The 144179-nt window shown below is 42.1% G+C and overlaps 1 protein-coding gene across 2 annotated transcripts; it reads left to right on the forward strand.

The window, feature by feature from the left end:
* Positions 1-5528: 5528 nt before the first annotated feature.
* On the forward strand, positions 5529-86607 carry alpl (alkaline phosphatase, biomineralization associated). 2 transcript variants are annotated; one of them, XM_034165860.1, is made up of 12 exons: positions 5529-5710; positions 36712-36877; positions 44063-44182; positions 55961-56076; positions 60559-60733; positions 73905-74080; positions 74514-74654; positions 74759-74828; positions 74933-75067; positions 78976-79167; positions 79269-79388; positions 86305-86607. In XM_034165860.1, exons 2-12 carry the CDS (start codon positions 36805-36807, stop codon positions 86574-86576), a joined length of 1590 nt encoding a protein of 529 aa, XP_034021751.1. In that variant the 5' UTR covers positions 5529-5710; positions 36712-36804; the 3' UTR covers positions 86577-86607. The 2 variants fall into 2 exon arrangements, with proteins under 2 accessions (XP_034021751.1, XP_034021752.1); XM_034165861.1 differs by lacking the exon at positions 5529-5710 and adding an exon at positions 30161-30178.
* The last annotated feature ends 57572 nt before the right edge of the window (positions 86608-144179 follow it).

Raw genomic sequence — 144179 nt, forward strand, 5'->3', positions numbered from 1 at the left:
CAACTGTTTGTTGTGATTTGGCGCTATATAAATAAAATTGATTTGATTTGATCAGGCAGATAATGAGGTATAGGTTTTCAATATGATCGGAGCATCTTTTAATTTTGACTCCTGTGTAATTCTTCAATTGACCTCTACCAGAACGCCAACTGAAAATTCAAGTGGCCAATCGGTTTTTTCAAAAGAGGATTGTCTGAGGACTATTTCTGCCTAATTTGATGCTTTTATCACCATTTGCAGGATTCCGCTCTAAATATTCTCTTATCTGCTGCACTATCAAGGATGAATACCACGAAAACGGAAAGTTGATAGGACTAATATTTTTGGAGAAATTAGAGACATTAGCAAACAACAGTGAACAACAGATGTTGATAATTCTGGACTCACACACCATTCCAACAGGGGGCGGTAAATCATCTATATATTAAAAGCAAAGTGGTGTCTGTGTAGGTGTGTGAGATATTATTTTGTGGCCAAGTGGTTAATGCGCTTGGTTTCAGTTCAGAAGGCTCCGGGTTCAAATCCCACCCCTGCCACATTTCTGCCACATTTCTCCATGCAATGTGGAGTTGCGTCAGGAAGGGCATCCGGCGTAAAAGCTGTGCCAATTCAACATGCAGATCCACCTTGGATTTGCTGTGGCGACCCCGAGTGCAAACAAGGGAGCAGCCGAAGGGACTTACTTACTTACTTACTTACATGATATAATTGAAAATACATTAAAAACACATGGATGACACAAGGAAGTGAAAACACCTATTGCCATTGTGGTCCATTTAAAAATCAAATGACAAAATAGAAGTAACAATAAAAAATAATAATAATAATACTGGTGACAACAACAACAACAAAAATAATAAGAATAATGTGTGCATATGATAAGAAGAACCTAAACAATTTATAAATACATTATGACAGTAAATTAACATTTAAAAAATTATGTAATTAAGAGGAAATCAAAGCATTGAGTTCCTCCTCTAAACACTGTTGAGGTCTAAGGTTCACACACCATTCCATCTCATTATAGAAACTTTGAATAATTTATTACCACCCTTGAAAAATGTCAGCTACCTATTTTATAAACACTACCCAATCTGGAGCCTGTGGATCCCCACGGGCAAAGCGCTAGTTTATTATGTAGCTTAGACTTTCTTTCAGCACCTTAAACTCTGGACTTCAACCTCCCCGTGTAAAATGTGAGACTGAAAGCTTCAACAACGAAAAAAAAACTTAAGAAGGAAGCACTGGAGCGAATGATTTTCTAGGTGAAAAAGACTTACACTTGATAAACAACGTTTTGAAAGCTCCGACGTGTACGTAAAATTTTACAGCGGTGGAAAAAAATTACAAGAGAAACACTAAGTTTGTTAAAAAGCCTATGATAATCGGTCGCAGCGCATTTTATACACATATGACGCTGTGCCAGTTCTCAAAACAGATTTACTGAGATGGAAAACGGTCCTTACCCTGCTGTTCAGTCCGCCGCTGGCTGCTTTCCGTCCGCGGACGGTCGAAGAGAGAGAGTCCGCTCGTGCTGCCAAAGACACCCGCCCCGTCAAGATAGTTCAGCACAGCGCCACCACGGTGGCTGCTCGTGTTCCCAAAGACACTCGCGAAGGCAAAATAGGTCGCGGCAGAACCTGAAAGGGAGGCCCCAAGCCCATGTATGAAATATAATAAAATAAAATACTCCTGTCTCGTCTAATGACCGCTGGGATTGGCTCCAGCTACCTGATGATCCTTAATTGGAATAAGCAGGTATAGAAAACACTGAAAGTTCTTTGTTTTGATGTGAAACAATCAATGTTCCTTTACAAATAGCCATAACAGACACCACAGTGAGGCAAAAATAAATCAAATGGTGGTGAGGGCAATCAATCAATAAATCAAGGGTTCCTTGTTTTCCAGGTAGCTTCAGTTCTTGTCCACTGCTGGTTAATAGTGACACCTAAAGGAGATTACTATAAACATTTCTCTCTCTCTCCATGTGTGTATATATATATATATATATATATATATTTATTTATTTTTTTTGCACAGCACTCTGAAACGGATTTATCCTGAAAGTGTTGTATAAATGAAACTATAATAATAATAATAATTATTATTATTAATTCATTCATTCATTCATTCATTTTCTGCTTCCTATCTGGGTCTGAGTCTTGGTGACTATAGACCAAGCAGCTCATCTCACATTTCCCTATCTTCCAAGAGGCCTCTTCCCAGTTTGGCATGCTTGGAAGATTGATTAGAATGCTCCCTGGTCGACTCGACCAGGGAGCATTCTAATCACATACTTGAAACACCTTAGCTGGTTCCTTTAGAAGGAGCAGCTCTACTTCAAGTCCCTCCCGAATAGTGAAGCTTCTCACCTTGCCCCAGAGTGTACACCCAGATACCCAACAGAAGAATTTAATTCTGCTGCTTGTATCGGTGACCTTGTTCTTTCAGTCATTACTGAAACTTCATGACCATAGGTGAGGACAGGCGCATAAATTTACCACCTTCTGGCTCAGCTCTTTCTTTACCACAATGGTACAGCCTCCATAAAACATTACAGTCAGCCCCAATCCGCCTGTCGATCTCAGGTTCTACCCCTGCTCGTGAACAAGACCCCAAGGTACTTAAACTCCTTCACCGGGGAAAATAACTCTCCTCTGACCCAGTGGTGACAGTCCAGCCTTTTTTGACACAAGACTATGTTCTCAGATTTGGAGATGCTAATTCTCATCCCAGTCGCTTCACATTCAGCCTCAAACCTGCCCAATGCACGTCGGAACTGATCAATCAATCAATCAATCAATCAATTTTTTTTAATAGCGCCAATCACAACAAACAGTTGCCCAAGGCGCTTTATATTGTAAGGCAAGGCCATACAATAATTATGTAAAACCCCAACGGTCAAAACGACCCACTGTGAGCAAGCACTTGGCTACAGTGGGAAGGAAAAACTCCCTTTTAACAGGAAGAAACCTCCAGCAGAACCAGGCTCAGGGAGGGGCAGTCTTCTGCTGGGACTGGTTGGGGCTGAGGGAGAGAACCAGAAAAAGACATGCTGTGGAGGGGAGCAGAGATCGATCACTAATGATTAAATGCAGATTGGTGCATACAGAGCAAAAGAGAAGAAACAGTGCATCATGGGAACCCCCCAGCAGTCTACGTCTATAGCAGCATAACTAAGGGATGGTTCAGGGTCACCTGATCCAGCCCTAACTATAAGCTTTAGCAAAGGAAAGTTTTAAGCCTAATCTTAAAAGTAGAGAGGGTGTCTGTCTCCCTGATCTGAATTGGGAGCTGGTTCCACAGGAGAGGAGCCTGAAAGCTGAAGGCTCTGCCTCCCATTCTACTCTTACAAACCCTAGGAACTACAAGTAAGCCTGCAGTCTGAGAGCGAAGCGCTCTATTGGGGTGATATGGTACTACGAGGTCCCTAAGATAAGATGGGACCTGCTTATTCAAAACCTTATAAGTAAGAAGAAGAATTTTAAATTCTATTCTAGAATTAACAGGAAACCAATGAAGAGAGGCCAATATGGGTGAGATATGCTCTCTCCTTCTAGTCCACGTCAGTACTCTAGCTGCAGCATTTTGAATTAACTGAAGGCTTTTTAGGGAACTTTTAGGACAACCTGATAATAATGAATTACAATAGTCCAGCCTAGAGGAAATAAATGCATGAATTAGTTTTCAGCATCACTCTGAGACAAGACCTTTCTGATTTTAGAGATATTGCGTAAATGCAAAAAAGCAGTCCTATATATTTGTTTAATATGCGCTTTGAATGACATATCCTGATCAAAAATGACTCCAAGATTTCTCACAGTATTACTAGAGGTCAGGGTAATGCCATCCAGAGTAAGGATCTGGTTAGACACCATGTTTCTAAGATTTGTGGGGCCAAGTACAATAACTTCAGTTTTATCTGAGTTTAAAAGCAGGAAATTAGAGGTCATCCATGTCTTTATGTCTGTAAGACAATCCTGCAGTTTAGCTAATTGGTGTGTGTCCTCTGGCTTCATGGATAGATAAAGCTGGGTATCATCTGCGTAACAATGAAAATTTAAGCAATACCGTCTAATAATACTGCCTAAGGGAAGCATGTATAAAGTGAATAAAATTGGTCTGTCGAAGCCAACAGAACCACATCATCTGCAAAAAGCAGAGATGCAACTCTGAGGTCAACCCATCCCTGGATCATCACCTTATATTGGTGGAGGGGTTTGTGTTACTCCCAGTAACCTCGGGTGCTGTGTTGTCTGGAGCATTACCTCCTGGTAATGCTTCCCTTGGAAAATTGGTCCCAGGTAAGGAGTGAGACAGAGGGTGATTCAAATAGACACTTTATGATCCACAAATATACAGATGGTGTCACCTCACCTAGGGAAACCAGGGCCTCTTCCTGGAGCCAGGTCTGGGAGGGGAGATCATATACAAGCACCTGGTTGCCGGATCAACAGCTGTAGGGCACAGTCACGCTCAGCCCAAACAAAACAACACAGTTTCACCTCTATGTGGGCTCGCCACCTGCAAGGAGAGTGTAAAGGGTCTGGGTCACTGTTCTACAGGCAGCGGACAGGGCCAAATGCCCACACTTACTGACACTTGGTTATTATTAATATCATCATCATCAATGTGTAAATAAAAATAAAACAAGCAATGTGTCATTTTTGGGTAATTCATGTCTCCGACCACCTGACCTGGTCTCTGCACACATCCTCTCTGGTTAAAAAGCCCAGCCAGCATCTCCACTTTCTCCACAGGTTAACGAGTGCCCATCTGAGCCCGGGTGTCTTCACCTCTTTCTTTGAGGAACAATAGAGAGTGTACTAACCAGTAGTATTTCTCTCTAGCGTGAAAGTAGCAGTCTTGCAGACAGGAAGGCACTGGGGAGGGTCGTGAGGGCAGCAGAAAAGATTATCAGGGCCAGCCTGCCAACCATTGGTGAACTGGCAGAACAGCACTGCTGCAAGGCAAGAAGTATAATCAGGGACACTTCATATCCCTTTAACAGTCTGTTTTCCCTCCTGCCCTCGGGTGGACGGTACCGCAGCCTGAGTTGCAAAACACGCAGATTCAGGGACAGCTTTTACCCAACCGCCATAAGACAGTTAAATACAAATTGATAGCAAGAACTGTGCAATGTAGAATGTAGGATATAAACTATACTGTAGCATCTGGTAGCAATTTTATCATTGTAGCATCTTCATATGTGTAATATCCTGTGTCCATTATTTATTATTGCATGTTGTGTATACACCAATACAGAGACAGTAGATAGGTTTAAAACAAAAAACAATCACACACCTTGGACTGTTATTCTGTGCTTTATTTGTGTTTTTATCTATTCGTGCAGTGCTTCAATATATCATTCTGTGACAGCATCTGTGATTTTTTTAAACTGAATTACATTAAAAACGAGCCTGAGTCTGTTTGAATTTCTAATCGTCCGACAGGTGGTGCTAAAAGCCCATTTATTGTCGGGACAATGGCACGTGCTGGCTGTTGGGAGGTTTTTTCTTCTTTCTCTTTTTTTTTTTTCCCCCAGCCTTACTGCTGCAGACAGACCGTTATTCTCAGAGTCCCGGAGCCAGAAGGAAAGAAGTGTGGCTTTAAAAGAGCTCTGAACGGAAGAACAAGAAAGAACATTTCACCGCGAAACGCTGAATGAACCGCATGCGGATTTTGGAGGCAAATTTCAGCCACAATCGTAGTAAGTACTAATTAACTTTGTTTTACCACAAGATTATAAAAGGTTCAGGGATTGACTTCTTTCTCCTCGTTGATCCGTGTGAGTTGGTTATTGTTGTGAATTGATGAAAGCTTCTTTGAGGATTAAAACAGATTCTCGGCCAACTGTTGCATCGAGAACATCATTTTCTACTAATGAGACTACTTATTTATGTTGCAATAGTATTGTCGTTGAAAGGCCACAGATTTCATTTTGCAAGTTTGTATCCTGCAAATGGTTTCAATGGGTTTGTGTTGAAAGTTTCAATATGTCTTAACTTGCCAATACAAGTGCAAGGCCTCTTTGTTTGCTGTTTGTGCTCATGATTGAGTAAAACTGGTTGTTCATCTGTGCCAGTATCATCTGGTTTGTTAACAGCAGTTATTGGATTGACCAACACACACGACAGTGTAAATTCAAAATTTCAAATTTATTAATTTATATAGCGCCAATTCACGACAAAATCGTCTCAAGGCGCTTCACAACATAAAAAACAATTAAAAATTTAAAACACAATAAAAACAACCATAAAAGAAAGACAGCAGTAAAAGAATACAAGATTAAAAGCACATCATAACACTAATGATAAAACAGGGAAAATAAATGAGTCTTTAAACGTGATTTAAAGGTCTCCACAGTGTCCGAATGTGTGCCGGCAGATCGTTCCACAGAGCTGGGGCACGATAGGAAAAAGCTCTGTGACCGGCAGACTTTTTCACCCTGGGAACACACAGAAGTCCTGCACCCTGAGAATGCAGGGCTCGAGCTGGTACATAGGGGCTTATCAAGTCAGCCAGATAGGGAGGTGCAAGTCCATGAACAATTTTATAAACTAAAATCAGTACTTTAAAATCCGATCTTGCAGAAACAGGAAGCCAGTGCAGGGACGCAAGATTGGCGTAATGTGGTCAAACTTTCTGCTCCTTGTCAAAGGTCTGGCAGCAGCATTCTGAACCAGTTGAAGACCCCTGATCCTGGACTGCGGTAAGCCAGAGAATAGAGCATTACAATAGTCCAATCTAGAAGAGACAAACGCATGAATCAAAGTCTCAGCATCAGCCATAGACAGAATAGGATGAATCCTCGCTATATTTCGCAAATGGAAGAACGCAGTCCTTGTAATGTCTCTAATGTGGAGATCAAAGGACAATGCAGGATCAAAAATTACTCCAAGGTTCCTCACTTTATCCGTATGATGTATAACACACGGACCTAAGCTAAATGCTAGCTGATCAAATGGATGCTGATATCTCGCTGGACCTAAAACCATAACTTCAGTCTTATCAGAATTTAAAAGTAGGAAGTTACTAGACATCCAACTTCTTACTGATGCAAGACAATCTTCCAAGGATTTTATGTGAGTAAGATTACCAGCAGTTACTGGCATATACAATTAAGTGTCATCAGCATAGCAATGAAAGGGAATCCCAAAACGCCGCAGTATATTCCCGAGGGTTGCTACATAAAGAGAAAAAAGCAAGGGGCCCAAAACGGATCCCTGAGGAACCCCAAACTTCAGTGTAGATCTGAGAAAGGAACAGTAGATTTAGACAAGTAGTTATTGGGAGGTATAGCCTCTTTGCCAAGGTTTGCAAGAAGACCCAAATAATTACTCTCATTGGAGAAGAAATTGCTTCAGATAGGTAGAAATAATCCAGTAAATACCCCCAGTGCAGGTCTGCCATGAATTTGAAGCTGCTGGAACACAACTGTCAAGTCTAACCTGAAGTGAGTTTTATGTCATCCATGGACTGAGAGACTGCTGTCCAAAAACAAAATCCCTCCCCCACAATTGACAAGTTTCATGGTCAACTAAAGTTTGCAGCTGGCCACATAGTCACAGAAAAAAACCTTCTCAGGAAAGGTTTTGTGCTCAAATGAGGCAAAGATTGAGTTGGTCAGCCACAACAGTCAGAGGTATGCTTGGAGGAGTAAAGGTGGTGCATTCAACTGCAAGAACACTGTACCTACTGTTAAACATGGTGGTGGTAGAATTGTATTCTAGAGCAGTTCTACTGCCAGTGAAACTGGTGTATTAATAATGAAGGAGGGCTCTCTCAGAATTCTTAAGCAAAACCTCAATAAATAAATAAATAAAGCTGCTCGAGTTTTGAAACTTGCACACAGTTGGTGTTCCAATAGGACAGTGACCCCAAACACACATCAAAGCTGGTTGTGGAATTGATAAAGCAGGCTACCATTAATATTTTTGAATGGCCTTACCAAAGTTCTGACCTTAACCCTATTGAAAATTTATGTACTTTGAATAAAAGTCGGGTCCATGACAGAAACCAACAAATTTAATGAACTCAACCAATCCTACCAAGAAGGCGTGGTCAAATATCATGCCACAATTTTTCCAAATCCTGTCTTGGGTTACCATAAGCGTTTGGTCAGACTTGTGAAGATCAGACTTGCTGACCTATATCCAATACAATGTGATTGTTTCCGTAAGAACAGAGACCATTTCATCCCAACTCCGAGTGTTAACTGCTGAAAACAGTATGACAACTTTTCAACTTGCACACCACTATATGACAGAATAGATCATTGGCGTGAATGTGGACCCCCTTTGGATGATTTGGATTCGCCCCAAAATCTGATTCAGGTCACTTGAGCTTGTAGTGTGAATGTAATATGTTTGGTTTTTGTAATCCAGTCAAAATTAGTTCCATTTAAATCAGTGTGAAAATGTATGTTGGGAAAGTGTAGGTACACGGACCCACAACAGGGGGCGCAAATGAACGGACAATGGAGTAGGTCAAATAACAACACTTTACTGTTGTGAATGTGCACAACAAATACAACAGATTACAACAATAGACAAGAGTCAATTCTCAAAGGTGTCGTGTGGGCAGGCTCGAAGATAGGAGACGCCTGTCCAAAGCAGAACCGGAACCACATGATTTCCTCCACCACCAGACCCCGGGAATACTGGAGCCGCCAAGTCCCGAACTCCCAGGTGGCCACTGCCTCCGCGTGTCGGACCTGGTACTGCTGGCGAGGAACAAAAAGCAATTAAATGAGGGCACGTTTGCACCCAGGAATCCGTACGGCAGGAAAGCTACCTCCACCTCTCGTTGGAAAAGTAGTCCACAATACAACGCACAAAATCACAAAGGATACTGTCAAACAGTCAGCTGAGGTACGTTACCTTCCAGGTAGAACGATATCTCGGCAAAGAGGTGGAGATGACGTCTTGCTGTTATACCGATGCTGATCAGATGAGTGGTGACAGCTGTCATAGGTGATGAGTGTCAGCTGTCACCCCGGCTGCTCCTGTGAGGCGGCAGCGCCCTCTGGTGCCTGGAGCCCGCACTCCAGGCAGGGTGCCCTCTGGTGGTGGTGGGCCAGCAGTACCTCCTCTTCAGCGGCCCACACAATAAAGTATGTATTACTGTTGTTTAAAACTAGTTCAGAAATATTATATATTTGCTTCAGAGCCGGCTTAAGATGTCTTTAAAAAGCTCAAAACCTGTCTTAGTACATGGGCCAAGCAGGTTTTTGGTACCACTTAAGGGGAAAAAATGACACTTAGAATCCAGCCTCAGTGTATCATGGCCTACACAAAAATGTATGATAGCCATCCCAGGGTGGTAGCTGTAGCCAGGTAGGGATCAATGAACAATTACATAGAGGTCACACTTAAAAAATGCTCCAATCATGTTGAAAAACTATATCATCCGAGGTCTATTAGAAAACTAACCGGCAGTTTATAAAAAAAAAAAAAAAAACTATATGGATTTGAATCATGTGCGATACACCAGACATGCTTGAATCCTCGTGCGTATGCGTGAGTTTTTTCATGCGTGTCGGTGACGTCATTCGCCTGTGGGCAGGCTTTGAGTGAGTACTGGTCCAGTTCTCTCGGCTGAATTGTTATGTGGGCCGCTGAAGCAGGAGTATGCTGGCCACCACCACCAGAGGCGCCCTGCTGGAGTGCGGGCTCCAAGCACGAGAGGGCGCCGACCCAGAAGAAGAGTGACAGCTGTCACTCATCGCACCAGCTGTCACTCATCTACCAACACTATATAAGCCGGACTGCAACTTCTCCTCCCCGCCGAGAAATCGACTACCGAAGAGGTAATTTCTCTGCTGACTCAAATCTTTGAGTGATAATATGAACTTCTTTTGCAGCCAATTATCCTGTGGTGTTCGTCCTTATCTGTGGGATTGGCGTTTGGTGTGACAGCGACGGCTTCGCCTCACACCCAAACCAGATAAGTTGATTAACAGGAGCTGCCACAAGTGTGTGATCGGAGGTGGTGGTGCTCCCTCCTAACTGTGTGCAGACTGTGGATTACTGAGTGTGCGGACTCACACTCATTCATCTTGTCTTTGCTTTCTGCCAGCAGTACCAGGGTCGACAGCCGAAGACAGAGGCCACCTGGGGACTCGGGACTTGGCGGCTCCGGTGTTCTTCAGGACCGTTGGTGGTGGAAGCCGTGTGGGACGCGGCTTCTCTCTCGTCGGGGGTCTTCTATCTTCGAGCCTGCCCACACGTCACTTGGTTGTTAATTGACTTTACAAATTTTGTGTATTTAGTTGTGTGTTTGTCACAACATTAAATTGTTACTTTTTGGCTTATTCATTGTCCGTTCTTTAGTGCCCCCTGTTGTGGGTCCGTGCTACGACACCTTCCCAACAGAAATCCTTTGTCTGAGACGCTGCTGGAGACAGCGCGCGTTGCTTTATCAAATTTTTTCAGGACTGTGAGGGATAGTCCGAGTGGACACTATTCGAAAAATTTCAGCTGGTTCTCGGTGAAAATTTTAACGGCTGATGAGAGACTGTGGAGATTCTTTCGCTTTAAGGACAGCTCACAAAGCGGATCGGCGCGGCGCGGGTCGGACGGGTGGCGTCCGTCTGGCTGTTTCAAAGCTGAAAACTTCCACATTTCAGGCTCTGTTCACCCAGGACGTCGTCAGAGAACAGAGGTTTCGGAAGAAGTCGGCATGAGGAGTTTATGCGGACATTCCACTGTTAAAGGAGATTTGTAATGAAAGAACGTGGGGGCAAATTCGCAGAGTCGTTCCGTGACAACGCCTCAAATCCGTCTGCGCCGGGACAGGAAAACACCTCCGTGTTCAATCAATCAATTTTTTATATAGCGCCAAATCACAACAAACAGTTGCCCCAAGGCGCTTTATATTGCAAGGCAAGGCCATATAATAATTATGTAAACCCCACGGTCAAAATGACCCCCTGTGAGGAAGCACTTGGCTACTAGTGGAAGGAAAAACTCCCTTTTAACAGGAAGAAACCTCCAGCAGAAACCAGGCTCAGGGAGGGGCAGTCTTCTGCTGGGACTGGTTGGGGCTGAGGGAGAGAACCAGGAAAAAAGACATGCTGTGGAGGGGAGCAGAGATCGATCACTAATGATTAAATGCAGAGTGGTGCATACAGAGCAAAAAGAGAAAGAAACACTGCATCATGGGAACCACCCCAGCAGTCTACGTCTATAGCAGCATACTAAGGGATGGTTCAGGTCACCTGATCCAGCCCTAACTATAAGCTTTTAGCAAAAAGGAAAGTTTTAAGCCTAATCTTAAAAGTAGAGAGGGTGTCTGTCTCCCTGATCTGAATTGGGAGCTGGTTCCACAGCGAGAGGAGCCTGAAAGCTGAAGGCTCTGCCTCCCAATCTACTCTTACAAACCCTAGGAACTACAAGTAAGCCTACAGTCTGAGAGCGAAGCGCTCTATTGGGGTGATATGGTACTACGAGGTCCCTAAGCTAAGATGGACCTGATTATTCAAAACCTTATAAGTAAGAAGAAGAATTTTAAATTCTATTCTAGAATTAACAGGAAGCCAATGAAGAGAGGCCAATATGGGTGAGATATGCTCTCTCCTTCTAGTCCCCGTCAGTACTCTAGCTGCAGCATTTTGAATTAACTGAAGGCTTTTTAGGGAACTTTTAGGACAACCTGATAATAATGAATTACAATAGTCCAGCCTAGAGGAAACAAATGCATGAATCAGTTTTTCAGCATCACTCTGAGACAAGACCTTTCTGATTTTAGAGATATTGCGTATATGCAAAAAAGCAGTCCTACATATTTGTTTAATATGCGCTTTGAATGACATATCCTGATCAAAAATGACTCCAAGATTTCTCACAGTATTACTAGAGGTCAGGGTAATTCCATCCAGAGTAAGGATCTGGTTAGACACCATGTTTCTAAGATTTGTGGGGCCAAGTACAATAACTTCAGTTTATCTGAGTTTAAAAGCAGGAAATTAGAGGTCATCCATGTCTTTATGTCTGTAAGACAATCCTGCAGTTTAGCTAATTGGTGTGTGTCCTCTGGCTTCATGGATAGATAAAGCTGGGTATCATCTGCGTAACAATGAAAATTTAAGCAATACCGTCTAATAATACTGCCTAAGGGAAGCATGTATAAAGTGAATAAAATTGGTCCAAGCACAGAACCTTGTGGAACTCCATAATTAACTTTAGTCTGTGAAGAAGATTCCCATTTACATGAACAAATTGTAATCTATTAGACAAATATGATTCAAACCACCGCAGCGCAGTGCCTTTAATACCTATGGCATGCTCTAATCTCTGTAATAAAATTTTATGGTCAACAGTATCAAAAGCAGCACTGAGGTCTAACAGAACAAGCACAGAGATGATTTTTTCCCACAAAAAAGAAACCTGCACCCATCGGGGAAGTGGAATTCCGGATCAACCCGGCAGCTAAAGAGTCCCGGATGTAGGTCTCCATTGATTCTCGCTCAGGTCGTGAGAGGTTGTACAGCCTGCTGGACGGGAACTCAACGCCTGGAACCAAATCAATGGCACAATCGTACGGACGGTGGGGGGGAAGGGTGAGCGCCAGATCCTTACTGAACACATCCACAAGGTCATGGTACTCCACCGGCACCGTCCCTAGATTGGGCGGGACTCTGACCTCCTCCTTAGCCTGGGAACCGGGAGGAACCGAGGAACCTAAGCATACCCGATGGCAGGTCTCGCTCCACTGCACCACTACCCCGGACGGCCAGTCGATCCGGGGATTGTGTTTTAACATCCAGGAGAACCCTAAAATCACACGGGAGGTAGCAGGAGTCACAAAAAACTCGATCTCCTCCCGGTGATTTCCTGACACCACCAGAGTTACTGGTGGTGTCTTATGTGTGATTGGAGGGAGTAGGGAGCCGTCTAGTGCCCGCACCTGCACAGGCGAGGTAAGCGCCACCAGAGGGAGCCCTATCTCCCTGGCCCATCTGCTGTCTAACAGATTCCCTTCAGAGCCCGTGTCCACCAGTGCTGGGGCCTTCAGGGTTAAATCCTCATAAAGGATTGTAACTGGGAGTCGTGTGGCAATGTGGGTATGTCCCACGTGAATGTCTCGGCCCACCCCTAGCCCAGTTTCTAGGGGCGGGCGTTGGTGTTTAACCGCTCAGGGCAGTCTCTTACCTGATGCTCTATCGAGCCACAAACAAAGCACGCTCCGCGGGCCAGCCTCCTCAGTCTATCTGGTGCCCTAAATGTGGCCCTGCTCGTGTCCATAGCTTCGTCAGCAGGGGGAGCTGTAACCCACGGAGCGTAGGGGCCGTGGAGCGTGGGGGAGGGTGGAACGCGGTCGGAACCGGAAGGGAGAGGGACGGCGCGTGCCCGGCCACGCCCTTCGTCTCGTTCCCGACAGCGTTCTTCTAACCGATTGTCTAATCGTATAACGAGATCAATAAGCCCATCTAAATCCCGCGGTTTGTCCTTAGCCACCAGGTGCTCCTTTAGGACCAACGACAGTCCGTTTACAAAGGCGGCGCGGAGGGCAGTGCTATTCCAGCTGGACCTCGCAGCCGCGATGCGGAAGTCGACTGCATAGGCAGCTGCGCTCCGACGCCCCTGTCTCATTGACAGCAGCACGGCTGAAGCGGTCTCTCCTCTATTTGGGTGATCGAACACTGTTCTGAATTCCCTCACAAACCCATCATATGTCTGAAGGAGCCGTGAATTCTGCTCCCAGAGCGCTGTAGCCCAAGCGCGTGCCTCACCGCGAAGCAGGTTTATTACATAAGCTATCTTGCTGGCATCAGTTGCGTACATGACAGGACGTTGTGCGAAGACGAGCGAACACTGCATAAGGAAGTCCGCGCACGTCTCCACACAACCTCCGTACGGCTCTGGAGGGCTTATGTATGCTTCCGGGGAAGGTGGGAGGGGTCGTTGAACGACCTGTGGAACGTCACTGTTACGCACAGGGTCGACCGGAGGGAGAGCCGCAGCAGCGCCCTGAGGGCGTTCTTCCACTTGCGCGGCGAGAGCCTCCACCCTGCGGTTAAGGAGGACGTTCTGCTCGGTAATCAAATCCAACCGAGCCGTGAAAGCGGTGAGGATCCGCTGCAACTCACCGATCATTCCTCCTGCGGACGCCTGTGCGCCCTGTTCTTCCATTGCCCGTTCAACAGCCGGTTGACGCCCCTCGGGATCCATGACGGTGGCCGAGATATCCTGTTGGGAAAGTGTAGGTACACGGACCCACAACAGGGGGCGCAAATGAACGGACAATGGAGTAGGTCAAATAACAACACTTTACTGTTGTGAATGTGCACAACAAATACAACAGATTACAACAATAGACAAGAGTCAATTCTCAAAGGTGTCGTGTGGGCAGGCTCGAAGATAGGAGACGCCTGTCCAAAGCAGAACCGGAACCACACGATTTCCTCCACCACCAGACCCCGGGAATACTGGAGCCGCCAAGTCCCGAACTCCCAGGTGGCCACTGCCTCCGCGTGTCGGACCTGGTACTGCTGGCGAGGAACAAAAAGCAATTAAATGAGGGCACGTTTGCACCCAGGAATCCGTACGGCAGGAAAGCTACCTCCACCTCTCGTTGGAAAAGTAGTCCACAATACAATGCACAAAATCACAAAGGATACTGTCAAACAGTCAGCTGAGGTACGTTACCTTCCAGGTAGAACGATATCTCGGCAAAGAGGTGGAGATGACGTCTTGCTGTTATACCGATGCTGATCAGATGAGTGGTGACAGCTGTCATAGGTGATGAGTGTCAGCTGTCACCCCGGCTGCTCCTGTGAGGCGGCAGCGCCCTCTGGTGCCTGGAGCCCGCACTCCAGGTAGGGTGCCCTCTGGTGGTGGTGGGCCAGCAGTACCTCCTCTTCAGCGGCCCACACAACAAAGTATGTATTACTGTTGTTTAAAACTAGTTCAGAAATATTATATATTTGCTTCAGAGCCGGCTTAAGATGTCTTTAAAAAGCTCAAAACCTGTCTTAGTACATGGGCCAAGCAGGTTTTTGGTACCACTTAAGGGGAAAAAATGACACTTAGAATCCAGCCTCAGTGTATCATGGCCTACACAAAAATGTATGATAGCCATCCCAGGGTGGTAGCTGTAGCCAGGTAGGGATCAATGAACAATTACATAGAGGTCACACTTTAAAAATGCTCCAATCATGTTGAAAACTATATCATACGAGGTCTATTAGAAAACTAACCGGCAGTTTTATAAAAAAAAAAAAAAACTATATGGATTTGAATCATGTGCGATTACACCAGACATGCTTGAATCCTCGTGCGTATGCGTGAGTTTTTTCATGCGTGTCGGTGACGTCATTCGCCTGTGGGCAGGCTTTGAGTGAGTACTGGTCCAGTTCTCTCGGCTGAAATTGTTATGTGGGCCGCTGAAGAGGAGGTACTGCTGGCCCACCACCACCAGAGGGCGCCCTGCTTGGAGTGCGGGCTCCAAGCACGAGAGGGCGCCAGACCCAGAAGAAGTGACAGCTGTCACTCATCGCACCAGCTGTCACTCATCTACAACACTATATAAGCCGGACTGCAACTTCTCCTCCCCGCCGAGAAATCGACTACCGAAGAGGTAATTTCTCTGCTGACTCAAATCTTTGAGTGATAATCTGAACTTCTTTTGCAGCCATTATCCTGTGGTGTTCGTCCTTATCTGTGGGATTGGCGTTTGGTGTGACAGCGACGGCTTCGCCTCACACCCCAAACCAGATAAGTGGATTAAACAGGAGCTGCACAAGTGTGTGATCGGAGGTGGTGGTGCTCCCTCCTAACTGTGTGCAGACTGTGGATTACTGAGTGTGCGGACTCACACTCATTCATCTTGTCTTTGCTTTCTGCCAGCAGTACCAGGGTCGACAGCCGAAGACAGAGGCCACCTGGGGACTCGGGACTTGGCGGCTCCGGTGTTCTTCAGACCGTTGGTGGTGGAAGCCGTGTGGGACGCGGCTTCTCTCTCGTCGGGGGTCTTCTATCTTCGAGCCTGCCCACACATCACTTGGTGTTAATTGACTTTACAAATTTTGTGTATTTAGTTGTGTGTTGTCACAACATTAAATTGTTACTTTTTGGCTTATTCATTGTCCGTTCTTTAGTGCCCCCTGTTGTGGGTCCGTGCTACGACACCTTCCCAACAGAAATCCTTTGTCTGAGACGCTGCTGGAGACAGCGCGCGTTGCTTTATCAAAATTTTTTCAGGACCTGTGAGGGATATCCGAGTGGACACTATTCGAAAAATTCAGCTGGTTCTCGGTGAAAAGTTTAACGGCTGATGAGAGACTGTGGAGATTCTTTCGCTTTAAGGACAGCTCACAAAGCGGATCGGCGCGGCGCGGTCGGAGGTGGCGTCCGTCTGGCTGTTTCAAGCTGAAAACTTCCACATTTCAGGCTCTGTTCACCCAGGACGTCGTCAGAGAACAGAGGTTTCAGAAGAAGTCGGCATGAGGAGTTTATGCGGACATTCCACTGTTAAAGGAGATTTTGTAATGAAAGAACGTGGGGGCAAATTCGCAGAGTCGGTTCCGTGACGACGCCTCAAATCCGTCTGCGCCGTGACAGGAAAAACACCTCCGTGTTCAATCAATCAATTTTTTTATATAGCGCCAAATCACAACAAACAGTTGCCCCAAGGCGCTTTATATTGCAAGGCAAGGCCATATAATAATTATGTAAAACCCCAACGGTCAAAATGACCCCCTGTGAGGAAGCACTTGGCTACAGTGGGAAGGAAAAACTCCCTTTTAACAGGAAGAAACCTCCAGCAGAACCAGGCTCAGGGAGGGGCAGTCTTCTGCTGGGACTGGTTGGGGCTGAGGGAGAGAACCAGGAAAAGACATGCTGTGGAGGGGAGCAGAGATCGATCACTAATGATTAAATGCAGAGTGGTGCATACAGAGCAAAAAGAGAAAGAAACAATGCATCATGGGAACCCCCCAGCAGTCTACGTCTATAGCAGCATAACTAAGGGATGGTTCAGGGTCACCTGATCCAGCCCTAACTATAAGCTTTAGCAAAAAGGAAAGTTTTAAGCCTAATCTTAAAAGTAGAGAGGGTGTCTGTCTCCCTGATCTGAATTGGGAGCTGGTTCCACAGGAGAGGAGCCTGAAAGCTGAAGGCTCTGCCTCCCATTCTACTCTTACAAACCCTAGGAACTACAAGTAAGCCTACAGTCTGAGAGCGAAGCGCTCTATTGGGGTGATATGGTACTACGAGGTCCCTAAGATAAGATGGGACCTGATTATTCAAAACCTTATAAGTAAGAAGAAGAATTTTAAATTCTATTCTAGAATTAACAGGAAGCCAATGAAGAGAGGCCAATATGGGTGAGATATGCTCTCTCCTTCTAGTCCCCGTCAGTACTCTAGCTGCAGCATTTTGAATTAACTGAAGGCTTTTTAGGGAACTTTTAGGACAACCTGATAATAATGAATTACAATAGTCCAGCCTAGAGGAAACAAATGCATGAATCAGTTTTTCAGCATCACTCTGAGACAAGACCTTTCTGATTTTAGAGATATTGCGTATATGCAAAAAAGCAGTCCTACATATTTGTTTAATATGCGCTTTGAATGACATATCCTGATCAAAAATGACTCCAAGATTCTCACAGTATTACTAGAGGTCAGGGTAATTCCATCCAGAGTAAGGATCTGGTTAGACACCATGTTTCTAAGATTTGTGGGGCCAAGTACAATAACTTCAGTTTTATCTGAGTTTAAAAGCAGGAAATTAGAGGTCATCCATGTCTTTATGTCTGTAAGACAATCCTGCAGTTTAGCTAATTGGTGTGTGTCCTCTGGCTTCATGGATAGATAAAGCTGGGTATCATCTGCGTAACAATGAAAATTTAAGCAATACCGTCTAATAATACTGCCTAAGGGAAGCATGTATAAAGTGAATAAAATTGGTCCAAGCACAGAACCTTGTGGAACTCCATAATTAACTTTAGTCTGTGAAGAAGATTCCCCATTTACATGAACAAATTGTAATCTATTAGACAAATATGATTCAAACCACCGCAGCGCAGTGCCTTTAATACCTATGGCATGCTCTAATCTCTGTAATAAAATTTTATGGTCAACAGTATCAAAAGCAGCACTGAGGTCTAACAGAACAAGCACAGAGATGAGTCCACTGTCCGAGGCCATAAGAAGATCATTTGTAACCTTCACTAATGCTGTTTCTGTACTATGATGAATTCTAAAACCTGACTGAAACTCTTCAAATAGACCATTCCTCTGCAGATGATCAGTTAGCTGTTTTACAACTACCCTTTCAAGAATTTTTGAGAGAAAAGGAAGGTTGGAGATTGGCCTATAATTAGCTAAGATAGCTGGGTCAAGTGATGGCTTTTTAAGTAATGGTTTAATTACTGCCACCTTAAAAGCCTGTGGTACATAGCCAACTAATAAAGATAGATTGATCATATTTAAGATTGAAGCATTAAATAATGGTAGGGCTTCCTTGAGCAGCCTGGTAGGAATGGGGTCCAATAGACATGTGATGGTTTGGATGAAGTAACTAATGAAATAACTCAGACAGAACAATCGGAGAGAAAGAGTCTAACCAAATACCGGCATCACTGAAAGCAGCCAAAGATAACGATACGTCTTTGGGATGGTTATGAGTAATTTTTTCTCTAATAGTTAAAATTTTGTTAGCAAAGAAAGTCATGAAGTCATTACTAGTTAAAGTTAATGGAATACTCAGCTCAATAGAGCTCTGACTCTTTGTCAGCCTGGCTACAGTGCTGAAAAGAAACCTGGGGTTGTTCTTATTTTCTTCAATTAGTGATGAGTAGAAAGATGTCCTAGCTTTACGGAGGGCTTTTTTTATAGAGCAACAGACTCTTTTTCCAGGCTAAGTGAAGATCTTCTAAATTAGTGAGACGCCATTTCCTCTCCAACTTACGGGTTATCTGCTTTAAGCTACGAGTTTGTGAGTTATACCACGGAGTCAGGCACTTCTGATTTAAAGCTCTCTTTTTCAGAGGAACTACAGCATCCAAAGTTGTCTTCAATGAGGATGTAAAACTATTGACGAGATACTCTATCTCACTTACAGAGTTTAGGTAGCTACTCTGCACTGTGTTGGTATATGGCATTAGAGAACATAAAGAAGGAATCATATCCTTAAACCTAGTTACAGTGCTTTCTGAAAGACTTCTAGTGTAATGAAACTTATTCCCCACTGCTGGGTAGTCCATCAGAGTAAATGTAAATGTTATTAAGAAATGATCAGACAGAAGGGAGTTTTCAGGGAATACTGTTAAGTCTTCTATTTCCATACCATAAGTCAGAACAAGATCTAAGATATGATTAAAGTGGTGGGTGGACTCATTTACTTTTTGAGCAAAGCCAATAGAGTCTAATAATAGATTAAATGCAGTGCTGAGGCTGTCATTCTCAGCATCTGTGAGTTCTTTGAATTAACAGTCTTTTTCAAGACTTTTTTACTTTTTTTTACTTTTTCACCGTGCTCCAACGCCTAAAGAAGACCTCTAACGGTCGAAGCATCGCGACGGAGCTCTTTTATCAGCTAACCTTCATCAGCGTTGGCAAGCTAACTAGCTTGCTAACGCTTTCGTTTTTATTTTTATTTTATTTTTTAGCACTGTTGTCGTGCTGCTCCACAGCCTGCCTAGTGGATTTTTATTTTATTTTAGCACTGTTGTCGTGCGTTACCTGTGCTGCTCCACAGCCTGTCCAGTGGATTTTTATTTATTTTTTAGCACTGTTGTCGTGCGTTACCTGTGCTGCTCCACAGCCTGTCCAGTGGATTTTTATTTTATTTTTTACCACTGTTGTCGTGTGTTACCTGTGCTGCTCCACAGCCTGTCCAGTGGATTTTTATTTTATTTTAGCACTGTTGTCGTGTGTTACCTGTGCTGCTCCACAGCCTGTTCAGTGGATTTTTATTTTATTTTTTACCACTGTTGTCGTGCGTTACCTGTGCTGTTCCACAGCCTGTCCAGTGGATTTTTATTTTATTTTTTACCACTGTTGTCGTGTGTTACCTGTGCTGCTCCACAGCCTGTTCAGTGGATTTTTGTTTGTTTTTTGGCTCTGTTGTCGTGTGTTACCTGTGCTGCTCCACAGCCTGTCCAGTGGATTTTTATTTTATTTTTTACCACTGTTGTCGTGTGTTACCTGTGCTGCTCCGCAGCCTGTCCAGTGGATTTTTATTTTATTATTATTATTATTATTATTTTTTTTTTTTTAAGCACTGTTGTCGTGCGTTACCTGTGCTGCTCCACAGCCTGTCCAGTGGATTTTTATTTTATTTTTACCACTGTTGTCGTGCGTTACCTGTGCTGCTCCACAGCCTGTCCAGTGGATTTTGATTTTGATTTTATTTTTTTGGGCGCTGTTGTCGTGCGTTACCTGTGCTGCTCCACAGCCTGTCCAGTGGATTTTATTTAGCGCTGTTGTCGTGCGTTACCTGTGCTGCTCCACAGCCTGTCCAGTGGATTTTTATTTTTATTTTATTTTATTTTTTAGCACTGTTGTTGTGCGTTACCTGTGCTGCTCCACAGCCTGTCCAGTGGATTTTTATTTTATTTTTTTTTTTTTTTAGCACTGTTGTTGTGCGTTACCTGTGCTGCTCCACAGCCTGTCTAGTGTATTTTATTTTATTTTAGCACTGTTGTCGTGCGTTACCTGTGCTGCTCCACAGCCTGTCTAGTGGATTTTTATTTTGTTTTAGCACTGTTGTCGTGCGTTGCCTGTGCTGCTCCACAGCCTGTCTAGTGGATTTTTATTTTATTTTTTACCACTGTTGTCGTGTGTTACCTGTGCTGCTCCGCAGCCTGTCCAGTGGATTTTTATTTTATTATTTTATTTTATTTATTTATTTATTTATTTTTTTTAGCACTGTGTCGTGCGTTACCTGTGCTGCTCCACAGCCTGTTCAGTGGATTTTTATTTATTTTTTAGCACTGTTGTCGTGCGTTACCTGTGCTGCTCCACAGCCTGTCCAGTGGATTTTTTATTTTATTTTTTACCACTGTTGCCGTGCGTTACCTGTGCTGCTCCACAGCCTGTCCAGTGGATTTTGATTTTTATTTTATTTTTTTGGGCGCTGTTGTCGTGCGTTACCTGTGCTGCTCCACAGCCTGTCCAGTGGATTTTTATTTAGCGCTGTTGTCGTGCGTTACCTGTGCTGCTCCACAGCCTGTCTAGTGGATTTTTATTTTGTTTTAGCACTGTTGTCGTGCGTTGCCTGTGCTGCTCCACAGCCTGTCCAGTGGATTTTTATTTTTATTTATTTTATTTTTTAGCACTGTTGTTGTGCGTTACCTGTGCTGCTCCACAGCCTGTCCAGTGGATTTTTATTTTGTTTTAGCACTGTTGTTGTGCGTTACCTGTGCTGCTCCACAGCCTGTCTAGTGGATTTTTATTTTGTTTTAGCACTGTTGTCGTGCGTTACCTGTGCTGCTCCACAGCCTGTCTAGTGGATTTTTATTTTGTTTTAGCACTGTTGTTGTGCGTTACCTGTGCTGCTCCACAGCCTGTCTAGTGGATTTTTATTTTGTTTTAGCACTGTTGTTGTGCGTTACCTGTGCTGCTCCACAGCCTGTCTAGTGGATTTCTATTTTGTTTTAGCACTGTTGTCGTGCGTTACCTGTGCTGCTCCACAGCCTGTCTAGTGGATTTTTATTTTGTTTTAGCACTGTTGTCGTGCGTTGCCTGTGCTGCTCCACAGCCTGTCCAGTGGATTTTTATTTTATTTTTTAGCACTGTTGTTGTGCGTTACCTGTGCTGCTCCACAGCCTGTCTAGTGGATTTTTATTTTATTTTAGCACTGTTGTCGTGCGTTACCTGTGCTGCTCCACAGCCTGTCTAGTGGATTTTTATTTTGTTTTAGCACTGTTGTCGTGCGTTGCCTGTGCTGCTCCACAGCCTGTCCAGTGGATTTTTATTTTTATTTTATTTTATTTTTTAGCACTGTTGTTGTGCGTTACCTGTGCTGCTCCACAGCCTGTCTAGTGGATTTTTATTTTATTTTAGCACTGTTGTCGTGCGTTACCTGTGCTGCTCCACAGCCTGTCTAGTGTCGGATTCCCTGTTTGGGAATCCGCTAGCTTAGCGTAGCTACTAGCTCTTAGCCGTTTTAGCATGGCGGCTTCTCCTGTCTCTCCCGTACTTTTCTGCTCTGGGTGTGAAATGTTTAGTTATTCCTCGGCCTCTTTTAGCAGTAACGGTACATGTAATAAGTGCAGCTTATTCGTAGCTTTGGAGGCCAGGCTGGGCGAATTGGAGGCTCGGCTCCGCACCGTGGAAAATTCTACAGCTAGCCAGGCCCCTGTAGTCGGTGCGGACCAAGGTAGCTTAGCCGCCGTTAGTTCCCCCCTGGCAGACCCCGTGCAGTCGGGAAGGCAGGCTGACTGGGTGACTGTGAGGAGGAAGCGTAGCCCTAAACAGAAGCCCCGTGTACACCGTCAACCCGTTCACATCTCTAACCGTTTTTCCCCACTCGACGATACACTCGCCGAGGATCAAACTCTGGTTATTGGCGACTCTGTTTTGAGAAATGTGAAGTTAGCGACACCAGCAACCATTGTCAATTGTCTTCCGGGGGCCAGAGCAGGCGACATCGAAGGACATTTGAAATTGCTGGCTAAGGCTAAGCGTAAACTTGGTAAGATTGTAATTCACGTCGGCAGTAATGACACTCGGTTACGCCAATCGGAGGTCACTAAAATTAACATTGAATCGGTGTGTAACTTTGCAAAAACAATGTCGGACTCTGTTGTTTTCTCTGGGCCCCTCCCCAATCAGACCGGGAGTGACATGTTAGCCGCATGTTCTCCTTGAATTGCTGGCTGTCTGAGTGGTGTCCAAAAAATGAGGTGGGCTTCATTGATAATTGGCAAAGCTTCTGGGGAAAACCTGGTCTTGTTAGGAGAGACGGCATCCATCCCACTTTAGAGGGAGCAGCTCTCATTTCTAGAAATCTGGCCAATTTTTTGGGATCCTCCAAACTGTGACTGTCTAGCGTTGGGACCAGGAGGCAGAGCTGTGGTCTTATACACCTCTCTGCAGCTTCTCTCCCCCTGCCATCCCCCTATTACCCCATCCCCGTAGAGACGGTGCCTGCTCCCAGACCACCAATAACTAGCAAAAATCTATTTAAGCATAAAAATTCAAAAAGAAAAAATAATATAGCACCTTCAATTGCACCACAGACTAAAACAGTTAAATGTGGTCTATTAAACATTAGGTCTCTTTCTTCTAAGTCCCTGTTGGTAAAGGAGATAAATAATTGATCAACGTATTGATTTATTCTGCCTAACAGAAACTTGGTTACAGCAGGATGAATATGTTAGTTTAAATGAGTCAACACCCCCGAGTCACACTAACTGTCAGAATGCTCGTAGCACGGGCCGTGGCGGAGGATTAGCAGCAATCTTCCATTCCAGCTTATTAATTAATCAAAAACCTAGACAGAGCTTTAATTCATTTGAAAGCTTGTCTCTTAGTCTTGTCCATCCAAATGGAAGTCCCAAAACCAGTTTTATTTGTTATTATCTATCGTCCACCTGGTCGTTACTGTGAGTTTCTCTGTGATTTCAGACCCTTTTGTCTGACTTATGCCTTAGCTCAGATAAGATAATTATAGTGGGCGATTTTAACATCCACACAGATGCTGAGAATGACAGCCTCAACACTGGGCATTTAATCTATTATTAGACTCTATCGGCTTTGCTCAAAAAGTAAATGAGATCCCACCCCCACTTTAATCATATTTAGATCTTGTTCTGACTTATGGTATGGAAATAGAAGACTTAACAGTATTCCCTGAAAACTCCCTTTTGTCTGATCATTTTTTAATAACATTTACATTTACCCTGATGAAGAAAATAAGATACAAACCCCAGGTTTCTTTTCAGCACTGGTAGCCAGGCTGACAAAGAGTCAGAGCTCTATTGAGCTGAGTATTCCATTAACTTTACTAGTAATGACTTCATGACTTTCTGTCTAACAAAATTTTGACTATTAGAGAAAAAATTACTCATAACCATCCCAAAGATGTATCGTTATCTTTGGCTGCTTTCAGTGATGCCGGTATTTGGTTAGACTCTTTCTCATCCGATTGTTCTGTCTGAGTTATTTTCATTAGTTACTTCATCCAAACCATCAAACATGCTTATTAGATCCCATTCCTGCCAGGCTGCTCAAGGAAGTCCTACCATTATTTAATGCTTCAATCTTAATATGATCAATCTATCTTTGTTAGTTGGTTATGTACCAAGGGCCTTTAAGGTGGCAGTAATTAACCATTACTTAAAAAGCCATCACTTGACCCAGCTATCTTAGCTAATTATAGGCCAATCTCCAACCTTCCTTTTCTCCTCAAAGATTCTTGAGAGGGTAGTTGTAAAACAGCTAACTGATCACCTGCAGAGGAATGGTCTATTTGAAGAGTTTCAGTCAGGTTTTAGAATTCATCTAGTACAGAAACAGCATTAGTGAAGGTTACAATGATCTTCTTATGGCTTCGGACAGTGTACTTATCTCTAGTGCTTGTTCTGTTGGACCTCAGTGTGCTGCTTTTGATACTGTTGACCATAAAATGTTATTACAGAGATTAGAGCATGTCATAGGTTATTAAGGCATTGCGCTGCGGTGATTTGAATCATATTTGTCTAATAGATATACAGTTTGTTAATGTAACTGGGGAATCTTCTTCACAGACTAAAGTTAATTATGGAAGTTCCACCAAGGTTCTGTGCTAGGACCAATTTTATGTCACTTTATACATGCTTCCCTTGGGCAGTATTATTAGACGGTATTGCTTAAATTTTCATTGTTACGCAGATGATACCCAGCGTTAATCTATCCATGAAGCCAAGGATACGCACCAATAGCTAACTGCAGGATTGTCTTACAGACATAAAGACCATGGATGACCTCTAATTTCCTGCTTTTAAACGCAGATAAAACGTGAAGTATATGTAATTGGCCCCACAAATCTTAGAAGCATGGTGTCTAACCAGATCGTTACTCTGGATGGCATTTCCCTGATCTCTAGTATACTGTGAGAAATCTTGGAGTTATTTTTGATCAGGATATGTCATTCAAAGCGCAAATATTAACAAATATGTAGGACTGCCTTTTTGCATTGACGCAATATCTCTAAATCAGAAAGGTCTTGTCTCAGAGTGATGCTGAAAACTAATTCTGCATTTGTTTCCTCTAGGCTGGACTATTTGTAATTCCTTATTATCAGGTGTCCTAAAAGTTCCCTAAAAGCCTTCAGTTGGTTCAGAATGCTGCAGCTAGAGTACTGACGGGGACTAGCAGGAGAGAGCATATCTCACCCGTGTTGGCCTCCCTTCATTGGCTTCCTGTTAATGCTAGAATAGAATTTAAAATTCTTCTTCTTACTTATAAGGTTTTGAATAATCAGGTCCCATCTTATCTTAGGGACCTCATAGTACCATATTACCCCATTAGAGCGCTTCGCTCTCAGACTGCGGGCTTACTTGTAGTTCCTAGGGTTTGTAAGAGTAGAATGGGAGGCAGAGCCTTCAGCTTTCAGGCTCCTCTCCTGTGGAACCAGCTCCCAATTCAGATCAGGGAGACAGATACCCTCTCTACTTTTAAGATTAGGCTTAAAACTTTCCTTTTCGCTAAGGCTTATAGTTAGGGCTGGATCGGGTGACCCTGGACCATCCCTTGGTTATGTTGCTTTAGACGTAGACTGTGTTTCATAATTATTGTATGGCCTTGCCTTGCAATGTGGAGCGCCTTGGGGCAACTGTTTGTTGTGATTTGGCGCTATACAAGAAAAAAGTTGATTGATTGATTGATTGATTGATGTTAAAATCGCCCACTCATTTAAACTAACATATTCATCCTGCTGTAACCAGGTTTCTGTAAGGCAGAATAAATCAATATGTTGATCAATTATTATATCATTTACCAATATCATTTACCAACAGGGACTTAGAAGAGAGAGACCTAATGTTTAATAGACCACATTTAAATGTTTTAGTCTGTGGTGCAGTTGAAGGTGCTATATTATTTTTTCTTTTTGAATTTTTATGCTTAAATAGATTTTTGCTGGTTATTGGTAGTCTGGGAGCAGGCACCGTCTCTACGGGGATGGGGTAATGAGGGGATGGCAGGGGGAGAGAAGCTGCAGAGAGGTGTGTAACTAGTGAGTATCTGAGAAATTGTTTAACAGCTGGGCATGTTCCAACTTGTCCGTTAAGGTTTCCAATGGAGGTGTTTTTCCTGTCGCGACCCCCTGGGGTCGTGTCCGGTCCGACGTGAATCTGCCCGCACGTTCTTTCATTACAAAATCTCCTTTAACAGTGGAATGTCCGCATAAACTCCTCATGCCGACCTCTTCTGAAACTTCTCTGTTCTCTGACGACGACCTGGGTGAACAGAGCCTGAAATGTGGAAGTTTTCAGCTTGAAACAGCGAGACGACGTCGCCTCGGAGTGCAGATCGCCGTCAGGCGCCGTGGGCCGTCCTTAAAGCGACACTTACACACCAAAATCTCTCATCAGCCGTTAAAATTTTTACCGAAAACCAGCTGAATTTATCGAATGGTGTCCACTCAGTTGTGCCTTACAGTTTTTGAAAAAATTTTGATCAAACAAAGCAGCAGTCTCTGAGCCATTCCTAAACAATGAAAAAATCGACGAGAGCGTGGGCCACTCCTCACTCAAAGACTGCCCACAGGCGAATGACGTAACTGACAGGCGTGAAAAACTCTCGCATGCCCACGAGGGTTCAAGCATGTCTGATGTAATCACACGTGATTCAAATCCATATGGTTTTTGAAAAAAATAATGTCGGATACTTTTCTAACAGACCTCGTATTACTTGTCTGATCATAACAATTCCAAAAAGGTATAGTTTGGACTATCTATGACGTAATGTCCTGGAGTTATGGGGTCAAAACAGCAAAAATGGTGACAAAGGTCAATTTCAGTTTGTACAGGGGTAAAATATTAAAGTTGCTCCAATTTCAGTAAAAATTATGCAAATCATTGTTTGGGTAAATAGGGCTCTAAAAAGGAATAGATTGCACCATCTGTCATGCTTAGTTATGATGTTACAGGGTAACATGTGTCACATGTCGTAGAATTCAATGGATGTTGACCTTGTTTGACCTTTACTCTGGAGACAAAGTATTCAACACAGTCAAAACTGTTCCATTTATTGATCCTTTTATTTCAACTAATTATTTGCATCATTTTTTGCTGAAATTAGAGCAACTTTAACCTTTGACCCTTGTAGAAACTGAAATTGAGCTTTGTCACCATTTTTGCTGTTTTTTCCCCCACAACTCCAGAACATTCCATCATAGATAGTCCAAACTATAACTTTTTGGAATTGTTATGATGACACAGATAATGTGATATTTTTTGTCAACATGATTGGAGCATTTCTAAAGTTTGACCTCTGTGTAATTCTTCATTGACCCCAACCTGGCTACAGCGACCACCCTGGGATGGCTATCATACATTTTTGTGTAGGCCATGGTACACTGAGGTTGGATTCTAAGTGTAATTTCCTCCCCTTAAGTGGTACCTATTAGGTCAAAATTCATGACTGGCTCATGGACTATCTGTAGGTGTGACCTTTAGGGCCCCTTCACACACAACATCCGCGCACACAAGCAGTTGAATGTCCTGTGCATGCTCATTCAATCCCCCTCTCGGCAGGTGTCGGACAAATTCCAGGTGTGACACATGAACATCTAACATCACTCGCTGCACACTTAGAAAAGGTGGGGTTACTTGCGCTCTTGGTACGATAGCAGAGAGCAGGCGATCACATTCGACCTGTCTGTGAAAAGTGTCAAATTGCCACATGAAAGTGGTGTAACCGAGCAACACAAACACACACACACACACACACACATACAAATGGTTTGTGGAGTGTGTCGTACCAACACACACATGATGAATCCAACATTGTCAGCTGTAGCTGAAGGTCCCAGAGTCTGCTGCTGGACCCGCTGACCGCTGTGTGCTGCACCTCAGTGAACATGTGTGTGTGGTGCTCATGCTCTCATGAGGACCGGCCAGCGCCTGAGCACGCGGCGTGGTGTGAAGCCGCCTAACCACCTAATTTCGCTGCCACCACGTAAATTGCAGTTTACATGACAGACAGAAAGAGTGGAAATTAAATCAAACAAATAAGGGTGACGAAGGCGTGACCTCATTCTTGTGTGATTGCATTTCTGTGTGCACTAGCGCATGTCAGCTGACCGCCGACTGACTGACAGCTGGACATGACCGTGCACACAAGGTATTACATAACAACACAGACAAAAATACGCCGTGACAAACGAGACAGCGAAAATTAAAGACTTCCTCTTCATCTACATCGTCGAGTGTCTCTTCTTTTTTAAAATATGTTTATCTCCTTGAGTTTAGGCATTTTACGCTCCCATTATACCGACAGCAATGGTAGTGTAGTGGTAAATTTTCTGTTAACCAGAGCTTTTGTAAATTGCAGGTTTGAATCCCACGGGTGCACGAATTTTTTATTTTATTTTCTCCACATCACGCGCGATGTGGTGCAACATGTTGCAGCTGCTCACACTGTGTTCATGCACGCACACGAGCGTGCATGCCTGTTCGGAGCCGTGCGTCCCTCGCAGCGGCCGGTGGAATGTTCATGTGTTTCCTATTTTGTGTTTGGTTTGCGGATTTTCTTCCGGTTTCTGTGCTTTCGTTTTATGTGTGAAGGGGCCCTAATGCTGCTTTTGTCAAATTGAAACCAGTTTTACTGGTGATGGTTGAAGCCACAACAAAGCACGATTCATTTTCTCATTCACAAAATAGTTTACAGTCTGTGACATTTGAAAACAGTTTTAAATGACATTTCACAATCAAAACCAGTTTCTCAGTGGACCCACAACTACAAAATCAGCTGTTATTTGGTTTTACTGGGACCTGGTAATTTCCGTAGGTCTTTCTTTTATCATATTTTAATAAATTGATATTGTTTGGAGAGTGCTGCAATACTCTTGGTCGTGATGCGGACACAGTTTCACTTTATATAATTTTATTGCTAAATTGTTATATTATCTTCATGTTCTTTCTATTAGGTATTTACTTTGATTATTATTAGTGATCATTGTGACCACTGAGATCTGAGTATTTAATTAAGTTATTTCATGTTTTGCATGGATTAGAATAACAATAAAGAATCCTTGATCCTGTAAACTGGAACAACACCAAATTCAGCATTTTCTCATCATGTACCAAATGGCAACTGATTGACTGTCAAAATCCTTTCAGTTATTAGTTACAACAAAATGCTGCTGTTAGATTATTAAAAATCTTGAATTGGGGGTTAAAGGTAACAAACCAATGATCTTCAAAAGGGGTTTTGCCCCCTTTTAAAATCAACCTCTGTCTTAAACAGCTGATGTGATCTGCAAAGAATTCTTTTTTGTAGACTTAAGAAAACCTGATGATAACGTCAGAATTTTTATCATAAATATTCACACACAGCTGCGGCACACAGCTCTTTGCCACTTCAGGTTAAATTCAGTTAAATGTTAATTATTCTGTGCGCATACAAGAGCTTCTTGGATCAGGAAGTGTAGCATGGTGTGAGAAGCAAACCAAGTTGCTTTTTTCAAACTGGCAATTGTGGTTCGAGGCCACGTCAGTCATGCTGCACAAAGACGGAGAAGGTAACCACGAGAATACCACAATCTCACACCCGCCTCAGAAGCAGGCACAGCTCTCGTCTGCATTGATTTTGCACAAAATAAAATGAATTAAAAGTGGCTTTGATATATTGTTTTGAATGTCAGTCGTTGTCATCATCATCATCATCATCAACTCTTCCAAGAATGTCTAATCCGTGCTGGAGTGACGTGTTCAGGCGCCCGTGTGAAGCAAAGCTTACTTCAGCTGACAGTCGAGCTGAGAGTCTGCAGCTCTTTGGTGTTGGATACTTTTAGTTTATGTGACATTAGATGGTTTTAGACACTGGGTGCTTTGTCACAGTATGGCTACAGTACTGTTTAATGTGTTACTGATGACGGTCCTGACTGGTATCTTACTGGTGGCTGTCGTGGTGTTGCTGTGCTACTTCACCTGCAGACTGGCCGGTGGTCTCTCTCTGGGTAGTCCCATGAAGTTCTGAGGCCACAAATTACCCCGAGTGTACTACACCCGAGGAATGGTAAAGTAAATTTTTTTTTTATCAAGTTCAGTTGAATTAATACTGCAAGTTTTTTTTTAAATTTTATTTCTCTACGTGTGTGCTGAGTTGGTGTAGGTTTGGATGCAGTTGTTTCAGATTGATATTTCTGTTGTTATTAATTCTGTTGTTATTAAAGTAGATGGTTATTGCAGCTTGGTTGGAATTTTCCAGTTTTGCTCATATAAGAACAAGTAATATCAAGCTCTACTTTCAGTAGACTACAATTTGGTACAGTACAGTACAGTTTGATAAATATTCATCCACCAATGCTTGCACTTACTCCTCAGTTTAAGGATTATATATATCGGGTGTCCCCCAAAAAATATGCAACATTTTATCAGCAAAGAAAATGGCCAAAGCATATGTCTAGGAAATAATTTATGGCTGGATAGAAAGCTGAAAGGTTGAAGTTTTTCATACCAGTGTCAATATTGGCCCTGCATTTTGTCAGTCTCTTAGACATGTTCAATGTAGGCCCACGTTGGCCAATTACGCCTGCAAACGCTTTGGGGAAAGTGTCCTGAGGAATGTTTTGGATTTCTCGGCAGATGTTTTTCTTCAGTGCATTGATGCTTGGCATCAACATAAACTTCAGGGTTCTCTGCAAGTAAAAAGAAACATAAGTGATTAAGTTTGTAGCATTTTAAGGGTCAAACTGAGTGTTTTAAATGTCTGTTTTTTTGGGACACCCTATATATTCAGTGAAAAAGTGTAAAACGTATTGCGAAAGATTTTTATGATGACAGCATTTTTCTCATTGGTGGAAGTGTGGAGTCAATCATTTGGACATAATTGGCTTTGTTATGGCTCTTAAACCTCTCAGTGCACTGGAGCTCAATCCTATTAAAATGACCTTGAAGCAGAGGGAGGGATTGAGGAAGTTGTGAATAATTAGAGCTAAAAGCCTGACTGGCCCTTACCCAGATGGGCCCCTGTTGTGACTACTTAGATTCATAGTGAGTCCTTCAGCTTAACTTTATAGTCCTTCCCTTTTGTTTCCGCTGGCAATCTTTTAACAGGGCTATTCCACAGAACACATTGTTCCTTCCCATTTAATCCTGAATAGCAAATCAGAGCACATTTTGAAGCATCGTAGTAACATCTTGATTCATCTTTGCCAGTCTTGAACAAACTTGATGTTCTTAGTATTTACAACCATCATCAGCACCGGATTTGAAATTAACATATAATTTTTGAACTGTTCTAAAATTTCATCTCGATTCTCAAAATTGTTGACAGTATGTGGTAACACTCAGGTATCCCTCGTCTTAGACCTCATTCAGACTGAGGTTTGGAATAGGTTATTTCTGAATCTGATTTAAGAGGGATTATTTTGAACCCTGGATTTGAGCTGGTTTCACTGCAGTCTGAACACAAATGCTTGAATCCGGCTAGCTTGAGACCATGACATCAAACTATGTCTGCACATCCTGTGTCTTCTCCAGTGAGGTGCTTAACAAACTTCTTTTTCTGTGGTGCCGCCACACAGAACTGCACATACATGAGCATGCATGCACGTGCACACACACACACGCTCTTGTTCCAGTGTCGGCGTCAGAAAATCATCACAGCAGAACTGATGTTATCTGCAGCGACTGTGGAAATTTACATGTTCTCTTCAGGCAGTCATCTTTATAAATCTCATTGGAACAGCACCAAACAAAAGTTCCAGCATCATCACCTTGCCAAATGCAGATTTGAGATTCATCACTGAATATGACTTTCATCCAGTCATCCACAGTCCATGATTGCTTTTCCTTAGCCAATTGTAACCTTGTTTTTTTTCTGTTTAGGTGTTAATGATGGCTTTCGTTTAGCTTTTCTGTATGTAAATCCCATTTCCTTTAGGCGGTTTCTTACAGTTCGGTCACAGACGTTGACTCCAGTTTCCTCCCATTCGTTCCTCATTTGTTTTGTTGTGCATTTTCAATTTTTGAGACATATTGCTTTAAGTTTTCTGTCTTGACGCTTTGATGTCTTCCTTGGTCTACCAGTATGTTTGCCTTTAACAACCTTCCTATGTTGTTTGTATTTGGTCCAGCATTTAGACACAGCTGACTGTGAACAGCCAACATCTTTTGCAACATTGCGTGATGATTTACCCTCTTTTAAGAGTTTGATAATCCTCTCCTTTGTTTCAAATGACATCTCTCGTGTTGGAGCTATGATTCATGTCAGTCCACTTGGTGCAACAGCTCTCCAAGGTGTGATCACTCCTTTTTAGATGCAGACTAACGAGCAGATCTGATTTGATGCAGGTGTTAATTTTGGGGATGAAAATTTACAGGGTCATTCCATAATTTTTTCCTCAGAATTGAGTGAGTCCATATTTTTTTCCCTCTGCTTGGTCTAAAAAAGTAACCGTTACTGACTGCCACAATTTTTTTTCCTGATTTCTTATAGTGTTTCTTAAAGCCAGAAAGTTGCCATTTGAAATGACTTTAGTTTTGTGTCATGTCTGTGATCTGCTTTTTTTCTACAAAATTAAACAACTGAATGAACATCCTCCGAGGCCGGTGATTCCATAATTTTTGCCACGGGTTGTAAAAGGAGCATCCCCAAAAGGCTCAGCCATTTACAAGCACAGATGAGGCAAGGATCACCACTTTGTGAACAACTGCGTGAAAAAATACACCAACAGTTTAAGAACAATGTTTCTCAACGTTCAATTGTAAGGAATTTAGGGATTCCATCATCTACAGTCAATAATACAATCAGAAGATTCACAAAACCAACATTGAATGCCCGTGACCTTCGATCCCTCAGGCAGCACTGCATTAAAAACTGACATCATTGTGTAAAGGATCTTACTGCATGGCTCAGGAACACTTCAGAAAACCACTGTCAGTTAACACAGTTCGTCGCTACATCTACAAGTGCAAGTTAAAACTCTACCATGCAAAGTGAAAGCCATACATCAACAACATCCAGAAACGCCGCCACCTTCTCTGGGCCCGAGCTCATTTGAAATGGACAGGCACAAAGTGGAAAAGTGTGCTGTGGTCTGATGAGTCCACGTTTCAAATTGTTTTTGGAAATCATGGATATCGTGTCCTCTGGACAAAAGAGGAAAAAGACCATCCAAATTGTTACCAGCGCAAAGTTCAAAAGCCAGCATCTGTGATGGCATCATCAATGCTGAAAGGTACATCCAGGTTTTGGAGCAACACATGCTGCCATCTAAACAATGTCTTTTTCAGGGACATCCCTGCTTATTTCAGCAAGACAATGCCAAGCCACATTCTGCATGTGTTACAACAGCGTGGCTTTGTAGTAAAAGAGTGCGGGTACTAGACTGGCCTGCCTGCACTCCAGACCTGTTGCCCCGTGAAAATGTGTGGCGCATTATGAAGCACAAAATACGACAATGGAGACCCCGGACTGTTGAACAACTGAAGTCGTACATCAAGCAAGAATGGGAAAGAATTCCACCTACAAAGCTTCAACAATTAGTGTCCTCAGTTCACAAATGCTTATTGAGTGTTGTTAGAAGGAAAGGTGATGTAACACAGTGGTAAACATACCACTGTCTCAGCTTTTTTGAAACATGTTGCAGGCATCCATTTCAAAATGAGCAAATATTTGCACAAAAACAATAAAGTTCATCAGTTTGAACATTAAATATCTTGTCTTTGTGGTGTATTCAATTGAATATAGGTTGAAGAGGATTTGCAAATCATTGTATTCTGTTTTTATTTACATTTTACCCAACGTCCCAACTTCATTGGAATTGGGGTTGTATAAAATAGGTAGCTGACATTTTCAAGGGTGGTAATAAATTATGCAAAGTTTCTATAATGAGTTGGAATGGTGTGTGAGTCCAGGATGTTTTTAGAACCTTAGACCTCAACAGTTTTTAGAGGAAAAATTCAACACTTTTAATTCCTGATAATTGCGTAATTATTTAAATGTTAATTTCCTGTCTTAATATATTTCTAAATTGTTTAGGTTCTTGTTAACACATGCATATTATTATTATTATTATTATTATTATTACTTTTATTTTGTCAGTTGATTTTTTAAATGGACCACAATGGAAATAAGTGTTTTCATTATCTTGTGTCATCCATTTTTAACATATTTACAATTATATTTGTATTTTTATTTATATTATGTATTTACATTGAACTTGCTAAATAAAATCACGCACGCACATATACACGTACACATACGCCGCTTCGCTTTTAATAAATAGATGATTTACCGCCCTCTACTGGAATAATGTGTGAGTCCAGAATGTAATTATCAGTGTCCGTTGTTCAGTGTTGTTAGCTAATATCCATAGTTTCTCCAAAATATTAGTCCTACCAATGTTCCGTTCTGGCGATGTTCATCCTGACCCACAACACATAAACGTTCCAAACGGCAAATGTCAGCTCTCCCCAGTTTGTCCGTAATCGAAGTCATACACATGCATGCACACATACACGCATACTCGCATTTGCGCACATAGAGGCCACTTGGCTATTAATATATAGATTCATTCCTGAAATATCACATAAAATTCACATTTACCTGTTTGAAGGAGTTGACTCTCTGCAGTTAAAGAATCCATCAAGCTGTCTGTTATTCCTCATTGGTAGACACAAAACAGTGAGCAGCACCCCATGGATGTGCACCACATGCATGACTTAAATTTGAATGTGTGTGTAGGATGAGATTGGAATATCAGACTATGTCCACGCACCCTGTGTCTTCTCCTGTAAAGCAATTTTTTGTGCGGTGCCTTAACGCCACACAGAAACACGCACACACGCATGTACCTGTGCTCATTCAGATGTCAGAAAGCCATCACAGGATCAGACTAGAAAGTTTGTTTTGCACAGAGAAGTTCTTCCCTTTGCAGTTTTTCCCCACAAAATCCACATTTGCACAAAATAAGAGCGAGACAAAATAAAAAAATCTGCATCTGCATGATTTGACATGACCTCAGAAATCCTCAGTCTGAACCTGTACATTGAAAGTTGCTCTGAAAATCCAGGGGCAGATCCAGGATTTTGTAAAAGGTGGTGGAACGAATGAACTGGTGAAAAGAACTGGTTCTCGATAGCCAACCCTAGTGTTGCTTGAATGAAAGGGGGGAGGCATGCGCCCCTAGAAATCCTCATGTCCATTTCTATTTTTTGTGCAAATGATCACGGATTCTGCCTGAATCACAGGTACACTCAAAAAAATGAACTGCTGTCTCAGCGAGAAAAGTGATGTAACAATTTGCATAGATTTATTTAAATTATTTCATCTTAACTAAAGTTATTTTAACTTAACTAGAGAATGTCTTGTGGCATTAACTCAGTTGAAAGCTGAAATAACTTTAAAAACCTATGCAAATTGTTACATCAATCTTTCTCGCTGAGACAGCAGTTCCTTTTTTTGAGTGGAGTAGGCTCAGTGTGTTGACATTAAACAATCTTGTGATTAGTATTTATAGATATACTCACTCACGTACTCACTCATCTTCAACCGCTTATCCGGGCCCGGGTCACAGGGAAATATTCTTTGGATTTATTCCTCAAAATGGCCACTAGTGACTAGCTGTGGAAAACGAGATGAGATCGGAATTTTGTTACCGTGTCAGTTTATTGTTAGGTGTTCATTTCCAGTTTATTTTCCGTGCAAAATAGCACAGAGCCTAAACTTTCCAGTCTGGTGTAGGATGTGGCTCAAGATGGATTGCAAACCCGAGTTTGAACATGGCCTAGAAGAATAAGCCAGATTTGAAAAACGGGTTTCAATGCTATCTGGCTAGAAAGCAATCTGGATTGAATCTGCCTTAAAGTGGATTGCAAACTTCAGTGTGAACGGGGTTGTAACGGCTTAAGTCATGTTCGAAACAGTATAAGATGTCTTGTTTTCTGTGGTGTTCAGTAGCTCTGCGGGAACACCACCGATTTCACTGCAGTCCCCCCCCCATCATCACCACCCTTCCCGTACAATGACAATAAACACTATTCTATTCGTAATGACTAATTTACTATATATCTTCATAATGGTGAACATAAGTGAGCTTTAAACCACTGATTGAATGAAACAAAACAGAATTTGTGCCATAGTGCTGAAGGGATGTGCTATCCAGCTGCGTGGGATTTTCCAGCACATCTTCAATTTGACCCTGAGGCGGATGGTTGTTCCTGAGCAGTGGAAAACCTCATGTCTGGTCCCTGTGCCCAAGAAGAAGATTGGTTGAGGAAAAAAACTTTTATATGTTTTCAGTCCGTTATGGGTTCAGAGAATTTGAGGTGCACATTTGTTACTATTTGTTTGTTTTTATTTGTTCATAAACTAAATAATTGATTAATCTGCATAAATTTATCAAAAATAATCTTGAATCATACCCCGAGGAGCAAATAAAACCTCTTTTAGTGCCAGGAAAGACCCACAAATGTGTTGTTGACGAGAAATAATTTATTCAATCAAATGGTCATAGATACAGAGTAAATGTGAAGTCAGCCAGAGTCGCTGTGTGATGACGTTTGACAGATATAATGACTAGTGTGTCCTGTTTTCTTTCTTAGCTGTGAGGAAAAGGCACAGCGGTTTCTTAAGCTGTTCAGAGTGCCACCTTGCACCTGTTTAGAGCAACACACCAGTCACTGAGTGACGACAGCATGAAGGCAACAGACCTACTCATCATCTCCTCCTGTCTGATCATAGGCAGTTTGGGGAAGCCACTATTCCCTGGTAAGTGACTTTCCTGCTGGTCAGTTAGCAACTCAAAACCAACAATTTACTGTGTGCAATGTCAGTAGGAGTCCCGCTCATCTGACATTTACAGTACATCCTGACCGTATTCACAGCGATTCACTTTTTCCACATTTTGATAGCCTTATTCCAAATGGATGAAACTCATTTTTTCCCTCAAAATTCTACACACAAATGACTATGTGAAAGAAGTTTTACATTTTTGCAATTTTATTTAAAAAAAAATGAAGAAATCACATGTACAGTAGTGTTCAGAATAATAGTAGTGCTATGTGACTAAAAAGATTAATCCAGGTTTTGAGTATACGAGGGCTGTCAATAAAGTATAGGTCCTTTTTATTTTTTTCAAAAACTATATGGATTTCATTCATATGTTTTTACGTCAGACATGCTTGAACCCTCATGCGCATGCGTGAGTTTTTCCACGCCTGTCGGTGACATCATCCGCCTGTGAGCACTCCTTGTGGGAGGAGTCGTCCAGCCCCTCGTCGGAATTCCTTTGTCTGAGAAGTTTCTGAGAGACTGTCGCTTTGTTTGATCAAAATTTTTTCTAAACCTGTGAGGCACATCGAAGTGGACACGGTTTGAAAAATTAAGCTGGTTTTCAGTGAAAATTTTAACGGCTGATGAGAGATTTTGAGGTGATACTGTCGCTTTAAGGACTTCCCACGCAGCGGGACGTCGCGCAGCGGTCCCAGGCGCCGTCATCAGCCTGTTTCAAGCTGAAAACCTCCACATTTCAGGCTCTATTGATCCAGGACGTCGTGAGAGAACAGAGAAGTTTCAGAAGAAGTCGGTTTCATCCGGATATTCCACTGTTAAAGGAGATTTTTTTAATGAAAGACGTGCGGACAGGTCCGCGCGTCGGGACGCAGCTGGCGCGGTGCGGCAGCACAGGAAAAACACCTCTGTGTTGATAACCATTTGTAAAATCCAGGCGGCTTTTGATGGCTTTCAGTGGAGTGAGTATCTGAGAAATTGTTTAACAGTTGGGCATGTTCCAACTTGTCCTTAAGGCTTCCAACAGAGGTGTTTTTCCTGTGGCGGAGCATCGCGGCGGCTGCGAGCCGACGCTGCAATCCGTCCGCACGTCTTTCATTAAAAAAAATCTCCTTTAACAGTGGAATATCCGGATAAAATGCTGAAACCGACTTCTTCTGAAACTTCTCTGTTCTCCCACGACGTCCTGGATCAACAGAGCCTGAAATGTGGAGGTTTTCAGCTTGAAACAGGCTGATGACGCCGCCTGAGAGTGCTGCGCGATGTCTCGCACTGTGGGAAGTCCTTAAACCGACAGTATCACCTCAAAATCTGTCATCAGCTGTTAAAATTTTCACCGAAAACCAGCTTAATTTTTCGAACCGTGTCCACTTCGATGTGCCTCAAAGGTTTAGAAAAAATTTTGATCAAACAAAGCGCCAGTTTCTCAGCAACTTCTCAGACAAAGGAATTCCGACGAGGGGCTGGACGACTCCTCGCACAAGGAGTGCTCACAGGCGAATGACGTCACCGACAGGCGTGGAAAAACTCACGCATGCGCACGAGGGTTCAAGCATGTCTGACGTAAAAACATATGAATGAAATCCATATAGTTTTTGAAAAAAATAAAAAGGACCTATACTTTATTGACAGACCTCGTATTTCTTATTGTTACATGGGAAACAAGGTACCAGTAGATTCAGTAGATTCTCACAAATCCAACAAGACCAAGCATTCATGATATGCACACTCTTAAGGCTATGAAATTGGGCTATTAGTAAAAAAAGTAGAAAAGGGGCTGTTCACAATAATAGTAGTGTGGCATTCAGTTAGTGAGTTTGTCAATTTTGTGGAACAAACAGGTGTGAATCAGGTGTCCCCTATTTAAGGATGAAGCCAGCACCTGTTGAACAAGCTTTTCTCTTTGAAAGCCTGAGGACAATGGGATGTTGAAGAGGACATGCCCTTGAAATGGGTGTTTCAACAAGACAGTGACCCCAAGCACACTAGTAAACAAACAAAATCTTGGTTCCAAACCAACAAAATTAATGCCTCGCAGATGTGAAGAAATCATGAAAAACTGTGGTTATACAACTAAATACTAGTTTAGTGTTTCACAGGATTGCTAAAAAAAAGCAGTTTGAACATAATAGTTTTGAGTTTGTAGCGTCAACAGCAGATGCTACTATTATTGTGAACACTCCCTTTTCTACTTTTTTTTACTAATAGTCCAATTTCATAGCCTTAAGAGTGTGCATATCATGAATGCTTGGTCTTGTTGGATTTGTGAGAATCTGCTGAATCTACTGGTACCTTGTTTCCCATGTTTCAATAAGAAATGTACTCAAAACCTGGATTAATCTTTTTAGTCACATAGCACTACTATTATTCTGAACACTACTGTATATACATATTAACAGTCTTTACCATGAAGTTCAAACCTGACCTCAGGTACATCCTTTTTCCACTGATCATCTTTGAGATGTTTCTACAGCTTAATTGGAGTCCACCTGGAGTAAATTCAGTTGAATGGACATGATTTGGAAAGACACACCTGTCTACATGTAACGTCCCACAGTTGACAGTCAGAGCACAAACCAAGCATGAAGTCAAAAGAATTGTCTGTAGACCTTTGAGACAGGATTGTCTCGAGATACAAATCTTGGGAAGAGTCCAGAAACATTTTTGCTGCTTTGAAGGTCCCAATGAGCACAGTGGCCTCCATCATCTGTAAATGGAAGAAATTCAGATCCAAGCGCTGTGAATACTTTCCGGATGCACCGTAAGGAATAAGGTATGTTGTTAGCAATTAATGCAGTGAATTATTGTGGAAAGGCAGGCTAGTTTTTTTTTTAGTCAAAGCAAAATTTTGTCAAATTATGTCATGTTTATGGGAGTTCAGCTTTTGAGACTTGGACAGATGTGTTTGGCATTGCAAATATCTGCAATAGAAAAGGCAGGACCAAGTCATCATTGGATGTTAACCAATGTCCTAAGGTGACGACTAGATTTCTTTGGTACCAGATCTGTATGGAGGATCCTTGGGACCCACTGGATCAAGTGAACAATTACTCAGAGACTCAGATGAGGTGTACTCCTTGAAGGTCAGCTATGACATTATGTCTGTATGGTGTATTTTTCTGGGCATGACTGGAGAAGGTCACAGGTTTCCCACATATCACCTGGCTGCAGCAAATAAATGGCTAGTTTGGGGATGTAGGATGGACCATTTGTCTGCTTGGGTGATTACCAGAAAGGGCTCAGGGTGGTTCCATAGTGTAGATGATGCAGGGATGCATGGCACTGGCACATGAACCAAGATCTGACTTGATTGACCTAAAGTAATGTGGGTGATACCTTTGCCAGTTTGGACTTCTTGTTGGGCTTCAAGATGTTCTGCCACTCACACAAGTGACTTCTTCTTCTTAACCTTTATTTAACCAGAAAATATCCCATTGAGATTAAAAACCTCTTTTTCAAGGGAGTCCTGGCCAAAATGGCAGCAGCAAACACAAAATATAGTTACATATTTATACAGTAAAAACAGAAGTTATAAACACATTATGAGAAACAAGTGCATATAGTACAATTGGTCTCAGTAACTCTTAGTTTGGATTTAAAAGTGCTCAAAGAAATTAATTCAGTTAGTTTCCAGTCTTTCTGTAGCATGTTCCACGCATAAGGTGCAGAATAAACAAAGGCTCTTTTGCCCAATTCCGTCCAAGCAAAGGGGACAGAAAGCAACAAATACTCTTTCGAATGAAGAGAATAGGATTCAACATTTCTCAGAGTAATTAACGAGCAAATGTATGAAGGCAGCAATCCCAAAATTGCCTTATAAATGAAAGTGTAGAGATGACTAGCCCTTCGAGTGGCCAGAGCAGACCATCCTACTCAAGTGTATAATTCAGTGGTGAGTAGACATTTTACAGTTCGTAATGAACCTCAAAGCAGCATGATAAACAGTATCAGTTGTTTGTAAACATTGAGCACCAGTATTCATGTACAGAAGATCTCCATAATCCTACACAGATACAAATGTTGCAGCGACAAGACGCTTTTTCACATGAAAAGAAAAACACAACTTATTACGAAAATAAAAAACAATTTTTAGCTTCAGCTTCTTAACAAGATTTTCTATATGTGGCTTGAAAGTGAGTGAATCATCAATCAAGACACCTAAATATTTATACATATGAACCACCTGTATTTCACTGCCCTCAAGAATGGACACAGTGGGTACCATTTGAGGCTTTTGCAGTTAGAGAATAACATAAGCTTTGTTTTTTCAGCATTAAGAACAAGTTTCAAGTGTATTAGAGAGTGCTAAACAGCTACAAAAGCTTTCTGCAAAGATTCTACAGCCTGAACAAGAGTTGGTCCACAACTGTAAATAACTGTGTTGTCAGCATAGAAATGCACATTTGCATCAGACACATTTAGACCCAAGTGATTGATATAAATAATAAATAAGAGGGGGCCCAGTACAGAACCCTGTGGCACCCCCTTATGAACAATAACAAATTCAGAACACAGATCATCATATTTAATGCACTGAGTCCTATTACTGAGATAATTTGAGAACCAAGCAACTGTGTGCTCTGAAAATCCTGAATGATGCAATCTAAGTTTTAAAATGTCATGATCAACAGTGTCAAACACTTTTGACAAATCAATAAAAAGAGATGCACGGTGTTGTTGTTTGTCAAGTGCAGCAGTAATGTCAATTACCACCTTCATTGCTGCTGTAATAGTACTGTGTTTTTTTCTGAAGCCAGATTGATGTTTTGATAGGATGTCATTTGCATACGAAAACTCCTTCACTTGCCCACTAACAAGAGCTTCAAGAATTTTGGCCAAAATTGAAAGATTGGATATTGGTCTATAACACTATGTAACACAATTTTTGTTCCTGGCTTCTAAGTGTTATATTTCAACTGCTTATGTCTAAAGCCTATGGAAAAATTGCTACATTCAGCACAAACTTTGATTTTATTTTTTTAATGTTCTAGAAAGTTCTAAAAGTTTCTTGAAATTTCTAGATAATTCTGGAAACTTCTAGAAAATTCTGGACAGGTCTAGCAGTTCAAGAATATTCTAGAGGACTACTCAGTAGTAGTGAAGGCGAATCGAGAATATTCTTGAAAACAGACAAATTTCAAAATATCATTGTCCTGATCACAGAAGCAAAGTTTCTGTGGAATAACAGCTATTTTCTATTTATTTAAGGCATAACAGGTTAGGAAAACACACTGTGTACCCAGGAACAAAACAGAAATAAAAATTTGTTACATAGTGTAATTTGTCAGAATTGCAGGGTCACCCCCTTTTAATAATGGGAAGACATAAGCCGTTTTCCATTGAGGTGGTATGTCATTTCTTTCCACTGTGAGGTTAAAAAGGATTGCAAGAGGCTCTGCCACAAAGTCGGCAGCCAATTTAAAAAAAATAAGGATCTATCAAATCTGGGCCAGAGGGTTTTCTATGATCTAATGTTTTGAGGGCTTTATGAACTTCCTGCACAGAAAAAGGTACTAAATTAAAAGGGTCTCCAGTGTAAGTTGGAGAATTTGTGCAGGGTTTCACTGGGACAGTGCCAAGAGAATGAAACAAAGAGCCAGATTTTATAAAATGCTTATTAAAACAATTTAAAATTTCAAGTTTATTATACACAGGCGAAGAGCCATCTAAAATATTGGTAGGTAGAAGAGTGGTTTTAGTCACTGAAAGTGACTTTATAACTTTCCAAAATTTATGTGGATTGTTTAAGTTTTCAGTCGTGATAGATAAAAAGTATTCTGATTTGGCTTTTTTAATGAAGGAAGAACATTTGTTCCTTAATTGTCTAAAAATAGACCAGTCTGTGGGAGAATCTGTTTGTCTTGCCTTAGCCCAGGCTTGATTTCGCTCATAAAGAGCATCCACCAGCTCTGGAGAGAACCATGGGTTTTCCCGCCCCTTAACCCTGTATCTCCTTAGTGGGGCATGTTTATTTACAATTTGCATAAAAGAGTCCCTAAAAAATGTCCAAGTTGACTCCACATCTGGTATCAGCCCGTTTTCCAATCAATACAAGTCAAATCATGATGATAAGCTTGCTCATTAAAACGTTAGTGTGTGTTTGTGTGTGGTGTTTCTAATGGTGGCAACAACACAGTGATCACTTAGGTCATTACAGAAGACACCCAGTGACGAGAATTTATGTGGAACATTAGTAACAATCAAGTCAATCAAAGTTGATTTATCAGGGTTTTTAAGATTTGGTTGAGTGGGTAAATTCACCAACTGGGTAAGATTAAAGGTATCACAGAAGGTTTTAAAATGATCCGAGGATACATTAAGCCAGTCCCAGTTTAAATCACCAGCCAGAAGAAGTTCACTATAATTCAGTTTGGACAAAAAATGCTTTAAAGATTGTAATGCTTCACTAGGGGCTGAGGGAGGCCTATAGCACCCTACAACAGTCATACAAAGACTTTTGGATATTTCCACATTTAGTGCCAACAATTCTAGTTGTTTACAAATGGATTCAGACAGAACTACTGAAGAATCAAATTTAGATTTAACATAAATTGCAGTTCCGCCGCCTTTTTTAGGCCTATCAGTACAATAAACATTATAACCAGATATATTAATGTAATCATTTTCAATAGATTTAGTCAACCAAGTTTCAGAAATTACAGCAATATGTGCATCGGTCGATTTAATCCAACTTCTGACCATATCCATTTTAGATAACCATTTTATTCTTCTTCTTCTACTTCTTCAATTATTTCTGACTTTGTTTGGAAAAATTAAAGAAGAGTGGCAAAACCACTTGAAGACCAACAAGAAGTCCAGTTGCTGTAGTATAAACGTCTTGATGTCTCATACCTCCAGTATTGAGAACTTTCATCATCAAGCTGAAGGAGCACCCAGGCTTGATGGAGGAGTACTGCAGATAATGCACAGAAATGCAGAGTTGGTCGTGATTTTGCAAATTGCACAGCTACCGGTATTTATGTAACTTAGCACATTTACCACACAGAGCATTTTTTCCCAGGAACTTTTAATTAATTTGTGCAGTTTCCTCGTAGAAACTATCCCCCCCAAAAAAAATAGTTTTATTCAATCAAGATATGAATAAGATTGGACCTCAATACATATTTCCTAAAGGTAACCAGGTTTGTTCATTGCTATACACAGAGCAAGAGAAGGATCCTAAGTTTTGGAATGTGTGGGCCCAGCGGACCCTGAAGCACGCGATGACACTGCAAACTCTCAATACAAATAAAGCAAAGAATCTCATCCTTTTCCTTGGCGATGGTAAGCTGCATCACATCACGACTACTCCAGTTTTTAAGATGGTAAATTTAACGCTTGATGCTCAGAAGAACGTTCAAGACAAAAAGACCCCTTTCATTGTGACAGCAGAGGTGACTAATGTTCTGTTGGCATTCTTTATAGGGCCCCCAATCAGAACTTTGTCTTTTATACTTCTAAACCCTCCACACGCTGTGATTGGCCACAGCACATGGTCTCATTACCATAAACAGCCAGTACTCAAGGTGCTGCTTTTCTATATTTTTCCCGAGCCAAACACGTTGCATCATAGATAAGACCAGGCCCTTAACGTAATGTGCAGTGAAAACTGAAATGGTGTGATATGCTTTGTGATGCATTTATGTCCTCTTGTTAAAAACATGAAAAAAAAGTTTCAGATTTAAGTTGATTTCAGTGTTGTACCTAAGTGAAATAATAGCAGTGTGACTCATGGAAGAGAGTAAAACGTGTTTGACTTAGACCACCTACTGTCACCATCTGAAAAACCTGGGAAATCTACTGTACCAACATCACATTCTAGCTTATGCCAAACTCCAGATCATAGTGTGTGTCATCCTCAAGTACCAGCTTTGGTGGGTGGGCCACATTGTTAGGATGGATGAAGGCCAACTTCCCAAGCAGATCTACTTTCAGTCTAGAAGAGGGCAGAAACAACACTACAAGAGCCTCCTCACAACTTCAAGAGTTACTCCATCAGCTGGAAGTACAGGGAAGAGCATGGGAGAGACTGGCCAGCTGGTGAGCACTGATCCACATGTGAGTGGAAATCTTTGAAAAAATACAGAGGAACAACAAAAAGGAGAAAGAGGAAGGAGAAAGAGCAACATCCTGACTAGCAGAAGTTTTCTGCAACAACCACTTGGCTCATCTGTAAGAAAGCCTGTCAAGAGACTGTCTTCCTCACTCCTGAGGTAGTGCCACAATGATGATGGAAAGTATTTGACAATATCTGCTCAGTCCTGTTGAGGACAGCTGTGATTTCTAGTACACTCTGCTGATCCAGACCCTTCCATAAACTATGTGCATCATGATATGGGGGCTGTGGTGGGAAATTATTACTTATAGTACTGTAATATTTATTTTCTGTGTGACAAGTGAATTTTAAAGTTCAGAAATCATCATCAGAAAGCTCTTTAGTGTTATGTATATATATATATATAGTGTGCGTTTATATTTTTGTTGAGTATATATATATATATATATACTCAACAAAAATATAAACGCAACACTTTTGGTTTTGCTCCCATTTTGTATGAGATGAACTCAAAGATCTAAAACTTTTTCCACATACACAATATCACCATTTCCCTCAAATATTGTTCACAAACCAGTCGAAATCTGTGATAGTGAGCACTTCTCCTTTGCTGAGATAATCCATCCCACCTCACAGGTGTGCCATATCAAGATGCTGATTAGACACCATGATTAGTGCACAGGTGTGCCTTAGACTGCCCACAATAAAAGGCCACTCTGAAAGGTGCAGTTTTGTTTTATTGGGGGGGGGATACCAGTCAGTATCTGGTGTGACCACCATTTGCCTCATGCAGTGCAACACATCTCCTTCGCATCATCCGTGAAGAGAACACCTCTCCAACGTGCCAAACGCCAGCGAATGTGAGCATTTGCCCACTCAAGTCGGTTACGACGACAAACTGGAGTCAGGTCGAGACCCCGATGAGGACGACGAGCATGCAGATGAGCTTCTTTGAGACGGTTTCTGACAGTTTGTGCAGAAATTCTTTGGTTATGCAAACCGATTGTTTCAGCAGCTGTCCGAGTGGCTGGTCTCAGACGATCTTGGAGGTGAACATGCTGGATGTGGAGGTCCTGGGCTGGTGTGGTTACACGTGGTATGCGGTTGTGAGGCTGGTTGGATGTACTGCCAAATTCTCTGAAACGACTTTGAAGACGGCTTATGGTAGAGACATAACATTCAATACACGAGCAACAGCTCTGGTTGACATTCCTGCTGTCAGCATGCCAACTGCACGCTCCCTCAAATCTTGCGACATCTGTGGCATTGTGCTGTGTGATAAAACTGCACCTTTCAGAGTGGCCTTTTATTGTGGGCAGTCTAAGGCACACCTGTGCACTAATCATGGTGTCTAATCAGCATCTTGGTATGGCACACCTGTGAGGTGGGATGGATTATCTCAGCAAAGGAGAAGTGCTCACTATCACAGATTTAGACTGGTTTGTGAACAATATTTGAGGGAAATGGTGATATTGTGTATGTGGAAAAAGTTTTAGATCTTTGAGTTCATCTCATACAAAATGGGAGCAAAACCAAAAGTGTTGCGTTTATATTTTTGTTGAGTGTATATATATATATATACAATTAAATTGCTGAAGGCTTCTCTTAATATATGGACAATAAAAATAATAGAAAAATTAAAAAATAAGAAACATAAACTCAGCCACATGGGGTGTGCAGCTAAGACTGTGTTGGAGGTTATGCGAGTGTCTGACAGGGTGATGAGTGTGAAGTTGGAAATTGAAGGGGTGATGATGAATATCATCAGTGCATATGCCCCACAGGTAGGTTGTGAGATGAAGGAGAAAGAAGATTTCTGGAGTGAGTTAGATGAGGTGGTGGAGAGTGTGCCCAAGCATGAAAGAGTCGTGATAGGAGCGGACTAGGGCTGAAACGATTAATCGAGTAATTCAATTACAAAAAAATGTTTGAGGCAAATTCTTTGCCTTGAGGCTTCGTTTAAAGCTGTATGCCAGGCATGTACGTGGCACTGTAACACTCCCCCCAAAAAACAGAAGAAGACCGTAGAGCATGCACATAACTAATGTAAGCGCTAATCAATGTAGCAGGTGACGCTACAAGTTTACAAAGTCACACGCTGAGTAAAATAAAGCCTTTTAAGAGAAAGGGTCCGTGCTGATCATCTGAAACGGAATTATTATGCTATTAAAGTGAAGCAGTGTGTTTGTATATTTTTTTTAAAACACGGTTTGCTCCACTGACTGCTCTCCACCTCCGTAGATAAAGCGAAAGGACGCGCACTTTAAATGAATGATGTTTAAAATTTAAAAACAAAAATGCCTATTTTCAGATTTGATAAGAGTTTTTATCAACAGACTGTACAGTTAATTTATCAGTGCAGCTGTTGTGGAAATGTTGCACCCCACAGCTGTTTTTCAAACGCTGTGTTATTTTCCAAGTATCTACAATAAACAAGGAATTTGACTTTGGTTTGTGCTGCACTCTGTACAGCATAAATATACACTAAACACTGAATAAATCACAGTAACAAAAAGTGCAAATGAAATGTGCAGTAAGAAAAAAAAAGAATGTCCTGTCCGCAGACTGAAGATTTCACAGACCACCTGGCCTTGTGGTTCAGCGAAGCTCTAAAACTCTTAACAATGTGAAAAAAATAATTACCTGAGAAAACAGAGCGAGAGGAAATATCCTAAACTTAAAATCTGCATGATGGCACCGTGACATTGTGCTTAGGGACAGCACTGCCACTACTGTTATTGTTTAAAAACACAAAAGTACTTTTTATCAGATTACTCGATTAATAGATAAAATAATCGATAGAATGCTCAATTCCAAAAATATTCAATAGCTGCAGCCCAAGAGTGGACTTCAGTGGGCATGTTGGTGAAGGGAACAGAGGTGATGAAGTAATGGGAAGATAATGGTATCAAGGACAGATGGTAGTTGATTTTGCAAAAAGGATGGAAATGGCTGTGGTGAGCACCTACTTTAGGAAAAGGGAGGAGCACAGAGTGACATAAGAGTGGATGAAGGTTCACACAGGTGGACACCATTCTTTGTAGGAGATCCAAGCTAAAAGAAATTGGAGACTGTAATGTGATGGCAGGATAGACAGGAGAGACAGGCACTGGATGGAGGGGAAGAAATTTTGTACAACTGGAAAAGTACTCCCGATGTGGTGAGGGAGACAGCTGGGAAGGTACTGGGTGTGACATCTGGACAGCGGAAGGAAGACAAGGAGACTTTGTGGTGGAACGAAGATGTCCAGGAAAGCATAAGGAGAAAGAGGTTGACAAAATATTTTGGGATAGTCGGAGAGATGAAGAAAGTAGACAGTAGTCCAAGGAGATGCGGCGTAAAGCCCCTTTCACACCGGGCCTGCTTTGAGTTGTGTCATGCGGTGTCATGACGACACCAGGTTGATGCAGCCTAACACCACAATACCGTGAGGGACGCGGGTGACGCGGAACAGAAGCCAAAAATTAAATGTTTAATTTTTCTGTGTTGAGCACAAAACACAGAAAGGAAGTAGTTTCAACACAAGTCTAGGCAACGTAACGGTACTCAATGTAACTCAATGCCACGCCCTTGCAAAACCACGGTACCTGTCGCAATTTAAGGAATCCCGCTGTGCTCCATTGTTGCCGAGGTATAAATCACACAGGATTCTTTTTTTTATACCGTCAGATTGTGTATGTTGTGGACTGTTCTTGCAGATTTTTATCCCGCTGGACTGTATTGTCGCCGAACCTGTGTCCCACAGGAGGTAGCAGATGTTCTTTCCTGCTGGAGGCTGTAATATTTATCCTGCTGGACCCTGCCGACCTTTTATCCCGCCGGACTCTACCGAACTTTTATCTCGCCGGACTCTACTGACCTTTTATCCTGCCTTGCTCTACTGACCTTTTATCCTGCCGGACTGTACCAAACTTTTATCTTGCTGGACTCTACTGACCTTTTATTCTGCCGGGCTGTACTGACCTTTTATCCCGCTGGATTCTGCCAACCTTTTATCCCGCCAGACTCTACCGAACTTTTATCTCGCCAGACTCTACCGAACGTTAGCCTGCCGGGCTCTACCGAACTTTTATCCTGCCGGGCTCTACCGAACTTTTATCCTGCCGGGCTCTACCGAACTTTTATCTCGCCGGACTCTACCGAACTTTTATCCTGCTGGATTCTGCCAACCTTTTATCCCGCCAGACTCTACCAAGCTTTTATCTCGTCAGACTCTACTGAACTTTTATCTCGCGGGACTCTACGGGAGGTGATGGTCTAGTGTTTAAGGTGTTGGGCTTGAGTCCAGAAGATCATGGGTTCAAATCCCCGCCTTACTGGAAAATCACTAAGGGCCCTTGGGCAAGGCCTTTAATCCCCTGTTGCTTCCGGTGTGTAGTGAGTGCCTTGTATGGCAGCACCCTGACATCGGGGTGAATGTGAGGCATAATTGTAAAGTGCTTTGAGCGTCTGATGCAGATGGAAAAGCGCTTTATAAATGCAGTCCATTTACCCTACCGACCTCTTATCCTGCCAGAGTCTACCCGACTCTGCCGAACTTTTATCCCGTTGGGCTCCGTTGTTGCTCCCGATCAGTTTATAATCACCAAGAAGGGCAACTTCATCTCCTGGTTCCTGTGATGTGGAATCATCTGCACCACCGTTGGAGCATGATGTAGCTCCCAAAACACAGAAAAAGAAGAGGCGGGTCAAGCTTCCTCCATTTTAAAGGTGTGGAGGACAAACAGAGGGTGGAAATGATGGAGTGGGTTTAGCTTCATCCCATGCTGTATGATAAAGCCTGTGAAGAACATAACAACAAGGAGGCCAAGAAGAAGCTTTATCAACAAAAGACCAGATAGTTGGAGATAGATGGTACAGGTGACGAACCAGGCCAGCGTTTACAGACGTGGGTGAAAACGCAACGCGATAAAGTTGGCAGGTTCGTGAAACTTGCTAAAGGAGTCTCTGGAAGTGGAAGTAACAGCAGTCTGACTGCATAGAACGTGCACTACCTGAAACACTTTGGCTGGCTCCATCAATGCTGAACCGTGAAGAAAGTGTGAGCCCCCAGTATCACTGGATTGGTAAGTACATGATATTCTACTTTGAGTACTGTCGTATCTGTTTGCACTGGAGCATTAGAGTGTAGTAATATAACTATACACCAATATCACTGTCCCAGTCTGACTTATTATTTATTCCATATGAACAGGTACCTCACAGAGTTAATTATTAAAAATTCCTCACAAAAGTGTGTGTGTGTGTGTTCATTATTTACCTCTATTGTACACACACACACACACACACACACACACACACACACACACACACACACACACACACACACACACACACACACACACACACACACACACACACACACTATGTTTTACAAAGTACTGTATATACATAAATATGTAAGTGTATATGAAAGATCTATAAAGCTGTCAGCGAGAAGGCTGTTGTTTTTTGAACATTGTGTCTTGTTCCATTGTAACTGAATGGCCGGCTTGTGTCAGGGACATCAGGAGGGAGAGACGAGTTTGGAGAAGATGACGATGAAGAGGCTGAGGGTGACAAGAACATCGAAGCACACATGGCAGAAATCGAAGGGGACGGTTTCGGACCCACGCCTCCCATCACCATTGTTCCCAGCAATCCAGGTGGAAGCAAGGGAAGGACATGCAAGAAGGAGGGTATCTCCTCCTCATCAGAGGAGGAGATACCTGTATTTCTGTAATTTAAAAGAGAACACCAAACATTTTTGTATCCAAGTCACTCATTACTCCTGCTCATGTCTTTTCAGCTATCAAGAGACACCTCTCTTCCACCAGTGTTGAACTAACTCGAGCAATGGATGCGGAAAACGGTTTTGAAAGTCAAAGAATGTTTGCAGAGTTGGTGTTTTACAAAACACGCAGGATGCATAACGATATCTGGAGTGCTTACTACGTCGCAGCAACAAATCGGCTCCATCACTTCAAAACTCTACGAATCAGGAAGAATCAAGAACGCCAGCAAACACAGCAGAACTTCCACCATTCAGTGCATTGCTTGCAGCCTCCACCATAATATTTCCACCCACCAACACAACTCCTCCACAACCGTTCCAGCATCCTCCACAAACCAGCCGGCATCCACAATATCACCAGTTGCCGATTGTCCACCAATACACTTCCTCTCTGGCTCAGAGGTTCACCACGCAGCATTCACAGGCCCATGGCAATACTCCTGTTTGGACTCACCCTCCACAGCCTAGTTCATCAGCTGGACCAGCCAGGAAACATTTCTCATCCCTCATGACTCCATACAAGCCATTTGATTCAGCAGGCCTATGACCCAGCTTCTCCATTTGATTTATTTCTGGCCCCTGATCCCCTCCTAAATGTGTCTGCCTCTGTCTACCTCAATGTGTCTGCATTGTTTTCTGGACTTGCTGGAACGTCAACACCAAGGCCCAAAACTCCCAACTGCTGAGCGACAGGGTGATAGTAGTGACCACAACACAGAAAGTGACGCCGATGTTGAATGAGTGTTTTGGGAGTCAGTAGTTGAGTCACTTTTTATGCAGATCTGACAGTTATGTGTATTAGTAGTGTAGTACTAGCAGTCTTGTTGTGTTTTGTTTGGGTGTCACCTTTTTGTGAAGGTCATCACTTTGTTTGTATTTTGCACAGTCTGATTCTGCAGGAATTTCAAGGTCACATGTTGAAGAATGTCGCTATTTCATTTGTATTTTGCAGAGTTTCATTGTGCAGGAGTTTAAAGGTCACAGGAGGCTGTTATTCCATTTGTACTACACAGATTTTTATTTAACTTTAAAGGTTACACATTACAGAAGACTGTCAATTCATTTGAACTTTGCAGAATTTTCACTGGCAGGAGAATGAAGGTCACAGTTTGCTGAAGGTTATCAATTTGTTACAATTTAACAGTTTCATTTTGCAGAAATTTAAAGGTCAAAGATTACAGAAGGCTAATTTTTATTTCACATATTTTTAGTTTACGTTAAAGGTCACAGATTACAGAAGGCCGTCAATTCGTTTGCATTTCACAGCATTTTCATTGGCAGAAGAATGAAGGACACTGTTTGCTGCAGTTTAACAGTGTGTCATTTTGCAGAAATTTAAAGGCCAAATATTACAGAAGGTTGTTAATTTTTATTTAACAGTGTTTTTAATTTACTTTAAAGGTCAAAGATTACAGAAGGTTGTTCATTTTTATTTAACATATTTTTAATTTATTTGAAAGGACACAGATTACAGAAGGTTGTTATTCAATTTTTAATTCACAGACCTGTTTTTTTACTTGAAAGGTCACAGATTACAGAAGGTTGTTATTCCATTTTTATTCCACGCATTTTTATGTAACTTTAAAGGTCACAGATTACAGAAGGTTGTTAATTTTTATTTAACATATTTTTAATTTACTTGAAAGGTCACAGATTACAGAAGGTTGTTATTCAATTTTTAATTCACAGACCTGTTTTTTTTTACTTGAAAGGTCACAGAATACAGAAGGTTGTTATTCCATTTTTATTCCACGCATTTTTATGTAACTTTAAAGGTCACAGATTACAGAAGGTTATTATTCCATTTTTATTCCACGCATTTTTATGTAACTTTAAAGGTCACAGATTACAGAAGGTTGTTATTCATTTTTTAATTCACAGAGTTTTTTTTTACTTTAAAGATCGCAGATTACAGAAGGCCGTCAATTCATTTGCATTTCACAGCATTTTCATTGGCAGGAGATTGAAGGTCACAGTCAGTCTAATCATAATCAGTAGATCATCTTGCCAGTGCACGCTCCCTTACAGAGAAGCTGAAATACTCCACAAGGTAGTTTGTTTGCTCCTTGGCTGCTCTGCTTGTGTTGCCATGATAAAGTTGCTCCATGTCTGACAGCTGGGCATCCTGTCTCCATGACCCTGGGAATATTTCTTGATTGTGCAGTGGAGCCTCCTGGTTCAGTGTAGCAACATCAATTGTAGGGTTTTTGAGTCGCAGGAAGTTATGGAGGACACAGCATGCATGGGTGATTTTGATGACCCTGTCTGGAGTTAGAGGCAAAGTGATGAGAAGGCAGCGGAACTGAGCTGCCAGAAGGCCGAATGCATTCTCAACTCTTCTAGTTGTAGACTTTCTGTTTGTGTCATGTTGAGAACCGGGAGAGGCTTCATGAGCCAAGTCCTGAGAGCAAAAGCATCATCTTCCACAAGGAAGTATTCCAGTGGCTGGTCATCGTGATGCAGAAGGTTTGCTTCAGGCAGGTTCAGGTGACCTGCCTGAATTGCTGCCTTGAAAGTGCTTTCGTTGAACACACCAGCATCAGAGCCATCCATCAGAGTCCATCCAATGACCGCATACATTGGAATATAATATATAAGATACACCTTACTGAATTTTCATGTAGCTACTTAACTTCCAGTTCTGTGCTTGGTGGTTTCATTACCCCGGCAGACTGGTTTAGGTTAAGTTCTGATATGACACGTTTATTCGTGCCTGGAAATCTTCGTATATGTTCCATATACTGTTTGTATATTACATACTTGGCATAGTTCCACCTTATAATTGGACTATAATATATAAGATATACCTTACTGAATTTTCATGTATTTGTATTGAGCATCTACAACTGCAAGTAGCACAATAGAGAAAGATCCTTTGTAATTGTAGAATAAGCTGCCACTCTTTCCAGGCTTCTTGATGGCAACATGCTTGCCATCGGTGGCAGCCACACAGTGAGGGAAATTCCAGCAGTTTTAGAAATGATGTGCCACTTGTTTCCATCCCTCTGGAGTATCTGGACACATGTGAACTTCATCAGATAACTACTCGATTATGGTCTGGCACACCTGTGGTACAAACACACTGATGGTGTTGTGAGCAACTCAAAATCCATATTGTAACCCCCATTACAAATATGGATCTAATAAATATGAATAAATACATAATTAAAATGTGCACTTAAAAACAGTTAAAAACTAAATGATACATAAATAGACTGCATAAATAATTCATAAGTTATTATTTTATTTAAAAAAGAAATAGTAACGAGAGAAACGTTAACCCAGAGCATGCCCCTCCCCCACCTGCCGAGGCCCAGTGCACCCGCAGCCAGCAGAGAGACGCAGAGCAGCGGTTTGCTATCAAAGGCACTCAGAAAACTACTAAAGTTTGGTGAAAACGTAAACCTGGCCTGTAAGGAGGAGGAGTGCACTCTGGTTTTTAAGTAGCCTTCCGGAGGCAATTTGGTGAGTTTCGTTTAAGGAATACCGCTTTTCTCTAAGTTTTCTGTTAAGTAGCTAACGTTAATATGCATCTCTGATTAGCAGTTGTTGCTGCACTGCTTAAAAAGAGACACTTAAACCTCCGTCTGAGACTGAGGTGAGCAGAGAAACGGTAACTAAACATTATTTGCTCTTTTATTTTCTACTGTGAAGGTTACTCTGTAAATGTATTTTATGTGAAGAGAAACTTTATTTTTATGTAACTGTAAGCAACTAGTTTACTGTTAAGAGACAGTTACCTGTGGTTACCTAGCAACCGCAGCTTGTGAAGCGGCTTGATTTAGGTTTTATCCCAGATTTATTTTCTTTTGTACTAAGAGTTGGGGTTTTTTGGCCTGTTTGGCAGGCCAGGTTTCTTACTCCACCAAGAACCACCCCATTTCCTAGACTTGGACTCGGACCTGAGCTGACAGCAAGGCGAGCTACCCAACAGACAAATCCCTGGATCAATCAACAGAGCTGCACAAGGCGCATGTGCTGCCGTTGAGCATCAGAACCTTACTCATTACCGGACAAAGGTTTAGGTAGAAACAAAAGGATTCTGCATTGGATTACAGAACATTTAAAGAGACAAGTGAGACTTTGCAAGCTTTTGGACATTTAGGAAAACTATTTATTTGATTTTGCTCTGCATTAACTATTGTCATTTGAATGTTTCTTGATGAATTGTTTTTGTGTACTTTTAAGGGTACATAGAGTGTCATTACAAAGTGACAAATACTGTTATGAAATTGATACATTCAAATAGTACAAACCTAAAACAAAGCTTAAATGTAAATTACGTTACGAATCTAGAACTGGTCCTAACCCATTCCCTTTGCCTAACAGCATAGGTGTGACTTGTAGCTGTTTCCAGTAGCCAGGAACCTCAGCCCTGGTTCAAGGGCTTTCCTGTAGTTCGTATCTTGTTTGGTAATCCTCAGTGCCATTCATGTTAAAAGCTCAAGGAAGGCTGGCGGCTCCAGCGGCATGAAGTTGGCAAATGCTGAAACGCCCTCGGCATGCAGCTCTTTTATCATCTTTTCATATTGTCTATGCAGGAGCCTGCGCTAGATCTAAGGTTTCACCCACACACTTCTTTTTCTTGCAATAGCTTGCCTCCTTCTGTGTTCCTCTTCTTCTCTCAAGTGATCAGATTCTGTCACAGCATTAACTAATGTTCCCAGGGCATCCAGATGCTGCAGAATTGCAGCTTTTACAACAGAAGATGAATGAGATTCTTCATGTTTCCAACGTGCAAAATGAAAGATTAACAAGAAACAAAACAACCGTGTGGCCACCAGATTGCTGGGCTTGTGGTTGTGCTGGGTTGTTTTCTGGTCACACAATAACTTTTGTCCTGCACTGGGCCTCTGCTGTCCCTGCATTTGCACTGTAGGCACAACATGGCATTCATCCACAGCGCAGTGTGCACGTTCATGTTAGCACAGGCAATAACAGGAAGCATCCCATCGCTGGATTCTGGTCTGATTAAAGTAGAGCAGGTGACCCAAACACTGCCACATGCTGAGAAAATAACAGGGACAACACAACTGTTCCTCACGTGCACCTCTAAGCCTCTCCGTCCTTAATAACGCACAGCAGGTTTCTACTGACAAAGATCCAACTTGACCTTGACAGTATTCTCCTGGATTTATTTCTGTTCTAGAGACAGTACTAGAAGAGCCAAATGATGTCCTAATTTCAAGATTATTATTTTGTTTGAATGACATTTTCTTTCTTTGGTGTTCAGGCATGGGCGTTCCCACCGTGACAGCTGCACGGATACTGAAGGGTCAACTTAATGGACAAAGTGGAGAAGAAACAGAGCTTGAGATGGACAAGTTCCCTTTTGTGTCATTAGCCAAGGTCTGACTACATATATCATTTATTACAGCACAGTATATTGATTGCCTGTGGCTATTAGAATCTCAGCAAAAGATGAAATTTCCATTGGCGTTTTTAATGGATAATTTTATTTCCTTGATTTGTTGTAAGAAGTGGGCCTGCAGTGATGAGTCATTTTGCTGGGGGAATAGATTATCCCATAAGTAATGTTGACAAAAAATATATTTTTGTCATCTTAAAACTATTTTATGATACCAATAATGTGAGGACATCCTGTCTTTGAAATGAGCAATGAACTACTAACCATTAGGAACATTCACACAATGGAATTGGTATGTGAGAAAAAAAAACAGAAATACCCAAAATCCTTCAATCATTCATCCACTTTCTATACCCACTTATTTCACTCAAGGGTCACAGGGGAGCTGGAAACTATCCCAGTGCCCACTGGGCATGAGGTGGAATCCACCAGCCCATTACTGCATCCATCACACCCCAGAACTCACCAGGTTTGGCATGGCAACCAACCAGGAAGAAAACCTATATTTAGAAGAACCATCCCCAATTTAGAAGAAGCTTGGCACAGAGTACCTAGTAGTTACGGCCATCATCTGCACCAGTTTTGAAATCAGGGTCAAATTTTCGAACGGTTCAGATTTGTATTTGAATGGTACTTTTGTGACTTTTGAATACTTAGTAATGCAGTACGGTATTCCTCGCTCACATTTTTTTAGATATCTCCAGCTCCGTAGTTTTATTTCAACTAATATCAAATGTTTCCCATCACTTCCAGTAGAATCTCTATCAGATAAAATCTTCAGGATGCCCCCCCGGCTCAAAGAAACTATTGGCAAAGTGTACTCATTAATTAGCTCAGATAATTTAAAACCCTTAGACATATTGAAATCTAAGTGGGAAGAGGAACTAAATATAGTAATGTCTGATGACAAGTGGCAAGATGCGCTTGATGTTATACACCTATCCTCAATTTGTCAAAGACATAGGGTTATTCAATTTAAAACCCTACACGCCTACATTGGTCTAAGGTCAAACTTGCTCAAATACAACATAATTTGGATGATACATGTGACCGTTGTTGTTCAGAGTCTGGCACTCTAACTCATATGTTCTGGAGTTGCTCAAAGCTGGCCGAATTTTGGAAGTCAATCTTTAAGTTCTTCTCACTTGTGTTAAAAACTCACATTGAACCATCCACTGTCACAATAATCTTTGGGGTGACATCATCCAAACTGAGACTAAATGCTGGGAGTAAAGCAATGATTGCGTTTGCAACTCTGTTGGCAAGATGATTAATTCTTACAAAATGGAAGGATAAATCTCCGCCCACATTTAAACATTGGATTGCCGATCTCATGTATCATCTGACCTTGGAGCACATCTGTTACTCTTTACAGGGCAACTCAAAAAAATTTAGGACTGTTTGGCAACCAGTTCTGAGGACAGTTGGAGAAATGGACTCTGTTTTGATTGTCTGATGGTTAGGATGTGTCAGTTGTTGTAATCGGAGTCTTTTCTGTGTTGTTGTCAAGAAGAAGGATGTCTCATTGAATCTTTGAAACAACCAGGACTGTAATGTTGATGATTTTTATTTATTTATTTTAATTTTTCACCCTATCTTTCTATTTGTCTGTTTGCTTATCTGTTTTCAAAATTATTTAGTGTATTTATTTATGTATTTATTTATTTTGCTTTGGTTTGTCTGCTGTCTTACTGCAGATCAATATTTTTTTGTTGTTGTTTGTAAATCACTGGTGCAGTGGGGAGGGGGTTTGTTCTTTTGTTCTTCTGTTTTTGTTCATTATAAGAAAAAAACAATAAATAGAATTTTCTAAAATTTTCGAACGGTTCAAAAATTTCATCCAGATTCGCAAAAGGCCTAGTTAGTTCATAAATAATGAAGCCAAAGTGTGACATAACCATCAAAATTTAAAAGTGGTCTTTTTTGTGAAATTTTTATCATTTTAGGTATGGTTATAGATCAGAGTTTCAATATTTCTATTAGTCTCGGTTCAGTCATTGCTAGAAATGATCAGTACATACGTATATACTATACTCCAAGCTCCATTCGGGAGGAGCTCGAGCTGCTGCTCCTCCACGTCGAAAGGAGCCAACTGAAGTGGCTCGGGCATCTTTTCCGGATGCCCCCTGGACGTCTCGTTGGAGAGGTGCTCCGGGCACGTCCCATCGGGAGGAGGCCCCGGGGAAGACCCAGGACACGCTAGAGGGACTACGTCTCACAGCTGGCTTGGGAACACCTCAGTGTTCCCCCAGAGGAGCAGGGGGAGCTGTGTGTGGAGTGGGAGGTCTGGATGGCTTTGCTTGAGCTGCTGCCCCAGCGACCTGACCTCGGATGAAACGGAAGAAAATGGATGGATGGATGGATGCATATCTACTATAATGTGCTAGAGCGTAGCACTTGCGACAACAGTTGGAGGTATCTTCTTTAGTCTGCAGAAGCCTGAAACAAAGACATTCTGTCCATTAGTTCCTGGTATTATTGAACAAGTAATATAATTATTCTATTGAAGCAGAGTAGGAGATATAGCTAAGGTTTTGACACAAATAAATCAAGGACTTATTCTCAGCGTTACGCTTGTGACAGTTTTACTTTGCTTTAGACACATGATGTTTTTTCTAAGAAATGACATTTCTACCTTTACAAAAATGTATTATTGTGTGTTAGTATGAAGCACAAACAAACAAACTGGCAAAATACAAGGTTATTTAACATTCAACTTTAAATGATAATGCTAAATATCAATGTCACACAAAATTGATGAAAAAAGAGCTACTTTTGGGTTAAATTTAATGCATATCTCTGGAACCGTGCGGAATTTTTCCATGAAATTTTCAGTACCTATCAAAGATACTATAGGCAACTCACAGATAAATCTGAATGGTGCTAAATAAAATAATGGCTTGTTCATGACAAATGCAATGCAAATAAGAAGTTAGGCTACATTATTTTTGAACTAGGCCAAAATTGTCACTAGTGTGCGTGGTAACTTGTGGGTGTGCGTAGTCTTAATATCATCAGTTCAAATGTGTTTAATTGTCCTCGTGAGTACAGCTTGAAACTTCTTTGATTGTGCTCCATCAGGGTACACATTTGCAGCAGAAGCAGTGTTTGTTGTAGTTCTGTGTCGAAGGCGCAGCTCCTTACTTTCGTTTTTGGGTGAGTTGCCATGTCTGCACTTTATATGCCGGCCAGTTGCCAGGTCTGCACTTTATAAGCCAGCCTGTTAGGAGGCAAGCTTTTTTGGATCATGGGTGATCTTAATAGAATGGCCACCTTGTGTAACAGGGTTGTTAAACAAACTTGACACACTGGCTCGTTCGTCGCAATTAACTCACCTGTCTCACACGACTTAAACCCAATGCATTCCCACACCAGAGCTGCAGATTAGTATCATTGCATTGTGAGGGAGCATCAGCTATGGCATTTTGGCCACTTGGCACTCTTCTCTTGTGATCCAGAGCACAGGGGCCTCAGTGCTGAGGACCCCAGAGGCTGGAGAAAGCCAAGAACACACCCACCTTTCGCCTGGCTGCAGCAGATTGATAGTTACTTTTGAGAGGTGGGGATGTACTGGTTGCCTGTCTTGGTGATTGCCTTCCAGGTCCCAGGGAGCTCAGTGGTGTATACTTACTGTAATCAAAAAGGAAAAAAAAAAAAAAAAGATTTGCAGTAGTTTTTTTTTTTTTCTTTTTTTTTATGAACATTTGCAAATTTGAAATGTTGTCTTTCAGTGACTAATGAAGAAAAACAATTTGAAACCCCACACTCATACAGAAATGTTTGCATCCTGTGACTTTCATCCAAGATCCGTGAGGGACACTTTCTGGTTTCCTCTGAGAATTGTTGTAATCATCTTCTTTGTGTGGGAATCTGTAATGTGATCTCTTGATCTGAAGTGCCTCATCCTTCCCAGATGAGTTGATGCCCAATGGAGCATCATGAAAATGACCTGTATGAACCACTTTCCACTTTTCAGACCAAAAGTCAAAGTATCTTTATTAGTCTCTCTAGGGAGAAACTTGTCTTGGGCAGACTGGTCTGGTGCACAAACAACACATCCAACATATACCACCCATGCATCAAAAACAATTACATAATACATCAAAATTAAAATACAAATACATAATCAACAAATCATACCAGCATCTCAATACAAATTCAGCAACACATACTATCTTTTCTGTCCACCCTGAGCCATCTGCTCATTTATGCCATCTGCTCAGATGTCGTGGGTGAATCACTCAAAAACTGGTACCTTCTGTGCTATCATCTTTACTAGGAAACTGTTGTGCACCAAAAATCGAAGCACATTTTCAGAAAATTATGGTGCATTTATGGAGATGTGAAGCCACTGGATGCTGAAGATGTTTGCAAAGTGCTGCATGTTCTCCTCCTAAAGAGATGACAGTTATCACAGAGTTGTTGTCAGTGCTGACAAGTGTCCATGACTTGTGTCTCTGCAGACGTACAACACCAATGCACAGGTGCCAGACAGTGCTGGCACAGCAACCGCCTACCTCTGTGGGGTCAAAGCCAATGAGGGAACAGTGGGTGTGAGTGCCGCAGCTGTACGATCCCAGTGTAACACCACAAAAGGCAATGAAGTCACCTCCATCCTCAAATGGGCCAAGGATGCAGGTAAAGTGGCTCCAAGAGTCCAGCAGGTCATTTCATTGGTACAATATTTACTGCACTGTAGGCAAATTCATACTTCAATTTTTCAGTCGCTTGTAAAGGCGCCTTCACACATAGTGGATGTACAGATGGTGTGTTGGTGTGTGCGCTGAACTGACAGGGGTTGGGTCCACCTACAGTGCTCACATTGACCGGCTGCCCCAGTTGACAATGGACCGTCAGATCATAACACGCAGTGGGTGATCTGACTGTCACGTCACCCACGTGAGCTCTGTTCCACATGGACACACTTGCGGCGCCGGCTGGACACACCGGATCAGCAGATGTGTACAGAACAGCGCACTGCTTCATTCATGTCATTTCATGACTACGTCTGTGACCATGGGTCATCTACAGAGCAACAGACAGTTCATATTCATTCATTCAGCCTGTTCAGACAGGGTAGGTGATGGTTTAGTGGTTAAGCATTGGGCTTGAGACCAGAGGATCCTCGGCTCAAATCCCAGCCTCACCGGAAAATCACTAAGGGCCCTTGGGCAAGGTCCTTAATCCTCTAGTTGCTGCTGGTGTGTACTGAGTACCTTGTGTGGCAGCAGCCTGACATTGGGGTGAATGTGAGGCATTAGTGTGTAAAGGGCTTTGAGCGTCTGATGCAGATGGAAAAGCGCTATATACATGCAGTCCATTTACCATTTATTTCATACTTGATAAGAGGGTGTTTTTTTATGGTGTGTTTCATTTTTTTAAATACGTTCATCTCTTTGTTGATTTCAGGCATTTTCCCACACTGTTTACAGGTGAGCAGCGGTAGTTCAGTGGTAAAGTTTCAGGCTTGTAATCAGTAAAGTGCAGGTACGAATCCCATTGGGGGCATGTATTTTTGTTGTTGTTTTCCACAGCAGCAGCACGATGTAGTTCCACAGGTACCAGCTGTTTTTTATTTTTTATTTATTCCACAGCAGTGGTGTAATGTGGTTCCACAGGTATAGGGATGGGTATTAAGATTTTATCTATCGATGCCATTATCGATTCTGCTTATCGATCCGATTCCTTATCGATTCCCTTATCGATACCTCTTGTGAATTTTGTACTAAAAGTAGGCTTTACAGGTGTTCTATGTATTTCATTGAGTCTTAAAGTAAAGAAATATGAAATTGGTCACTGTATCCTTGATCTCTGGACATAAATAAAAATAAACAAAACGGTGTTTCGCTTTGACGTTATTAATTCTGACTGGACTCTATCGTTCTAACTTGACTTGTCAGAGAGCCGGGCAGCGTTTGGAGCTGTGTGAACAGAACGGAGGATGATTCTCGTTTCTTTCTCGCAACAAGACAGGAGTCCCAGTTAGTGACTTTAATCCGCACAAAAGTGACTCACGATTTCACATATTCAGGGATGAAAGTGGTGGAAAAAAAGCTGAAACCCAAAATTACTCCCAACACCACGTGCACGAAAATGTTTGAATTCTGGAAGCTCTGAAATGCAATCTGGGACTATTCCAGACAATAAACTGCAGTGAGTGCAGCATCCATTTAGGTGAGGAAAAAAAACAAAACAACTTTCCTTATTCAAATTCATTCAATCAATCAATCAATCAATTTTTTTTTATATAGCGCCAAATCACAACAAACAGTTGCCCCAAGGCGCTTTATATTGTAAGGCAAGGCCATACAATAATGATATAAAACCCCAACGGTCAAAACGACCCCCTGTGAGCAAGCACTTGGCTACAGTGGGAAGGAAAAACTCCCTTTTAACAGGAAGAAACCTCCAGCAGAACCAGGCTCAGGGAGGGGCAGTCTTCTGCTGGGACTGGTTGGGGCTGAGGGAGAGAACCAGGAAAAAGACATGCTGTGGAGGGGAGCAGAGATCGATCACTAATGATTAAATGCAGAGTGGTGCATACAGAGCAAAAAGAGAAAGAAACAGTGCATCATGGGAACCCCCCAGCAGTCTACGTCTATAGCAGCATAACTAAGGGATGGTTCAGGGTCACCTGATCAAGCCCTAACTATAAGCTTTAGCAAAAAGGAAAGTTTTAAGCCTAATCTTAAAAGTAGAGAGGGTGTCTGTCTCCCTGATCTGAATTGGGAGCTGGTTCCACAGGAGAGGAGCCTGAAAGCTGAAGGCTCTGCCTCCCATTATACTCTTACAAACCCTAGGAACTACAAGTAAGCCTGCAGTCTGAGAGCGAAGCGCTGTATTGGGGTGATATGGTACTACGAGGTCCCTAAGATAAGATGGGACCTGATTATTCAAAACCTTATAAGTAAGAAGAAGAATTTTAAATTCTATTCTAGAATTAACAGGAAGCCAATGAAGAGAGGCCAATATGGGTGAGATATGCTCTCTCCTTCTAGTCCCCGTCAGCACTCTAGCTGCAGCATTTTGAATTAACTGAAGGCTTTTTAGGGAACTTTTAGGACAACCTGATAATAATGAATTACAATAGTCCAGCCTAGAGGAAATAAATGCATGAATTAGTTTTTCAGCATCACTCTGAGACAAGACCTTTCTGATTTTAGAGATATTGCGTAAATGCAAAAAAGTAGTCCTACATATTTGTTTAATATGCGCTTTGAATGACATATCCTGATCAAAAATGACTCCAAGATTTCTCACAGTATTACTAGAGGTCAGGGTAATGCCATCCAGAGTAAGGATCTGGTTAGACACCATGTTTCTAAGATTTGTGGGGCCAAGTACAATAACTTCAGTTTTATCTGAGTTTAAAAGCAGGAAATTAGAGGTCATCCATGTCTTTGTCTGTAAGACAATCCTGCAGTTTAGCTAATTGGTGTGTGTCCTCTGGCTTCATGGATAGATAAAGCTGGGTATCATCTGCGTAACAATGAAAATTTAAGCAATACCGTCTAATAATACTGCCTAAGGGAAGCATATATAAAGTGAATAAAATTGGTCCTAGCACAGAACCTTGTGGAACTCCATAATTAACTTTAGTCTGTGAAGAAGATTCCCCATTTACATGAACAAATTGTAATCTATTAGACAAATATGATTCAAACCACAGCAGCGCAGTGCCTTTAATACCTATGGCATGCTCTAATCTCTGTAATAAAATTTTATGGTCAACAGTATCAAAAGCAGCACTGAGGTCTAACAGAACAAGCACAGAGATGAGTCCACTGTCCGAGGCCATAAGAAGATCATTTGTAACCTTCACTAATGCTGTTTCTGTACTATGATGAATTCTAAAACCTGACTGAAACTCTTCAAATAGACCATTCCTCTGCAGATGATCAGTTAGCTGTTTTACAACTACCCTTTCAAGAATTTTTGAGAGAAAAGGAAGGTTGGAGATTGGCCTATAATTAGCTAAGATAGCTGGGTCAAGTGATGGCTTTTTAAGTAATGGTTTAATTACTGCCACCTTAAAAGCCTGTGGTACATAGCCAACTAACAAAGATAGATTGATCATATTTAAGATCGAAGCATTAAATAATGGTAGGGCTTCCTTGAGCAGCCTGGTAGGAATGGGGTCTAATAAACATGTTGATGGTTTGGATGAAGTAACTAATGAAAATAACTCAGACAGAACAATCGGAGAGAAAGAGTCTAACCAAATACCGGCATCACTGAAAGCAGCCAAAGATAACGATACGTCTTTGGGATGGTTATGAGTAATTTTTTCTCTAATAGTTAAAATTTTGTTAGCAAAGAAAGTCATGAAGTCATTACTAGTTAAAGTTAATGGAATACTCAGCTCAATAGAGCTCTGACTCTTTGTCAGCCTGGCTACAGTGCTGAAAAGAAACCTGGGGTTGTTCTTATTTTCTTCAATTAGTGATGAGTAGAAAGATGTCCTAGCTTTACGGAGGGCTTTTTTATAGAGCAACAGACTCTTTTTCCAGGCTAAGTGAAGATCTTCTAAATTAGTGAGACGCCATTTCCTCTCCAACTTACGGGTTATCTGCTTTAAGCTACGAGTTTGTGAGTTATACCACGGAGTCAGACACTTCTGATTTAAAGCTCTCTTTTTCAGAGGAGCTACAGCATCCAAAGTTGTCTTCAATGAGGATGTAAAACTATTGACGAGATACTCTATCTCCCTTACAGAGTTTAGGTAGCTACTCTGCACTGTGTTGTTATATGGCATTAGAGAACATAAAGAAGGAATCATATCCTTAAACCTAGTTACAGCGCTTTCTGAAAGACTTCTAGTGTAATGAAACTTATTCCCTACTGCTGGGTAGTCCATCAGAGTAAATGTAAATGTTATTAAGAAATGATCAGACAGAAGGGAGTTTTCAGGGAATACTGTTAAGTCTTCTATTTCCATACCATAAGTCAGAACAAGATCTAAGATATGATTAAAGTGGTGGGTGGACTCATTTACTTTTTGAGCAAAGCCAATAGAGTCTAATAATAGATTAAATGCAGTGTTGAGGCTGTCATTCTCAGCATCTGTGTGGATGTTAAAATCGCCCACTATGGGGGAATACTACAAATTCATTCCAGTAGTATTCTGCTCTTACTAGGATGCAGCAGTTTTCTAGTTTGGCAGATAGTTCTGAAGGAAATCACTGAAGAAATTAACACATTGAAAATACGGTTTGACCGAAACAAACTGTCATTAAACTTAAATAAGACAGAGATGAAATGGAGGTGTAAGAGTCACTAGGTGTTCACAGGAAACACTTTATTTATTTATTTATGTATGTATGTATGTTCATTGTTAGTTGGTTTTATATTTTCTGTTGTGTTTTTATTCAGGTTCTTTTTGTCTCTTTCTCTAAAATTGTATATAATCATTAGATTAGTTATTATTACTATTATTGTTGTGCTTGCTATTATTATTAATATAGAAACAAAAATAAATTGAAAAAATATTACAATTTATACATTTGACTCTTTTACGACAACAAACGCTTGACAGCTGCAACTGCTTAATGCTAACATGTTAGCATCGGTCCCATTTTTAAGTTATAAAATACATCTATTAACTGTTTCAGAAGACCATAACAGGTCACTTTAACATAAAAAACATAAATAATACTCACAGCCATATGCTCTTTAGGATTTTACCGGGACAAAGCGAAAGAAAAAAAAATTAACGAAGCAATGATCGAAGCAGTGGTTCGATCTGCGAATCACTGCTTCGATTGGTTCAAGGTTCAAAGCAAAGCCGCGCTGCAGAAAAGTTGATTACAGACTTGCTGCAGGGTCTGTAATCAATGTAGAAATTATAATTTAAGTGACAAACACCCCCAAAAACAATGGCCACTCTGAAGGACTGATAAGGGAATCGTTAAGTAAAAAGGTTATTGATGTCGGTGGATCGAATCATTTCTTAACAATATCCGAAAGGAACTGGTTCTCGATACCCATCCCTACACAGGTACCAGCTCGTTTTTATTTTTTATTTATTCTACAGCAGCGGTGCAATGTGGTTACACATGCTCCACTTGCTTGCACTGTGTTCATGCATGAGCGTGCACGACACCTTCGCAGCAGGATCGTACACGCCTGCCTGTCGGTTTTTGTGGTTCGCTAATTTGAACTGTTTCGCGCTGTTTTGCTGTAATTCGGCCAAATTTGCATTATGTGTGAAGGGGCCCTAAGAAAATGTACTCTGTTGATATGAGGTTGGAATAATTACTTGATCCCTGTAATGATTTTAGATTGTTCTTAAAAGCAGAGTGTGAATTATACAATGACAACTGACATAACATTAGCTAACTAATGTTAGCCAAGCTAAGTTTAAGTTAGCTAACATTAGTTAGTTACAATTAAAACTGTAACTTAAAGTAGATGTTGGAAGCTAGCTCATCTTAACATTCATCTAAAAGCAGAATGTAACTTATACAATGACAGCAACTTACCAAAGTTTAACTAACTCAGTGTATTAAACGAGCTAGATAGCTACGTACACAAACCCACTACAGTATCCTTTGGCTAGCGTTAAGCTTAAAAGTATAGGGCCACTAATCTTTTTAAGATTTAAGGAATTAAAAAGAATTTTCTTTGGCACCGTTTATAATTTTATTTATTAGCCTTTAAACAGGGGATTCATAATATGACTTTACCAATATAATCAAAATTTGTGTTGTCTAGAAAAAAAAAATAAAAGGTTCCCCTGAAGGGTAAATTTTCAAAAGAATGCACAGACTTAAACTACTTTGGGCAGCCACCCATACAGTCCATGACAGTGACGTCATAGATCATGTGGGGGCTTCCCTTGGCTTGCGCAAGGGATTCTGGGAAGGACACGGTGACAGCCAGTCAGAGTAGAGAGGCACCGTGATGTCACTGACTTGTTTCTGTGGCTGCTAATCCAGTGGTGGTGTTTCTGTGTAACTGTTAACAGGTTTCTCAAATATGTAAATGCTAGCACGAAATAAACACTTCTAAAATTAAAAACACTGTTCTTGTAACCAGATAAGAACTCTGAAGGGATTTAGGGCCCTGTCACACCTTGATATGGCCAGCGAATGCCGACTGTATTAAAAACACTGGTGTATGCTGATTTTTTTTTTTTTTTTTTTCTCCCCCCCACTGTTGGACACATACTACATAGCATATTTATATAACCAATTGGACATATACGTGTTGTGTTGTTAAGTTATATATAATGTTTCAATGAATTTACACCAAGGACTGCGTAGCGTGTTGGAAGTATATGCAAGTTATGTCCAACAATAGTCCACTTACACAAAGTGTGTGGCAGCGTATCACTGATGAGCACATGGCAATTATGCTGTCGCTCGATGATCATCTCCTGGCTGTGGTCATGGGCATACCCATGTCCTTTGACCATGTTCTTTGGCTCTGTTGGCATGGAGCTGGTGCAGTGTCAAATCCATGAATTCATGCTGATGTTGGAGGACAGCTAGTAGGTATTCTCATTGCCTTATTGGATCCTGCATGTCTGTTCACCATGGAGTCTGAAGAGTACTGACGGGTTCCTCCTGCCTTTTTTTTATACCAATCGCTGTCATTACATACGGTAGCTGACATTGTTCATCAAGTTCCGTAGTTGTCGGGAACACATCATATAAGTTATACATAGGTTCACAGCACATTACTCATAGGTTACGGCTGAATCACAATCAAGTTGACCAACTGTGGTGCACAAGAGGTGAAAAATGAAGTTCCTCAGAGGAAGATGAAAATATTTCTAAAACAATCTATGGTATCCAGAGCTCAGTGCCTGAAAATATTTTTGAAGTACAGTAACTGTCTTGATTGCAAAATTGCAGCACATTGAACTAAACGTTAAATTCTGTAATTGGCTATGTACAGACACTACATGCTATTGTAATAGCTCTCTTGTATGTGATTATATTATCGGTTTTTAGGTTGTGATTGTAGTGTTCTTTGTATTGTCAGAGATACATGTGACCATAATTCTTGGTATGGAATACAATCAGCATATAAGAAATTATTCATGATTTCACATGGAAACAGCTCAAAATTTATTTTTGATATGATCAAAAATAGAACATGACATAATTTCTGAAAAAACTTTATTGCTTAACTTGAAACATCCATCCCCAAAGTGGGAATACACATAGTAATACATATATCAAAAGAACTTCTGTCAAAATTGTTTAATGCGACCTCTGCTACCATATAACAGAACTGAAGTTATCTATGTACGGACACTACACAAAAAAAAATCTAATTATTCAAAATCATACTTTATTTTTTTATTTGTGTATTACTAAAATGTATTTACTGAAATATCAGTGGTTTGCTGTTTACTATCCTGATTTTAGCACAATACATGATACTATGTACGGACACTACAGTTTCCAACTGTTAGTGCCCAAATGTTCACTTTAAATGAGAATTGAAAAACAATTTTTCTGTTATGAATAAAGACTAAGTTAGACTACTGTTCCATACCATTTGATCCACTGACATCCTTGGGGTTGAGGATTATCCAGGGCTATGTACGGACACTACAGGATTTTGGTGAACAAAAGGTGTGGTCACAAAACTCAAATTTTTGGGAAAAAAATCCAGATTCAATGATGTTCAACATACTGTTAATACAACTGTAACTCTTCAATATAAATGAACAATAACCAGTTTACTTGAACATATTTTATTATTTCAAGGCCTTTACCTTTACAAGTGCTTACAAAACGAAAAAATTGTAACACCGCAGGTTTATCTGGAAAAAAAACAAAGTCTGAAATTAAATATTGTTCTATGTTCATATAGATATGTCATCATGGTTCAGATTGGTTGCTGTGCTTTCCTGAACCTGAACAAAGTAATTACAAAAATGAAATATCAAGTAATGCTGTATCAATTGAACTAAATATTTTGCATGCACCAGCATAACGGTAAAATTCCCCAAATTAGAAGCAAATTATTCGCTGTCACTTGAAAAGATTTTATCCGATCTCTATCAAATTTGGAAGTTAAGGGCATCTTTTGGCAACAATGGAAATGACAACAAACTCCATACTTTTGAACACAATTTATTGTAGATTGGGCTATAACATCAACACTTGCAAGTTGGTCAACTTGATTGTGATTCAGCCGTTAGAAATATGTCGTGGATACGCTAAACATTATCTCACTGTATTTCAATTTATGAGTCACTGACAAGTAGCATGTTTGGGCGTATACATAATTTACCTTCAACTTATGTCCCTCGTATGTGGGACATACTATGAGCCATACGTCGGAAATATTGTACATGCCTAAAATTTTTGGACGACTTTGCAGTACTACGAGGTATATCAGTGTGCTTCAGTGTGTTCTTAAAATATACAAAACTTACCCACAGCCGTGCGCTACCATATTCTGCGTATTTAATACACTCAGCATATGCTGGCTAAGTTGTCAAGGTGTGACAGGGGTGTTACAAGACATTTCATTTCCATGTGCACACAATGTGTGCAGGCTTCACCCACGCTCAAAGGTAACTGCCAGTCTTTTCAACAGCTAATGCATGCGCGCACACACACACACACACACACCCTCCTGCAGACGGTATTACAAAGTAAATAAGATATTTGTTCTGCGATTCCCCCCCAGGTAAAGATGTTCTCTTTATTAAAATGAGCTGTAATTTTACAAGATGTTTCCAAAATAAACCTTCATTATAATGCTTGGATTTCAGTAGAAACCAAATTTTGTCAGGTAATCTGAGAATTTTGTAAAAATCTTTCATAATCCCTGATTCACATCAGTTTTTTTTGTTATATCTGAGTGCCAAAGTGCAGAGCTGTGAAAGCACTCAATACCATTATGCTATTGTGAGAGTAATGTGGGTATGTGTCAGGAGGGGGCGGGGTCAAGTGTTCATATGAACATTTGTGTGTGTTCTGAGGTCAAATGTAATAAAAAAAAATTCAATATTACCTCTGGGACTGTAGCAGGCAGATCCTGCTGCGCTGCACGAAGCAAATAGAAATGAAAGTGTTTTTCTCCAGGTCAGTTTCCAGGACTGAGCTCTGCTTGTATTACATTTGTTTTTCTTTTCACCCAGAAGATTTATTTGAAGAAGTCCATGAAAAAATATCACTGGTCTCAGCTGTGAATGGTGGGAAAGTGGACGAAGGCTGTGTGTTTGTCGGCATGCAACAACATTCCCACGTTAAATAAACCCACACACAGGCATCTCTAGATGGAGGGTGGCGATTTGCTATCCCAGCTGGGAATCGATCAAGAGACCATCGTCACGACACAAATGACTGGTTGGATTTTGACACAGGATAATTTTACTAATGTGAAGTTGAATGGACAGAAAGGGATCAAAGATCAGTGTGAGATTTTTTTTAATTTTTTTATTTATTACAGTGATGAATGGCACATACATCCAATGTTAATATAAGCTGATGAAACTGGTGTCTGCGTCTTGCAATACAAAAGGCCGTCATTTTAGATTTGTCTGGATTTAAAAGGAAAAAATTCCAGGACATCCAGCTTTTCCACTGACACCGGACAATCCTCTAAAATCCACATTAATTATTAATCAACATGCAAAGCTGAGTGTCATCAGTGTAAAGGTGCGCCGATACTTAATGCACTCACTTGCACGCACGTCATTGCGACGATCCCTCTTGCTGCGTTCCCAGCTGGATGCTGTACTTTGTTCCATCCATTGCCACGCTGTGAGTGGATGCGTACATAAAATAATTATTTCGTAGTGGATTAATCATTTTCTCTGCAAGTTGGCTGCTGTAAACGGCTCTAATCACTTCCTGAATCACAGAGGGGCGCTCTAGCCTGAGTGAGCTGAAGAAAGCATTTGGAGCCATTTAAAAAGGTAATTATTTATGTTTACATTGTCATGGCTTGGTAAAACAGTTGCATGTTCTTTTCTTCTTGTGTGCCACTGTAAAAGTATGTTTATGATAGATTTAACATCTCATTATAATCATTCAGATGAGCTGTGCTCTGATGCGGTGTGCTGATGCAACCACTCGCTCCATTCACTTCTTCTTTACTCCACTTGACAAGCTGCATGTAGTGTTGGCGAGCAGATTACGCCATGTTGCACGACATTTATGCGTGAAAGATTTTTTGAACATTTCAGAATTCTCTTTGCGCAGTTGCATGCACCGACCACCCTCTTGCGTTTGGTCTGCACCCGTTAAAGACAAGTTTACTCTGTTGGACGACACAGGGTGTCCAAATGCATGCATCAAAGTTGTGCAAGTGTCAGTGGGCCTTGACAGTGAAAAGTAATTCCACTGTCCAAGAGCTGCTATGAAAAGCGAGAATAGCAGAGGACCTAATAGAGAACCCTGCTGGTACCCCATATTTTACCAGAGCAACTTTCAAATTAATGTTATATAAGACACATTGATATTGGTTTTATAAATAAGAGAACCTGACCAATCATACCAAAAAAAATTTCAAATCTATCCAACAATATGCGAAGATCCAGTAGTAGCAGCACTCTGGTGGTGTCAGAGTCAATAGTGAGCAGAAGTTCATTCACTTTAAGCGTTGTCTCCGTGAAGTGATACAGTAAGTTTTAAACGCAGACTGCCACAGCTCAAAGAGGTCATTATGAGTAAGATACAGTGAGGAAAATAAGTATTTGAACACCCTGTGGTTTTGCAAGTTCTCCCACTTAGAAATCATGGAGGGGTCTGAAATTTTCATTTTAGGTGCTTGTCCACTGTGAGAGACATAATCTAAAAAAACAAACAAAAAAAAAATCTGGAAATCACAATGTATGATTTTTTTTAATAATTTATTTGTATGTCACTCCTGCAAATAAGTATTTGAACACCTACCAACCAGCAAGAATTCTGGCTCTCACAGACCTGTTAATTTTTCTTTAAGAAGCCCTCTTATTCTGCACTCCTTGCCTGTATTAATTGCACCTGTTTGAACTTCTTACCTGTATAAAAGACACCTGTTCACACACTCAATCAATCACACTCCAACCTGTCCACCATAGCCAAGACCAAAGACCTGTCTAAGGACACCAGGGACAAAACTGTAGACCTGCACAAGGCTGGGATGGACTACAGGACAACAGACAAACAGCTTGGTAGAAGACAACAACTGTTATGATTATTTATTAGAAAGTGGAAGAAACACAAGATGACTGTCAATCTCCCTCAGTCTGGGATTCCATGAAAGATCTCACTGTGTGGGGTAAGGATGATTCTGAGAAAGCTCAGAACTACACAGGAGGACCTGGTCAATGACCTGAAGAGAGCTGGGACCACAGTCACAAAGATTACATTAGTAACACATGATGCTGTCATGGTTTAAAATCCTGCAGGGCAGCAAGGTCCCCCTGCTCAAGCCAGCACATGTCCAGGCCTGTTTGAAGTTCACCAGTGACCATCTGGATGATCCAGAGGAGGCATGGGTGAAGGTCATGTGGTCACATGAGACCAGAATAGAACTTTTTGGAATCAACTCCACTTACCATGTTTAGAGGATGAGAACAACCCCAAGAAAACCATCCCAACCGTGAAGCATGGGGGTGGAAACATCATACTCTCCAAACCTGAAAGATCTAGAGTGGACCAAAATCCCTGCTGCAGTGTGTACAAACCTGGTGAAAAACTACAGGAAACATTTGACCTCTGTAATTGCAAACAAAGTCTTCTGTACCAAATATTAACATTGATTCTCACAGATGTTCAAATACTTATTTTCGTCACTGTAAGTCATGAGCTGCAGCAAAACCACTTTTTCAAGAATTTGTTTCAGCAGCAAGGTAGTTAGAACCCGCAGTAAGTGATTGGTTAATCATTTTCAGCACTTTACACTTGCAACAGTGTAGGTGTTCATTAAACCAAAGAATTTGCAGCTTGTACCGATGAGATTTTACAGTAAGTGGAGGGGTCAAATCAAATAGATTTGTGTGCACTGTATTCAGGCTATCTGTGATGGTCTCCTCTGAGTGACCATGTTCAGAAAGACTCCACACAGTAAATTTTGCAGAGTGAAATTTACTCTGCTGGGATAACATTTGGTCCCAGTCCAAACAGAGTTAAATATACTCTATCACAATGCTAAATCAACTCTATCATAGTGTAAAATCAACTCATATTGAACTTGATTTGACAATTTTACTCTATTTAGACTGGGACCAAATGTTATCCCAGCAGAGTAAATTTTACTCAGCAAAATTTACTCTGCAGAATCTCAGGTAATCTCGCTGTAATTTCAGTTATGGTACAAAAGGTAATGTGACGGGTAGATGACATACAGGCATCCAGTCCCACTGGGGAGGATAATGATACTTCAAACTTAATCATCCGAAATTGCAAAAAGAGGCTGTATTAATATCTGAAATAGCAATACCATGAGCCAGGACCAAATCCAGAGTGTTACAACTGCAGTGAGTTGATGAAACCCAAACATTTCCATGACATCCAAAAATACTTTGCCAAGGGGATCCAAAGGTTTATTAACCTGGATATTAAAGTCACCAACAATTAAAATCTTATCAGAATAAGTTACCAAATCAGAAATCACATTCATAAGAAATCTTTTATAGATTGTTTTTGTAACACTATTAACAACGAATGTCTCATAAATGACTAATTAATAATCATCATTTTTACATAAAGTGCTCCTGCAGGGGGCAGCCTAGAGTTTGTCATCAAACGTTCTCATCATCAGCAGTGCCTGTTGCTGCACATTATGAATTAAGAGTTTAATGCACTTCATGGACTTACCTGTACATGTCTGTGCGTGCATGTGATAACTGCAGGTAAATCCGTGGGAATTGTGACGACGACACGTGTGAACCACGCCACTCCCAGTGCCGCATACGCCCACTGCGTGGACAGAGACTGGTACTCTGATAACGAGATGCCGGCGGAAGCCCTGGAGGCTGGCTGCAAAGATATCGCTCAGCAGCTCTTCGAAAACATTCCCAACATTGACGTGAGTCCAAAGTGTTGACTGTGATGCAGAGAAATCAAACACCGTGTCATTAAAAAAATGATCCCTGAATTATGAGTGACATTTTGCTCACACATTAGGCCAGTTACATTTGATACGAACCTTCCCAAAATAAAGCTATACAATTGGGAAAGTTTATCAAATGCATTCAGCGAATAAGAGTCGGCATGAAGTGTATATTTAAATTAATGACAATTAATCTACAACAATCTATTCATAGCTTTTTAAATTGATGCAGTTGGATTTTGAACAATGATTAGATGCTTCCCAGATGTATTTATTTTACATACAGTAATTTCTACATTTTACTCACTACATTTTGCATTTCCATCACATGTTATCATGTTCTCCAGAACTACAAATAATTATCATATTTATTTATTTTATTTTTTTGCTTTCTTCTGTGGCCGTTCAGGTGATTCTGGGAGGAGGGAGGAAATATATGTTCCCCAAAAATATGTCAGACGTAGAGTACCCAGATACCGCAAAGCACAGTGGCACCCGGAAAGACGGAAAGAACCTGGTGCAGGAGTGGATTAATAAAATGAAAGATAAAGTAAATTACATTTTGTCATTTACAATTTTTTACAACTTCAAAGTGGCTCCAGTGTTTCATCAGTCACATTTGTGCTGTAATTGTGTGGTTTCCTGTTTGTGCAGAAAGGTCATTACGTATGGAACAAGAAGCAGCTACTGTCACTGAATCCTAACAATGTGGATTATCTTTTAGGTGAGTTTTCTCTCATGAACACTGTCATGGATGATTCACTGATGTGTAAATGAAGAGCTGTATGCGCGTATATTTTTGTACCAGTAAAATCTTTTTTCTCATAGGTCTGTTCGAACCTACGGACCTTCCTTACGACTTGGAGAGGAACACTGAGATGGATCCCTCTCTGACAGAGATGGTGGAAGTGGCCATCAAGATACTTAAGAAGAACCCCAGTGGATTTTACCTGCTTGTGGAAGGTGACTTTCTAGCCCTGTGATCGAATTGGAAAATGGTTTCAGTTTAGTGGTGATCTTTTATAATGGGCCACTTACTGTGTTGGTGTAAGTCAGGGAGGTTGTTGAGTCGGGTTGTGTAAACCAGCAGTCAACTTTGGCATTTTAGCTCATTTTTCTCTAAATCAAATCACTTTATTCTTGGCTGATCCTCAGACATTCCACAAAGTTTGGTCCAAATTGGTACATAATTCTTTATTTTGTTGATACTTTGTGATTATAGTGAATAAATAAATAAAATGCAAGCTTCTGGCACAACAGCGGAATGGTGAATAGAAACAAGATGTTAAATTACATCAATTTTCATGTTAAAAAATATTTCTCTCCATTGCAGTGTTTACTCACTGCTCAGGTTTCTTCTTGAGCTCAAGCTTTGGGCAAATTTTGTATTATTTTGTTTCTTTTCTCCTTAGTGAATTTATGCACAAGTACAATTACTAGTTTTTCTTTTTAAACCAGTCTTTATTGAAGAATGTCTACTGTATTTGACATGACTGGAGAAAACACAGCCATTTGTTCTGCGTGTGCACATTGATTTTTTTCCCTCCATGATAGCTGCTAAAGTGTGTCTGCAAAAAACTTTTAATGCCCGTCATTAAATGTGTTCTGCTTAAGCTTTTTTATGTGGTTGTTAGAAATTTTAACATTTCTCCTGGCTGTCCATTGGTATGTATTAGAGCTGAAACAACTAATCGAGTTAATCCATTAAAATCGATTATTAAAATAGTTGTCAACTAATTTAGTCATCGATTAGTTGTTAAATAACTTTGTTTTACCGCAAATGTTTCATTTCTTCCATATAATCAACTTTGCTTTGAATCTTGAACCAATGAAGGAGTGCTTCGAGCTGCTGCTTCGTTGGTTTCATTTGTTTTATTTCGCCTAAAGAGCATATGTGTGTGAGGAATATTTACCTTTTTATGTTAAACTGACCTGTTATGGTCTTTTGAAACAGTTGATAGATGTATTTTATGCTAACACGTTAGCATGTCTATGGTGTTTTCAGTGTTAAAGTTAGCATTAAGCAGCTGGCATTTCAGCATGTTTGTGCTTTTTTTTTTCTGTATATAATTAATAGCTCAGCGTTTGTTGTCGTAAAAGAGTCAAATGTATTACAAATTATATTTTTAAATTTATTTTTATTTATATATTAATAATAGCAACAATAATAATAGTAATAATAACTAATAATGCTGCAATACAATTTTAGAGAAAGAGACATGAGTGACGTGTCATTGTGAAATTACCACAGTTTACAAGTTATACAGAGAATGTTGCACATATAATGAGTCAGGCTACAGTTTTTGATTTAGGTTTTATGGTTAACTGGTTATGCTAATTGCTCATTTTCAGCAACAAAAATACCTCTTTTTTTCACCATATATTTTATAACATTTATATGTTTCAGTGTTGTTTTATGGCAACTCAGCACTTTGATAAAACAATGTAATTTGAAATAATTTTTTTGTTCTTTATTATAAACTGTTTTATTCTTTATTATTTTATATTTCAACAGCCAAGGGACATTTGACGATTTGTTGATTTTCAAGTATTTTAAGTTTTCAAATAATGTTCTGTTGTTAAATAAAGTGATAGAAGGAGAGAAAAATTGTTTCCCTGGCACATTTTTAAAAAATTCCCTGCTAATCAGATTAATCGATTAATCGTTTCGAAACCCCATCAGATTCATCGATGATCCAGACAATCGTTTGTTGCAGCCGTAGTATGTATAATGATTTTCTAGGGTTAATGAACTCAACTAAAGGCTGCACTGTTTAATGGGTAATGGTAAAGATGGTTAGTTGCAGTTCTATATTTTGAGTGGTGGAATGAGGACCATACGTGCGCAATACTTAACCAAAACACGAAGAGCATAAAAAACCCCATCAAAACATCAAATGCCAGCTATCAGAGAACACAGGAGATTAGTGGGCATACAGAGGATCTAAGATGAAGCAGGGACCTCGGGGGTTTAACTTCTATATTCACCGGTTAATTGCAATACCCAGTTTGATTTCGTGCCAGGGACATTTGTTGCATGTGATCTCCCACATTTCTTTTAATTCCCTCATAACGGCTGCCACATAGATAAACGCTGTTCAAAAATAAATTAATTAGACACGATGACAGTAACGTACATTTTGAGTAGTGTGGTTTTTTCAGAGGAGTGTGCAATCAGTGGTGCAACTTACATCATAATTTTGTAAATTGTTAAACTTTTCAATCAGTTTTGTGAGGGATTTATGAATCATTCACTAGACTATCAGCTTCCCCTGCAGATAATGGTCTAGTGAATGATTCATCGCTGTGAATTCAAGCTAGTTCACTTTTTCCACATTTTATGTTGCAGCCTTATTCCAAAATGGAGTAAATTCATTTTTTCCCCCTCAAAATTCTGCACACAACACCCCATAATGATTACATGAAAAATGTTTTTTCTTCAAATGTATTAAAAATAAACAAACTAAGGCATCACATGTACAAAAGTATTCACACTCTTTGCTCAGTACTTGGTTGATGCACCTTTGGCAGCAATTACAGCCTCAAGTCTTCTTGATCATGATGCCAGAAGCTTGGTGCACCTATCCTTTCGGCAATGTTGCCCATTTCTCTTTGCAGGACTTCTCAAGCTCCATCAGGTTGGCCACTCCTTTGATATCTTGGCTGTGTGCTTAGAGTCATTGTCCTGCTGAAAGATGAACTCTCCCCCAGTCTGATGTCAAGAGCACTCTGGAGCAGGTTTCCATCCAGTATGTCTCTGTACATTGCTGCATTCATCATTCCCTCTTTCCTGACTAGTCTCCTAGTTCCTGCTGCTGAAAAACATCTCCACAGCGTGATGCTGCCACCACCACTTTTCAATGTAAAGATTTTGCCTGGTTTCCTGTAAACATGACGCCCACCATTCACATCAAAGAGTTCAATCTTTGTCTCATCAGACCAGAGAATTTTGTTTCTCATGGTCTTAGGGGCTTTCAAATGCCTTTTGGCAAACTCCAGGTAGGCGTCCATTTTACTAAGGAGTGGCTTCCGTCTGGCCACTCTACCATACAGGCTTGAATGGTGGATTGCTGGAGAGATGGTTGTCCTTCTGGAAGGTTTTCCTCTCTCCACAGAGGAATGCTGGAGCTCTGACAGAGTGACCATCAGGTTCTTGGTCACCTCCCTGACTAAAGCCCTTCTCCTCTGATCACTCAATTTAGACAGGCAGCCAGCTCTAGGAAGAGTCCTGCTGGACCCGAACTTCTTACATTTACGGATGATGGAGGCCACTGTGCTCACTGGGACCTTCAAAGCAGCAGAAAAGTTTCTGTATCGTTTCTCAGGTTTATGCTTCGAGACAATCCTGTCTCAGAGGTCTACAGACAATTCCTTTGATTTTATGCTTGGTCTGTGCTCTGACATCCACTGTCAACTGTGGGACCATAGACAGGTTTGTGCCTTTCCAAATCAACTGAATTTATCCCGAGTCCAATTAGGCTGTAGAAACATCTCCAGGAAAATGCACCTGAGCTCAGTTTTGAGCCTCATAGCAAAGGCTGTGAATACTTATGTACTTGAGATAAATTTGCAAAAATCCCTACCTTTTTCACATTGACATTATGGGGTATTGTGTGTAACGGTTTGAGGGAAAAAATGAATTTAATCCATCTTGGAAAACGGCTGTAACATAACAAAATGTGGAAAAGGTGAAGCGCTGTGAATACTTTCCGGATGCACCGTACATGCCTAAATGCATTCACTTTGTACAATATGATTGAAAGATTAGATATTTGCATTAATGAGCAATTGAACAGGTGTACTGAATGAAGTGGCAATAATTATGTCAGTGTTAATCACCTGATATCTGGACCTGTGTGCACCATTTTCAGGGGGACGTATTGACCACGGGCATCATGAGGGCAAGGCCAAACAGGCTCTGCATGAGACTGTGGAAATGGACCGATCCATCAGGCAGGCGGACCTTATGACTAGCACCCAGGACACACTAACCATTGTGACTGCTGATCATTCTCATGTGTTCAGCTTTGGAGGATATACACTCAGAGGAAACACGATTTTTGGTATGTGATGTTAATGGTGTAGTAGGGGAACTCTGTGATTTTTAAAACCAGTTTTATTGTAGCCGTGTCCACAATAACCTGGTCCTTTGCCTCCACCACAGGTCTTGCACCAATGTTGAGTGACGTTGACCAGAAACCCTTTACCTCCATTTTATATGGGAATGGCCCAGGTTTCAAAATGATCAATGGTGCAAGGGAGAATGTCTCCACTGTTGACTTTCGTAAGTTTGTCTAAAGTTAGCATATGCTTTAAATTCTGTGTTGATGGGGATTTGGTGGATGTTGTCCACTAGAGTGGCAATCTCGGCTAGGGTATATTTTGAAAGAATTATAGCTAAAAAGGAAAAGCCACCAGAAAACTTTCATGGACATCCTTCAGAGAATGTAGAGCTGCGTGGATGTGCACATATTCCTTCATCCAAGGTCTTTGGGTTATCTCGTCTCGCCCCCTTGAATGATCCAGTATCTTGGTCCTTTAGATTCATCCTATTCAATCCAGTAATCAAAAAAACCTGACCTAAAGACAAGGCCACATGTCTATCATTTAATCTTCAGTAAAGAATTATTAAAGTTATCAGTGCCATAAAATGTATAGAACATTTCATCACCCTTATGATTCAATTCAAACTCTTGTTCTGTTCTGTTGTTCAACAAGATTTCTTCATTTGATTCACTGGAGCTCATCTACGAGGTCTGTGATGAAAAAAGCGGTCCTTTTTATTTTTTTCAAAAAATAAATGGATTTGATTCATATGTTTTTACGTCAGACATGCTTGAACCCTCGTGCGCTTGCGTGAGTTTTTTCACGCGTGTCGGTGACGTCATTCGCCTGTGGGCAGGCCTTGAGTGAGGAGTGCTCCACCCCGCCCGTCTGAATCTCTTTGTCTGAATAGCCGCTGCGGACGGCGCGCATTGCTTTATCAACATTTTTTCTGGACCTGTGAGGGATATCCGAGTGGACACTATTGGAGAAATTAAGCTGGTTTTCGGTAAAAAGTTTAACGGCTGATGAGAGATTATGGGGTGTTTCTGTCGCTGTAAGGACTTGCTGCTATAGACTTAGACTGCTGGGGGGTTCCCATGATGCACTGAGTGTTTCTTTCTCTTTTTGCTCTGTATGCACCACTCTGCATTTAATCATTAGTGATTGATCTCTGCTCCCCTCCACAGCATGTCTTTTTCCTGGTTCTCTCCCTCAGTCCCAGCAGAAGACTGCCCCTCCCTGAGCCTGGTTCTGCTGGACGTTTCTTCCTGTTAAAAGGGAGTTTTTCCTTCCCACTGTTGCCAAGTGCTTGCTCACAGGGGGTCGTTTTGACCGTTGGGGTTTTTCCATAATTATTGTATGGCCTTGCCTTACAATATAAAGCGCCTTGGGGCAACTGTTTGTTGTGATTTGGCGCTATATAAATAAAATTGATTGATTGAATTGATTGATTGACTTCCCACGGAGCGGGACGTCGCGCAGCGTTTCCAGGCGCCGTCGTCAGCCTGTTTCGACCTGAAAACATTCTAATTTAAGGCTTAATTCACCCAGGACGTCGTGAGAGAACAGAGAAGATTCAGAAGAGGCCGGCATGAGGACTTTATGCGGACATTCCACTGTTTAAGGACATTTTGTAATGAAAGACGTGCGCGCAAATTCGCCGAGTCGTTTCCGTGACGACTCGACGAATCTGTGTGCGCCGTGACAGGAAAAACGCCTCCGTGTTGAAAACCATTTGTAAAATTCAGGCGGCTTTTGATGGCTTTCAACAAGTGAGTAACTGAGAAATTGTTTAACAGCTTGGGCATGTTCCAACTTGCCCGTTAAGGTTTCCAACGGAGGTGTTTTTCCTGTTGCGACCCCCCGCGGTCGGGTCCGGCCCAACATGCGACTCTGCCCGCACGTTCTTTCAATACAAAATGTCCGTTAACAATGGAATGTCCGAATAAACTCATCATGCCGACTTCTTCTGCAAGTTCTCTGTTCTCTGACGACTTCCTGGGTCAACAGAGCCTGAAATGTGGAAGTTTTCAACTTGAAACGGCGAGACGCTGCCGCCTCGAGGCGCAGATCGCCGTCAGGCGCCGTGGGCCGTCCTTAAAGCGACACTACCAGACCAAAATCTCTCATCAGCCGTTAAAATGTTTACCGAAAACCAGCTGAATTTATCGAATGGTGTCCACTCAGTTGTGCCTTACAGTTTTGAAAAAATTTTGATCAAACAAAGCAGCAGTCTCTGAGCCATTCATAAACAATGAAAAAACGACGAGAGGGTGGGCCACTCCTCACTCAAAGACTGCCCACAGGCGAATGACGTAACCGACAGGCGTGAAAAAACTCTTGCATGCCCACGAGGGTTCAAGCATGTCTGATGTAATTACACGTGATTCAAATTCATATGGTTTTTGAAAAAAATAATAAGGTCCGTTACTTTTATCACAGACCTCGTATATACATAAAGGGCTACATCTGTATGTCTGTCCGGGATAAACTCCCAAACTATAATATGTAGCCCTAAAAAAAATATATATATATATATATATATATTCTGAATCCTCATGACATGGGGAACAAACTGGTACCATTTTTTAAAAGTTGAAATGAAAATTACTCACAAAATAGCCGACTGTGGGTATGACCAAGCAGATTCAAATTTCCATCCCTGTATATGTGTTGGCCATCTCTGTATATTTAATCCCTTTCTACAGCACACTCAGGACAGCACAGCCACAGCACACTCAGCAAAACAACAGCATGCTTAGGCTGAGGCTGTGGGTATGACCAGGCAGATTCAAATTTCCAGCCCTGTATATGTGTTGGCCATCTCTGTTTATTCAATCCCTTCCTTCAGCTACTTTATGTTCTCAACTGTTAAGCACCTGACTGTCCTGTACAACCCAGTTTGCCTTCCTGTCTGAATACATTTATTTTATGTTTGTAAAATTGCAATGTAAAAACAGTGAAATAACCACTACCTCAGTTTTGATTCATTGATATTTACATTTACTCTTACTTACCTTTTGTGTGTAATTTTGTTATAAATTTGATTGCAAAACAAAGGAGGACTTCAAATGTGTTTGTCTTTTAACCAAGTATTTCCACTTAGTTTGGGGAGTCCACCTCTTATCGTTCTGCTGGACAAACTTTAGCCCATTAACTATTATATTTATAAGACATCAGCATTACAAAAACAAATATTGGGCAATTGTTTTGATTAAAATGATTGGCATTTGGCTTATGCCGAAAACAGGTTAACCCGGGCAGCGCCTGGTACCCCAGCTAGTAAAAAATAAAATGCTGTAAAGTGCAATGCTATTAGATCTCACAGTAAGGTTAGTTTTAATAAGAGGTATTGAAATATACATGTGCTTAATCACTCCTTCTGCGCCATAGGCCTACTGGCACAATGAAGAGCTGCACCAGAAATTAACCTCCTATTAACTCACACTATTGAGGAAAAAAAATTAATTCCTTCACCGCACTTTGCACTATAAAATAATGGAGTGGCTATACGCCCAACCGTTGGGTCAATAAAGTAAATACGCGAGCATATGCACCCAACCACAACCGACCAATGAGCGCGCTTGTAAGCTCACTTCCGGTTTCAACGCTGGAGGGAAAAAAGGCGGATATTTTTTCACCGGCTGCAGGAGGGTTCATACCCCGCAGAGGGGCTGTGATCTAAAGCGTTTCTGTTTGGCTCATCACATCCAGGGAATTGTGTCAAACTAACACCATCTTACAGCCAACAAGCAGCATTTTGTTCAAAAACTGTTTTGTCGTCATTAACAGGTTTCCGTTCAAAATGCTTATGAAGTTTGTTTTGATCCATTGCAGTGTTTTCACAGTAATTAAAGATGGCGCCGTTAAATGTGTCAAACATATGCCACAATAGAGCCTTAAAACGTGGTGTAAAAAACGTAGTTTAGATGCACAAAACATGTCAAATACATGATCACGGTTTGGCGAATAAGATAAGACATTATATTTATCTGCCCAACGGTTGTGCATGTAACGTTCAATGTATGACTTATCTGCCCAGCGGTTGGGCGAATAAGGTAAGACATTATATTTATCTGCTCAACAGTTGGGCGTATAGCCTTTGCCATAAAATAAATCACTTTCAAAATGTACATTTTGCCGCAGCCAACCACATGCAACACACTACACATGATTGTATATCATCACTCACAGTCCACCCCATGCGGCCTTCACACAGCTAACCCTCTTTTTAGCCTGTCCAGGGCACGAGTAGCCAAATGACTCCAGAACGGAAGAAATCACAATTCTTACCGTTGAGCTGAGCGCCATCGAGGGCTCTCAACTGCTCACAACATGTAAAGGAAGACATTCGCCTGCAAGACGCCGTGGCTAATGTTGGCACAGCTAATGCTGGTTAGCTACTTATTGCTAATGACCTTTTTTTTTCAGACAGGGAATACTTGTCTTACCGATAGATTTAGTTTACTTCCCGCTCGATGTTTAGATTCATGACGGTGCACACAACTACTTGTATACTGACAACATGAGTTGGCTTAAGCCAACATTTAAGTGTTAACATCATTTCAGAATTCCCAGTTTTTTTTTGTCTTCGCGTCTGTTAAGTAACAGCTGCCTCGCATTACCGCCAGAGTCGACCGGAAAGAAAAGAAAACCCGCCCAAACTTCACCTCTCAGAATCAGAATAGCCTTTATTCACCAAGTATCCACAAGAATACAAGAAATTTGACTTCGGTTTGAGCTGCACTCTCTCTTTACAGCATGTATAAATATACACTAAACACTGAATAATTCACTTTAATAAAATGTGCAATAAGAAAAAAATGTGTGAAACAGATTGAAATTGTATTTGAATTAGTGAGTTTTTTGGCGGGTTAAATTGTTCATCAGTGTGATGGCCTGTGGAAAGAAACTGTTCCTCTGTCTGGTTGTTTTGACCTACACAGCTCTGTAACATCGACCAGAGGGGAGGAGTTTAAAACGTTTGTGTCCAGGGTGTGAGGGGTCTGCAGAGATGTTACCACCTCACTTTCTGGTCCTGGACTGGTATAAATTCTGGATGAAAGGCAGGCTGGCTCCAATGAAAAGCAGATCGTAACTTATGTCCTGCTAATTGGCTGTGCAAAGGGTTAGTTACCTCCCGTGTGGGAGTGAGTGAACTGATGGTACCTTCAAGTGCAGTATGAAACTACAGAATTTAACATGTTGAATAACTGAGGTGAAAGTAAAGTCATACTTCTATTTAATCTGAAATCTTAGTTAATCTGCTTCTATTAATACCTGGGTTACAGATACATCGTCGGAATTTTGCTACTTTAGTCACTCCGTATTAATAGACAAGATGTTGAATGCTGTACATTGGATGAACATTCCCTGGGTTTACTGATGTCTTCATCTAACACTGGGTCTGGTTGTGGGTATCAGGCAGCACTGTACTCAGTCTGCTCAGCTCCATCAGAAATGACATTTTCTTGTCCAAGCAATTTTGGCCATTTGCTGGACTGTACAAAATGTGAAAGGACTGATCATAGCAATGGATGAATCAGTGCTGAAATTGGGCTGTTATAATCCTAACCGGGAAAAAAGTCAAAATAAGAGTCATTTTCTGGATATTCTTTAGAGATTTGTGCAAAAGTTAAGCAATATTTTCAGAATGTCAACGAAACACAACAGTCAAATGAGAGCATTTCCACTAAGTGACAGAGTGCAACTGCTGGGTTTTCTCTTGTGATAAATGTCACTCCAGCGAGGCTCTAACAGTCATGGTGATATTAGGGTCCTGCCAAATAATGGGATTTTTTTGTTTGTTTTTTAATCCATTTTACTTCATCAACGTGTCAATCTCTCAGTGATGAGGAAGACGTTCTCTTCATTGATTCCTGGACAAGATGGTGGACACGGAGATGACTGAACAGGCACAGTCTTGACACGCACTGGTTGTGATAGACATTGCACGTGGTTTCTGCGGGGAGCTTCTGCCGGTCAGGACCTTGTTCTCTCTCCTTCTTCTTCTCCTCTGTGTTGTTCATCCACATTTTTTCAAAGCGCTCCACTCCTGTGTGGATTATGGTGCTCCAGCTGGCTTGGCCCCTCGCTTGTTCTTGTCCGTGTCTTCCAGTCAATGGAGCAGCTTTTCAGGTTGTGCTTCAGGAGATCTGTGTAGCATTTCTTCTCCCCTCCTCTGCACCATTTTCCTTCACTCAGCTGAGAGTAGATGATCTGCTTGGGAAGTCAGTTGTCATGTATCCCAAGGACGTGACCCACCCACCAAAGCTGATTCTTGATAATGTCACACTCTATGCTATGGAGTGTGGCTTCAGTGAGAACACTGATGTTCATACGATAGTCTTCCCACCTAATGCGGAGGATACTCCTCAGGCAGTGTTGGTGGAATTGATTCGAGGGTCTTCAAGTGGTGGAGATAGGTGGTCCAGGTCTCCAATGCATACAGCAGGGCTGGCATGACATCAGCTTTGTAGAAGAGAGTTTTCATCTCGTGTCGAAGGTATCTGTTGTTGGAAACACAGGTGCAAAGCCAGCCGAAGGCAGTTCCTGCACACCTGACTCAATGTTGGATCTTCTCATTGATGTTTCAAATCCAGTATTGCCATAATGGCATCTCTTATGAGCTTTAAACTGCATCCACACATACCGTGCCATGTATTTTCAAATGTCATGTGACTCTTTCTGTATGTTATGTGACCTATAATAGTGGAAAATAGTTTGCATTGCTGTTTTGTAAAATATGGCTTTTTCAAGTTGCCTGAAAAACCACGTCATGGGAAAGTAAAAACATCTCGGGGATATTTGATTTTTATTTTTTCAAAATATGTAGTAGAGAAGCTTTAATCTTTCAAAATATGCTTGTTTCCATTAAGTGTATTTTCATTTCCCTACTTCAAATTGTGCAATTTGGAGAGTAAGTATTGATAAGTTTTGTTTGTCAAAACATTTGATTGATTTTTGTTGTTGTTTACGGTTTGTACAAATGAAATGATGTTTTTATCATACATGCAAAAGTAAGTCTTTTCTTTTAGGTATTTCATTTCAGTAGAAATTGTTCAAAACATCTATATGTCATAAAAGTTTGGGTGACGCTGTGGGAAAACTGACTCTCCTCTTGAGAGATTATTTTTTTTGTTCTTCCCTTTTAGGGGAAAACAACTACCAGGCTCAGGCAGCGGTTCCTCTGAGCATGGAGACCCACGGAGGAGAGGACGTAGCAGTGTTTGCTAAAGGTCCATTAGCTCATCTGCTACACGGAGTCCATGAACAGAACTACATCCCCCATGTAATGGCATACGCAGCCTGTATTGGGCAAAACAGGGAACACTGTATGTCGGGCAGTGGAACAGCTGCCCTGCGCTCTGCCCCCGCGCTCTCTGCCATCGCAGCCCTTCTCACAGTCACACCATTTTTGTGCTGACCCTTTTGAAAACAGCCCTCATGTACCCTCCCTTCTTCACTGACCACTTAATGGACAACTCTTGGATTTTTCATCCTGAGCCCTATATTTAGATGGATTTTTTCTTTGGGTGGGGGGGGGGGTTACTCTGCACCACAGTGATCATAATTAGCCAGTATTGCGTTTGGATGCTAACTACATCACAGGCTAAATCGTTATACAACATAAGCGTATGGGGCAAGCTAAAAACCACTTCATGTCATCAAGGCAGCTTAGTGGTTAGCACTGTTGCTTCACAGTGAGAAGGTCGAAGGTCTCATGTTCAGTTCCGACCTGGTCCTTTCTGCGTGGAGTTTGGATGTTCTTCCTGAGTTTGTGTGGGTTCTCTCTCGGTGCTCTGACTTCGTTCCACTTCCAACGACATGGAGGTTCGGTGAACCGGTGACTCTGAAATGACTGTAGGTGTAATAAGTAAGTGGGATTGTGAATGAGCTTGTCTGTGTCTTGGCTCTGCAATAGACTGGCAGTCCATCCAGTCACCCAGTGAGTGCTGAGGTAGGCTCCAACCCCCATGACACAAAGCTAGAATAAGCAGGTTGGTCATTGCTGTTGTTTACCATCAGCAGAAGACCAAGCTCAAGGTTTTTAGCTTGCCCAAAATGCTTTCAGTGAGTACCCGATTAGCCTGTGATGGTGTTTTTCATTCAATACTGGACTGATTAATCATCCCCCCGGAATGTTGAACCCAGATACAGGGTGGTCCAATAAAGTGTTACCACTTTTTGATTGTACACAAGTTTTTGAAATGAGAACTTATTCGAAAATTTTATTTACAGACTTGTAACAGAAGCATCAAATTAACATTTGATACCAAAAGTTTCCCACTTTGTCTCTTGTTTTCCACACAGTTCAATAATTGATGACATGTTCAACCACCCTCCCCTTTTTTGGATTACAGCTGCAACACGCACATTGAACTTTATGATGACATTGCCACACATCTCAAGAGGGATGAAAAAGAAATTCGGAGAATCCCTCTTGATGTGTGGCAATGTCATCTCGAACTTCAATGTGCGTGTTGCAGCTGTAATCCAAAGAAGAGGAGCGTGGATTGAACATGTCATCAATTATTGAACTGTGTGGAAAACGAGACAAAGTGGGAAACCTTTGGTATCAAATGTTAATTTGATGCTTCTGTTACAAGACTGTAAATAAAATTTTCGAATAAGTTCTCATTTCAAAAACTTGTGTACGATCAAAAAGTGGTAACATTTTATTGGCCCACCCTGTATACCTAAAAATAGGCCTCAGGTTGAACAGTCTGAGACTTTAATATCCCCATTTTACACAGACATACACGCTAAGATTTGATTTTTTTTTTAAGTTATTATTTTGACTATTTTATACTAAAACATGTTAATCATGGGACCACTTCTGAGGCACTTTGATGTTTTGCGAATTAACCAGAAACAAATGTTTTAGGCCAGACTGTCCTACCTTAAAACTATATTTGAATCACTTTCACAGCACTGATGTACTGTGGTACAAACAGCACATGTTGCAACTGTTGTTTTCCTGTTGATTTAATTCTCAAATACAAACTTCCAGCTGTAATAATGTGACCTGTAAAGAGTAGGAACAGTAGATTGGCTTTGAAAATGTTTGAAAGGTTTTATTTTAAATGTGCAGAATCTACCTCATATGTGGAATTATATGTTCAGTAAAACACATTTTGAGGAACAGATTTCATGCTGAACACAAAGGAAAGGCTTATGTGTAATTGACTAAACTTTTATTTTGTTTTATTTTTTAAATATGCATTTCCTCTCATACAACTCACTAACAAAACACCGAAAAATCATTGTTTGGTAACAGAAGTTTGAAATTCTCTTAACCAATAAAGGTATTTTGTTTGGTTTTCTGGTAATATTGTCATTTTTCAAAATAATGTTCTGCACCAAGGTTACTTGCAAATTATGTTTAAGCTTCTAGCATAAAATAAGAGCAGTTGGTGGTGGTGTAATAGTCAGAGTAAAACTTGAAGAATGTCCAGTAATTGTAGCTGCATTTCCTTGTTCATATTGTTAATGTAATTACATCACATTCCTTTAGCAGCCACTTGTAACCAAAGCAACTCAGGAATCACAAACGTCACGATTTAAAGAGCACATCAGCAAAAAAAACACATCTTTACACATACATACAAACTACCAAATGCAAAAATTAAAGCAATAAAAAGTAGAGAAAAAGAAGTGCATGACAAATGCAAGTTGGACATGTTCAGGTTGTTGGAGATCTTTGGAGTGGAAGTACTCTCGGAAGAACCAGATTTTCAAGAGCTTCTTGAAAGTACAACCCCTGGCAAAAATTATGGAATCACCGGCCTCGGACGATGTTCATTCAGTTGTTTAATTTCGTAGAAAAAAAAGCAGAACACAGACATGACACAAAACTAAAGTCATTTCAAATGGCAACTTTCTGGTTTTAAGAAATACTATAAGAAATCAGGAAAATGTGGCAGTCAGTAACAGTTACTTTTTTAGACCAAGCAGAGGGAAAAAAAATATGGACTCACTCAATTCTGAGGAAAAAATTATGGAATCACCCTGTAAATTTTCATCCCCAAAACTAACCCCTGCATCAAATCAGATCTGCTCGTTAGTCTGCATCTAAAAAGGAGTGATCACACCTTGGAGAGCTGTTGCACCAAGTGGACTGACATGAATCATGGCTCCAACATGAGAGATGTCAATTGAAACAAAGGAGAGGATTATCAAACTCTTAAAAGAGGGTAAATCACGCAATGTTGCAAAAGATGTTGGTTGTTCAAAGTCAGATGTGTCTAAATTCTGGACCAAATACAAACATGGAAAGGTTGTTAAAGGCAAACATACTGGTAGACCAAGGAAGACATCAAAGTGTCAAGACAGAAAACTTAAAGCAATATGTCTCAAAAATCGAAAATGCACAACAAAACAAATGAGGAATGAATGGGTGGAAACTGGAGTCAACGTCTGTGACCGAACTGTAAGAAACCGCCTAAAGGAAATGGGATTTACATACAGAAAAGCTAAACGAAAGCCATCATTAACACCTAAACAGAAAAAAACAAGGTTACAATGGGCTAAGGAAAAGCAATCGTGGACTGTGGATGACTGGATGAAAGTCATATTAAGTGATGAATCTCGAATCTGCATTTGGCAAGGTGATGATGCTGGAACTTTTGTTTGGTGCCGTTCCAATGTGATTTATAAAGATGACTGCCTGAAGAGAACGTAAATTTCCACAGTCATTGATGATATGGGGCTGCATATCAGGTAAAGTCACTGGGGAGATGGCTGTCATTACATCATCAATAAATGCACAAGTTTACGTTGATATTTTGGACACTTCTTATCCCATCAATTGAAAGGATGTTTGGGGATGATGAAATAATTTTTCAAGATGATAATGCATCTTGCCGTAGAGCAAAAACTGTGAAAACATGCCTTGCAAAAAGACACATAGGGTCAATGTCATGGCCTGCAAATAGTCCGGATCTTAATCCAATTGAAAATCTTTGGTAGAAGTTGAAGAAAATTGTCCATGACAAGGCTCCAACCTGCAAAGCTGATCTGGCAACAGCAATCAGAGAAAGTTGGAGCCAGATTGATGAAGAGTACTGTTTGTCACTCATTAAGTCCATGCCTCAGAGACTGCAAGCTGTTATAAAAGCCAGAGGTGGTGCAACAAAATACTAGTGATGTGTTGGAGTGTTCATTTGTTTTTCATGATTCCATAATTTTTTCCTCAGAATTGAGTGATTCCATATTTTTTTTCCCTCTGCTTGGTCTAAAAAAGTAACCGTTACTGACTGCCACAATTATTTTTCCTGATTTCTTATAGTGTTTCTTAAAGCCAGAAAGTTGCCATTTGAAATGACTAGTTTTGTGTCATGTCTGTGATCTGCTTTTTTTCTACAAAATTAACTGAACATCCTCCGAGGCGGGTGATTCCATAATTTTTCCCAGGGGTTGTAGAAAGGGATGCGACTACTTTGAAAACATTTGACAGCTCATTCTAGCATCCTGGGACCACAAAGGAGAATAGTTTGGATTTCCTTGTATACATTTATGGCAGTGCCAGGTGTCCCTCCTTGGAGGAGCGCAGGGACTAAGGGGTGAAGCCTTCATTAGAACTTTTAGGTAGATGGGTGCAGGCCCAACAGTTACTTTGTAAGCAAACATTAGTGAGTTGAATTGATGTGGGCAGCAATGAGAAAGCAATGGTGTTTGATAAGAATCTTTAGGATTGATTGAAAACCAGACACCCCACCACATTCTGTTTCATCTGTAAAGTGGGGAGTCCCATGAGCTGGGTGTTCCAGTAGTCGAGGGGAGAGATGACTACAGCCTGTAACAATAGGTGGGTGGCATATTGAGTTAGGCCTGATTTTCCTTACGCTAGATAGTGTGGCACAGCACAACCCGGAGAGTCAGACAACATGATCCAAGAATTATAGTTAGTCATGGCACCCTAGTTAGAGATATAAGGTTAGAGGTGATATTGATATTGATCTTTATACTGTGATATACAGATTGATTGGCTGGAGAGACCAATATGAAGAGAGACGTATTTGCAGGTGGTGTTCCTTCATTCATGAAGATATATCAGAGGAAATCCAAGATATGCACTAAGAGTGTGGGGTCATCTGGTGCGAATGACAGAATAGGGTATCATCTGCACAGCAGTTATATGTCAAGACATTAGAGTGGATATTCCAATCCAGGTAGGTGGTGTGTATGGCACAGAGAAGGGGCCCCAGCACCAAAATATGGGTCAGTCCACAGAGATAGAAACAACTGCTCTAGGCTAGTAATAATACATTAATTGACCACTCAGTGAAATGGGACCCAAACCAAGAATGCCCATTTTTCTTAAATATGATCAATCTATCTTTGTTAGTTGGCTATGTACCACAGGCTTTTAAGGTGGCAGTAATTAAACCATTACTTAAAAAGCCATCACTTGACCCAGCTATCTTAGCTAATTATAGGCCAATCTCCAACCTTCCTTTTCTCTCAAAAATTCTTGAAAGGGTAGTTGTAAAACAGCTAACTGATCATCTGCAGAGGAATGGTCTATTTGAAGAGTTTCAGTCAGGTTTTAGAATTCATCATAGTACAGAAACGGCATTAGTGAAGGATGCAAATGATCTTCTTATGGCCTCGGACAGTGGACTCATCTCTGTGCTTGTTCTGTTAGACCTCAGTGCTGCTTTTGATACTGTTGACCATAAAATTTTATTACAGAGATTAGAGCATGCCATAGGTATTAAAGGCACTGCGCTGCGGTGGTTTGAATCATATTTGTCTAATAGATTACAATTTGTTCATGTAAATGGGGAATCTTCACAGACTAAAGTTAATTATGGAGTTCCACAAGGTTCTGTGCTAGGACCAATTTTATTCACTTTATACATGCTTCCCTTAGGCAGTATTATTAGACGGTATTGCTTAAATTTTCATTGTTACGCAGATGATACCCAGCTTTATCTATCCATGAAGCCAGAGGGGACACACCAATTAGCTAAACTGCAGGATTGTCTTACAGACATAAAGACATGGATGACCTCTAATTTCCTGCTTTTAAACTCAGATAAAACTGAAGTTATTGTACTTGGCCCCACAAATCTTAGAAACATGGTGTCTAGAATACTACATATATAAGTTCCTTCAGCTTCTTTTTATTTCACTTGGTGTCCTCACAACAGATGTGACATGAATTTGCAAGTTCTTTTGACAGGTTTTACATTAGACACCCTTTTTAATGCAACTCCACTTTACATGGAAAATCAGCATGGGTGATCTTGAACCATGAACCTTTTAATGTCCAAACAAGCGCACTAACCACTTGACCACCAAGTACAAATTCTGTACTGAAGGTGTACAATTCCTGCGCTATGCATCAAAAATGAAGAAAATTGTCCGCTCACAGTTTTGCTACAGTAGATGCTGTAAATATGGTGCAAAATACCAAATAAATATGAAGTCATGGACAAAATTTGCAGCCCTCTCACGCTTTTTTTGTGATACTGCTAGGAAATGTGTCATATTTTCATGATGAAGTCAAGTTTAGTTCATTTGTAACCCTACCCCTAACACTAATCATAGCCCTAACCATAACTTCAAATGTGAGAGACAGAATCTTAAAAAAAAAATCAGAAAATCACACTGTATGATTTTTAAATAATTAGCATTTTATTGCATGAAATTAGTATTTGACACAACAGAAAAGCAGACCTTAACAGAAACCTCTGTTTGCAATTAACAGAGGTCAGATGTTTCCTGTAGTTCTTGACCATGTTTCCAAACACTGCAGCAGGGATTTTGGTCCACTCAGATCTTCTCCAGATCTTTCGGGTTTCAGCTCCCTCTAAAGATTTTCTTTTGGGTTCATGTCTGCAGACTGGCTAGGCCACTCCAGGATCCTGAAATGCTTCTTATGGAACCACTCCTTAGTTGCCCTGGCTGTGTCTTTGGGGTCACTGTCATGCTGGAAGACCCAGCCACGACCCATCTTCAATGTTCTTACTGAAGGAAGGAGGTTGTTTGCTAAAATCTTGTGATACATGACCCCATCCATCCGATGAGACTTTTTCCCCATTTTGGTCCTGATTTGGAAGAAGAAAAAGAAAAATTGCAATCCTACCATGGACAGGTGTGTCCAGCCCACTCATCACACCTGCACATAGGTCAGCAGTTCGTTCACGGCTGGTGGAGTCCCTCGACTGCTTCCAGAAGTGTAGTCTCTCCGATCATCTCCACCATTTTGGTGTACCCCCAGGGCAGCTCGTGTGTGACTCCTACAATAGATGTCATATCCTCGGTTTCATCTTGGATCACTCAAAATGTAGTTTCCTCTGTCACCAACCCATCACAAAGTTCTCTCACGATTCTTGCATATTATGAGTTGCGGAGAACACAATCAGTGGGCTTTGCAATGCTTGCAACAGCTCAGTATGTACTTGGTGAGGACCTTTGTTGCCTTGCCAACTTTGAACAGTTCAAGACTGAGATGACGTGAGCAACACCCTGTGACTCATACGAGGGGGATGTGCCACCCCGCAAATGTCGTGCAAAATCCCTTGCAAGTACCATTTGCAAACTGTCGCAGCCTTGTGAGACAGCACCCTGTGAGGGCCCCTGGCAGATCACTTAGTCTTACATTAAAAATACGAGGTCTGTCAATTAAAGAAATGGTCCTTTTTATTTTTTTCAAAAACTATATGGATTTCATATGTTTTTACGTCAGACATGCTTGAACCCTCGTGTGCATGCGTGTGTTTTTCCACGCCTGTCGGTTACGTCATTTGCCTGTGAGCACGCCTTGGGAAGGAGTGGTCTCGCCCCCTTGTCGGATTTTCATTGTCTGGAAATGGCGGAATGAAAAGGACTTTTTTCCATCAGAATTTTTTCAGAAGCTGTTAGAGACTGGCACCTGGAAACCATTCTAAAAATGTATCTGGCTTTCGGTGAAAATTTTACGGGCTTCACAGAGAATAAGGACTGTTACTACAGCTTTAAGGACTGCTTTAAGGATGGTCGGCGCGCCGCGCTCCGAGCTGAGGCACAAATCACCGGATCATTTCTAAACGGATGGCTCTGTGGATACGAGACCGTCGTGTGCTCTTTCTCTGGTTATCACAAGAGCTGGACATCAGCCATTTTCCAGCAGATTTCACTTTTAACAAGAGATTTTGTCATGGAAAGCCATGCGGAGGCTTTGTGCGTAACGACCGATTCGCTGTGGAAACGAGACAAAGGAACACCTCCGTTTCAGAGTCTCAGAGGACAAGTTTGGACATGTCCAGCTCTCCACAATTTCTCTGATACTTACTGGACTGGTAAGCATTGAAAGCCGAGATACGCTTGTCCCAACTTGTCCCATGACACGCCGAAACGGAGGTGTTCCTTTGTCTCGCTCAAACAGCAAATCGGTCGTTACGCACGAAGTCTCCACGCAGCTTTCCATGACAAAATCTGTTGTTAAAAGTGAAATCTGCTGGAAAATGGCTGATGTCCAGCTCTTGTGATACCCAGAGAAAGAGCACACGACGGTCTCGTATCCACAGAGCCATCCGTTTAGAAATGATCCGGTGGTTTGTGCCTCGTCGTCGCAGCTCGGAGCGCGGCGCGCCGACCGTCCTTAAAGCAGTCCTTAAAGCTGTAGTAACAGTCCTTATTCACTGTGAAGCCCGTAAAATTTTCACCGAAAGCCAGATAAATTTTTCGAATGGTTTCCAGGTGCCTGTCTCTAACAGCTTCTGAAAAAATTCTGATGGGAAAAAAGTCCTTTTCATTCTGCCATTTCCAGACAATGAAAATCCGACGAAGGGGCGGGACCACTCCTTCCCAAGGCGTGCTCACAGGCGAATGACGTAACCGACAGGCGTGGAAAAACTCACGCATGCGCACAAGGGTTCAAGCATGTCTGACGTAAAAACATATGAATGAAATCCATATAGTTTTTGAAAAAAATAAAAAGGACCGTTACTTTATTGACAGACCTCGTATGTAATCTGGCATGTGCCATTAAAAAGAATAAAAACATGATCCTGTCAGGCCGTGTGCTGTACAGTGCAGTCTCACGGATTGTCATGATTCAGCAGCACGAAATATACATTAATCTATTGGTTCATCATATTGTCACGAAAAGTGCAAAATTTTCATCATGGGAGCACGAATACATTCTAATTCATTACGTGATGGCTGCACGTAATTAAAAATGCAGTGTATGTGTGTGGGGGGGTGTCAGGGGTGGTTAAAGGTTAGGGATGGGGGTAGAAGTGCAGTGCTGAACATTGTGTTCCTTTCCCATCTGCTCCTTTGAGGATTGTGTGGTATGTAAGAGGACTGAATCCAGTGATTTCCTGGCATCATGCAGGCGCTTGGATAACAGGCCGACTCATACAGGCTGATGCACGGAATGCGGGGGATTTATCTTAAAATCAGATCCTAAAATATTCTCAACATTGGCTGTTTGGGAGATAAAGAAGGCCTTGGGCCCTTCATGTAAACACTCTGATTGCAATTTCTATTCTTGTAGGCAGTAAGGCCCTGTAATCCTGTTCAGGTTTTTTGTATTCTGTCTTTAGAGATGAGTGTTAACAAAATCACACTGTGCTACAAGAATAAGGTTTTTTTCACTCTGCAGCAACATCTTGCCGTGGTATATTTGCATGACTCACAGGGCATTTTGCATTTCTAGAGTAAGTCATCGTCAAAATTAACAAAACCTGCTCTCACAATGATGAGATAGATGAAAGCAGATAGGAAAACCGTGCTGGTGTCATGGCTGCTTGGTTTGTTTGATGTGGTAATCTTGCTGAAGGTTGCAATTCAATTAGCCAGCACCAAGGCAAACGATTCAAGTGAAGTGCAGTGGCTTTTGAATTCTTCCCCACAAGGATGCTGCCTTGGTGACTGTTGTCTGTGTCTCAGTGAGGAGTTTGGTCCTCCAGCTGTCCTTAGAGGCTGTGCATTAAAGGGTCACAGTAAAATACAGAAATATTAAATAAATAAAGCAATCATATATACGAGGTCTATTAGAAAAGTATCCAACCTTATTATTTTTTTCAAAAACCATATGGATTTGAATCACGTGTGATTACATCAGACATGCTTGAACCCTCGTGGGCATGCGAGAATTTTTTCACGCATGTCGGTTACATCATTCGCCTGTGGGCAGTCTTTGAGTGAGGAGTGGCCCACCCTCTTGTCATTTTTTCATTGTTTAGGAATGGCTCAGAGACTGCTGCTTTGTTTGATAAAAATTTTTTCAAAAACTGTAAGGCACAACTGAGTGGACACCATTCGATAAATTCAGCTGGTTTTCGGTAAAAATTTTAACGGCTGATGAGAGATTTTGGTCTGGTAGTGTCGCCGTAAGGACGGCCCACGGTGCCTGACGGCGATCTGCGCTTCGAGGCGGCAGCGTCTCACCGTTTCAAGTTGAAAACTTCCACATTTCAGCCTTTGTTGATCCAGGAAGTCGTCAGAGAACAGAGAACTTTCAGAAGAAGTCGGCATGAGGAATTTATTCGGACAGTCCATTGTTAACAGACATTTTGTAATGAAAGAACGTGCGGGCAGAGTCGCATGTCGGGCCGGACCCGACTGCGGGGGGTCGCGACAGGAAAAACACCTCCGTTGGAAACCTTAACGGGCAAGTTGGAACATGCCCAACCTGTTAAACAATTTCTCAGTTACTCACTTGTTGAAAGCCATCAAAAGCCGCCTGAATTTTACAAATGGTTTTCAACACGGAGGTGTTTCTCCTGTCGCGGCGCACACAGATTCGCCGAGTCGTCAGGGAAATGACTCGGCGAATCTGCGCGCACGTCTTTCATTAAAAAATGTCCTTAAACAGTGGAATGTCCGCATAAAGTCCTCATGTCGCCCTCTTCTGAATCTTCTCTGTTCTCTCACGACGTCCTGGGTGAATTAAGCCTTAAATTAGGATGTTTTCAGGTCGAAACAGGCCGACGACCGCGCCTGGAAGCGCTGCACGACGTCCTGCTCTGTGGGAAGTCCTTACACCAACAGAAACACCCCATAATCTCTCATCAGCCGTTAAAACTTTTCACCGAAAACCAGCTTAATTTCTCGAATAGTGTCCACTCGGATATTCCTCACAGGTCCAGAAAAAATGTTGACAAAGCAACGCGCGCCGTCTGGAGCAGCTTGTGAAACAAAGGAATTCAGCCGAGAGGGCGGGACCACATCTCACTCAAGGCCTGCCCACAGGGAAATGACGTCACTGACGCGTGAAAAAACTCACGCATGCGCACAAGGGTTCAAGCATGATTGGTGTAATCGCACGTCATTCAAATCCATATAGTTAAAAAAAATAAATAAAAGGGTCGGTTTATTATCTAATAGACCACGTATATAAAAAAAGCACCTTACGTGTGAGCTCTGTGTCTCTGTATGTGTGTCCATGCGAGCTCTGTGTCTCTGTGTGTGTCTGTGTGAGCTCTGTGTCTCTGTATGTGTGTGTCTGTGTGAGCTCTGTGTCTCTGTATGTGTGTCCGTGCGAGCTGTGTGTCTCTGTATGTGTGCCCGTGTGAGCTCTGTGTCTCTGTATGTATGCCCGTGCGAGCTCTGTGTCTCTGTATGTGTGTCCGTGCGAGCTCTGTGTCTCTGTATGTGTGTCTGTGTGAGCTCTGTGTCTGTATGTGTGTCTGTGCGAGCTCTGTGTCTCTGTATTTGTGTGTCTGTGCGAGCTCTGTGTCTCTGTATTTGTGTGTCTGTGTGAGCTCTGTGTCTCTGTATGTGTGTCCGTGTGAACTCTGTGTCTCTGTATGTGTGTGTCTGTGTGAGCTCTGTGTCTCTGTATGTGTGTCCGTGCGAGCTCTGTCTCTGTATGTGTGTCCGTGCGAGCTCTGTGTCTCTGTATGTGTGTGTCTGTGTGAGCTCTGTGTCTCTGTATGTGTGTGTCTGTGCGAGTTCTGTGTCTCTGTATGTGTGTGTCTGTGCGAGCTCTGTGTCTCTGTATGTGTGTCCGTGCGAGCTCTGTGCCTCTGTATGTGTGTCCGTGTGAACTCTGTGTCTCTGTATGTGTCCGTGTGAGCTCTGTGTCTCTGTATGTATATGTGTGTGAGCTCTGTGTCTCTATTTGTGTCCGTGTGAGCTCTGTGTCTCTGTATGTATATGTGCGTGTGCTTTGTGTCTCTGTATGTGTGTCCGTGTGAGCTCTGTGTCTCTGTATGTATATGTGTGTGAGCTCTGTGTCTCTATTTGTGTCCGTGTGAGCTCTGTGTCTCTGTATGTGTGTCCGTGCGAGCTCTGTGTCTCTGTATGTGTGTCCGTGTGAACTCTGTGTCTCTGTATGTGTCCGTGTGAGCTCTGTGTCTCTGTATGTGTCCGTGTGAGCTCTGTGTCTCTATTTGTGTCCGTGTGAGCTCTGTGTCTCTGTATGTATATGTGTGTGAGCTCTGTGTCTCTATTTGTGTCCGTGTGAGCTCTGTGTCTCTGTATGTGTCCGTGTGAGCTCTGTGTCTCTGTATGTGTCCGTGTGAGCTCTGTGTCTCTGTATGTATATGTGTGTGAGCTCTGTGTCTCTATTTGTGTCCGTGTGAGCTCTGTGTCTCTGTATGTATATGTGCGTGTGCTTTGTGTCTCTGTATGTGTGTCCGTGTGAGCTCTGTGTCTCTGTATGTATATGTGTGTGAGCGCTGTGTTTCTGTATGTGTGCCCACATGAGCTTTGTGCTGCTATACGTGCATGTGGGAGTGTGTGTGGGCAGCCGCATGCTTTGATGGTGGTGAGATTTCATTTTCTCTTTTTATTTTTGCCCATTTTCAGCACCATGGAGAGTAAGTTGCAATAGGGACCCTTGATTGAGAGAGTAATGACATGGTGGTCAGGCCTTAGCCCATGGGGCCCAGCCGGGCTCAGCCCGAAAGAGCGACGTGGGCCCGCCCTCCTGTGGGTTCATCACCTGCAGAGGGGGCCATAGGGGTCGGGTGCAGAGAGGATTGGGTGGCGGTCGAGGGCGGGTGGCCCGGCGGCCCGGTCCATGCGCACAGCCCTTGGCTGTTGAGACGTGGAATGTCACCTCGCTGGGGGGGAAGGAGCCTGAGTTTGTGCGGGAGGTTGAGAGATACCGACTAGAGATAGTCAGGCTCACCTCCACGCACAGCTTGGGCTCTGGTACCCAACTCCTGGAGAGGGGCTAGACGCTTAATTTTTCTGGCGTTGCCCACGGGGAGAGGCGGAGAGCTGGAGTCGCATTGCTTATTGCTCCCCAGCTCAGTCGCCATGTGTTGGAGTTCACTCCAGTGAATGAGAGGGTCGCGTCCCTACGCCTTCGGGTCGGGGACATGTCTCTGACCATTGTCTTGGCCTACGGGCCGAGCGGCAGTGCAGAGTACCCGACCTTCTTGGAGTCCCTGGGAGGGGTACTAGATAGCGCTCTGACTGGGGACTCCCTTGTTCTTCTGGGGGATTTCAACACCCACGTGGGCGGCGACAGTGAGACCTGGAGGGGGGTGATCGGGAAGCACGGCCTCCCCGATCTGAACCAGAGTGGTGTTCAGTTGTTGGACTTCTGTGCTAGTCACAGTTTGTCCATCACGAACACCATGTTCGAGCACAAGGGTGTCCATAAGTGCACGTGGCACCAGGACACCCTGAGCCGGAGGTCGATGATCAACTTTGTAGTCGTATCATCTGACCTTCGGCCACGTGTCTCGGACACTCGAGTGAAGAGAGGGGCAGAGCTGTCGACCGATCACCACCTGGTGGTGAGTTGGATCCGCTGGGAGGGGAGGAAGCCAGTCAGACCTGGCAGGCCCAAACGTATCGTGAGGGTCTGCTGGGAATGACTGGCGGAACCCTCTGTCAGCGAGGTCTTCAACTCCCACCTCCGGGAGAGCTTCTCCCAGATCCCGGGGGAGGTTGGAGACATGGAGTCCGAGTGGACCATGTTCTCCACCTCCATTGTCGATGCGGCTGCTCGTAGCTGTGGTCACAAGGTCTCTGGTGCCTGTCATGGCGGCAATCCCCAAACCCGGTGGTGGACGTCGGAAGTAAGGGATGCCGTCAAGCTGAAGGAGGAGTCCTACTTATCTTTGTTGGTAGGTGGGACACCGGAGGCAGCTGACAGGCAGGCAAAGCGTGCCGCAGCCCATGCGGTCGCAGAGGCAAAAACTCGGGTCTGGGAGGAGTTCGGGGAGGCCATGGAGGAAGACTATCGGTTGGCCTCGAAGAGATTCTGGCAAACCGTCCGACGCCTCAGGAGGCAGAAGCAGCTCTCCACCAGCACTGTTTACGGTGCGGGTGGGGAGCTGTTGACCCTGACTGGGGATGTTGTCGGGCGGTGGAAGGAATACTTCGAGGATTTCCTCAATCCCATCGTCATGTCTTCTGAAGAGGAAGCAGAGACTGGGGACTCAGAGGCGGACTCATCCATTACCCAGGCCGAAGTCACCGAGGTGGTTAGAAAGCTCCTTGGTGGCAAGGCTCCTGGGGTGGATGACATCCGTCCTGAGTACCTTAAGTCTCTGGATGTTGTGGTCTTGGCTGACACGCCTCTGCAACATCGCGTGGCGATCGGGGACAGTGCCTCTGGATTGGCAGACCGGGGTGGTGGTCCCTCTGTTTAAGAAGGGGGACCGGACGGTGTGTTCCAACTATAGGGGGATCACACTCCTCAGCCTCCCCGGTAAGGTCTATTCCAGAGTACTGGAGAGGAGAATTCGACTGATGGTCGAACCTCAGATTCAGGAGGAGCAGTGTGGTTTTCATCCTGGTCGTGGCACACTGGACCAGCTCTACACGCTCCATCGGGTGCTCGAGGGTTCATGGGAGTTCGCCCAACCAGTCCACATGTGTTTTGTGGATCTGGAGAAGGTGTTCGACCGTGTCCCTCGGGGCACCCTGTGGGGGGTGCTCCGGGAGTACAGCAACCGGGGTCCTTTGCTAAGGGCTATCCGGTCCCTGTACGACCGCAGCAGGAGCTTGGTTCGCATTGCCGGTAGTAAGTCAAACCAGTGCTGCCCTTTGTCACCAGTTCTGTTCATTATTTTTATGGACAGAATTTCTAGGCGCAGCCAAGGTGTAGAGGGGGTCTGGTTTGGGAACCACAGAATCTCGTCTCTGCTGTTTGCGGATGATGTGGTTCTGTTGGCGTCGTCAAATCAGGACTTTCAGCGTGCACTGGGGTGGTTTGCAGCCGAGTGTGAAGCGTCCGGGATGAGAATCAGCACCTCCAAATCCGAGGCCATGGTTCTCGACCGGAAAAAGGTGCTTTGCCCTCTTCAGGTCGGTGGAGTGTCCTTGCCTCAAGTGGAGGAGTTTAAGTATCTCGGGGTCTTGTTCACGAGTGAGGGATGGGTGGAGCGTGAGATCGATAGATGGATCGGTGCAGCATCTGCAGTGATGTCGTCGCTGTATCGGACCGTCGTGGTGAAGAGAGAGCTGAGTAGGGGGGCAAAGCTCTTGATTTACCGATCGATCTACGTTCCGATCCTTACCTATGGTCATGAGATTTGGCTCATGACCGAAAGAACGAGATCGCGAGTACAAGCGGCTGAGATGAGTTTCCTCCGCAGGGTGGCTGGGCGCTCCCTTAGAGATAGGGTGAGGAGCTCGGTCACTCGGGAGGAGCTTGGAGTTGAGCCGCTGCTCCTCTACGTCGAAAGGAGTCAGTTGAGGTGGCTCGGGCATCTTTTCCGGATGCCCCCTGGACGCCTCGCTGGAGAGGTGTTCCGGGCACGTCCCATTGGGAGGAGGCCCCGGGGAAGACCCAGGACACGCTGGAGGGACTACATCTCTCGGCTGGCTTGGGAACACATTGGCTTCGCTCGGCCCCGCAACCCGACTCCGGATGAAGCGGAAGAAAATGGATGGATGGATGATAAAATAGATGATTAAAATGCAAGTGTTTAAAATACATGATTTACTTAATTCTGTATTGAGATTAAGAATTAGTGGTGTTTATTTGTGATCTACTGAGTATTCTGAACTCGATTATCTGGGATTGACTGCTTTGTCTGTACCAGGGATGGTGCTTGCCTCATTCCACTAAATGCTCTTGATAAGGACACACTGCTGAATCACTCTTGTGATTATTTCTCCCCTTTTACAGCGCTTCACTTTTTCCACATTTTATATTACACCCTTATTCCAAAATGATGAATTTTTTCCCCCTGACAATTCCCCACACAATACCCCATAATGACAATATGAAAAATGTTAGAGATTTTTGCAAGTGTATTTAAAATCAACAACAAGAAGTGTTCATAGCCTTTGCCATGAAGCTCAAAATTGAGCTCAGGTACATCCTGTTTCCATTGATCATCCTTGAGATGTTTCTTTTGCTTAATTGGAGTCCACCTGGGGTACATTCACTTGATTGGACATGATCTGGAAAGGCACACTAAGGCCCCAGAGTTGACAGTGCATGGCAGAGCACAAACCAAGCATGAAGTCAAAGGAATTGTCTGTGGACCTCCAAGACAGGATTGTCTTAAGGCACAAATCTGGGGAAGGGTACAGAAACATTTCTGTTGCTGTAAAGGTCTCAATGAGCACAATGGTCTCCATCATCCGTATAAGGAAGAAGATCAGACCCGATGGTCACTCTGTCAGAGCTCCAGCATTCCTCTGTGGAGAGAGGACAACCTTGCAGAAGGACAACCATTTCTGCAGCAATCCACCAATCAGGCCTGTATGGCAGCGTGGCCAAATTGGAATCCACTCCTTAGTAAAATGCACACAGCAAAATCACCAGTGTAAAACTAACACTGACAGTGTGCATATGGTCGTACTCTGGTCAGAGTGGGACCATATGTTCACTGTCAGTGTTAATTTTACACTGGTGATTTTACTGTGCACATGGCAGCCCACCTGGAGATGCCAAAAGGCAGCTGAAGGACTCTCAGACCATGACAAACAAAATTCTCTGGTCTGATGAGATAAAGATTGAAATATTTTGTGTGAATGCCAGGTGTCGTGTTTGGAGGAAACCAGGCACCATCCCTACAGTGAAGCATGGTGGTGGCAGCATCATCTGGTTGAAGATCATCGGCAGGAACTGGGAGACTAGTCAGGATTGAGGAAGATGAATGCAGCAATGTACAGATACATCCTGGATGAAAACCTGCTCCAGAGCACTCTTGACCTCAGACTGGGGTAACGGTTCATCTTTCAGCAGGAAAATGACCCTAAGCACACAGCCAAGATATCAAAGGAGTGGCTTCAGGACAACTCTGTGAATGTCCTTGAGTGGCCCAGCCAGAGCCCAGACCTGAATCTGATTGAACATCTCGAGACAGATCTGAAAATTCAGATTTCAGAGGCCGGTGAATATGCTTAATTCATAATTGGGAATATTCTTAATTCATAATTGGGATTTGGTTGTGCAAGTGGAACTGTTAAAAAGTGATTAACAATAACATTACAGGCTTATCAAGCCTGAAGGTCAAATTGCCCAACTGTCTCCTCCAGAGGGATTTGTTTTGGCCTGGGGAACATTGGTTGTTTCTTATCTCATCTCACAAAGACAATAAACTGCTTTTCACAGGACTGAAGCATGTTCCATTCCCTGCCCCCCCCCCCCCCCCCACCCCCTCCTTCCCTCATCAACACCCACCCTTTCCGGCGCCTGCTTATCGTCATTCCTTTTCCCTTCAGCGGGGACGGTGCAGTTTTAGCTGCAAGCCCACCCCCCACCCCCCACAAGCTGATGGCGGCGCAACTAAGGGTTGCTGCGTGGCCTTCACCCACTTGCCTCAATTTGGATAACGGACTTCTTCAAACTTAGTGCACATAAACAATGTCAAATGTGTATGTGTTGCCTTTAATTCTGATGTGTGCCATTATTACGGTAAACAAGTAATAATTGTGGACTAATTGCTGTCTGAGGTAATTGGAGTGTAAATGTAATTTCTCCATTGTGAGATCAATAAAGTACGAGGTCTGTTAGAAAAGTATCCAACCTTTTTTTTTTTTTTTCAAAAACCTGATGGATTTGAATCACGTGTGCTTGTATGAGCCAACCTTGAACCTTCGTGCACATGCGTGATTTTTTTCATGCCTGTCGATTGCGTCATTTGCTTATAAGCAGCCTTTGTGTGAGGATGGGTGGAGTCTCTCGTCATTTTTTCTTTGCAAGGAAATGGCGGAACGACTGGAGCAGCGCGACTGCATCAAATTTTGCCAGAAACTGGGCGACAGCCAGGTGGAAACCATTCGGATTATTCAGACAGCTTTCGGTGACGATCCTGTGGGCATCACACAGATGAAGGAGCGGTACAACCGGTTTAAAGACGGCCGCACAACAGTGGAGAGCGAGCCGCGCTCCGGTCGGCCATCAACATGCTGAAATGACCAGATCATTTCAAAGTGAACACTGTGGTGATGTGGGACCATTGTGTGACTATCCGAGAAATTGCGGAAGAGGTGGCCATCAGCACTTTTTCGGCACATTCCACTGTGACAGAAGATTTTGCCATGACAAGAGTTGCAGCGAAATTCATCGGCACAAAGCTGATGGTGCAGCAAAAGCGCCTCCATGTTGATGTCTCACAGGACATGTTGTGACATGCCCTGCTCTTCCACCATTCAGAAGATTCAGACGGCTTTCGGTGGCTTTTCAGTCGTGTGACTATCCGAGATATTGTGGACGAGCTGGGCATGTCACAAGATGTCCTGTGAGACTTCATTCAACACGGTGGCGCTTTTGCTCCGCCATCAGCTTCGTGCCAAAGCCATCTGCATGAATTTCGCTGCAACTCTTTTCATGACATGTAACCACATCGCACTGCTGCTGTGAAAATAAAAAAAAGTAAAAAATCCATGTCACCCATGGGATAGTCACCCGCGCTTTCCAAAAGCTCTGGTTGTCAGTCAGAAACTTTACCACTGACCTACTATTGCTGGCCTGTGAAAGATGCAGGAAACTGTCTCAAATAAACTCCTCAAATAAACAGGAGTTAATTTTTGTAGTTGTAAAGAGCATGAAAAAGTCTCATTCTGTTTTTTCTGTCTTTTGGTCTCAATGCTTTCAGATAAATTTGACTTTAACCCCATTTCATGATGACTTAAATGCTGCTTTAAATAAAATATATTTGTCATGTGGATCGTAGATGGTGTACAGTTATTGGTTAAAGACCGAGTGGGAGCCCTTCGGCTGTAGACATCAATCTTGATTGACTTTGATAAGTTCTGACCGCCATCAAAGCATCACTCGTCTTGATGCAGGTGATAAAACTCATGAAACACATCATCGCAGTATTTTGGAGCATAGTGCTTTGATAGTTTGATGCTTTAAATTCACTGTGTTCAGTCATCCTGCTCTTTGATTTGCACACTTTTCCTTTGATGATGTTTTTAAAATATATATCAGTCAATCTTTGTCTCTGTATCAGGGTCCTCCTCTTTGGTATGCGCCGTGCTCTCCAGGCCTTTAGAATGAATAATTGAAAAAAAAAAGGAATTTGTAGAGAATCAAAGCTTCACAGAGATCAACCAAGGAAAGCAAGGCCAGGGTGACAGCTGAAGAGCTGGCATATAAAAGAAGCAGTGAGGCTGCAAGAAGATACTAATTCTCTCCTTTTCAAAACAGAGATTCTTCTGGAGTCAGCGACTTATTTTCAGTCTCTGACATTCCACCCTGGAGTTGACCTCCAACTTCTGACAATAAGACCACAACATACCATTTCAAGAGAAAAAAACTTGGTTACCAAGAGTATTAGTTAAGAAATCAGCCTGATGGTGTGTCTTTTATGCATCTACCATCATGACATCACAAGCAGCTGATTTAACATGCCCTCTGCACATTTCTGAACATGAACATAATTGCCTCTTATCATTTTGCAAGAAGTAAACATGTCATGCCATCAACCCTTTACGTGCAGCTGCATAAAGGCTAATCTTTGCTCCTAATGAGTGCTGAAGGGCTCTGTCACATATTCGGGCCGAATCAGCCGGAAAGGGAAAAACAGCCAAAATTTGAGCCGCATTCGGGAGGGACATGCATTCGGACAGCCACATACAAATGCTGTACAAATACCCAGAATGTGTGTTGAAGCCACCTCGAATGAATTGCGCACATTTGGAGTGCAGCAGCTCCTGATGCCAGGTTGACTGCGGCCGGTACACAGTACGGATGCCTGGAGTGCAGGTCGGATGCGGCCACAACACAGCATGAAACCCCACAATGCCTGTAGAATGGTGCAGGAATATGCAGAATGCACCTGTACATGTGCAGTCCAATCGCCACATGAGCTCTGGCAAGCAAGGGGAGGGGCATGGCAGAGTGAGGGCTGTGGTCCACTCTTTTGAAGACCTGACATGTTTACACTGCTGGGTTTCACATGACATCCAACCCATGGAATGATTACATGTAAACTAGGGTCCCCTGACTATCACATCACTATCGTGCATGTGATCACAATATTATGGACATCTGATCACTAACGTGCACACCCACACCCGTTATTACCAGTAATAGCCACCAGTCTGCAGTGCCGTGCTGTAAGGCCAGTCTGCAGTGCCGTGCTGTAAGGCCGTAATCAGGGGACACTTCAGTTCATATATTGGATAAAATATGGAAACCAGAGGAGACGTAAGCCAGGTCCTGCCATTAACACATCAGCGGCCGCACGCCTCCCCACCCTCCGTTGCACATGTGCCCTCTCTCTCTCTCTCTCTCCCTTACCCACTAGGAAATCAGCTGTTTGCCGGCTGTCCAGACAGTCTCACACACACACGCAGCAAAGCGATCAGCTGTTTATAAGCGCGCCCGCGCACACATACACACACACACACACACACACACACACACAGCTGAGTGATCATTTGATCCAGCCTCATGCACGTGTAGCGAGTTGTACAGATGAGGGCATCTCACGTAGGACCCACGGTGCAATTAGGTGATCGGAGCTCATGCATGTGCAGTGGTTCACGCAGATGAGAGAACCCCACACCTTTACTCTATCCAGGATATTACGTCCATGAGCTGACCACACTGACGTTCATGCGTGTGCCCTGGCAATCAGTCAATGCTTAGGACTGTGTGGAGCTTGCGATCGCGTGTTACGTGTCATGACGCGCAGCGGGGCATTGCGCCATGTGGGAATTATATTTCATGGTGGATGAGGCATTTGAAAGCTGATGTAGGCACCTCACGGGGCTGGCAGGATGAGAGGGTGGTCATCACAGGCTGCAGCTCCTGCTATGATCATATTATTTCACCTACATGATCTAACCCATGGGAGGGAATGAAAATGTATCTGTAATATAAGGTTTATTATGGGTATAACTGCCCCTTCAGATGTGTGAGCTGTGCTGCGGCTCTGAGACACATTGACCCGCAGTGACACACTGTGCTTTTGGTTTGATTGCACAATGTTCACATCTGGTTCACAAGATGAATGTGTGCCACAGACACTTGTACATAACAATATTTCATTTGCATACCCTGAACTGGATCCATTGGAGGTGCACATATGTCTCACCTGTGCCGCAATCAGGACATGGTGGCAGGATTTGCCGTGCCTGACCGTGGCGATTTACCCTCGTACATGATCAGACTGTCTCAACTACTGTTTTGACGCCACCAGAACATGTACAACGCAGTCACACTGCGCTCAGACTGTACTTCAACTGCCGTATGAGCTTTCCCCACCTTGAACTCCTCAACAGTGGTCTGCATGTGCTGTACATTCAGCTTGTCTGTACAAATGTGCCCGACTGTAAGGGATGCACTCAAGAATGCTGTATGAGGAGTTCGAGTGCACCTCGGTTTTTCCCGAATGTAGGTCAAATGTCCATTTGTGTGGCACTCAGGCTCATTCGGTCTCTCGTGTGATGGGAGCACAAACAAGACATTCAGCCAGGATTTGACGTGCCCAAACACTTAACAGCCACCTAACAGCCCCTCAAACGAATGCAGTTTTCATGCCCTACAAATATTACGACTACAGTCAGATTGCAATACGACTGAACCTCAAGTGCTAATCGATATGTTTTCCACCACGTGTGTTCCATGAGTGTAGAGTGCATGTGCTCTGGCTGCATGAATGTGCTGACTGCTGTAAGAATGCTGTGCAAGGTTTTTGAATGCACCTCGAATTTTCCCAAATGTGAGTTGAATCCTCATTCATGCAGCATTTGGGCTCATTCATGCTAAGTGTGACAAGGGTAGAAGGAATCAGGCCTGGATCCTGAGTCATGAACTTGTTTTTTCTCTCAGCTTTTCCTCCGTCACATCTTCCGTACCTAGAATATCCCAAAATACCAGAAGGTGAAGACTGTGGGAAGTAAATGAAGCCAAGAAATACATTAAAAATCTATGGTTTGTGTAAGAAAAAGTTATTAAATTTGTGATGTACACAACATTGACCCACTTAATACAAAAATATGAAACTAGGATTTTAACTATATAAATCCCATGGTAGTGGCAATCATCTGAGTACATTTGTTCATGAGCCTGAAGTCAATTTTGACCCAATCTGTGCCACTTAAGGTGCACAAACATTTACAATTCATGTTGTACCATGTCATGGCTTAAACAAAAATGTTTATAGTCAGGTTAATCACATTAAAAGGTATTCACATTATTTGTGAGATCATTGGGATTGCAAAAAGTTCTAGTTTGGACTATCTATGACTGAATTTTATATAATCTACATAGATATGGTGCCTGTTCAGGACAAAAACCATTTGGAAAAGACTTTTTACTTGGACAGCACTGTAAAACATGCAATTAGAGGTTATGACCAGCATGTTTTATTTTTCACGAAAGAATAACAAGAACAGGGTTAGAGTGGAATTTGATATATTTCTTTTAACAGAGTGGAATAAATACATAGCTTTTAATTTTTTTTTTTTGTAAGCTCTGTTATATAAAAGCAAAAAGCTGCCAGGTGAACTGTTGCTCATAGACATCTGAGGAATTGCACAATTTCCTCCAATAGAGAATTAACACCACACTTTTAGGTTGTCTCAACATAGGCCATTCCAAGTACAACCCCAATTCCAATGAAGTTGGGACATTGTGTAAAATGTAAATAAAAACAGAATAAATCTCTCATCTCATCTCATCTTCAACCGCTTTTCCGGGTTCGGGTCACGGGGGCAACAGCTCCAGCAGGGGACCCCAGACTTTCCTTTCCCATGCCACATTGACCACCTCTGACTGGGGGATCCTGAGGTGTTCCCAGGCCAGTGTGGAGATATAATCTCTCCACCTAGTCCTGTGTCTTCTCCGGGGTCTCCTCCCAGATGGACGTGCCTGGAACACCTCCCTTGGGAGGCGCCCAGGAGGCATCCTTACCAGATGCCCAAACCACCTCAGCTGGCTCCTTTCAACACAAAGGAGCAGCGACTCTACTCCGAGCCCCCCACGGATGACTAAACTATCTCTAAAGGAGACACCAGCCACCGTCCTGAGGAAGCCCATTTCGGCTGCTTGTACCCGTGATCTAGTTCTTTCGGTCATGACCCAGCACTCATGCACATAGGTGAGAGTAGGAACGAAGACTGACCAGTAGATCGAGAGCTTCGCCTTTTCAGTCAGCTCCCTTTTCGTCACAACAGTACGGTAGAGCAAATGCAATACCGCCCCGGCTGCACTGATTCTCTGGCCAATCTCACACTCAGTCTCAAATAGAATATAATGATTTGCAAATCCTCTTCAACCTATATTCAATTGAATACACCACAAAGACAAGATATTTAATGTTCAAACTGATAAACTTTATTGTTTTTGTGCAAATATTTGTTGATTTTGAAATGGATGCCCACAAAATGTTTCAAAAAAGCTGGCACAGTGGTATGTTTACCACTGTGTTACATCACCTTTCCTTCTAACAACACTCAATAAGCGTTTGGGAACTGAGGACACTAATTGTTAAAGCTTTGTAAGTGGAATTCTTTCCCATTCTTGCTTGATGTTCAACTTCAGTTGTTCAACAGTCCGGAGTCTCGGTTGTCGTATTTTGTGCTTCATAATGTGCCACACATTTTCAATGGGCAACAGGTCTGGACTGCAGGCAGGCCAGTCTAGTACCCGCACTCTTTTACTATGAAACCACGCTGTTGTAATACGTGCAGAATGTGGCTTGGTATTGTCTTGCTGAAATAAGCAGGAACGTCCCTGATAAAGACATTGCTTGGATGGCAGCATGTGTTGCTCCAAAACCTGGATGTACCTTTCAGCATTGATGGTGCCATCACAGATGTGTAAGTTGTCCATGCCATGGGCACTAACACACCCCCATACCATCACAGATGCTGGCTTTTGAACTTTGCACTGGTAACAATCTGGATGGTCTTTTTCCTCTTTTGTCCTGAGGACATGACATCCATGATTTCCAAAAACAATTTGACATGTGGACTCATCAGACCACAGCACACTTTTCCACTTTGCGTCTGTCCATTTCAAATGAGCTCGGGCCCAGAGAAGGCGGTGGCGTTTCTGGATGTTGTTGATGTATGGCTTTCACTTTGCATGGTAGAGTTTTAACTTGCATTTGTAAATGTAGTGGCGAACTGTGTTAACTAACAATGGTTTTCTGAAGTGTTCCTGAGCCCACGCGGTAAGATCCTTTACACAATGATGTTGGTTTTTAATGCAGTGCCGCCTGAGGGATCAAAGGTTTTTCAATTTTTTCAGCCTTGCCGCTTATGTGTAGAAAGTTCTCCAGATTCTCTGAATCTTCTGATTATATTATGGACTGTAGATGATGGAATCCCTAAATTCCTTAAAATTGAACGTTGAGAAACATTGTTCTTACGGTGTAGAAGGAAAGGTGACGTGCCTTAGACTGCCCACAATAAAAGGCCACTCTGAAAGGTGCAGTTTTATCACACAGCACAATGCCACAGATGTCGCAAGATTTGAGGGAGCGTGCAATTGGCATGCTGACAGCAGGAATGTCAACCAGAGCTGTTGCTCGTCTAATGAATGTTAATTTCTCTACCATAAGCCGTCTCCAAAGGCGTTTCATAGAATTTGGCAGTACATCCAACCAGCCTCACAACCGCAGACCACGTGTAACCACACCAGCCCAGGACCTCCACATCCAGCATGTTCACCTCCAAGATCGTCTGAGACCAGCCACTCGGACAGCTGCTGAAACAATCGGTTTGCATAACCAAAGAATTTCTGCACAAACTGTCAGAAACCGTCTCAGGGAAGCTCATCTGCATGCTCGTCGTCCTCATCGGGGTCTCGACCTGACTCCAGTTTGTCATCGTAACCGACTTGAGTGGGCAAATGCTCACATTCGCTGGCGTTTGGCACGTTGGAGAGGTGTTCTCTTCACGGATGAATCCCGGTTCACACTGTCCAGGGCAGATGGCAGACAGCGTGTGTGGCGTCGTGTGGGTGAGCGGTTTTCTGATGTCAATGTTGTGGATCTAGTGGCCCATGGTGGCGGTGGGTTATGGTATGGGCAGGCGTCTGTTATGGACGAAGAACACAGGTGCATTTTATTGATGGCATTTTGAATGCACAGAGATACCGTGACGAGATCCTGAGGCCCATTGATGTGCCATACATCCAAGAACATCACCTCATGTTGCAGCAGGATAATGCACGGCCCCATGTTGTAAGGATCTGTACACAATTCTTGGAAGCTGAAAATGTCCCAGTTCTTGCATGGCCGGCATACTCACCGGACATGTCACCCATTGAGCATGTTTGGGATGCTCTGGACGGCGTATACGACAGCGTGTACCAGTTCCTGCCAATATCCAGCAACTTCACACAGTCATTGAAGAGGAGTGGACCAACATTCCACAGGCCACAATTGACAACCTGATCAACTCTATGCGAAGGAGATGTGTTGCACTGCATGAGGCAAATGGTGGTCACACCAGATACTGACTGGTATCCCCCCCAATAAAACAAAACTGCACCTTTCAGAGTGGCCTTTTATTGTGGACAGTCTAAGGCACACCTGTGCACTAATCATGGTGTCTAATCAGCATAAGGTCAAAAACGACAGGGAGATATGTAACAAGGTGAAATCCAGATTGAAATATGTTTCTACTATCTTGACTAGTAGGGATTATTGGTTGTACATTGGTCACGAGAGAGAGTTGTCTGGTGTTCAAACCTCAGCAGCACCACAAAGATGTGTGTCTGTAGAGTCCCCAAAGGGGTCATTTCGAGGGTCATCTTAACAGCCACCAAAGGTAAAGCTGCTGTATAGATGTAGTTTTTATAATTATTTCTAGATTTACATTTTTGTGTTCTGTCATGTAAAAAAGTAAAATGTGGAAGTCATATTAAAAATGTGCATTATACTTTACACATAGCTTTAATGTAGATGTATTTACCATGTTTGACATCTTACTGAACATACCTCCTGTTCAACAGTACAGTAAGAACTGGCATTGCCACAGATGGCCTGGGATCCTATGGTCAAATTGTATCTGACAAGTGTTGATTGATATCATACTTATGCTAATAACTTCTTTTTTGGTGTTGTTGAATGAATTTTGCCTTATATCTTGTGAGCCTTTGGTACTCTACATGTATATTTCTGTTATATTATTATTATTATTAATTTGCTTGAAAACATTTGCCTATCTTGCCCTATATAGTATATTGGAAAAATGGTAGACATGTCTAGTCCTTATATGTATGTATACTTTAGAGGACAATAAACCAGAGAGGTGCTTACGAACTGGACAGGACAAACCAGGGAATATTTTGTGGAATCTTGGAAACACCATTGGCTGCTATTTACAATGTTCACTGGGCCTTCTACGATGTCCATGTGCCTATGATTAGAAACAGAATCTTTCCATATAACAGGTTTCTTCCTGTTAAAAGGGAGTTTTTCCTTCCCACTGTTGCCAAGTGCTTGCTCACAGGGGGTCGTTTTGACTGTTGGAGTTTTTCCGTAATTATTGTATGGCCTTGCCTTACAATATAAAGTGCATTGGGGCAACTGTTTGTTGTGATTTGGCGCTATATAAATAAAATTGATTTGATTTGATATAATGACATGATATATCCAAGCTTAGAAATGTACATAGACCTATAGGCCTACTCTCTTTATCACTCATATGTAGGCTTATTACATCTGCCAAGGGTGTAAAAAATCATCAGAGTTTATTTATCCGTCTGTCTGTTAGCAGAATTACATCAAAACTATTGCACAGATTTTAACAAAACAGATAGGAAATGGATGGTTTCCATTTAAAAATGAGCAAATATTTGCACAAAACCAATAAAGTTTATCAGCTTGAACATTAAATATCTTGTCTTTGTGGTGTATTCAGTTGAATATAGGTTGAAGAGGATTTGAAAATCATTGTACTCCGTTTTTATTTAAATTTTATACAACGTCCCAACTTCGGGTTGTAGCCTTTAAGGATTACGTCTAAACAACACCACAGATAGATATTAGGCCATGGAAGACTCCACTGAATTTTGGAGGTGCTCCGGATCTGGATTCTGGATAAAGACTTCAGGTACAGTCCGGGTCACTATGTGAATCACATGTCTTTTATTCTGAGTCCTCATAAACCCTTGGCGGACGTGAGATTCTTTGACCTGACTATACACAGATCTATTTTATTCATTCAGCGGTCAGTTTCGAACTTTTGCGACCTTCTAGTTTCTAATATGCAATGTATATAGTGGCATAGACATCCAGGAATATCCCATTACCCAAATAAAAATGAAAAATTATAAAATTATCATGAAAGGCAGTAAGAATAAAAAGGCAAATTATACACTTTAGGCAGATGTCTCACTAAGCTGATTGATCCCGATTGAGTGGAGGTAGAAAGATCTCACCCTGCAGTTATTCTATATAACTGATTTAAACAGACGCAGATGTTCAGGTTAACGGCCGTCTCTACATGATGGATTCGCAATGATTGTAAAATGGCGGATGCAATCTGAGTGATGTTATGATTAGTAGTAATGTTGTGCAGTGGTTAGAAGTTTATGTTTTGGGATGTTTTACGTGCATGTCACTTTGTTTACAAAGAGGCAGGAACACCAAAGCTGCAAGAAAACACCAGACTGCACACACACATCTGCTCACATGTAACTGGAAACAGACACAGACTCACTTATTTGGCCCGATTCACAATGAAAATATTCAAAGTCTGAAAAAGCAGTCTAGCCGATTATTTCTTCAACAAACGTCATCTTCTGGGGTCAGCTATCATCTGCTCCATTTCATTTAATTTGACTAAAACCATACCCAGAACAGAGAAGAACAGAAAATGAGATCCATCCCCAAAGAGGGAGAGAGAGAGAGAGAGAGAGAGAGAGAGAGAGAGAGAGAGAGAGAGAGAGAGAGAGAGAGAGAGAGAGAGAGAGAGAGAGAGAAATTAAACAGCATAAAAACTCAGTAAGGAGAAAAAACGAGAGCAACATGTTAGAAACCAGCTACACACTTTTGAAGAGTCCATAAAAAATTAATTCTGGGAAAACTGGAACAGCCAAAATAAACAAAACCATGAAGATCTACCCATACAAATGGAGATGTATGGGTAAACCACTTCACCAAGTTATTTGGTCCAATAGAGAAAAACAAACAGAACCAAGAGCAATCTGACATTTCTGACATCTCCCAATCCGGATCTGGATTACCTCCAAAATTCAGTGGAGTCTTCCATGTCCTAATATCTATCTATGGTGAAAAAATTGTCAAAATCCGTGCAGTACTTTTGAAGTAGTTTTTTTACATAATCCTTCAAAGCCGATATAAAATGAAATTTTGATCCAAGGATCTGGATCTGGATCACCTTCAAAATCTTCCATGTCTTCCATGGCCTCTCTGTGATGAAAATTTTGTCAAAATCCAACCATCCATCCATCCATCCATCCATCCATCCATCCATCCATCCATCCATCCATCCATCCATCCATCCATCCATCCATCCATCCATCCATCCATCCATCCATCCATCCATTTTCTTCCGCTTTATCCGGAGTCGGGTCGTGGGGGCAACAGCTCAAGCAAAGCCACCCAGACCTCCCGATCCACACACACCTCCCCCAACTCCTCCGGGGGGAACCCCAAGGCATTCCCAAGCCAGCTGAGAGATGTAGTCCCTCCAGCGTGTCCTGGGTCTTCCCTGGGGCCTCCTCCCAATGGGACGTGCCTGGAACACCACTCCAGCGAGGCGTCCAGGGGACATCCGGAAAAGATGCCCGAGCCACCTCAACTGACTCCTTTCGACATGGAGGAGCAGCGGCTCGACTCCGAGTTCCTCCCGAGTGACCGAGCTCCTCACCCTATCTCTAAGGGAGCGCCCAGCCACCCTGCGGAGGAAACTCATCTTGGCCGCTTGTACTCGCGATCTTGTTCTTTCGGTCATGAGCCAAATCTCATGACCATGGGTGAGGATCGGAACGTAGATCGATCGGTAAATCGAGAGCTTTGCCCCCCTACTCAGCTCTCTCGTCACCACGACGGTCCGATACAGCGACCGCATCACTGCAGATGCTGCACCGATCCGTCTATCAATCTCACGCTCCATCCGTCCCTCACTCGTGAACAAGACCCCGAGATACTTGAACTCCTCCACTTGAGGCAAGGACACTCCACCGACCTGAAGATCCAACCAAATAAACAAAAACAAAGGCAAACTATTCTTCTGTTTTGTAGATTTCAAAAATGCATTTGTTTCAATTTGGTACAAGGGTCGGCTGTACAAACTGTTGGAAAGTGGGGTTGGAGGAAAAGCATGATATCATAAAGTCAATGTTCACAAACAACAAGTGCACTGTGAAGACTGGCAAAAAACACAGACTTCTCTCCCCAAAACAGAGGGGGTTAGACAGGGATGCAATTTGAGCCCAACCTTCTTCAACATATACATCAATGAATTGGCCAAATCATTAGAACAGTCTGCAGCACTCTAGTGGACACAGAAATCAAATGCCTGTTTTTCACAGATGACCTGGTATTACTGTCCCCAACCAAAGAAGGGCTACAACAACAACTTGACCTTCTACACAATTTCTCCCAAACCTGGGCCTTGACAGTGAATCTAAACAAGACAAAAATTATAATATTCCAAAAAGGACCCAGTCTCCAGTCACACAAATATAATTTCTTCCTGGATAAGACGACCCTAGAGCACACAAAAAAAACTACAGCTAAATTAGAATAAACATCAGCACCACAGACAGTTTCAACAAAGCCATAAATGACCTGAGAGACAAGGCAAGAAGCTCTTTTTATGCCATCAAAAAGAACATCAAAGAAGACATCCCAGTTCAAATCTGGCTCAAAATATTGGACTCCATCATCGTACCCATTTCTCTTTATGGTTACGAGGTCTGGGGCACGCACGCCAACCAAGATTTTGCAAAATGGGACAAACACCACAAAATTTGTCACATCCATCCTCAGTATCCATCCAAAAACACCAAACAATGCATGCAGAGCAGAATTAGGATATTACCCACTAATTATTAAAGTTCAAAAGAGACCAATTAAATTTTACAACCACCTTAAAAATAGTGACCCCAGTATGCTCCATAACAAAGTCCTGATCCACAGACAGACTGTAGAGAGTCACCCCCTCAGCCAGCTCATTATGGGACTCACTACACAAACACACACAGAGCCACCAAACACAAACCCTATTTGAAAGCAAAAAGAAAAATATGTGATGCATTAAAAAAAAAAAAAAAAATCAACCAAAAACCAGAGTAAATTGGAATGCTATTGAGATGAGATGAGATTTATTGTCATTGTCATTACACGAGTGCAACAACAAAATTACGTTTACACTCCAATTACCTCAGACAAGATACAGCAATTAATCCACAATTATTACTTGTTTACTGCAATAATGGCACACATCAGAATTAAAGACAACACATATACATTTGACATTGTTTATGTGCACTATACTTGAAGCAGTCCGTCATCCGAATTGAGGTAAAGTGGGTGAAGGCCGCAGGAGGTGGGACCCGTGCCGCCCAATATTATTATTTGGCCATAAACAGACAGAACTCCGTAGAATACCTGAGCACTGTGACCAACCCGAAGCTCAGGAAATCCTTGACCATGTACAGACTCAGTGAGCACAGCCTCACCGTGGAGAAAGGCCGCCACACACAGACCACAACACGAGGTGGAGACCGAGCTGCACTTTCTAACAACCCCCTGCCTGCGGTACCAAGACCGAGACACGTACTTCCCACAGATCACAAACATCCAAAAAGACTTTGAGAGCATGATCAACATCGACAAACCTCACTATCTGTTAGGTGAAGTACAACAATGTGCAAACACAGCAGCAAGGATTGTGAGCTGCAGCAACACGAAAAGAAGGAGCAACAGACATAAACCACCGTAAACCCAAAACAGGAGATGAAGATACCTAGATGAAGTGCTATGTCACTTCATCTAGGTATCTATAAAATATAACACATTTAATAGGATGGTATATTCTTACAACGAAAGCACAAGTTTTACTATTATTTCAATCCCACATCTCCTGTTTACACAATTATTTATTGCAGAATATTGTTAACTGTATGCACATATTGCTAATTTTTGTTTTGGTTTTTTGCTCTGTGCAACACTTGCTTTGACAATGTAAATGTATGTTTCTTATATCAATAAAGCTACACTGAAATGAAAAATGGAGAGAGAGAGGGCGCTAGTGATAGGAAGACAAAGAGAAAGAGTGTGAGTGAGAGAGCGGGAAGCCACTATTTTCGTCAAATGCTGGGGTTGAGATATATATATCTATCTATCTATCTATCTATATATATCTATATATATATAGATATATATACTGTATATATATGCACAATAATAGAATCAAATGTTTTTCAAAGAAATCCTTGCTTGTTAAAAGAGTTTGCATTGCATGGTTACTTATTGCTGCATTTAATTTTTCATTTTTCACAAGCTGAACTGTTTGCTTTGTTCTCTTTGCCTCTGCTGGTGATCTTTGACATCCCTAAGAACTAAGAGCAGAGCTTTGACAGGAGTGGGAGCTGATCTCTTTTATAGTCTGCTGGCTCCCACATAGCTCCAACATCTCCTTTCACTCCCTCTCTTACCTCCCCCACCCAGAATTGCATCCCTTCTCCGCAGCTAAAGTTGATCTGCAAAGAAGACAGCATCACACTATATCCCTATGGTTTGATAAAAAGCAGTGACGATAATACCCAGTTAAACTTTTTTTTTTAAAACAATACACAGTCATTACATGGTGCCAAGTGGGAAGTGTAAAAATCCATGAGTGTTGTCACTTTCCCAGTTCAGGGGGCACATATACACATCTGATCAGAACGAATGTGGTCGAATTGTGCATGAATTGTGTGTGAAGAAGGAATCGTTTGCAATACATGTAAAATCGGAGCTGATTCCAATGCTTCATACACCTGTTGCTTCAACTATTTGCGCACACCAGCGGCTGAAAGACAGAGAGTGCCCTGTGAGAGCCCAATGAACCCTCTTGCAGCAGGTGTTGGCCAAATTCCAGGCAATACACATGAACATCTACACTGTTCACTTGGCACTTAGAAAATGTGTGGACATTCGCGCTGTTAGCATGAAAACAGTCAGCAAACAATCACTTTCAAGCTGGATGTGAAATTTGAAATACGTGTCCCCAAAAGCCCCCTCCTTCCACATGTGGGGTGCCGGAGGGAAGGGAGCACACTAGTGTGCCCAGATAGAGTGGCGACAAGTCGAAAAATCAGTCACGTGACTCATGGTGCCATCTTGGTTCCAAAATAGCGTTCACTGTTATTGTGTCTGCATGTAAATCCAGCTATTTTATTTATTTATTGGCTGAAAATGCCAGGTTGCTGTGCGTTTGGAGGCACAAACAGACAACAAGGGCTTCAAGATATACAGATTCCCTTCAGATCCGAACAGAAGAAAAATTTGGGAAAATAAAGTCAGCTGTGTAGGATGGAAGCGACTTCATTGTCAAAGTTTTGAGACGTAAATTTATTGTTCAGTCCCATGTACAGTAAAACTCACCTAAACAGTCTTATAATCTTATAAACCAGATACTCACAGTCATCGGACAAAAAAAGTCCCAAAGTTTTGTATTGTTTTCCATGTAATAAACACCATATATATTTTGTACAGTGGATTTTTCACTCACATCGGATAAAATGTCCTGTCCGATCGCTTTGTATTTCCATTAATCCCCTCGCATGTGGGACCAGAGTCATTTCCGTGATTAAAAGTCTCAGTTGCTACATAAATGGTAAATGAATGGTAAATGGACTGCTTTTATATGCTGCATTTCCACCTGAATCAGAAGCCCAAAGCGCTTTACAATAATGCCTTGCATTCACCCATTCACACATTGATGTCAGGGTGCTGCCATGCAAAGCGCTCACTACACACCAGCAGCAACTTGAGGATTAAGGACTTTTCCCAGTGGTCAAGGGTAAACCCCCCATACAGCCTGATGGGAGGTTTGAACCCTGGAGAACAGCAATGGAGGAGGATGGTGAGGCTAAGGTAAGCGGCTAACTGTATAATCAGTCATTTAAAACACTTTATTTACATTTAATGAGATAAATGTGCACAAATTTTACCCCACATGGATCCATCACAAAGCTCAGTCTGTTTCTACTCTGTTTCTGTTATCTGTTGAGTTTTTCATCCTTGTTTACAGCAATGATTTATTATACAAATAAGATGAGTTATTTATCTATGATTAATGTATAAGTAAATCAGTCAGCTGAGCAACAGATTTTCAACTTATTTCACCCTTAGACCACTAGGAAGTACCAGGCTGCGCGTAAGCCTTTCTGTACTGGGTTTATGCTGTTGTTGCAGCATTAAGGATGCATTCAAGTTGACGCTGTAATACTTGTATGTACAATATATTCCACTTCACACACACCCCAGCACCACCAGAATGTCTCACAGACCTTCAGCAGATCGAGCAATAGAGAAGCAAGGAGATACAGATTACAGGTAAGACACCAATTATATCCCAGTTTGGAGCAGCTACTGGAACGAGGCATTTCTGTGTATGTCCAGTGGAAGTACAGAGTGTGATCCATCACTACGAGTGGCTATGACATAAATCCGATATTTTGAACATTGGTAATTAAGAACATTTAAAATTATACTCTAAACACAACCCAGTCTCATGAGTTTTTTCGTGCTCCCGTCACGAAATGAGTCAAATTTTCATGACAGGGTTTTTCTTTATCTTATTATTACTAACCCTACCCCTCCCCTAACCATAACCATAACCTAACCCTCTCTCTCTGGTAGTCCATCGCTTTCGATGATGACATCTGTTCAGACCCTCAGGGGGGATAGATCCTCTGATGACTTCTCAACCCAAAGCCTGAAGCTTTCCACACATCCTGCACTGATGGGTTGATGTAGCTGAGTTGGCCGATGCTGCTTTATGCCACCTGTCCCTTGCAGCTTCTCGATGTTTCCTCCTCTCCTCCTGGAACATAATTGCGGCTTTAGAGATGACAGACAACTCCAGGCTGGTCGATCAGTGGCAGCTGCTTGAAACTCAGATGGCTGGATACCGCACCACTGAAGGTTGTTCTTCAGAAGGTCTTTGTATTTCAGTTTAGATCTACCTCTCCGGCGGGAGCCCAACTTCAGCTCCCTGTACATCAGCTGCCTGAGGATACGGCTGTCACCCATCCTGCTGACATGACCAGACCATCATAACTGAGCCTTCAGTAGCAATGCCTCAATGCTTGTTGAGTGGGCTCTATCCAGTACTTCCTGGTTGGTAATTTTGTCTTGCCAGCGGATGTTCATGATTGTACGCAGTGACCTCATGTGGAATTTTTGTAGTTGCTTTATGTGGCGGCGGTACAGAGACCACAATTCACATCCGTACAGGAGTGTAGGAATTATTACGGCCTTGTAGATTTTAAGCTTTGTGGACAGTTTGACTCCTCTGTGCTGAAGAACCTTCGCTCTCAATCTGCCCAATGCCTGACTGGCTTTCCAGATTCTGCATGTGATTTCTCTATCCAGCGATCTGTCTGCTGAGACTGTGCTTCCAAGATATGTGAAGTGTTCCATATTTTGCAGTACAATTGAGTCGATGGTGATATTAGGCACAGGTAAAGTTGTATTTGGTGCAGGTTGCACTAACATCACAGTTTTTCCAAGGCTGATTGTTAGGCCAAAGAGTTTTGATGCTTCCGCAAAATGGTCTATAATGTGTTGGAGGTGATTTTCCATGTGTGCCATGAGAGCACAGCCATCGGCAAACAGAGCTTCTAGGATAAGTCTTTCCACAGTCTTTGTTCGGGCTTGCAGGCGGCGCAGATCAAAGACCGATCCGTCTGAGCGGTATTTGATATATATCCCGAGGTCAAGCTCTTTCACAGTGTATAGAAGGACTTGTGTGAAGAACAAGTTGAAAATCACTGGTGCAAGTACACAGCCTTGCTTCACACCTGTGGAGATGTTGAAGGGGTTGGACAAGTTCCCACCAACCAGAACCTGTGCTGTCATGTTGTCATGGAATAGCCTCACAAGTGTAGTAAACTTTTGTGGGCAGTTTGGTGAGGATAGTCCACAGTGCATCCCTGCTGATGCTGTCGAAAGCCTTGGTCAGGTCGATAAAAACAGCATAGAGGTCCATTCTCTGCTCGATGCACTTCTCCTGGACTTGACGCAGAGCAAACACCATGTCTGTGGTACTATGTCCTGGGTGAAACCCACATTGTGCCTCGGGGAGGTTGCTCTCAGACATGTTACTGATCAATCTGTTAAGGAGGATGCGAGCTAGGATTTTTCCAGCGATGGATAGCAGAGATATTCCTCTGTAGTTACCACAATCTGATTTTGATCCTTTTTTGTACAGTGCTACAATTGTGGCATTTCTGAAGTCTGACGGCATGCATTCTTTTTCCCAGATCGTAGATAGGATATCATGGAAAGCTTGGAAAGCTGCTGTACCCAAGGACTTGTACAGTTCTTCTGGGATTCCGTCTTTTCCTGGCGCTTTGCCATTGTTCATTTGTCTGATGGCAGTCTTCACTTCCTCCTCAGAGGGTGGTAGGTCAAGGGTTTCCTGGATAGTCCTCTGTGGGAGTTGCTGCAGTGTTGACTAGTCAACTGAAGAAGGGCGGTTTAGGAGTTTGGTGAAATACTCCTCCCACCTAGTTCTAATTCCCCCTTTATCCTTGACAGTCTGACCATCGGCTGACATCAGGGGTGTACTTTTCCCACTACGAGGACCATATATGGTTTTTATGGCAGTAAACAGCATTTTAGAGTTGTTTGAGTCTGCGTAGTGCTGCACCTCAGCAGCTTTCTGTTCCCACCAATTGTTTTGCATGATTCGAAGCTGTCTTTGTACTCTAGCCATGGCCACTTTATACTTGCTGTGGTGAGAAGTGTTTGGACAGTTTTGCCATTCTATGCAGGTTTTCCTCTTCTCATTCAGGAGGGCTAGTATACATTCATCATTCTCATCAATCCAGTCTTACTTTACTTTCACTTTATTTGTGTCCCCCATGGGGCAACCAGTTCTGCAGCCTGAGAATACATCAAAAGCACATGACACACAGAACACACACCAGTACCATTACCATGGTGCAGGTGTGTCTTGGTGGTGTCTTGTCCTAGGACCAAGTACTGCCTTGGCTGTTTCTGTGATGCATTCTTTAAAACAGTCCCATTTTTCCTCTGGTCCACCACTCAGTTCCCAGCTCTTCTATCCTGTTGTCAAGCTTAATTTGAAACTCCTGTAGGTGTTCAGCTGACTGGAGTTTAACAGTGTTGAAGGCCATTTTGTATTTTTTTTGGGCGCTTATGATACATAGGAACAATGTGAATGCTGCACTTTGCCCTAACAAGTCTGTGGTCTGTCCAACAGTCTGCACCGCGCAATACCCTTGTAAGGAGAATGTCCCCAATGTCTTGTTGGCGGGTGATTACATAATCGATCATATCCCATTGTTTCGATCGTGGGTGCATCCATGTTGTTTTGTATTTAACAGCCTGCCTAAACATGGTGTTGGTTATGACGATATGATACGATACGATACACTTTATTGTCTTGGACTCCAAGAGCTGCACAAATATAACTGCCATGACATAATTACATAACTCAAACACACCAATCATACATATTGCACATATCCCTAATATACACATATCCAAATTGCATCATACCCCTATTACACAGCAGTCTCACATAAATACGAGGTCTGTTAGAAAAGTAACGGACCTTTTGTTGTGTGTTGGGGGGCGTGGCTGGATGTTTTGGTGTTCTTTTCTTTTCTTTGCTCTCCAGGTGGCATGAGGGCTGATTTGTCTGTGAAGAAGGTGCTGGCTGAAGAGTCTTCACCCTCATCAACATCATGGAAAGCACCTGTGATTGGTGCTCACGTGCAACCTGGACGACTTGCAGCTGAAGCAGATAATTGGATGGCGTTCTGCATTTAAGTCATGTGTGATTTGAGCAGAACTGCCGGGAACTCGATCTTGTGACGTTCGTTTGTGAGACGCTGAGGACCGCGCCTGGGTTTTGACACATCGAGCCCGTGAAGCAGGGAGGGGTGAGGACACATGCTGTCAGCACACACTAAAGGTAATTAAGTGTTTAAGTAATTGTTGATAGTAACTTGGTGTTTTGTTACACAGTATACTGGAATTGTGAAGAGAATTGTGCAGTTTGCTTCTCACTGCTGTGGCGTGAAGGATAAGTGATCCTCCACTTGTTGTGAGAAGCTGCTCATTTGCATAAAGTAAAAAAAGGACACTGACCTGAGTGTGTTGCTGATAGCGTGTGTTTATTGGAAGATATAGTTGTATCTGTTGACTTACCTTACCTTCTCTTTGCTTCACAGAGAATCAGTTTGTCGTGTCCACCTGGGGGGTGTTTGGCGGTGGTAGGAAGTCCAGGAGCGCCGGCTTTAATCCTTGCGGGCGCTGGAGAGCGAGCCACGAATCACTCCACCAGAGGGACGTTGTTTTTATGTTTTTACACTTTTAAGCACAGGTGAATAATAAATAGTTTCTGTTTGGAACCGCTTTCTGGTTATTTTTAGCGCTGGGTCCTGTCTGACGCAGGTCCGCTCCTCAACCCGCGTCGACACATAACACCTTTTTATTTTATGCAAAAAAATATATGGATTTGATTAATATGTTTTTACGTCAGCCAAGCTTGAACCTTCGTGCGCATGCGTGAGTTTTTTCACACCTGTCGGTTGCGTCATTCGCCTGTGGGCAGGCTTTGAGTGAGCACTGGTCCACCCCCCTCGTCGGATTTTTATTGTCGGGGAAATGGCGGAATGATTTGGGCTTTGCTCCATCAGAATTTCTTCAGAAACGGTTAGAGACAGGCAGCTGGAAACCATTCGGAAAATTCATTTGGCTTTCGGTGAAAATTTTTTGGGCTTCACAGAGATTAAGGAGCGTTACTACCGCTTTAAGGACGGCCCACAATGGCGCACAGCGCGCCGCGCTCCGAGCCGAGATCGACAGGCACAAACGACCATTTTATTTCTAAATGGAAGGCTGTATGGCTCCGGGACCATCTTGTGCAATTTCTCTGGTCTGTCGGAGGACAAGTTGGGACATGCCCAGCTCTCCACAATTTCTCTTATACTCACTCGACTGGTAAGCCACTGAAAGCCAAGATAGGCATGTCCCAACTTGTCCTCCGACACTCCAAAACGGAGGTGTTCTTTGTCTCGCTCCATCAGCGGCTCCATCATGACGCGCGAAGCCTCCGCGCGACTTTCCATGACAAAATCTCTTGTTAAAAGTGAAATCTGCCGGATTGGCTGATGTCCAGCTCTTGTGATAACCAGAGAAATTGCACACGATGGTCCCAGAGCCATACGGCAATCTGTTTAGAAATGAAATGGTCATTTCTGCGTGCCGTGCGCCATTGTGGGCCGTCCTTAAATGGTAGTAACACTCCTTAATCTCTGTGAAGCCCAAAAAATTTTCACCGAAAGCCAAATGAATTTTCCGAATGGTTTCCAGCTGCCTGTCTCTAACAGTTTCTGAAAAAATTCTGAGGGAGCAAAGCCCAAATCATTCCGCCATTTCCCTGACAATAAAAATCCGACAAGGGGGGTGGACCAGTGCTCACTCAAAGCCTGCCCACAGGCGAATGACGCAACCGACAGGCGTGAAAAAACTCACGCATGCGCATGAAGGTTCAAGCTTGGCTGACGTAAAAACATATGAATCAAATCCATATATTTTTTGCATAAAATAAAAAGGTCTGTTACTTTTCTAACAGACCTCATAATTCATGCATATTGCACAGATCCCTAAAACACATACACATACACATGACCAGGTTGTGTTCAGCACACTTGCTCAACAATGAGAGTCCATTGCTATTCATTTTTCCAAGGCCATGCTTCCCTATAACTCCCTTTCACTGTTCATGGTTTTTGCCCACTCTAGCATTAAAATCTCCTAAAACGAGGAGCTTGTCATTGCCAGGTACAGTGCGTAGTAGAGTGTCTAAGTCAGCATAAAATTGCTCTTTGTTCTCCTCCATGCTTGTCATGGTAGGAGCGTAAGCAAGTTTCATGAGCCTTTCATTGATACCAGTGGGGATATTGGGTATCTGTTTGAGGAGGCTGGACTTGATGGCAAATCCAACTCCATGTATCCTGTCCTCGCGTTCAGCTTTGCCTTTCTAGAAAAATGTATATCCACTACCTGTTTCTGACAGAGAACCCTCTTCTGCAAGTCTTGTTTCGCTCAGTGCTGCAATGTCTATGTTGTATCTTGCCAATCCTTTGGCGACAAGTGCTGTTCCCTCCCCTACTCCTACCCTACTCCTTCGGTTAACCCTAACCATACCCCCCCGCATCACTTTTAATTTTGTGCAGCCGTTGCGGAATGTATTACGATAAATTTGTGCTCCTGTTATGAAAATTTTGCACTTTTAGTGACAATATCACAAACCAATAGATTAATGTATATATCGTGATGCTGAATCATGACATAACGCGAGATATGGTCATCTAAACAATTTATTTTGTGTACAACACCAACCTGCCTTCTGTGTAAAAAGATATTTTTCCCTCAAGCATCTTGTCACATAGTCAGACTTAACAAATGCATCCGGCTCAGCGGTATCCATTTTGATTTGGCTCTCATACTAACGACTCTGTTAGTATGTGAGGTTCTTGCATGACGCCCAGTGCACTGGACAGGTTTGAGATGACTGCGAGTTCTCATTCTACCCTCTGACGGGACAAAGATAAGTTAAGTGTAGTCTTACAGAATAAGCCCCTCTTTGGCAGTCGCACTTGTAATCACTCAGTGGAGATCAGCAATGGAGGAAGACGGAGAGGCTAAGGTAAGCAGCTAATGGTATAATCGGCCATTTTAAAAAGTTTATTTACATTCAGTGAGGTAAATGTGCACAAATTTAACCCCACATAGAAACCAAACAATTCTAATGATGTTTTCACTTCAGTGGCAACAAGTGATTTACCCTGAGTTCTTATTGCCCCATTCAATAACATTTTTAATCGTTAGCTCCTGCTTGCTGCAGAAATCATAAATTGTTTAACCTACCCCCCCCCAAAAAAACCCTCATTTAAAAACAAAGCCTAGTTTGAAAAAGATTGAACAACTTCTTTACATGCCTGCAAATCAGCCTGAGAGTGAAAATACCAAAATAGCTTTTTCCACGCTGAAGCCAAAACACGGGGCCTTTTTCATTACGACCAAACATACATCTGCTTTATCAACCGATACAAGGAAACAATTCCCAAGAGACAACCAGGGCCAGAAAACCAATCAACCAACAATCCCCTTGCACCTCTGTTTTCCTCCTGAGTAATCACTCATGTTACCGTCCAGACTCTGAAACTTCATTCACATCTGCACCACATATGCAGCATCCTGTGATCACCACAGAAGAGAATTACCTGCCAAGTACAGTTAATATCCAATTACCCTGATTGTTGAACCAAAATCCCCACTCTCACGGGCAGCGACTTTTGATAATGCCCCCAGTTACAAGACTACATTCGGGTTTCTGCTTTGTTACACACCAATTAACAGCGAGGTCAGTGATTCTTCAGTGGAGCGCCGCGCTCTTCTTTGCCTGTTCAAGATGGCAGCGTATTAATGGGTGCTTGACGTACTGCTGAAACAGAGGACTCTTTGATGGGTAGTAATGGGCATCTCTTACAGGGGTTAATCATGATCCACACAATCAAAGCTCTTGTTTTATGATTAGTTTTACTGCGTTATTATATGTTTCTATTCTTGTGCTCTTTTATGTTTTGTGTTTTTAACTTTTTATTAAATTTTTTATTTGTTTTTGGTATTGTGTTGTCTAAAGTGCCGTGAGGTGATCTCATTGTGAGTTGGTGCTATAAAAATTGTTAAATTTGAAATAAAACAAAGTTTGAGCACAACAGGTGCAGACGCCACTTTGAATTTAACATTTGTTCAGTCTAGATTTCAAAGACTTTAGATGGCTCACTGTTATAAATTATGCTTTAGTTGTCATAACTCCCATCAATCTTCTCAACAATAACATGACTTGATTAAGTCTGAGTGCAGGACATGACCGACTACGAGTAAGAAAACATGTTGGTGATGAGGTAATTATTGACGTTAATCTCGCACAGCTTTATCTCAGTGTCTTATGTCACGTAACTGTTATGTGTTGGACGCAGGACGGAGAACCGGCCAGCGTTTGAAGGACCCAGTATGAAATAAGCAGAGCACGGTACAAAGGATAACTGAATTTAATACATAACAGTGATGTGATAAAAGATATAACAAATAAGTGCGCGGTCTGGCGTGGTAGAAAAGCGGTGCGCTCCCAGCAGCACTAACAGTCCAGAGCCAGAACCAGTTCGGACCCAAGGACCCCTCCGACACCCCCCAGGTGGCCACGACAAACCGAGTCTGTGAAAGAAGAAATCATTATGTGAGTCCACACTCCACACACAGAGAGACCGCTCAAAGGTGTACAAACAGCAAACACTTCCTGGCTTAATTACTAATCAGCTTCCCACCCTGCAGGCATGGAACACCCTGTTCACAAACTCCACTGCAGTGGAAGCTGATTAAATGACTAACATACAGCTCAATATAATAAGGTGTGAGGGACACCACATTTACTGACTGTATAAATGTTAGTTACAAAACCTAACGTACCTCAGGAAGTGTGCTGACGAGCGTGAGACCTCACCCCCTCCTCTTTCACAGACCATGCATCAAACCTGGACGTTCTCTGCATCCACTGATGATGAGATGGCTCTCGAGACGACGATCTCACCCGTCTGGTCACAAGGTCGAGTCTCTGGCAAATACACACTGTGTACTCCAGACTTAAATGCCACCATGTTCCAATCCGTGTAGATGCACCACAGCTGTGAGTCCTGACGAGCCGCACCTGATCAGCCTCAGGTGATCAGGGTGAGGTCCTGGTAACTCAGCCACACAGCCACTCAGTCCCAAATGCGCACCACCTGGAAGGAAAACCAAAAGACAGAAACAGAAGACAAACAAAAGCCAGCCAGGCACGCCAGCCACAACAGTAACGTACCATCTGGCTATGAAACGGGATTAACGATCGATTACAGAGTCAAACTGTGGAAAGCAAAACAGTGAGACAAGTGAGACAAAGACAGAGGACATGTTTTTACCTTATTTCAGTCGTTTCAGCCTCAGAAAATAAATCCATTTTTTCACATCCTTTCTCATATTAAATCAAACCTGAGTGCTCTACCCGCCTTTGACAAAACTTTTCAAATGTGGATGTACATATTTTGTTGCTTAAATGCTCAGTCCATTTCCATCCATCCATCCATCCATTTTCTTCCGCTTTATCCGGAGTCGGGTCGCGGGGGCAGCAGCTCAAGCAAAGCCGCCCAGACCTCCCGATCCACACACACCTCCTCCAGCTCCTCCGGGGGAACCCCAAGGCGTTCCCAAGCCAGCCGAGAGATGTAGTCCCTCCAGCATGTCCTGGGGCTTCCCCGGGGCCTCCTCCCAGTGGGACGTGCCCGGAACACCTCTCCAGCGAGGCGTCCAGGGGGCATCCGGAAAAGATGCCTGAGCCACCTCAACTGACTCCTCAGTCGTTTATTTTTTTCAAACCGTGCTCAGGCTCGGTGCCTAAATGAGGCTGCTGATTATTAACAAAACGCTACTTGCTGTTTGCACAGTAATATGGTGTTAAGTTTGACACATATCCCGGGGTTCGCTAAATCAAAGACAACCGCTTTAGATCAGAGCCCGCTGTGTCGCAGGGACCTAGGCGCGCTGTGTTAAAAAAATAAATTTTTAGAATAATGTCTTTTTTTGTTGTTTGTTTTGTTTTTTCTGCTCACAGTGAGTCCCTGTGTCTGTTCCTCTGTGTCCTGTGTGCACTGGGGGGTGCGCGCATGTGTTTGAGTGTCTTACAGCTCAGTGACAACAGCGAGCAAAGAGCAGAGTTTTAAGGCCCGGTCCCACTGGCGTTTAGGAAGATTTGCGTATGAATTGAGCACAAACTTGGTTTATATTCGCTAAACATCCGCAGTATTCGTGAAACATGCATGTATGAGTCGGCCGACATCCGCACACGTCCGCAATTATCCGCAGAGGCACGTTTTTCCGTTGCCAGGATTTTTGAGCTGCACAAAATTTTGGTTGCGGATGACATCCGCCTTACATACGCAATACATACTCAATCTTTGCGCTGTATATCTGCCATTGTGGGGGAGACAAGCCCTCCACAACACCCCTTGATTAAAGGTCCACTTTTGAAGACATTTTTGATACTACTACAGCTTTTAATAATAATAAAAATAATAACCCATCGGGGACTTCTGCTTCCGGCGTCATGGAGTGAAGTAGTATAAGCGTCCAGCTCCGTATATTGTTTAATTATTTCGCATTTCCAAGTATCTTCGATAACTAACATAAAACCAGTACCTAAGCCAAAATGGAAGTCAAAAAAGGAAAAAAATACACGCAGAAGACCATAGATATTGATCCCCCGACCGACGAGCGAAACGAAGCAGCTAAGGCTAAGGCTAAGGCTAACGCTAGTGCGGAGACCGGAGAGGATGCCCCCATCTCCGTGGGAATATTACGCGCGGAGCTCTGTGCAGGATTAAAAGAGTACGAGGGTAGTTTGGACGGTGTTAAATCCAAGATCGATAGTATGCATCGGGACATTCACAGGGACATCTCCTCTCTACGGGAAGAAGCTAAGTGGATATCAAAGCTACCTGAGATGAACTAATGGGCAAAGCTGAGAGGCTGTTTACACTACAGGAGGAGGCAGCTAATACACAGAAGGAAATGGAGAAGTCCCTGTGTGATACGTCTGATAGACTGACAGCATTGGAGAAATCATACACACTACTGGTGACGGACCATAAGAAGTTACAGGAAAAATGTTTGGACTTAGAAAACAGAAGTCGCAGACAGAACATCCGCATTATTGGAATTTGCGGAGGGCGCCGAGGCTGGCAACCCCACTGACTTTGTTGCCAAATTTTTGGCGGAGGTCCTTGGGGAGGACAACTTCGACTCCCCCATTGTTAGCTCACAGAAGTCTGATTCCCAAACCACGGAGTGGGGAGCGTCCGAGGGCCATCATTGTCCGACTGCACTACTACAAGGATAAAGAAAAAATTCTAAGACTGTCCAGGAGCAGGAACAGCTTACATTATGGGGGCTCTCCCGTTTATATTTTCCCTGACATGAGTCCCGAAGTCGGACGGCAACGAGCAGCATTTAATCAGGTGAAGTCGAAGCTCTGCAACGCTGGAGTTACGTACAGCTTGTATTTTCCAGCCAAACTTGTGGTAACAGTGAATGGCTCCAGACACACATTTACCAACCCTGAGGCAGCGGAGAAGTTTATTCAAAACATCAAGCTGAGGACGTCGGAGGGCGCAACGGGGGGAGCAGCCGCATCTGAGGACGGAGTGTTAAATGCGCGAGGGGACGGATCGAACTAAACTGCACGGATATAACAGATTACATTAGACATTACTGGAAGGTCAAACTCACAGCCTGAACTGATAAACCATTAACCAGGCAAATTAGTCTACTAAGTTATTATGGAAGGAAAAGAAAAGAAAAAAAAAGGGGAGGGAAGAAGGAAGGAAGGGGAAGGGAAAGGAAGAAGAAAGAAAAGGGAAAAAAAGTAAAGGAGAAAAAAAAGTTTGTTACTACTTGTATTGAGTAAAAGGTTTGATTATTTATTTATTTATTGAGTTGGTAATTGATTACCTGTGTATTTATATGTGAAGATTCTAATGTTACTAAACTGTCATAGGCTGTACTTATCGTTATTATCATTATTACTTTGTGTGTGTGAGGTTATATGTATATAGGCGCATACTAGGGATAATAGGGGACAACTTTGGGTCCTCAGTTAAAAGTTAGTTGTGAGTTTGCCAGTCTATACTGAATAAGGGGTCTGGATATACTTGACATAATTGTGTAGGGGCTTAGTGGTAAGTCAGATGTTCATATATCTCTCTGAATCCAAACTAGACTATTTTGTTTTTTGGGGGGTTTGGTTTTGTGTTGTGTTCCTCTGCCCAAGTTCCATAGGGATTTTTTTGTTTAGGGAGGAACAGAGAGAGAACAGGGACAAGTTCAGTGGAGTTTTTTGTTTTTGTTCATGTTTCTACCTGCACTATGGTAATGAGTAATTATTTTTCGGGACCTGTTGAAATAATGAATGATTGGGTTGTGAATCTTTACCAACAAGAAGAGTATGGTTAGTGACATTGATAAAAATGTTAAATCTTATAATCTGATAAATCTGGTTTCATGGAATTGTAAAGGTCTTAATGGAGCTGTTAAACGGGGCAATATTATAGCACATCCTAAAAATTTGGGAACGGACATAGGATTTCTACAAGAAACCCACTTGAGAAATCAAGATCATCAGAGGTTGCGGGTTAGATGGATAGAGCAGATATTTCATTCAGACTTTACTGCAAAAAGCAGAGGCACAGCCATTGTTATCAGAAAAGGCGTCCCCTTTAAAGCATCAAAAGTAACATCTGATTCCCGAGGTCGGTACATTATGGTTTCAGGACAACTTTATAACAATCCAGTTACACTTGTGAACATTTATGCTCCTAATGTAGACGATGAAAGTTTTATCAGATCATTTATATCGGCTTTGCCTAATATGGATTCCCATCAATTAATAATTGGCGGAGATTTTAATCTCATAATATCTCATAATAATAATATAATCTCAAATCTCATAATAAATGCATGCATTTATTAATTCATATAAGATAGTTGATCCATTTAGGGTTTTGTCTCCAAAGATAAAGCGGTTTTCTTATTTTTCTCCTGCTCATCACTCGTATTCCAGAATTGATTTCTTCTTGCTAGACTACAAGTATCTGACACAGATTCAAAGCTGTGATTACAAGCCAATAGTATTGTCTGATCATAGTCCAGTATTTCTTCAGTTAGCAATTGGATATGGATCAACCGCACGAAAATGGCGATTTAATAATAGCATGCTGTCAGATAACCGGTTAATTGAGGAAATAAAAAATCAGATTGAAATATTTATTTCAATAAACGATACACCAGAGGTCACACGATCCATATTATGGGATACACTAAAGGTATATTTGAGAGGCCAGATTATCTCATTGAGCAGCCAAAGGAATAAACAACGAAGGGAAAGGGAAGAACTGTTAGAGATAGGAAATACTCAGTTTCACCTTCTACGGAACTTTACAAAAAAAAGGTTTCATTGCAAACAGAGCTTAACTTACTTTACACGAATGACACAACTAAATTGCTGACGCAGCTTAGACACAAGTATTATGAGCATAGAGAAAAGACAGGTAGACTGTTAGCACGGCAGATTAAAGAAGTTGCAGCCTCGCGGTTAATAACAGAAATAAAAATGAGTACAGGGCAGACAACTAATGACCCGAAGCAGATTAATAAAATGTTTCTTGAATATTATACAAAACTTTATTCTTCAGAATCTAAAAATGATCCAATATTAATTGAGAAATTTTTTGAAGGTCTTCAAATCCCATCTATATCTTCCGAACATAGAATGCAATTGGAACAAAAAATAACATTAGAGGAAATAAAACGGGCTATTCAAAATATGCAATGTTCAAAAAGTCCTGGTCCAGACGGGTATAGCGCAGAATTTTATAAAGCCTTCGGGGAACAGATTTCATCCCTTCTTTTGGATGTATACAACGAGGCACAAAGTAAAGGATGTTTGCCACAGTACAGACAAACACGATAAACTCTAGTCCCTTTTCTCTCCATCGCTCCACGAGACAAGGATGTCCTTTGTCCCCTCTGTTATTCACTCTTGCTATAGAACCTTTAGGCATTTCATTACGCTCTGCAAAGGACTATAAAGGCATATTAAGAGGTGGTACGGAGCATAAAGTATCGCTTTACGCAGACGATCTGCTACTATATATCACAGATCCTACAAAATCATTGACGAAAATTAGGAATATGTTAATGGACTGCGGAAAAGTTTCAGGATATAAAGTTAACTTATCAAAGAGCATACTTTTTCCAATTAACTCCATAACGAAACAAAACAAAAGCATTTTTGCCTCGTTTCCTTTCACCATTTTGAATAGGTTTAGATATCTGGGAATAAATGTGACTCAAGAGTTTTCGGGCCTCTTCAAACATAACTTTACTAATTTATTTCAACAAACACAAGAAAACTTTACAAAGTGGTCTAAGTTACCTATCTCACTTGCTGGAAGAATAAATATAGTCAGGATGTTCACTTTACCCAAATTTTTATTTCTGTTTCAATGCATTCCCATTTTATTAACAAAAGCATTTTTCAAGAAAGTTGATTGTTTGGGAACGGATGGAAAGTCAAATTTTTTCTCCTAATGGACTGAGGTCTTTAGTTTATTCAAACCTTGAACTTGGTAAATATAAATGCAAAAACCCTGTGGTATTTCATTCTCTTAAGATTTGGTCTCAAATTAGAAGGCATTTTCACTGGGATCAATGTTCAATTTTAACGCCGTTGGTCCATAATCAAGCCCATATTTTGTTTTCAGGGTTGTCATTTCAACAATGGAAATTCAAAGGTGTGCATACACTTAAAGATATATTTATTGATAATGTCTTTCCCACATTTCAACAACTCCAGAAAAAGTTTAATATAGACAGCAAAGATTTTTTTCAAGTACTTACAAGTACGTGACTTTGTCAGAGAAATATTTCCATCCTTTCCCAATGCACCGCAGAGTACTGCTTCAGATGATTTGTTCCTGACAAACCCACTAAGGAAAGGGGCTATTTCCAGGATTTACAACTTTCACAAGTAGACTGTATAGCCACATTGGATCACCTGAAAGATGCCTGGTGCAGTGAACTAGGTGTTAACATGACTGAGGAACAGTGGACTACAGCGCAGGAACGGGTTCATTCCTCCTCAATCTGCTGCAGACATGGACTAATACAATTTAAAATATTGCACAGATTACACCTGTCCAAATTGAAGATGTCTAAAATGTTTTCAGGAGTAAATCCCATATGTGATTGTTGTGGCCAGGCTCCCGCTTCATTGTCACATATGTTCTGGACATGCATTAATATCGGCACTTATTGGGTTAAAATATTTGAAACACTGTCTGAAATTTTTAAGAAGAACCCCCCCCCCCCCCAGATCCAATAATGGCACTGTTTGGTGTATCTACGTGTAAGGATTTAAGTAAAAAAGAAATGCATGTTTTGAGTTTTGTGACGTTGTTGGCGAGACGTCTTATATTGTTGAATTGGAAAAGCAAAGCTCCTCCGACCCATCCAGCCCTATTGAGAGATGTTATGCACCATTTACAATTGGAAAAAATCAGATATTCACTGAGAGACAATGTCAAGCTGTTCCACTCAACATGGCAACCCTGACTTTTTTTTGTAAGGGGGGGGGGGGGGTGTTTTATTTTTTTTTTTTTCGGGTATACAGTTATGAATGTAAAGAGTAATACTTGAACAAGTTATTATATGATGATACTGTTATGTTGTTTATTTCTGTTAATGTTGAAAATAATAAAATCAATAAAAAGATTGAAAAAAAAAACCCATCCATCCATCCAGTTTCTTCCGCTTTATCCGGAGTTGGGTCACGGGGGCAGCAGCTCAAGCAAAGCCGCCCAGACCTCCCAATCCACACACACCTCCCCCAGCTCCTCCGGGGGAACCCCAAGGCGTTCCCAAGCCAGCCGAGAGATGTAATCTTTCCAGCGTGTCCTGGGTCTTCCCCGGGGCCTCCTCCCAATGGGACGTGCCCGGAACACCTCTCCAGCGAGGCGTCCAGGGGGCATCCGGAAAAGATGCCCGAGACACCTCAACTGACTCCTTTCGACGTGGAGGAGCAGCATCTCGACTCCGAGCTCCTCCCGAGTGACATAGCTCCTCACCCTATCTCTAAGGGAGTGCCCAGCCACCCTGCGGAGGAAAGTCATCTCGGCCGCTTGTACCCGCGATCTCGTTCTTTCGGTCATGAGCCAAATCTCATGACCATAGGTGAGGATCGGAACGTAGATCGATCGGTAAACCGAGAGCTTTGCCCCCCTACTCAGCTCTCTCTTCACAAAAATAATAATAATAATAATTTTAAAAACAAAACTGTTTAAATCAGTGTTATTCTGAGCCAAAGTTTTACTATAGTTCTGGACTAATTGTGATTGATGAGCCATATAAAAATAAGTTTACTTAATTTAACTTTTCTGCATAATTAAAGTGGGATGTGAAGCATTATCATATACCTATAAATGATACAGCAATATGATTGGATAAAACACTAAAGAATAAATAGCAATACACCCTTTTCACGGGCGGGTAATATTTTTCATACCACCAGAGTAATCAGCCAATCAAGTGTCACGTACAATTCTTTCCGCCTCGCTTAGAAAACAGCGCTTGGAACTTGAGGGGGATGGATGATGAAAGAAGCAAAACACCTTCGCAATTTATGTTGATATTTTGGTGAATTTTTGATGATTTCTTCATTTACAGCAGCTTCATGAAACAAATGTACTCCAATGGTTATCAGCACGACGGCGAGCTTACAGGCTAACCTCCGCTAACACTAGAAGGCAGCTGCCAGTTATGGCTTCTGAAACAAGGTAGAAAAAAAAGAAACAGCACCGTTCAGCTGAAGCATTAGTGGACGTAAATGGACTGCATTTATATAGCACTTTTCCATCTGCTTCAGATGCTCAAAGCGCTTTACAATTATGCCTCACATTCACCCCGATGTCAGGGTGCTGCCATACAAGGCGCTCACTACACACCGGGAGCAATAGGGGATTAAAGGCCTTGCCCAAGGGCCCTTAGTGTTTTTCAAGTCAGGTGGGGATTTGAACCTATGATCTTCTGGACTCAAGCCCAACACCTTAACCACTAGACCATCACCTCCTAACGTAAAATATTCTGTCTGTTAAGAGCTTCACCTCTTGTTCCACGTGTGTTTTTCCTACCAGTGTCACGTACATCCACTAATGCTTCAGCTGAACTGTGCTGTTTCCTTTTTTTTCTACCTTGTTTCAGAAGCCATAACTGGCAACCGTCTTCTAGTGTTAGCGGAGGTTAGCCTGTAAGCTCGCCATCGTGCTGATAATCTAAAATTAACATTGAATCGGTATGTAACTTTGCAAAAACAATGTCGGACTCTGTTGTTTTCTCTGGGCCCCTCCCCAATCAGACCGGGAGTGACATGTTTAGCCGCATGTTCTCCTTGAATTGCTGGCTGTCTGAGTGGTGTCCAAAAAATGAGGTGGGCTTCATTGATAATTGGCAAAGCTTCTGGGGAAAACCTGGTCTTGTTAGGAGAGACGGCATCCATCCCACTTTAGAGGGAGCAGCTCTCATTTCTAGAAATCTGGCCAATTTTTTGGGATCCTCCAAACTGTGACTGTCTAGCGTTGGGACCAGGAGGCAGAGCTGTGGTCTTATACACCTCTCTGCAGCTTCTCTCCCCCTGCCATCCCCCTATTACCCCATCCCCGTAGAGACGGTGCCTGCTCCCAGACCACCAATAACTAGCAAAAATCTATTTAAGCATAAAAATTCAAAAAGAAAAAATAATATAGCACCTTCAATTGCACCACAGACTAAAACAGTTAAATGTGGTCTATTAAACATTAGGTCTCTTTCTTCTAAGTCCCTGTTGGTAAATGATATAATAATTGATCAACGTATTGATTTATTCTGCCTAACAGAAACTTGGTTACAGCAGGATGAATATGTTAGTTTAAATGAGTCAACACCCCCGAGTCACACTAACTGTCAGAATGCTCGTAGCACGGGCCGGGGCGGAGGATTAGCAGCAATCTTCCATTCCAGCTTATTAATTAATCAAAAACCTAGACAGAGCTTTAATTCATTTGAAAGCTTGTCTCTTAGTCTTGTCCATCCAAATTGGAAGTCCCAAAAACCAGTTTTATTTGTTATTATTTATCGTCCACCTGGTTGTTACTGTGAGTTTCTCTGTGAATTTTCAGACCTTTTGTCTGACTTAGTGCTTAGCTCAGATAAGATAATTATAGTGGGCGATTTTAACATCCACACAGATGCTGAGAATGACAGCCTCAACACTGCATTTAATCTATTATTAGACTCTATCGGCTTTGCTCAAAAAGTAAATGAGTCCACCCACCACTTTAATCATATTTTAGATCTTGTTCTGACTTATGGTATGGAAATAGAAGACTTAACAGTATTCCCTGAAAACTCCCTTTTGTCTGATCATTTTTTAATAACATTTACATTTACCCTGATGGACTACCCTGCAGTGGGGAATAAGTTTCATTACACTAGAAGTCTTTCAGAAAGCGCTGTAACTAGGTTTAAGGATATGATTCCTTCTTTATGTTCTCTAATGTCATATACCAACACAGAGCAGAGTAGCTACCTAAACTCTGTAAGGGAGTTAGAGTATCTTGTCGATAGTTTTACATCCTCATTGAAGACAACTTTGGATGCTGTAGCTCCTCTGAAAAAGAGAGCTTTAAATCAGAAGTGTCTGACTCCGTGGTATAACTCACAAACTCGTAGCTTAAAGCAGATAACCCGTAAGTTGGAGAGGAAATGGCGTCTCACTAATTTAGAAGATCTTCACTTAGCCTGGAAAAAGAGTTTGTTGCTCTATAAGAAAGCCCTTCGTGAAGCTAGGACATCTTTCTACTCATCACTAATTGAAGAAAATAAGAACAACCCCAGGTTTCTTTTCAGCACTGTAGCCAGGCTGACAAAGAGTCAGAGCTCTATTGAGCTGAGTATTCCATTAACTTTAACTAGTAATGACTTCATGACTTTCTTTGCTAACAAAATTTTGACTATTAGAGAAAAAATTACTCATAACCATCCCAAAGATGTATCGTTATCTTTGGCTGCTTTCAGTGATGCCGGTATTTGGTTAGACTCTTTCTCTCCGATTGTTCTGTCTGAGTTATTTTCATTAGTTACTTCATCCAAACCATCAACATGCTTATTAGACCCCATTCCTGCCAGGCTGCTCAAGGAAGTCCTACCATTATTTAATGCTTCAATCTTAATATGATCAATCTATCTTTGTTAGTTGGTTATGTACCACAGGCCTTTAAGGTGGCAGTAATTAAACCATTACTTAAAAAGCCATCACTTGACCCAGCTATCTTAGCTAATTATAGGCCAATCTCCAACCTTCCTTTTCTCTCAAAGATTCTTGAGAGGGTAGTTGTAAAACAGCTAACTGATCACCTGCAGAGGAATGGTCTATTTGAAGAGTTTCAGTCAGGTTTTAGAATTCATCATAGTACAGAAACAGCATTAGTGAAGGTTACAAATGATCTTCTTATGGCTTCGGACAGTGGACTTATCTCTGTGCTTGTTCTGTTGGACCTCAGTGCTGCTTTTGATACTGTTGACCATAAAATTTTATTACAGAGATTAGAGCATGTCATAGGTATTAAAGGCATTGCGCTGCGGTGGTTTGAATCATATTTGTCTAATAGATTACAGTTTGTTCATGTAAATGGGGAATCTTCTTCACAGACTAAAGTTAATTATGGAGTTCCACAAGGTTCTGTGCTAGGACCAATTTTATTCACTTTATACATGCTTCCCTTGGGCAGTATTATTAGACGGTATTGCTTAAATTTTCATTGTTACGCAGATGATACCCAGCTTTATCTATCCATGAAGCCAGAGGATACGCACCAATTAGCTAAACTGCAGGATTGTCTTACAGACATAAAGACATGGATGACCTCTAATTTCCTGCTTTTAAACTCAGATAAAACTGAAGTTATTGTACTTGGCCCCACAAATCTTAGAAGCATGGTGTCTAACCAGATCGTTACTCTGGATGGCATTTCCCTGATCTCTAGTAATACTGTGAGAAATCTTGGAGTTATTTTTGATCAGGATATGTCATTCAAAGCGCATATTAAACAAATATGTAGGACTGCCTTTTTGCATTTACGCAATATCTCTAAAATCAGAAAGGTCTTGTCTCAGAGTGATGCTGAAAAACTAATTCATGCATTTGTTTCCTCTAGGCTGGACTATTGTAATTCATTATTATCAGGTTGTCCTAAAAGTTCCCTAAAAAGCCTTCAGTTGGTTCAGAATGCTGCAGCTAGAGTACTGACGGGGACTAGCAGGAGAGAGCATATCTCACCCGTGTTGGCCTCCCTTCATTGGCTTCCTGTTAATGCTAGAATAGAATTTAAAATTCTTCTTCTTACTTATAAGGTTTTGAATAATCAGGTCCCATCTTATCTTAGGGACCTCGTAGTACCATATTACCCCATTAGAGCGCTTCGCTCTCAGACTGCGGGCTTACTTGTAGTTCCTAGGGTTTGTAAGAGTAGAATGGGAGGCAGAGCCTTCAGCTTTCAGGCTCCTCTCCTGTGGAACCAGCTCCCAATTCAGATCAGGGAGACAGATACCCTCTCTACTTTTAAGATTAGGCTTAAAACTTTCCTTTTCGCTAAGGCTTATAGTTAGGGCTGGATCGGGTGACCCTGGACCATCCCTTGGTTATGTTGCTTTAGACGTAGACTGTGTTTCATAATTATTGTATGGCCTTGCCTTGCAATGTGGAGCGCCTTGGGGCAACTGTTTGTTGTGATTTGGCGCTATACAAGAAAAAAGTTGATTGATTGATTGATAATCATTGGAGTGCATTTGTTTCATGAAGCTGCTGTAAATGAAGAAATCATCAAAAATTCATCAAAATATCGATGTAAATTGCGAAGGTGTTTTGCTTCTTTCATCATCCATCCACCTCAAGTTCCAAGCTCTGTTTTCTAAGCGAGGCGGAAAGAATTGTATGGCGGAAAGAATTGTACGTGACACCGGTCGGCATCACCACGATTGCTCTCATTGCCTCCGATGCACTTACTGAGTCTGCAGGCTCGGTAAACACTGCAGCGGGCCACTCACACCGCTGCATGCAGCACCAGGTCCAGAGACTACGCTTGCTGTTTTGATGCGCAGCGCCCGCTGCATGGTCTCAGTAACTGCAGCTGCAGAGCTCTGTGGCCATGACTTGGATTCTTTGTGGGTCCCACATCCGTACCCCCGGATGCAGTGAGCGAAGGCAGAGCACGTACATTGTGTTCTGCATGAATTTATCATTTATAGGTATATGATAAAATCGTTATCAAGTTGTTTTACCAATGAATATAGCTTTATACACCCTGAAGAAAACCATACACCCTGAGGCCGAAACTGATATCTTTTTAAATGAAATGTCTAAGGGCACCTTCACACATAGTGCGAATATGTACAACTCAAGGTCACACCCGTCGGATCAGTTCATATGAGCGAACCATGAAACATTGCGCTGACGGGCAGGCGTGCACCATGCCAGTGTGACGGTTCATGTGCGTGGGAACACAGTGCCACCAGCTGCACGATGTGGTTGCTGCTGTGAAGAAAAAATTTTAAAAAATACATACTGCAATGGTTTTGTGCACATGGGAACACAGCAGCTGCGCAGTGTGGATACACATTGTGCAGCTGCTGTGAAAATAAAAAAATAAAAATTATATGCCACCCACAGGAATCAAACCCGTGCCAAAAGCTCTGATTACCAGTCAGAAACTTTACCACTGAGCTACAATCACTGTCTTATAAAAGTTGTGGGAAACCGCCTCATATCAGGAAGGACGTGGATGTATTTAAATACAGTACAATATATAAAAACACCGTATTTTATTGAATCCCTCTTATCAAGCGGCCAATCCAAATATGATCTGTCTGTTCATGTGTAGATGACCCATGGTCACAGACATTCAGTCATGAAATGACGTGAATGATGAAGCAGCTTGCTGTACTCATGTCCACATCTACTGGTCTGGTGCATCCAGCCTGCCACGTGCATGTTCTGCCCAACACACGTGTCTTGTGGACACCGCACCGCAGGACTGACACTGCGTCATGTGGAACAGAGCTCACATGGGTGTTGCGACAGTCAGCTTGCCTGCTACGTATTCTGATCTGACAGTCCATTTCAACCTGGGGTCAGCCTGGGGTCTGACGGGCTGCAGCGTGCGTGCGCTCACTGCAGCCTGTCGCCATGCAATACATGTTTTTATTTGTCCACGTGATGACAGGAAGCAGACATACGCACGTCACAGTGGGCAGTTGTTAATCCATGTCCGTCCAAACACAGTACGTGTTGTCCAGCTGGGATGTCAAGATCCACAGATCTCCACAGCTGCTTCTATTGGCGGCCACACCTCCTGTCAGTTTAATGCAAACACCAAAGCCACACTAATGGAGCACAAATTTCACTGCCAGCACGGCAGTAATTGTCTGCTGACTGTTGTCGTGTTAATAGTACGAATGGCCACACATTTTCTAAGTGCCAAGCGAGCGGTGTTAGATGTTTGTGCGTGTCAGCTGGAATTTGGCCAACACCTGCCGCCAGAGGGATTGATGCGCTCGCACAGCGTACACTCTTTCAGCCGCTGGTGTGCGCAAATAGTTGTACCAACAGGTGGACGAGGCAGCTACAATTTTACATGTTTTGCACATGATTCCTGCTTCATGCGTACTTTATGTGCAAATCGACCAAACTTGCACTATGTGTGAAGGGACCCTAAGTTCAGGCATTACTGGGTCTGTTTGGTGCTCTAGCTTTATAATTAGGTCAGTTAGGATGAGGGAAGCCAAAAATCTAAAAATGATTACAGGTCTTGTGGTTAGTAATATTATCAATTTTGGTTAAAGGAAAAGAAAAGGTGAAAATGTGCAAAAGAAAATACAAATATAAAGCACATTAAGCAGTACGACTAAACCGGGGGTTGGGGAGGGGGGTTTGGAGGATTAGGGTGAAAAAATACTCATTAAAAAAAACCTCTCCAGAATGCATCCATGGAAATAATAATAATGATAATAATAATAATAGTCAAATGCAAACTTTAAATATGCTTTAAGATATATAAAGAGGAATGAAAATATCATGAGGTCTGACTCACTTGCAAGGAAGTTACAAGAAAAGAATACCAAGGATTTTTGGAAAGAAATTAAGAAAATAAATAGCTGTAAAACATCAATACCAACCAATATTGATGGTGTTAGTGATGTGAAAGGAATCACTAAGTTATGGCAGGAGCACTACAGTGAGTTATTCAACTGTGTTAAAAGTAGCATACATAGTGAGGATGCGATTGTCTTTCCACAAGAAATATACAATGCAATTATGACACTGAAGGACAACAGGGCATGTGGTATGGATAAGATATCTACTGAGCATTTGAAACATGCCAGTAGGAAACTCTGTCCATTACTTTCTATGTGTTTTACTGGTTTTTTAATTCATGGTCTTTTACCTAATTCAATGTTATCTGTCATACTAGTACCCATCATTAAAGATAAAGCTGGTAAGATCAACTCTATGGAGAACTACCGACCTATAGCTTTAGCCAGTATTTTGTCAAAGGTCTTAGAAAGGATATTATTGAATAGGATGGAGGAGTTTGCTTTGACCTCTGACAACCAATTCGGTTTTAAATCTAAACATGGCACTGACGTGTGTTCTGTCCTCACTAGATGTGCTTTACTATAGCTATGACAGACAGTGAACAGAATGAGAGTTGGCTTCATCTCATTTAATGAAATTGTAAAGCTGTAACACACAAAAAATACAGCAATCAGTGTCATTCATCCTTTGTTGTAACTTTTCTATATAGAAATAAAATGTTTGTTAAAATGACTAGAGTTAGCTTGTAAATTATCCTGCCAAATGAGTCTAATTAGCACAACAAAAGAAAGGCGTTAGCATCATGCTAGCTGTATGCTAACGTTTCCCAGAACAGATCACAAACATGTTTTGCTAACATTTTCTACAAAGCAATCTGATAAATTGTAGCCTACTGACAAACAACATTTTTAAATGAAACACCAAACACTTACAGCCTTATGTGGGCCAAGACGACGGAGACGGCTGCTTTCTCCCATGAGTTTGCAGTTAAAAAGGAAGAGTTGCAAACCTAACTGTCGCCACAAGAGGGCAATCTAAACCAACACATAACCAAACTAATATCAAACAGGTAAATAAACTAACCATAACAACGTGCATTTTTGCACTAAAGGAGATTTTAAATTTGTATAACACAATACACAACACAACACACAATACCACATATCTAATTAGAATACTTGTCTATTGGTATGGGCATCAGTCAATGTATGTGAAATGGGGTAACACTATGTCTGATGCATTTAATGTTGGTAATGGAGTCAGGCAGGGAAGTGTATTGTCCCTTTACCTCTTTAACATCTATATGGATGAACTGTCAAAGCTGTTAAACAGTTGTAAAACAGGATGTATGGTTGGTGACCACATAATTAATCACCTGATGTATGCAGATGATTTGGTAGTCTTCTGTCCATACAGTGCTGGTCTTCAGCAGTTATTAAGGATATGTTCCCAGTATGGGCATGACTTTGACATTAAATATAATGCCAGAAAAAGTAATATCATGATTGTTAGAAGTAAGGCAGATAAGAAGTCTGGCACAGCTCTTAACATAAGTAATGAGGTTAAGTACTTGGGGCATTTCATACAAGATGACCTGTGTGATGACCGTGACATTTATACAGTAGACAGTATTGTATGATGTATGCACAAGCAAATATGCTGATCAGAAAATTTGGTATGTGTTCATGTTTCGTAAAAA

Source organism: Thalassophryne amazonica, chromosome 3, assembly GCF_902500255.1.
Source record: "Thalassophryne amazonica chromosome 3, fThaAma1.1, whole genome shotgun sequence".
In the NCBI taxonomy this organism is placed as follows: Eukaryota; Metazoa; Chordata; class Actinopteri; order Batrachoidiformes; family Batrachoididae; genus Thalassophryne; species Thalassophryne amazonica.

Excerpts from the sequence above, each read along its gene's own strand:
- alpl (XM_034165860.1), top strand. The coding sequence starts at position 36,805 with ATGAAGGCAACAGACCTACTCATCATCTCCTCCTGTCTGATCATAGGC. Across the intron at positions 74,081-74,513 it reads AAAACATTCCCAACATTGAC|GTGATTCTGGGAGGAGGGAG; the intron begins GTGAGTCCAAAG and ends GTGGCCGTTCAG. Across the intron at positions 79,389-86,304 it reads TGTCTCCACTGTTGACTTTC|GGGAAAACAACTACCAGGCT; the intron begins GTAAGTTTGTCT and ends CTTCCCTTTTAG.